The sequence below is a fragment of the Prinia subflava genome, chromosome 5, assembly GCF_021018805.1.
Source record: "Prinia subflava isolate CZ2003 ecotype Zambia chromosome 5, Cam_Psub_1.2, whole genome shotgun sequence".
NCBI classification, from domain to species: Eukaryota; Metazoa; Chordata; class Aves; order Passeriformes; family Cisticolidae; genus Prinia; species Prinia subflava.
Window position 1 is genome coordinate 54024259 of NC_086251.1, and position 101082 is coordinate 54125340.

Below are 101082 nucleotides of genomic sequence, written 5' to 3' on the forward strand. Positions count from 1 at the left end.
CTGTGCTGAAGAACTGTTGTAACAAGTAGGTAAGTCTAGCAGTATTAAAATCTCTCCTCTTGCTATGTTATGCTTTTGCTAATTATATAAAAAGAACCAAAGCCCAAAATACCCACAATGAAAAACCGAACTGGTTTAGGGGGGAAAAAAAAGCTTTCATGAATATGAAGTCAAGGAATTCTCTAAGGTAAAAAGTCAGATCAAAAACTTTTCCATTCTCAGAATACAAAAAATTGAGTAAAAAAAAACCCTAAAACACTTGGTCTGGTTCTACAGCCATATGTTCACATTATTTGGATATTTTAAGTTGATGAGTCCAGTAAATGGAGTTGAGTTTTTTCATCTTTGTGGTCTAGCTGGATGAAAAACTGAACGACTGAAGGCACTGTCATGAGTCTATTTAAATATACATATTTATTTAAATATACATATTCCTGACTGATAGACTGTCCATAACAGCATCTAAAATGTCTTTAGAAAAGTAAAATATTTATTATTTTAGGACTTGGACTCAGTAAGCTCTCATCTGCAACATTACTACCCCTGTAGCAAGGTAATTTATTTTATTAAAATTCATCTGTCATTTAAAAATGCTTTGAAGTGTGTTTCAAAAACATAGTAAAAAGTCTGAACCTTCAACCACCTTCCAATAAATACAAACAACTACCACATTTGAACAAGCAAGAAGGTAACACAAGACACTGGCAGAAACACTTAAATAGGTGAAAAGAAACTTTCTAAGAAGTCAATCACTGTACCACCCAAGTTATGACGTTAACCTGAAACCCACACATGGGTTAGTAATGGGAAGCAAATGCATTTGTTCTGACTTCGCATGTCATTGGCATGCTGGGTTTTCAACAGGAATTTTATGAATGTAAAGCATAATCCAGGCTGAGATGGAAGATGAAGCTGTCACCTTGTTTTTGTTTCTACAAGCTAACATCCATATGTTGATGGCACAAGCCTGTAACTCCATGAACTTTGTTGCTGGTTTCTAACATGCCCAGTGCACTGCAATTCTCATCAGTATCAATACAGTATTTTGGCACCCAGCAGCTGGAAATTAAAGTGCACATGATGTTAAAAAGCTATGTCATAATGGCTTTTAAACACTACCTGTACTCTTCAATCTGATATTTTACACCAAGTTTGAGCTATTTATTTCCTCCTCTCAGTCATGAAACAAATTTGGAGCAATAAAATCTTGTAAAAGATGTCTTTAATGTTCTCACAGAGAAACATTCTGCTGCAGTGCTTCAGCTGCAAACACTGCAGAGGAACTGTAAATAAAAAGCGAATTTCTACTGGAAATAGTGAAAACATGGGAGATAGTCCCTTACACTGGAGTACCTCATAAAGCCACATTTGAGATCAAATAGAGTTTGAAAGAAATCAACAAAAGGAATGTGACTGTTTATTACTCCGTCCCAGAGGATCTTGTCAGAAAACGAACAGTCATCAGGAACAACTCTCTTCTGACCACTGCACCAGCCCACAGCGACAGGGAGGGAAGCGAGGGGCAGGAAACGGACAGGGATTCTGGCACAGAAGACAATCAAGGGTGTTTGCGGGGAAATGAAAGGGTTTGTCTTCGATAAATAAGCGACGGTTTCACAAAAGCGGTGACAGGAACCGAGGAGGGAGCCAGGCTGACACGGCGCTGCCGCCTGCGCTCGCTTGACCCCGGCAGGAGGGCCGGAGCCGCCTGCCCCGGGACGGTTCAGCCCTTCCCCGCACCGGGGCGGCGAGGGCGCGGGATTTGGGTGTAAAACCCCGAAACAAACAGACACACCCCCCGCACACCCACTCACCCAAACACAGCGCACCCCCTCCGCCTCACGGCGGGCCTCGGCGGCCGCCGGCAACCCGGGGGCGACCCCCGCCTCCCCGCCGGGCTGCGTGAGGCGCCGCTCCGCCACAGCCCGGGGGACGCGCTCCCGACCTGTCACGGCCGGTGCAGCCCCCGCGGGTGGAGGGGCGGGGGCAGGTCGTGGCCCCCCACAGCCAGGGACAGCGGTGACCGGCGGCTCCACCCCCGGCGCGGAGCCCGCCAGCGTCTCCGCAGCCCCGCAGCCCTCTGTCCCGGCTGGCCCGGGGCTGCCGGCGGCGCCGCGCACTCCATCCGCCGCCGGCAGCCCCGCAGGAAAAGGCGAGGCGTCCCAGCGCCCGGCAGCGCGGCGCCAGGCCGGGGAAGCGACGACGCGAACTCTCCCCGTTCTCACTCACCGGCATCATCTCCGCAGCCTTTTCCGCGCCGGGCCCGCTGAGCTGTGCCGGGCCTCTCCTGCCGCCGCCGCCTCTCACCGCGGAGGACGCCGCGCTCGCCCTGGCGGCTGTGACAGGTGCCTCCCGCGCGCCTCGCTCCGCGCAGCGGGCGGAAGGAAGAGGCGAAGGCGGCGACGGCGGCCGGGCTCCCAACCCCCTTCCTCCTCCTCCGGAGCGCGACCGCCTCTCCCGCCTCCCTCCCCGGGCGCTTCCTGCTCTGCTCCGCTCCGCCCGCGCCGCCCCGCCACGGGTTAACCCCGCCGCCGCCTCCCTGCTGGGGCGGGGCCGCGCGGGGCGGCGCTCGGGCCGCACGTGATCGCGGGGCCGGGCCGGGACTGCGGGACCGGGGCTCGCTCCCGCCGCTCGTCCCCGCCGGGACCCCTCGCTCCCGCAGCGCCGTGCTGAGCGTGAGGCTCGCCGCGCCGCTTCTCCCCCGCCCGGCCTCCTCCTCCTCCCGGCGCTCCGCCGCCCTGCCCCCGGGCCGGGCCCCGGCGGGCGCCGCCTCCTCTGGGCGGGCTGCCCGCGGCCGATTGCCCCCGGGCCCGGGCGGTGGAGGAAGGGGCAGCGGCCGCGGGCGCTCTCTGCCCCCGGAATGCGGGGAATGCGGGGCGGCCCCGCCCGGCCCGGCCTCACCGCTGTAGCTGCCGCGACCCGCGGGGTGTGCGGGGGGAGCTGGGCGGTAACACGGGCTCGGTGGGGTCTCCTGTGAGCTGAGGTCGCTTCACCACAGCTTGTCCTGGTCTAACGAAACACACCTTGGATAGCGTCATGTCTGGCGTCACCTTCCTTCCACCGTCCCTTCCTTGGGGAATCTCTGATGTACAAAACTCCGCTTAGCAGCAGGAAGGGAAGGTATTTTTGTCCTGATGTCAGACTCATGAGATCTGGTCTCGTGTTTGAAAGTAAGGTTCGGTTTCCTTCATTTTCTAGTCTCTCATCCTGTAGAGTTACAACTGCAAAATGAAAGTTAACAGCTTGGAAGAAGCCAAGCTCATCTAGAAGTCAAAACATCACCATATGTTAGTACTGCAACACATGCAATGTAGACAAATCTCATATTGCTGTGAGTCTTAAATCCTAATCTACAGCATACATGGACCTACCCAGTGCTCCAACTGTTTGTGAAAATGGCTGGTTTCCAGTCTTTGTTACTTTATTTGCAGAACACCGTGACAGATCTCAGCTAGGAGTGGAAAAAATGTTAACTTGGCAAGTTTTTGAGGAGCTTAGATAATGTTTGTGTAAATCGTTGAGGGTAAGTGGTAATGGCATAATAATCTCAATGTACGAGCCTGTATGGTAAGCATATCCTATTCACGTAAGATTCTGTAACAGATAATTGTGTAAATGTTCTTAATACACACATGCTTAAGATTTCACTGTGTATCCTTCTCTGTCCATTCACCCTGCAACTAGGCTGACTTGAATAAAACAGGCTCTCAAATGCTCATAGTCATCTATCTTAAAAAAAGGTGATTTATCTTCATCAAATTCATATTGGACTTTAACCAACAAAATAATAGGAGTGAATAGAAATTTACTTGTCCTCTTACTACTTACAGTAATTCTTTATTTATTTAAACAAACTAGAAATTCTAAAATTCTAACACTGAGAGATTTGTGCAGCTTTTGTCTCGCTTGTTCTATAAAAATTAGTCTTTCTCATTAACCAGGTTAATTTTCATTGCCCACAATTCTTAAACAACGGTCTATAATTTTTTTTTCAGGTATATTTGGTAGCTGACATTTCCCTGCATCCAGTGAATAATACAAAACTCAAAATACTGTAAATATTACCCTTCCATTACTTTTTCACTGCGACAGCAGGAATGCCTACAAAATGAAAAATGGGAGAATGTGATGTAGACAATTGCTGGGGATGCAGACACTCCTCCATGCAACTCCTCTGCAGCAACAGTGGCCTGTAGTATAAAAGTTTGTCATTGTGTTGCTTTTGGCAGATGAAGGTTCAGCAACCAGACAGACTGGATACTGAGGGCTAGGAGGAAATGTCTTCAAAAGGTAGAGTATGTACTTTATATGCAAGTCTGCTCCTACTCCTATTTCTGATTCCTTTGAAAACATCACTTGTCTCAATTCTTCCCATCTCCATTTTTCTTTAGAAATGTGGAAAAAATATTAACCAATATTTACCAAGTTATTAAAATTCTACCTGCAGCATGGGAAGTTATTTAACACTTCTTCCACTGAAAAATCTTTTTGGGAACCACTCTCTTAGCAGTCAAGAGACAAAGAAGCCTTTATAAAATTTTCTGATTCCAACTTAAAATCAGAAGTCTGTTTACAGTGAACAGAATAATGGTCACTTATAATAATGTAGATTTTTTCCCCATTGCCCATGCCTTTCCATACCAAATGATTGGTCCAGTTTTGTAGAAATTATGGTGCCTGGCCCAAGGGTTGTGATACCTACAACTCAATTGCCTTTCTTGGATAACTGAGGTTTCATGAAAGCAGTCAGGATTTGGGGGATGCCTAAGAAGATAAGGGAAATGAATTTGGTTATGGAAGCAGGTAAAGCCAGAGGTGCTAAACCCAAATTATTTGATTCCAAATCTGCTTCCTTTGTGAAAGGTGTTCTAATTTTGTTGACCTCTTTCTAAAGGGTTTGTGCTTATTTGTTGGTGTAAGTATTTAAACAATGTTATACAGATAACTTTTACTTCCCTTTTCATTCTTAAAAAACCTCAGCAACTCTATTTAACTTTACAAATTGAAACCACTGTAGCTTAATATGCATTTATTCAACTTACATTAAAAAAAAGAACTAGTGCTTATTGGTTACGGTGTGGTGAGTTTTTGAGATGTGTAGAAGTCCTATTTACCTAGAAACTAAAATTTGATTGAAATGCATAAACTGTCATTTAGTGTTTTGTTAAAACACTTGGAATTTATGGGTACACAGAGAAAAATGACCAAAACATGGTGTGTATTTAACCTAGGTTTATTGGAAAAAGGGGTTTTAACTGCTGTTAATAAATTGCCAGGCCTCTTATTTTATCATTATTCTTCTTAGGACATGCAGAGACAGATACAGGTGGCAAACTAATGAAATTTTCAGGAGCAGTCGTGCTGAAATTCTGAATCCTACTTGTATTTTCTAAGTATCTAGTGAGATTTTCAAATGTAGATGTTTTTAAAACTTTAAAAACTAATACATCTGAATCTCTCCTACTTTTCTATGCATAGACAAAAGGAGGAAAATGAGCTTTCCTACCTTCTGAGATCCAAGTGTTCTCCAGTTTTGCATTCACTTGTTAAGATGCTTTTCCAGAGCATAAGTGTGAATGTTTTCACACTTTGGAGGTGTCACAGGAAAATAATTTTGAATTAATGTAACACTTTTTTCTTTTCATGTGGCATTATTGTAAATAATAGACACTGCTATTTATAGCCAGCAGCAGTGTCAGAGGTCAAACATTTAGGGTGGGATCCATCTTATCCAACTTTACTAATGTAGGAGTTAGGTGTGTCATTTCAATCAGTCATTGAGGCTGCTTCTGGAGATAAATCAGGACAGGGAGGGGAGAGAGGCAGTTCTGCAGGTAATTCATTCATGTCCAGATACTCATCCCGCTATCTAAATCTCTTGGTCTTTGAAGGTGCCTATCTCTGTATTGATTTAGGACAGGAGCCTGGATGACTAGCTCTGATTGGGGAGCAGACTTTTGGATGGCTACAGTTCAGATGGGTTCCCTCACAACTGGCAGAATAAAATCTCTAAAAGTGAGTATGGGTAGGAGTGCTGAAGTTTTTTGCATGTATTTAAATAAAATGACATCCCTTTGCTAAATGAATAAGTGGATTACTTTATTACAGAATACAACTCTCCTTTCAAAAACTGTATTTTGCATTTGCTGTAATGCTGGAGGAACTGGCTCTGAGCAGGTAAGCAATTTAAGAAGCTGAGTAACAGAAGTACTTTTAACTTGCCAGGCAGTTCATGGGGTGGCTACAGTACAGTGCTTTGTAAAAGATGATACAAACCAAAAGACTGAATGTTTCATGGGGAGTTTCACAGCAGGAGCCTAAAATCTTTAGTGAAATGCAGTGTAAAGTAAGAGTGTATATGTAAAGGAAAGATATATTAATTTGTTACTGTGGCCTTAAGTAGCCTTTCATTCCAGAATCACGCTGACTTCCTAAGGCTGCAGCAATGAAGTGTTTGTACTGAACAATAGTCATACGCTGCCATGCTTGAACTCACATACAGCCAAGGCATTTCAAACCCCACCAAACCTGTTCAGAGATAAATAAACTACAAATAATAACCTAAAGGAAGCACTTTGATGTCTGTTTGGTATACAGGATTTAAGACACGTGAACAGCAGAAAGATACTTCTTCATCACTGCCTTGTAATATTCTCAAGTAATGTATGCTGGACTAGGTGACTCATGAGCTGAAGTCTCCATAGCCCAGCACTTGGTGCATCACTCTGAGAAGTGCAACAATTAAAGCAGGAGTGAAGCATTATGTGTGTGTAGCCCAGCTGTGTGCACTTCCTGGGATTTGTGTTTCTGGTATGTCATGTGTTCCAGCCCTGTGTTTGGTGGATTAGAGGTAATTTCTTTAAACAATAACAGAAATTGTATACTTAATCCAATACATATGACACAAAAGCATGTACTTAGTCGAAAATGCTGTGGTCTCATTGGGACTGTGTTGCTATCCACTCATAAAATTACTGCACTAAAAGGTATTGGTTTATATTGTAGCTTCAGAAGATACAGTCCTGTAAGATGATCTCCTCCCCGATAATTTATAACAATGAAACCATTAACCATACACAAAGAGCTGGAGAAAATAAAAACTTTAATGTCCTGGGATATATTCTCTCTGCTTGTGCTTTTAGGCTTTATAGCCATTTGGGCTCGCAGGACATTTCTGTACAAAAATCCTTTTTCTTGAAATTTTCAGTATGCCCATGATGAGTGCAAGTATCTGAGATGAGCCAAATGATGGGTTATTAGTTGAAACATTAATTAGGGATAATCAGTCCTTCACACTTTACTCCTCCTTTATTTATGTGCTACTGTTTTTTGGGTGTACCACTTGGTTAATGTCAGGGGAAAATGATGGGCCATGTTTTAAGATTGAGTCCAGCTTCTTGTTACTATAAGACTAAAATTGTTCTCACATATCTCTTCCATGACTTAGTTAAGTATTTAAGTGTTTGTTACAGTTCCTGTATGAAGGGATTTCAAATACTTTCAGCTAAAAGGCTAATGCAGAATTCTGTGATACGTGGTTTTTCCCTCATGCTGCAAAAATTTGGGACTGTTAGTCTTCAACTTTTCTATTTACCACATCATTCCTTTGTTGTAGATGGCCAACTATTTATTTAATATAATTGAAACCAATCTCCTTTCTTTTCTCCTTTCTTCCTGCCGTATCAGATTCAGGTTTGTTTTCATACTGGATTTGTATTACTGCAATATACAAACCCAGTAATTCCTAAATAGAAATGTGCATCTCCTACAAGAATTTGTCCTTTTCTTAGTTACCTTTCTTGAAGTAAATAGATCTAGTAAGAACAAACATGAAGGAGGTATCATATAATGTAATGAAGCTCCTGCTTCCTGCTGTTGAATGTGGTAATGGGTGAACTTGAAGGATTGCAGCTTGGAAAGGGGATTGGGGAAGTCCTCTGCTCAATTCTGAACTCTGGGATATACTGAAAGGTATTTTCTAGCAATTACTGACAGAGTGATGTTCAAAGGAGGCTAAAAGAGAGGAAAATATGCCTCTGAGCAGAAGAATGCTCATGTAGAGTAGGAGAAAAAAATTATAAACCAAATCAAATGTGTATTAAAAAAAAACTTATCAGTTTATACCTAGTATTTAAGCAACTACATTATTTAGACTACACTACTGGAAATAACATTCTTTACCTTTTTTCTGTGTATGTACTTATCACAGATTTTACAGATTAGACTACGCAACTCTGAAAATACAGTACAGAGTATTAAATTTGTTAAATAAAACACCATTGCAGATATGAAACAGGTTCCAATTTAACATGCATCTCTATGGAAAACATCCCTGCACTCTCTCACATATATATCTATATAGATAGAGATACATATATAGATATGTGTATATATATAAACACCACCTTAAATTACACTTCTTGATTACCAAAACTTGTCAGAGCATGGCTGTCTTCTATACAGGTATACACAATTTATTGTGAATCCGAGTTTTTCAGTCACAAACATTATTTTAGGAGTGCATTTTAATAGAAGAGCATCTGCACTCAGGTAATCTGACCAGCAGATGTAATCTAACATTTGCAAAGATTATTTTGGCATGTTATGAGAATATGGATTTGTGCCTTATTGATGCTTAAGGTTCATCCCTTCTGTTCCTGTAAATATTCCTTTTCCATGTATAGCAACAATGTTCTAGTCCAGGGAACATGAATGAGACAAGTTGATTCTGTCTCCAAGTGTCCTGTTTTGTAATCTTCCAGAAATACATTTCTGATTTTTTATTTTTTTTTTACTACTGTGATCCTACAACAAAGTTTACTACAATTCTTAGCTGCATAAACAGAAGAATGTCAACAGCAGAAGCAGATGAATTGTGTAGGGCATTGATGGAACCTTATTGAAAATGATTCAGTGAAAAGCTCTAGAAATAGTGACAGCAGAAAATGTATCACTGGTATGTGTTTAGAATCTATTTTAGGTTGACTTATTCAAAGATACCATAATATGCAGCTGAACCTGGGAATATTTAGAAGGCTGGAAAGGAGCGTGTTGATCATGGAGGAGTACACCCAATAATAACCTACTTGCTGGGGGATGATTAGATGCTACTTTAAAGGTTTGTCTACGGCTTATGTCTCAAATTCAAAACCAGTATTTCTATTCTGTAAATGGACAAGCGACAGCACAAGGTACTGGAATCTTTTTTCTATTTCTTCCATTTCCTATGGGAAACATTTTTTTTCTTGCCTTCTGCCTTTCTTCCTCCTAGAAAGGTCTGAGTACATATTTAATGTACTAGCCTTAATTTAAAAAGAGGTGGGATAGTTAGCATTAATGAGAATACATAATTTGAAAGCAAAGTAAAAGTATTTTTGCAATCCTCCCTTTCTAGTTGCATTACTCCAAAAGAATTGCTTAAATCAAAGTATGCTGAACAGTATTATGTTTTGGTGTTTATTTAAACCAAGAGTCTTCTCCTTTGTTAAAATTGGTATGACTGAAATTCTTAGCTTACTGAAAGAAATGCAGAATTCAAATTTTAGCTAATTATTTTAAAGAAGTGTCTGGAGATCCTAACTGAGACCAGAAGAATTTTCTTTTCAAGCTGTATGTGATATGTGGAATACAACATCAGGAGTATAAGGAGAGAATTGTAATGTCAGGTTTAAGAGAATTTAAACAAGGCTATTTCTCTGTACAACTGCACTAAATTAAGAGGTAGACCTGAAGCATCATGAGTAAGGAGTCAACAACAGTGCTGATAAAAGCATAGCTTGAGACATATATATATGTACAAAATAAACCACAGAGTTAATTCTAGAAGTGGAAATGCTTTCAGTTAGACCTCCCCAAAACGGTATCCCTCCCTGTATTCTCAGTCCTTTATCAAATGCCTGTTCATATTCTAGTCCACTTTATTCATCCCTCCTTTTTCCTCCCATAATACTCTGCTTCTTTTCAGTTCAGTTGTTGCAATTTTGCTTGTTTACATAGCATTCCTATGAAATACCTCACAACAATTTCTGCTTCATACCGAAAGAATTCCCCCTTAATTGCAGCAATTCTTAATATTATCAAAAGCATGCTAAACACAACAGGTTAAAACAAGAAATGAAGACTACAACTAATACTGCAGAAAAAAATCTGTGTAGGCAGCAGTCACCACAGATGGGATTCATTCAGTATACAGCTCTTAGTTCTACCACCCACACAATCCCCATTATCATTTTCTACCAAATACACTTCATTAGCTCTGAAGAAATCTCTATTGTCTTTCCCAGCAGATCACTGAAGGCACCGTCATGATATGGATATAAAAGTTAAGGTCATATCAATTAAAAACCATTCCTTTATGATTCTTTAGAAGGTCATAATAATTAAGCATATTTTCATTTGATGACAACCAATAATATAATTTGATGAACCAATACCAATTTTATCCTTTATAAGTAAAAGTATTCTTCCTGCTAGTACTGAGCATTAGGATATCATCATCCAGTGGTTCTCCCTGTTCCCTTTGTTTGTTTGTTCATTTGTCCCAATTAATTAAGTGATAGGATAACCTCAAGAAAGCGATGTGCAGTCCCAGAGGAAGGAAGCAGGGCTCTGCCTTTGCTGAAGCACAAGCTGTCATTCCTGATTTCTATACAGGGTGGAGTTGTGCATTCTTTTTATTGCCCTGACTGTTGATGCTGATGACAGCTCTTCCAGGAGAGACACTGCTTTGATCGTGTGCGTAGCTGTGGATGAGGAGGAGACTTGCATTGCCTCGTTAGGAGGGACACAGTGACTTAAGGAACTTGGCTGAGTAAATGGGAGGATTGAAATTCTGATTCTTCTGCCCTTTTCCTGCATCACTCCCAGCTGCTGTGCTATAATCTAGTTAGAAAGCGGCTTTGCTGTAAACTGAATCTGATGGGTGCAAGTTAAAATGAAAAAAAATCCAAGTGCTTCTTTTGTTATTTTAGAGGAAAACCACCTAAAATTATGCAAAATGACCTGATCTGATTCACAAATAGCTGTATCAGCACAACTACGAGGAGCAAGGCACTGCGGTGTAGGGGTGCAAACTCCACAAGCTGGCATAGCTGCCAGAGTGTTCGTACTGTTAAACCACAACCAAAGACAGAATTAAAACGTCTAAATCATCCATTCTTGTGGTGGTCACTTCATTTTGAGTTAAGAGAGAGTAATTGTTTCCAAGTACTTTGCCTGCAGCAGTGGAGTAGATGACACAAGACTGTCTTATTTATGAGTTTTTAATAAATTACCTATTCAGCCATGTGGCTTTATGTTCTTAAAAATATTGGCTGCTAAATGTTAGTTGCTAAAGGTCATGAAATTATAGTTTGAAGAGTTTGCTGTTCAAGCACTATCTTGTCACTTCTTGTTCCTCCATTTAATGAATTGTTAACTAACATCTTCAATGCCTCAGGGAATCTCCATCTTACTATTCTTTCCTTCCCAGTAACGTCCCAGATTTCTATGAATGAAACAATGGATGTTTCACACATTGATTTCCTCCGTTTCAGTTTAGCCAGCTGGTGGTGATGTCACACAAAACCACCTGTGTCTAACATGCACCTGATACTATTCCTCAGGGACTGGAAGTACAAGACATTATGTACACACCAGCTCTGTATTGGCATTTGTACTACAAACACTGGATTGCTATCATGATTCAGATAAACAGGAGACTTGTTCAGCTGTTTTAGTTACTTTGGACCATTTCCTGCAGCTTTACTCACTCTCCCAATTAACATGAATACACATTTGGGTTTCTTCCAAGTTAGCCATTAAGGAGGGTAAGTAGGTTGGGCCTTGTGACTAATGTTTCCTTGGCTCTGACTGTATTTTGCTGCTCCCCTAGAGTATTCCATCATAGTTTCTTAGCATGCAGGAGAAACTCTGAGATTCCTAATTGTAGGACAGCACTCAAAATGTTCTAGAAATCCCCAAGCTCCAAAATGAGAAATCCCAATTGTAAGTAAGACCCAGCAGGGAGGGGCAAATACAAAATAATTGTACTGTAAAAAGACATCTTGCATTAGCACTGTCATTATTAATACAGTTTCCTACTGCTGAGCTTTCATGTTCTGTATTGATTTAAAAAAGCTACCAGTGCCACAACAAAACTTAGTCAAGAGGATGCTGCAATAATGGGATGAAGTTCTTCAACCCCTAAAGATGTTTGTTGTTCCACTAACATGGTAAAGGGAGTAAACAGGTTTTGTCACTGCTGATGCCTCATCACAGGCAACAAATTAAGAATGCAGTTGCTTAACTATTTTACTACATAAAGTTTAAATGTAATCCTGCTTTAGAAATGTCAGCAATACAAAGAGGCAGCAGCTAAAGGAAAGCAACATGATCCATCAATGTGCAGTAAGCATAACGCTCACCAGTGTTTAGCTGTGAATCATGATGAATATTACACCCATGGATTAAAGTCCTGATCTTACATAGTCATTTGCATAGCAAATGTTCAGGAGCTGAGAATTGTCTGTTTAGACACTTACCTAGAACAAGAAAATATTTTTAAGTTTGCTTTAGAAATCACCTTAGCTAAATTACTACAAAAGAAGAAAGGCACATATTCTAAAATAAGATTATTCACTTCAAGGATGAGTATTCATTGAAATGTTTGTCCATCTAGAGCTATGCTCCAGGTGCTAGTGCTGCAATGAAAATTGATTACTCTTTCCACACCTTACTGTAAATACGAAATGGCTCTCACAATGCCTTAGTTTGCTTTCCTCTATTGTGTTTTACATTACTTCAGCACAGAGAAGCAGGAAGTAGAGACAGTACTACAGGTGCTACATGTTATGGGTGTGTTGATTTCGACTTTCAAGTCAAGCCACTGACTGAATTTCCTCCTCTGTATGCTACTCAAGTAAAAAACCAAAACAAAACATCTATTTAAACATTAACACCAGTCTTACTTCCCCTATCTTTTGCAGATACTTGTGTTAAGGATCACAAAGGATGGAATATTCTGTAGCCTTGATAGAAACTCCTAACAGAGAAGCACCAAAGGAAGAACCAGTTGCATATGGCATTGTTTCAGTAGAAATTATAATTTTTATAATCCAGACACTGCTGCCCATATGTACTTTTTTTCCCTACTACAAAATCAAGCAAGTCAGATAGAAAGAAGTGTTAAGACTTGAAGCAGGTTAAATTCACCCAGCAGTGCAGTTAAATGTGCTCCAGGGGCAGGTCAGCAGAAGCTCTTCTTGCCTTCCAGCCCAGGAGATCAGAAGAGCATGTTCATGTACCTCAGTGCCAATGGTCTGGCTAAGGTGAAGCAAATCCTGCAGTGATTAATGTTTTTTTTTCCTGGTCTGTTCGCCTGAGCTCTGTAATTGAAAATTACTAAAGCAGGTCATTTGAAGTATGTGTGGTATCTCAGGAACTGTAACTTAGTGATCATAAATTTGCATTACAAATGCTCTTATAGCTCCTTACTTGGCATGAATTTTCAGTCTGAACTGCTTATTAAGTATACCACAGCTCATTCATCCTGTAATTATCACTAGCCAAATATCTGTTCATTTAAGTTCCATTTTCTTCTAGATTTTATTCTCTACTCCCTTCTTTTGGATGCTATCTAGTAGTGAGTTCTTCCGATTTCTCATTCATTTTTCTGTGATGAGGAAACAGAAAAAACCCATACAGAAATTAAAGAAATTTAGCTGATCAAAGAAATCAGCTAAAACTGATGAAGGAAAGGTGAAGCAAAGAAAACTGTGGAAGGTGGAATAAATGTCAAAATTACATGAAGGACAGATGTCAACTCTTCAAATTCAGTGATGCTAAACTTGCCTTCTTTAAAAAAAGCTTTCAGAGAAGTAAGTCTGGTGATTTTACTCCACTCAGTAGGTACAGCTATTAAGCATAAATTTTGAAGAAATTAAAGGCAATAGTGTTTGGAATGTTTATCATCAGCAGGTAAGGTTATCAAGTTCCTGAGAATTCGAATACAAAACATTTAAGCTATGGCCAGATACTGCAGTCAGGAGATTGAAAAGCAAAACTTTAATCAAGCTGAAGATTTAAGATGTTTCCGTGAAGTAGTTAAAAAGATGTACGTAAGCATTAAGTCATTAAAATGACTTAAGCCTCTTAATCTTCTCAAAGGCAGATTAGGCTAAATTTAAACAAAACATGACATGAAGTCTAGTTTTGGTTTTACACACTATCCTTGGTCTAGAATTCAGTATGCACAGTTCTGAACACTAATTTTCGTAAGATAGCATATGTTCCTACAGTCTCCAAAATACACTTGCTATGGAGTTCTAACAGCTGTCTTCAAAAACCACTAATGACCCATCCAATAAAACAAGTATTACTTCTACACTTTCAGGAAAAAGGAAAACTCTTTGAAGGCAGTTAAATGTTTGTGCTCATACCAACTGCTGCCAGTGGGTGATTTCATTATTCCCTTTACATTCTGAGGTTTTCATAAGCTCCAATGGCAAATCAAAGTCCAAGTAATATCGATTTTCTTATACAATATGGGCATGTTATTACTTATTTCTTGGCAAAACTTGTGACTAAAGGAAAAGCCTTTGAATAATTCCTTAACTCTACTGAATATGAAGGACAAAAAAATATACTTGTGAATTATGCACTTTAAAAAAAATCTGTAAACGTTTTGCATAGTGTTTTTCATAACAGTCTAGTTTTTGCTTTTAAACCTTGCACAACTAAGAACTCTTTAAAAATGTAAGGTTTAAAATATAATTTTGGGTACCCTTGATTAGTGCACCACAAGCTGACAAAAAGCTTTAACAAAAGCTTGACAAAGGGATCAAGTCCTCATACTTGGCATCCTATTAAATGACACTTTTAAAGTAAATAGCAAAAAAAGCTTGTATTAGAGGGGAAAAAGGAATCTAATTCTATTAAAAAGTTTAGTTATAAAGATTTGGTCCCTTTGAAAGTACTGTTGGAAAAGTTTAACACAGTACTTGGAACTGTAGAACCTTATTCTAAAATTAGGTTAGCACAGCATACATTGTCCAACATCATTAATTACTTTTTGCTCAATGGATTTATTCATTTTCCAATTACAACAGATGGATCAGGTTCATTTCTAGCATTCATTTCCCTATGGCTGTAACTCGCTTCATTTGCAGTAGAGATGATGAACCGCCAAATTCATATTCCAAGAAGAGCAGAGATCTTTAATGATGGCCAGAACCAGAGGACTCTGAAACAAAGACACGATTTAGGCTGTTCAAACAGTAAAGCAAATCAATTCAGGAACACAGTACAGGTCCTAGAACTGACAACTGTACTTACATCTGGGCACAAGAATTGCTATTCAAATGAAACAATACCCTCAGAATGTGTACATAAGTAAATTTAGCAAATTCTCTTTTGCAAGTTTTAAAGCCCTATTACAGTCAAACACCCATTCTTCCTTGGTTTTGTTATGATTCTTCCAGAACTGAAGTTTATTTATGCCATTATTCTAAGTTGACTAAGCAGTATTTTCTCTAAATGCAGATTTCAAAATGTAAATAATGTTTGCGTGTACAAATTCAGCTGGGAGCAAGTGGGTCCTCTCTCATGGTGCAGAAAGTGAACTGAGATACAGCAGGTCATAAAAAAAAAATTTCAGTGTGATGTCAGAAGAAACTGTCCCTAAGTATCTAAACACTGCTTTATAAAGATACAAAAATACGAATTCCAAACACAAGTTTAAACTTTCTAGTTTCTTGACAGGCAAAACAGCAGGTACTCTTGAAATCATGCTGATTGAAATAATTCCATTAAATGGTTGTTATTATTATTAGAAAAAAATTCCTTGCCCACACAGTCAAGGTATAGAATTTCCGTTTTACTCCTAAAACCTTCACAGATGATTATTTACGTGCAGATCCACAGATGTTTCTAGGTTATAAAATTATCACTACAACCAAATTACTTATTTTGAAGTACTCTTTAAACATTTACTAAATCTGTAACTTAAGCTCCAAATTTATGTAATGTAAAATATTCTGAAATACGTTTTACTGCGCTTATTTTAAAATTACATCAAGGTATTAGATATCTAATACTTACTATTTCCTGATGTTTTTTTGCCTGGGGAAAAAGAGAAAAAAAGTAAGCTGAACAATGACAGTTAAAAATATATTTTCTATTTACTTTTTACAGATAAATTTTAACTAGCTTATTATTAGCTTAAACAAAAATTCCAAGTGTCAAACATACACTTTCCATGGTACATTTCTGTAAACTTTATATTGATTTTTAAAAGTTGTTTGTTTTCAATTAACCAAGACTCCATGTATTTAAAATTTATAGTCATCAAGATTTCCACTATAATTCAAAAGGAACCTCTATAGAATGTTACTATTTTATGTAATATATGGATATACACACACAGGAGATATGGATGTAAACTGAAGTGAAACATTTGCTTTAAAATTTTCCTTTGTATTTTACATTCCCACTGTAATTGTTCCCCTAAAATACTGGGTCACAGTGATCAAAAAAAAATCTTTGTAAGGAAGACAGTGACAAGAGATTGTACAGTCTCCATCCTTGGAAATAGTCATTTAAATTATGAATAAGTTAATAAGCAACCTGATCTGTGACCTAACTGCTTCAAGCACTGGTTTGGACCAGGTGAGCACAATCTGATTTATCCTACGACATACTCTTCTATAATTCCATGTATTATTTGCAAAACTATTCCCCCAAGTGCAGAAAGGGCTACAGCTATTAAAATTTCTTCCCTTTAAAGTAAAGCTTAGTATACAGTTGCCATTTATCCAGGTTTTTTTGCCCTCAAAACTTTACACCAGGTCATCTAAGTCATTAATTAATTAATGAAGACAAGTTTCAAACAGTCTGTCCATTATGAACTCTCCTTAAAATAAAAGGTTAAAGCAAAAGTTAAACTTTTTTTTTTTCTTCCTGTCTAACTCAACCACTCATAATTTACCAAATAGTCATTAAGTACTCATTAAGATAACTGCTTATATTTACTTCAACTTTTAAGTGCAGTGTATCAGTTTTGGAATGCTACACATCATCTGGACAAAGCTAGAGAAGTCCTGAGGTGATCTCTCTCCACTGTTCCCACAGGAAGGCGTTCCTCTCTCTCTGAACTTTGTCCACAGCTTACAACACTTCTTTGTTCACAAAAGCCAGGAAAGGGTTTGACTTGGGATGTATTGAGCACAGCCTAAATTGACAAACAGGACCTTTAAGACATCATAATATCTTTAAACCCTTCTGCTTCTGGCCCTTTCAAATGTCTTATTATTACATTACATATTCTGTTTCTTTCTCTGAGAAAGTTATCCAGCGTCATCACGTAACATTCTCATGTTCAGCTCTCATTTTGAGGTACCATCAGCCCAAAACACATTTTCACACGTTCACATGTGAAAACATTTTAAAAGCTATTTCTTTTCAAAATCTTGAGCAAGTAATTTAGATCTGAATTTTAAAACCCAATTCCTATACTACTAAATCTTCATAATGTAAACACAGTTACATTTGAATACTTTTTTTAGTGGAACCTTCTACAATCAGCATTTAAAACATCTAAATTTTTATAGCAAAGACCTGGCCTTAGGGAAGAATGTTAATTTCTTATTTGCTGGCTATCTTCAATGACTGATTCCTGTTGTGGGTATTCTTTTCTATAAAAAAGACTATAATGTGTGACTTACCCCCATATGAAATCTTGTAGTAGGTATAAGCTGTTAATGCTAAACCAACATATATTTCTTGATAGACAGTGGAGAAGTAGAACTGCATGGGTCTCAGTGCCTTTGGAATCATGCCCTGCACCATCTGAAATTCATAAGTGTTGCCATTTTAACTTTTGCAGTTGTATTCTTACCTGCTGGGTTTTTAGCATACATACAGATACATACACACATTAGTTCATCTATCTTTATCTATACACACACCCACTCCTGATGCATATCAGCAGCACTTTACAGGTTAAAAAAAAATATCCCCAAGCATGCAAAAGTACTTATTCCAAAGCAAAGAAATGAAAATTCAGAGTTAAGGTTACAATTTATGGGCTAACACACACACACACACAAAAAAAACCCCAAAACAAAACAAAAAACCAAAAACAACAAAAAAAAATTACAGTTGATGAAAGGTTTCAAAGATGAGTCAACAGAACATTTACAGAGCAGCAATAGTTAAACTTCTCTCTGCCTATCAGTGACAGCTTTTCCCTAATGCTTCCAGATTCCCTCAGGAGGAAGTCTCACTCCAGACAAGCCAGAGAGGCTCCTTCCTGGCACTACCAATTTAGCTTCCCTCCCTCGCAGCTGTCTCTTCCAGCATGGTAATTTCTACTCAAAATAGCAACATAAATGATGTTAAGCTAATGAATTCATGCTTTATCATAAGTATTTGACTTTCAAAATATGCCCCAAGAGCAAGAAGCCTGTCAGTGTTGGTGGTTTTTTTCCTTTCCATGCAGCTTTGTAAGACAAAATTGTAGATTTTGAAATAAAGCTTATCCTAACTCCCATAAATGTTAGTTCACATTTGCACCACACTGCACTGAGATGACCCATGTCCTCCTGTCTTATGCACAGCAGTTCACCCAAATAGTCACGTTTATTACAACCCAATAAAGTCAGCTATACACGCATATAGACAGCATATGGTAAACCAGAGAGCCAGGAAAGAAAAGCAGAGTTGATCTTCTCTGAGGTAATGCTCACTTAAAGCATCGTTTGACAAGCCTCTAATAGGAGAGGGTGCAAGGGTAGCCAGTGTCAAAAAAATGGGAAACATTTAGGTATTTCTTAAAGAATGAAAACAACTTTTAGACAATTCGTACATAATTGCTGACACAGCCACATTTACATCTGTTTATGGACATTCATTTCAATCATTTATTATTGTGGCAAAAGCCCCTGGAACACCTTTGCGCTTTCACCAACACTATGAATGATACATTGCACTTAGGACACTGCTCACCGAAATTTCCAAGGTTTGTAGTTTCACATGAACAGTGGATTACAGTCACTCTACTATAGCAGAATATCAAGACATACTAACAAACAAGGAGACTGAACAGAATAGGAAGGAAAGATTTCCCACCGCTACAAAACACAGGGAATAAGCAGTGCTGTTTCCACTCAATACCGTGCTAAAGCCCGGCAGAGACCTTTCCCCAGGGCCTGCGCGGGCGCGATGTCGTTCTGTGTTTTTCTGAAATCTACCCAGACGCTGTATTTGCTGTCTGCTTGACCTCCCCGCCACCACCCGCCGCAGCCCGGGGCACCCGAGGCCCGACCCTCCGGGCTGGGGCTGGGCGGGTAACGGCAAAGATCCAGCGCCGCGGGCCGCACTCCCTTTCTCCCTCCTTCCCTTTCCAGGCTAAACCAAGGCTGCCCCCACCCGAGGCACCCCCGAGCGGTGCCCGCCAGGACCCAGCCGGGGCTCGCCGGGCCCGGACCCACCGTGCCAGGGGAGCGGCGAAGGTCACACTCGGAACGGGGACGGGAACGGGGCCGCCGCGGGGTGCGCCGGGAAGGGAGCGCGGCGGGCGGGCACGGCAGCGCCCCCTATGGCCGCGGAGGACCAGAGAGCCCGCGCACCGCGGCCGTGCCAGCCCCGCTCCGCTCGGGATCACGGAATGGGTCAGGCGGGAAGGGAGCGCAGTGAGGCACCTGGAACAACCTCCCTGCTCAAGGAGGGTCATCCCAGAGCACGTGGCACAGGATTGCATCCAGACAGTTCTTTATTATCTCCAGTGAGGGAGACTCTCCACACCTTCTCCGAGCGACCTGTTCCAGTGCGTGGTCACTGCACAGTAAAGCTCTTCCTCATGTTCGGGTGGAACTTGGCTGTGCATCACTTTCTGCCCATTGCCTCTTGCTCTATGGCTCGGCACCACCGAGGAGAGCCTGGGTCCACCCCCTCGCCACTCTCCTTTCAGATACTTGTGGACATTGACGGGGTCCCCTCTCAGTTGCCTTTTCTCGAGGCTGAGCAGGACCTGCTCCCTCAGCCTTTCCTCGTTAGAGAGATGCTCCAGTCCCCCCATCATTCTCTGCTGTCCTCAACTGGACCTGTTCCAGGAGGTCCACATCTCTCTTGTACTGAGGGCATAGAACTGGACACACAACTCCACACTCACCCCCCTAGGCTGAGCAGAGGGGCAGGATCACCTCCCTCGATCTGCTGGCAAGGCTCTTCTAATGCAGATCTTCACCTCAGTCCTGCCTCCCAACAACAAGCGCAGCAGGTGACCCGTGCCAGGACAATGCTGGGAGGGGCCTGTCACAGTTTGTGTAGCGTGTCCCTTAGGGAACAACTTGTCCTGGAGGAGTTGCCCACCCACTGAGCCTTATTTACGAGGTGTAAAGCACCTACGTGCCTTGCAGGCCGTTTCCTCCAGGTTCGGGAAGGACAGGGTGACTGGAATTCCAGAGCTGTGCTCGGGCATTGTTCTGTGAGGAGAGGGGGGGAATGACCGTCTGGGTCTCCCGCGGCTGTGGAAGGAAAGCAGAACTTGGACTTTTATTGTGTGTGTTAAAATGGTGTAGTGGGATCGCAGACTGCATTTACTTTCCCAGTGACGGATTTACATAATGTGCAGGTGTATAGATTTGCTATATACAAGCTTTGTCACACAGGGCAAACAAGACTTCTTGGATCCTACAGGGGCAATTTTGCATTTAATACAGGAGCATAACTTATGTTGAAATACTGCATGTATGTCACCTCTTTCATTTAAAACATTAAAACCCCCCTGAAATTTTAGTGAGGAAAATCCTTTTCTTTCTTTAATTTAGGATTTTGAGGCTGTTATGTTAAGTAACCAGAGGCTGTGGTATTCTTATCTCTCTACATATATCCTAGATTTGTATTTATCTATCTGAGAGTAACAGTTCTAAAGCAGCCAAATGCCTGCTCTGGATCAGGCACTCAGTGTGGAGATGATCAATCCTATTACAAAAAGTAAAGGTCTACCCTCTGTTCAGATTAGTTTTCAGTATTTATCTGATTTTACAAATTACACACAGATGTCTGCAGTTATTTCAGAAGAGAGGGTGACAGGACCAAAGGGAAGTTCAAGTAACACGTTTATCTTACCTTTAGAAATTTCTTCATTAGGGATGACAGGCCGACTCTCCCATATACTTCTGGTCTGCGTCTGTATGTCCTGCCTTTCTAAGGCCGGCTGTAATAAATTTTGGGTTGTTTTTTCGGGAATTGAGCTCGCAGCTCCGGGTGAGCTGTCCGGGCGGGGAGCGCAGACCCCAGCTGAGGGCGCTCGCGCCGGGGGCGGGGCCGGGCGGAGGGCGGGAATTCCGGCGCGCACGTGCCGGGCAGGGCGGGAGCGCGTGGTGCCGCCGCCGCCATGCTGCGGGAACCCGCCGAGGAGCGCGGCCGGGACTGGTTCACCATCGGCGGGGCCCTCACCGCACCCCAGCTCCTGGCAGAGGAGCCGCGGGCCGCCCGCCGAGGCGCCTTCCTCCGCCAGCCCGCAAAGGAACCGCTGGCGGCTGTGGGGTGAGTGCGGGGCGCTGGGCCGCGGCTCTCTCCGTCTCTCCTCTCTGCTGTGTGCCCGTGGCCCTCACCGTGCCGGGCATTCCCCACAGTCAGGGCAGCCTCCTCTGGCTCCCCGGCTCTGGAGGGCCCAGGCTGTGCAGTTGTTGGATTCCAGCCTAACACCCGGGGTAGCGTTTGTGGGTGATGCGTTTTTGTGCTTTTAATACTTAATGTTATTTTCTGATTTGCTGCTTAGGTCTGTTGTCTCCATCATGACTGGATGTGTTGTGTGTAGGGTTTGCTTTCTCTGACGTGCATTAGCAGGGGTGAGCAGCTGTACGTAATCCTGTAGAAAAGACTCAAGTTTATTCTGGTTCAGGTGCATTAACTTAAAGTTTTATCAGTGGCAACTGATAAATGAGACTCACGAGTTCATTGCTCCCGTGACCTAACAGAAGCATTTAAGTTAGCAGTGTAATGCAAGTCAGAGGTGTATTGACGTATTGTTCCTTATGCATTATTCTCAGATGGTAGAGTTTGTAGGCAACGAGAAGTGTGTGTGTGTTTGCATAGCAGCCAGATACATTTGATTTTTCACTGGAGTCTGGATATTGAAATCCAAAAAAATACTTTCCCCTGGATGCTGTCTGGACTGTGGCAGTGCATACTAATCTTGGTATTTAGACCAGGTGTATATGTGCTTGCCATAGAAAAGTGTTTTATATGCACTTCCATGTGGTATTTTTCAAGATGAGCTGGGTGTACACTGCAGAATGAGTGTTTTGGGTTTTATTTTTCCATGTGTGTGGCAGAGCAATAGGGGTTGCTGTATTTCAGGAAGGTGTCTTTCTCTTAACAAGTGTACACTGGCATCTGAAAAAGAAAGAACTTTTTGTATAACATCTTGCAATTAGGTATTTCAGCAGAGACTGTTCAGGCTATCAATGTTTTCTGTCTTTGCTTCAAGAGAAGGACAAAACTGGTACCTCAAAATATCTATTCCTTTTTATCTTTCAGTGTAAAGGTGCTGCCATTACCAAGCTCTGAATCACTGACCAAGAGCTACTGGACTTTGTGCAAGCAGTTTAAAATTTTCGAGAAGTGACCAGACAAAATTTTACAGTTCTTTTAAGTTATTTCTGTGAATGTGATGCCTCAACCCAGCCCAGTATGAACAAGATGTTTGTGACTTCTTCATTTAGGTGATAGTAACATTTCTGTAGTATTTATGAAGTGTTTGACTAGAGATCCTTGAACCCAACTGAGTACTAAGCCACAAGAACTGTTTTGTGCATTTCCTGTACACAGGAGAAATTAGTAAGATTCATCAAGCCTTATGTGAGTAGGCAGAGGCAAATCTTTATTTTTGCTTGGACAGAAAGCTCTTTCCACTCACAAGTCTTTGCAGATAACCCAACTGTGAGTTTGGCAGCTGTGTTAGTAGGGGAAAAATATTTTTATGGGTTTGGTTTTGTAGTTGGGTTTTTTTTTCCCCCACCTCTGAGGGGGACAGAGGTGATGTGCATCCTAAATGACCATTTATGTAAGCGTGGACAGAATTTCTTCCCAATAGCTATAAAACCTTTGAGCATAGTGTGTGTCTGTCCGGCCACAGGATGGAAGGAATCTCTGTAAGAAGCTGTGTTTGCTTAGGTGTGCTTTGTTTCCATGCATACTTGTGTTTCATAGCTCTGGGAATATGCTTACATTTTTGAGGGTTTTTGCAAAACTTGAAGTCTCTATAGGGGGTTTAGATTCAAGTGGATGGTTGGATGGAAAGGAAATGCTTGTATTTTATTCACTGACTTCCCAAGATAGAGTTTGAGGAGCTGAAAACAAAAGAATTTCTCCTCATTTGTTGAGGTTGCTTGTAGCATAATTGTCTGTTGCCTTCAAAACTATTTATTTCTTGGGAGAGTCAAAACCAAAATTATTCAGATTCTTGAAATGCTTATTTATGTTTATTTGAAGTTGGATATACAATTACTGATGGAGACTTGTCTGCCTACCACTTTTGTCTAAATTAATACCTAAGAATGTGTAGGTTTATTACTGAATTGGTATTAACAGGTGTGTTATTGTACACAAGTGTGTGTAATAAGTATTACTTTACAAGAATGTTACTGAGATTGTTTAATGGGATCTAAAAGCCTTGTGTCTCCTTTAAAAAGAGATGTGGAATGTCTTGGCTTACTTTACCAATGATGCCTCATTTTCCAAGGCTGTAAAAATTCTTTTGCTTCCTGAACTACCTCTAGAACAGCAGTATTAGTAATTGAGGTTGTTGAGGAAAGGTAGTAAAATAGAAACTGCATAAAATATGGCTGGAATTTCTGTCCTTAAACAGCTCATTGATTACCTTTTAATTCCTCTTATTTTTAAATGAAAGAGAAAAAATTTAGACCCTTAAATCCTTCCTTGTTATCAGCACAGTTGTGTTCACCTTAAGACAGTTCAAGACCTAAGTGTGTAAAAGGCGCTTATTTTCTCTTTTATTTCCTGCATTTCTTAGGTGTACCTTTCACCAAGTTAGCACCTTTTTGAAGCAGACTTACTGGCTGAAAGCGCTGCATGCTGTTTGCTTTGCTTGACACTTGTGCGGGTGGGAGACATTGCTGTCCTTTGGAATTACTGCCACTCACCTTTCTGCCACCAGAGTGGTTTGTGTTGGCTGCCTGCCTGTTGCAGAAATAGCTGCTGGCTCAACGTAAGGGACAATGTAGATTTAGAACATCTCATGCAAATTGTGTAGGGCATGAATAAAAAATACTTAAAGAAGCTGTTGCAGAGTTCTTGGACAGTGATCTCCCACAGCGTAGTGTTGACTGTTCTTCCAGCAATCTTACTCCTGTCTGAGGTAGCTGAATTCAAAGGGTAAATATAATTCTGGAAAATGACTTGTCTCATCTGATGAGCTGAAGAATGGATTTTCTTGGCAGCATATTGCAGTAAACCTAATAGATTTCTTTAAGATGTGTTTAACATTTTTAATTAGGCTTCTTGCTCTTACACCAGTGCTTTTTCTATGCTTTTCTCTGCTTTTTAGCTAGAGAGAATATATAACAATTTGGTCAGGAGGAAGTGCTTGTACTCCACAAAGTTACCCCACATTTCAGTATTTGGAAAAATGGCCGAAGTGAGGCCTTAGAGGATGGCATTTTTCTCAGCCTTTGGATATTTTTTTCCTGTACCTTCTGCAGTTCTCCTTTGCTTTCTCCTTTTCCCCCAAATGTGGACACTAGGACTGCATGCATTACTCTGATTAAAACATGCATATAAAAGTAGGTGAGCCTTTTTGTGCATTTCCCTGGCATTTTATAGGGATTTAACATTGATTTGGCTATGATTCCTACCTATATTTTTAAACTGTTGTGCAGTGACTGCCTTTTAGAATGTGGTGCAGTTGATAGATCCTGTGTCTGAACTTGGAAAAATGCATTTGCTCTTGTTAAAATGAAGTTTATGAAGCATGGATAAGTTGTATCTGGGGTTATCTGGTTGTTTTCATTTGTTTGTTTGTGTTCCCTACTCATTTTTGGTGATTTTTAAGGTAAGTGGATCTTCCATGTTGTTGGCATTCCAGTTTCCACAAACTAAAATTTGGAAGCTGCGTTTTTAGAGGTTTTTTTAACCTATTTTTCAGATAGAAAACTATGAGGATACCATTTTAAAAAGTAAACTTAAATAAATTGCCATTGCAGGAATCATGCACATTTGACCACTTCAAAGCTATCTGGAGCCAGCATTATAGATGTTAATTCTCAGAGTAATATTAATCCTGCCAATGCCTTTTAAGTATTCAGTGCCTGTAACTCTCCTTCCTGTAGGAAAGGTACTTGACAATTATTACTTTTATAAATTAATACTGAGAGTTTTATTACTGTGGAAAAACCTTTCTTTGAATCCCTTGCTGCCCTCATGGAGGGATTAGATTAGAACTGCAGGAAAAGAACCCTTTGTGCTGCATCAGTAGGGCAGAGTAAGTTTAGAACAGCATTTTTGTTATTAATCCACAAACTGACAACTGACAAGAAGAGGGCAAAAGAGTTTGTAGCTGCTCTGAGTGCAGATAAAACAAATTTGCACATCCTTGTCAAGGTTTGTATATTTAGTTTATGGAAGTGGAGGTACTAGTTACTTTTGGTATTGAGTTGCAGCTTTTATCATTTTAAATCTGTTGGATTTTTTTTGCTCTAGTCCTCCAGTGCTTTGTCCTTTAGGTGGATGTAAAAGTTCTCATTGTTTTATCTTCTGCGTATATTATGTTTTGCTTTTCTACATGTAACATTCTCTATACTGTAAGCTTTTCAAAGGCTTTTAAAAACCATTTTTAAAAGACTTTTAAGTGTGTAGTAAATGATTGTGCTGTTTGTTCATCCAGTTCTGGAATAGGGGGTTACAGCTGTGGAGCATAAGATGCCTTGTTATCAACTTGATGAAATCTGAATGTGTTCTTCTATATGTTTGAAGAAAATACCAGAGTAAGCAGGTTTGTTTATGAAATAGTGTATTCTGTATATTGGGCCGTGTGTGTCTTGCCCATTTTTTCTGATCTGGCAGACAGATCAAAAGGAAATACGGAGAAGAAGAGGTTATATAAAACATGTAAAAACTTGTTACAGTGATGGGAGCACAATTGGAAATTTAGCCAACTGAGTTCTGGCATATGTTTGCATTGATTTTCTGCTCTAATTGCCTGCTGTGACCATAACTACTACATATGTGATTAATCTTGTAAAACTTTGTGAACCCACAGTGATAGATCATGGTGGCTGAGAAGCATTAAATTTGGTTATGTGTAAATTTAGAAGGAACATCTTGTGTGTTGGAAATGATCTGTTGACTCCTTGGTTATTCTAAAGAAGTACCACATGATTTGATCAAAATGTTAAAGGTTCAATGCAGAATTGGAGTTTCAGAGCAGCTGTCAGTAAGTCAAATGAAAAAAGGCTATTTGAAATTAAATAATTCAATTTTTTTTTAAAGAATAGACAGCTATTGTTAAATGCTGTTAAATATCTAGTGGTTTTGTTTAGCTGTCCACCTTCACATACTTCAGCATGTGCAGAGTATAGTTTAGAAAAAAATACAGAAATAATACATGCAGCATAAGTTCTGTCAGCATTTTCATGCAACTTATTCTTGAACTTAAGAAATAATTATTCAGCTCCAAAAGGTATTTACCAGTTTATTTAACTGTTGTTATATTAAACTGTTCCTTTTACACAGTATAAAGTTCCCATAGAGGCTAAAAGCTATGTGACAAACACATAGAAGTTTTTGTCTAACATTCTGTGGATTGATGCTATTTCAAAATATGCAAAGTAATCTTTTTTGTTGTTCAAATACTTCTAGCTCTATATGGCTACAAATTAAAATGCTTCAGAGGTTTTTTTCAGACATTTTTGATTAAAAGATGGCTTCAAACACAACAGCTCTAAGAAACTATAAAGATAAAAGGTGAGTTGTTACTTAAGTTACTGCATACTAGCTATTACAAAGGATTTTAATTTCTGAACTTGGAATAAAAAGGGGATTATGTCACATTTCTTACTCTTATGCGTCTGGATGGCAATTACAAGAAAGGAATGTGGATGGCTACAGAACTTTTTGAAAGCAACACAAACCAACTTAACTTGATGGGTAGTAATAAGGTAGATTCCAGATCCTGTGGGAGAAGGTGGGAAACATGCTTTGTGTGTTTTTGTCGACATAACTTGAAACCGTGGGGATTTCATCTTTGTCCGACTTGTTGGAGCCGTCACCACGCGGGCTAAAATGTTCAGAGCAATTTGTATTCCATGCATCTACCAGCTGCTCTGCTTGGTTTTCTCTCTCAATGGTGGTAAGAAAATCTTTTAAAACTTGCTTGAATATGTAGACTATTTCCCAGGGTAAAACATCATTTTCTGCCAAAACTTCCCGAAATCTAGAAACAAACAAAAATTGAAATCCAATCACTGGCACTGAAAACGTTTCTCTTTCCTCTGTGGTCACTTGGGGGTGGGGGAGGAGGAAATAACTGGAGTTCTGGTGTCATTTTTTCCTTGCTGCCACATTTCCCCACTCACCTCCCCCAGAAGATTGTAAGAGGAAAAGAGCTCTAACAATGCACTGGATGTGTTCCAGCTATTGTGGATTGAAAGCAGTTGTGACTGGGTGTGCTTTTTTTTCCCCCCTTTTTTTTTCCCTTTTTTTCTTTTTTCCCTTTTTTTTTTTTCCTTTGGCCCATCTGGGTAACTTGATTTAAGCTGACTTTGCCCTTAGGTATATTCTGAGCTTTAAAAGGCAAATGCACTTGTTCTGTCGTTTCTGAGTTCCTAGAAAATGTACTTAAAATGCAGGCATAGGAGAATTTTTCTTCATAAAATGCATGGAGGGATATATATATATCTTTTAATTTACACTGATTTTTCAAAATTTTAGGAGCTTTCTGGTATTGTAGACAGCAAGGCTGAATTTCTGCATAATACTGCTTTGAATTAGTCTTTTTATTTGATTTTTAGTTACTGTGTTGCTGTTTAATTAATAGTAGGGATAAGGAACAGGAAAAACGGGAAGTATCAAAAGGTCATACGAGATTTCCTTTGTTTGGATTAGACCAGGAAAAGCCTGATTTAAAACTTCCTTCAAGTGCAACATATTAAAGTGAAGATGTAATTTCTAAAACAACTGTAAGAATGCACTCCAGTAATGCTGGTCATTGGTACTTTGGAAGAGCAGAACCATAAACAAACTTTGATTAGGTAGAGAAACATCTCACTTATGGTACAGAACTCAGAGTCAGGGAAATGCGAAACAATTACCTGCTGAGAACAGTTCCTGTTTGGCAAGGCTGGATTTGTGAGCACAGAACTTCAAGCTGCCGTTGCTCAGTAGCTGGAATAGTTGCTTGAGGGTTTTGGTAGTTCTTGAGCCAGTTGTAATCCGTGCCAGTTTTCTGGACTTTTTGTTCATTTTCAATCTCTTGCACTAATCTTTCACGCTCTTTCAGGTGCCACTTCAACTCCCTCAGCAGGGTTTTTGTAACTAATTCTGAACCGGGACATCTAGTGGATTTGTAGGAATCAGTTTTTGACCATTTCATCCAGCCAAAAAGTGGCATTTTTAAGCTGGGGAGAGGAAAAAAATGAATTTTGCTTGTGTCTTTCTAGTTTTTCTGCTTAGTTTTTTTACCTGTAGGCTTCCTTCTTAGGAACTGAATGTTTGAATGAAACTTTATTAATGATCCTAGAATAGTTTGCTGTACAAAATCACCAGGCCATAATGAAATATGACAAGCCTTGCACCTTATAATATTTCCTGTCTCTTTTCTGAGTTAACATAATCTGTGCAATTTGCAGCATTTCAAAGTGCATATCTGTCATGTAGGAAATAATCCATATTTTATCCATATTTTATCCATAGTATACATATTTAAAAAACAGGGAAGAAACTCCTAAATCCCATCACATAAGCTAACAAAAAACCCCCCAAACCCCACTAAATAAGAACACTCCCTCCCAACAAAACACAAAACCCCTAAACCTCCAAAATTTGAACTTATACATATATTTAAAAATGAAATAATTAATTAGTAGTTAAGTGCTGGAACTCTGCTTGATTTGGTTTTACAACTTATGTATCAGTTTTTATTTTAAATATTTTAATTGTTCACATAATCTGGAAACAGAAATCTGGTAGAAGAGACTTCTTAATTTCAGTTTGTAACAAATCATGCACACACAAACATGCAAGTTGGAATAAAATATCATAAATTACCTTTGCAGTTGTCTGTGAACAGTGTTGTTTCAGGTGAGCTTGCTTGAAGGTCTCTTATTTTAGCATATCCTGTTTGTAGGTTGTTAGTACTGTTGGAAGAAAACAAGGGGGTTTTTTCTCTTTTTCCTATTTTCTTTTTTTTTTTTTTTCATTTACTCAAACTGTGCCCAGAAAAAATGACTTTCTGTACTGAATATGACAGTTTAAGTTTTTCTGCTTTTAAGGTTCTTTTTCATCCTCTGTACTGGAGAGAAGCAGTAATCCACTTAACCTAACATGGTCTCTCAAATACTTTCTACCAAGTCCATTAAGATCTCCTACCTTTCAATTGAGTTCTGCCGATGGCAGCAATTTGAAAAAAGATGGTAACAATTTCAAATGCTTGTTGCTAAATCCATCCCAATGTATTGTTGGTAGTGAGGTGAATAATGATAGTCTGAAGCAACTACAGACGTGCTTGTAGCTAAAGTTAAGGCTGTCGTATGATGTGATGCTTGGCTGTGCATAGCTGTAGGTCACAGTTTAGAGCTGTATTTTTATGCCCATAGAGTGCTAAAAATAACTATGTTGCTTTTATCATCAAACTAAACTTTCAGGCCATTGAGATGCTGGAAGACTTATCTCCCATTAGAGGGGGATCAGGCTGTTCTGCTGTCATTTTTAAACAGCTAAGAATAGTTTTTCTCTAGTAGAGATCATCTAAAGCTTTTGTTAAGTGAGTGTTGACAGAGCAGAGTATTTGACAGTAGCTCAGGATTTTGTCGCTACATTAAATGCTTCTTCCAGATGAATTTCATCAATCTCATGGTTCTATACTTTTTCGTTACTGTGCATAGCTGTTAGCATTTTTAATTAACATTTCAAATGTGTTTAAAGAAGCCAGGCTGTAACACCTACAGTGTGCCATGAAAGACACGTTAATCTAATTAAAGAAATGGAATGATAAGGAGATGCAAATTGAGGTCAAACTGATCTAAAAAGCCCAGAATTGTAAGTCTTACCATAGACATTGCTCCTCTCTCAACTGGCTGTCAGCTGCCTGCTCCCTGTTTCCTTGATGAATATTTGGAGCATATCCATTTTTAAGGTTCGTTCTCGGGGATGGCACTGTGCACACTAAAGGTCGCTGAAGGAGCCATTTTCCATTCCAGTTATCCGGTCTCTTCCTATTAAATCTAAACAGTAGCCATGGTGTAAGAAACGCTGCCTTTCTTCTTGCCCTTGTTCTAATGACTGTCTTTGCTCCTCTTTAAGTATATTTCATTCCTACTTTTCTCCCTCCACTGGTGTGTTGAGCGATTGGGAGAACAAAGGTTCTCTAAATTTGTTCTAGATGTCATACAACATAAAGGATGACGTGTATGGCTGTTATTAAAGCTGATACTACTTATACATTGGAAAAATTCAAATGTCATTATTAATCCTCTTCAACTGGAAGGTTTTCACATTGCATTGTGTGTGGTACTATGAAAAAGGAAGGGAGCTAGGTTTATGATGACAGAACTGTCCTGACAGATTTTCAGATGAAATTAAAATGCTCCTTGCCACCTCCTTTACAGCACAGTTAACATGTCACCACTTTTTTCCACTCTATCAATCTGCAAGTAAACTGCTGTACAGTGTAAAACCATTATAGTGTCTTTGTAAATTAGAGGTGCATACTGGAAGGTGTGCAAAGTAATTAAATGAGAAACCTACAACTTTTGTTTTTCCACTTAATCTTGGGTGCATCATTGAAGATTCAAGCCAGGATCCTGAGGATCATGGTTATCTTTCCATTGCTAGGAGAACATTGAAGGTGAAATTTTTTATTGCTTCTGCTTTTGCGTGCAGTTCAGGTGTGTGAAGAGGTAGATGACTGCTCATGTGGGGCTGGTACTGGAAACGACCTCAAAAGTAGAGCAGTAGTTCATGCAGTTTCTAGCCTATGGTTAATCCTAGAAGCTTTTGTTAAGAGTTAAAATTCTACCCAGCTATCTCTAAATGTGCTTGTGGATCTGAAGTGCTGTGTCAGGGTGGAAATTTTAGCTTGACTTAGGCTGATAGTGGGTCTGTCCCCTGAAGGCACTGAGAATTTGTCTTTATTAGTAGTTTACTTAATTATGTCTTAGTAGTCAACTCTGTGCATCCCCAGTCAGAACAATGAGCATTCTCTGGTGGGTGTGGCAGAACAGCTCCTGTGCTGGGTTTGTTCTGTTACTTTGTTTTACCCTGAATGTAAATTATACACAGTTCTATTCGCTTCTTGATTTTCCAAGGTGTTTTTAGGGAGTTCTTATTTGTCTGAGGTGAAAGGATTGTCAGTGTGGGGTTAGTACCTGTCATGTTAAAAGAATTCCTCCTAAGGTAACATTTGGTGATTGGTGTGTTCTGGGTGTGGTTTGTACTGAAGAGCTGCAACCAAACCCAGCATTCTTGGAAGAACCCTCATATTTGGAGTGCTTTTGTTCTGCCGTGTGGGTGGCTTGGTGTGAAGGAGTGGAAGTATGGTTCATGGCTCTATTAACCTGAAAATATCTGGTACTCTAAATCTCATCTGTTTGAGGAATTCCTCTTTTGTCTCCTCCTGTTTGACATCACAAATGTGAGAGGGGAACTTGGCAATTAAGATGTAACTTAGAAGTATTGCTTTTAAATTTTTTTTTGGCAAAGCCGGTTTGAGAAGAAGTTTGTACTGAACAGCAGTTCGTTCAAAACTAGCTCCATTCAACCAAACATGCCACTGATGTGAGCATCCAAGCATGATAAATGGTAAAAATGGTTGGAGGAGAAGCTTCTTACTCTTTTCTTTGGAAAATTTTATGGCATCTGTATCATCTGAGATGCTATTGACTCTTGCAGTTGAAAGGGGAAGGAAGCACAGCGTTCTTTGAGTGAGACTCAGTGTGACACTGAGAAATTATTACCCTAATTCTTACTTGACCAAAAGTGCTGATAGCAGATTATAAGCATTGCTACCTAGCTAACATCTCAACTTGTTGGTGTAGTGCTGCATGTTCCATAATTCTTCCTCAGTATTTGTTGATAATAATCATATACTGTGATTTGCTGTCATAGATTTTGTGTGAAGGGCTGGTGGCTGTTGTGGGCTAAGCCCAGCAGGCACCTAAGCACCACACAGGCCCTTGCTTACCTGCTGTTCCCCCTCAGTGGAATAGCGAATGAGGAATGGAACAGAAGAAGAAAAAAAACCCCAAACTTGGGTTCGAAATAAAAGCTGTTTTAACGAGTGGAACAAGAAAGAAAGAAAACAAAAAAAAGTGATGCAGAGACAGCCCCACATCACCTCTCATGGACAGGCCAATGCCCAGCCAAGATGGCAAACTGAACTGAAACCCCATTCTTCTCCCTTTTTGTTGCTGAGCATGACAGTAAATGGCATCTCTCTTATCTGTTTGTGTTGCCTTCCTGGTTGTGGGCCCCTCTCAAACCCTTGTGCACCCACTAGGCTATTTATGGGGAACAGGGGAGGATGCAGTATGAGAAACAGAAAGGTCCTGAATGCTGTGCAGATGCTGTTCAGGAGTAATGAACGTATTTGTTTTCAGAAGTACTGATTTGGTCACAATTTTAAAACAGCATCAGCATCATAGCGCTGCTGTGAAGGAAATAACCCTGTCCCAGCCAGAACAGTTACAAAGAAAGGTTGCCAATGCTCCCATCATCTGAGCAGAGAGAGATTTCATAAAATAATTTATCCACAGCTAGCAGGTTGGATGGTTTCGTTTCATTTATAGATGCAGTGCCACTCTGGGTTTAATCAACTTCGTAGTGTATTTTTCTTTTGATTTGACAGAAGACTCTGGCTGTTTTGGGCAGCAGACAGATGGTGAGTCTACCTCCTTTGATCACTTCAGATAGTATTTGACTACTGCTTATTTTTAACACTTACGAGCAAAATTTATCATGAGCCTACACAAGAGGCCTCTTGGTTAGACTCCTTGTTTGGTCTTTTGCTGTGACAGTGAATAGCAGAATAATTTTCTTTTAGCAGTGTTAACTGACAGAAGTTTGTGTAGGCTATCATTGCATCCTGGTGCAATGATAGAGATGAATAAAAACAGGACGTGTTTGAAGCTGATTTCTTCCACTTGGACTGTCTGTAGCATTAATGTATCTGGTGCTGATGACACTTGGCTAATAGGCAGGGGAGTTACAGGCATCAACTTGAAATTGAGGCAATCCTGCTTTTAATACTAATCTTCATAAGCATTCTTCTAAATTCAGAGCAGTCTCTTACTTGCGTTTTATTTTTCTCAGAGATTTATTTAATCTGGATTTTACCAAGTTGGTAACCAAATGCAGGAAGAGCAGCTCATCAGCAGCTCATCTCCCGGAAGAGTCCAGTGCTTTGCAGCCCAGCAGTTCATCCCACTGACAAAATCTCAGAGCAGGAGACAGTAAATTGGAGGATTTGGGCTGTTTTATCCTGGCATTTGTGCTTGTTGTGTTTCTTGGATTTTAACTGGGGATAAGGTGCAGAGCTATTAGGTTGACATATGTGAAATATTTCTGAGTTGTTGAGTTTCCATAGTCCATCCAAATCCAAATATTAGCATTTGAGTTTTTCAGGATTTTGCAAAGTTCTTTTAGTGCTCTCCCTCCCTATTTTCCCCCACCCCAGCTAGTTAAGGTTTTAAAATGGGCAATCTGAATTACACCTGAGGAAGAGCAGTGCAAGCTTTCTAAAATGCTTAAATAAGACACTTGATCACTAAATCTAGCAAGCTACATTTTAGAACAGCTCTCTTACTGGGGAAAAAAGCATGCACCTAACTGATTCTTAGATTCTTGAAATAATATGCAATGCCTTTGTGAAATCTGTATTTTAGTTTTTAATACGCTACCTTTATTCTGAATTGTATTAATAGTTGGTTTTTGCAGCTGAAACGTGGCTTTTGAGGAACTGTCCATGATTTCATTGAAGTTAGTGTATTTCTGCAGGTAGGACTCTTCTTTTGTATGGAAAGCCAGCTTCCAGTTAAAAGGAAAGTAATTTTTAGTATGTCCTTCAGTAAACCCAGTGGAAGGTTATTTACTGTCATGGCAAATGTTCAGTTATGTAAAGTGTCACATTACTTTAGTTTCAGAAGAGAAGCTTTGAAACAGTCTACTGTATATAGCTTACTAAAATTGTACAGCAGAATATTGCTCTGTATGTTATGAGGCTGAGTGATTTTTTCAAATGATTTCCCCCCTCCCCAAAGATCTGTAAATAGGTGAATAGTTTGTGTGCGTGACAGAAGCCATGTCTTGGGGCAGTCCTTCTCTTGTCATCTGTGAAATGGGTGACACTAGTTTTATGTTCAACTTCTAGTCCCATGTGCAAAGGATTTTTTATGTTAAATGAGGCAGAACATAAATAAGCTGAAAGTACATCTATAAGAATTTTTAAAAACACAGTCCTAGGAGATGTTGATATTTCAGTTTTGTCTCTAAAATGGATGTGTCCTAGAAGTTACATGGCCTTGAATAGAAGCTTCTACCCCAAAATTAAGTGGTTAATAAATTTTCTTTTGGTGTTGGCTAAGCAAGCATTTTAATCCTTGGAGTTTCATTGCATGCTTGGATATTTTCTTTATACAGTGAGATATGCTGCGTAAGCAATTTTTAAATTTTTTTTCAGGGAATAAGACTGCAAGTATCTGTTAGTTTAATAAAGCTTTTTTTACGCATTTCTTCTAAAAGCATTAACTACTTTAAGTGTAGGCATTGGCATTGCAGTTAATGTATGTCATTGGAAAGGGCCAAGCAAATTACCTGCCATAGTTATAGTTGAAATTGGGCAATTGATTCTGTTTTTGGCAGCTAAGTGTATGGAAAAATGCTTTGGTTATTATTTCAGGTGCTCAAATACAAATATTTACTCAGTATACTCTATTACGATGCTTTGTTGACTTATTAGAGGTCATTCTATAGCTTGAAGAAAAGAAAGACCTTTCTCTAGCTCAATTTATTTAAAGAGAGGCTCCCTCAGTGTATTTGAAAGCATTTACAATTGAATGTGTCAACAGTTTTTGGTGTTAAAACTGTATTTCCCTTCTAGTAATTCCCCAGAAGTGGCAGCTATATTTAATTTTATATTTAAAAATACTTTGTTTCAATCAATTGCTCAAAATGAGTTTGACTGGACATATGTACCAAGACCATTCACATTTCAGAAAAATGTTATAGTAGTTAAACCACATAATATGGAATGAAGAAAGAATCTTGTTAGCTCATAAGGCAGTGTTAATTCTTTTCCAAGAAGAGGCAGGTACCTCTTTGCCTTGATGGAAGGGTCCTGCTTGCCAGGCTCCAAGTCCTGTCTGCTACTTCTGAGAGTGTTCCTGTAAATAGGTAGGTCTTGAAATGTGCACACCTACATGGGTAGATGTGAGGATGGAGCAAGAGTTACTTGTTGAGTGAAGTCACTGACTAATTGTGTTCTCAGTGCTTTGTAATTTTGTCTGCCTTTTTCTCCACTTGGAATGAACAGAATGTCACATATTTGCAGGTTCAGCCATAGAAATCTGGCTGCTTTTGAGGATGAAATATGCCCTTGATATGAGTGAGATTAAGTTCACCTATTTTTTAAAATGAGAGGCAAGGAAGAAAACCCAGAATATTTTAAATCTCCTATGTTTCCTTCAGTCGGTGACTTCAAATTTCAGTGATTGTGTTAGTCAGAAAAATGCTTTTTACTGCTTCTTAATTTGGTAGAATTTTGACTGCTGTGGATGTGGAGATGAAAAGGCTGGAATCTGGAAAGCCTAAGGAATATATACTATAACATGGCAGGTATACCGAAGGTGGGTTTTGTCAGGAAGAATAGAAAGGGGGAAGAAATAACTGGTGTATGGGACAGGCAGGTGATTCATGAGTAGAATCCAGAAAAGTCCCTTCATTTGCATTGCTCTTTGCTAGCTTGGAATGGATTTGAGTTTCTGAATCTTGTTATTCTGCTGTCAGCAAATTTTGTTGAAAATCATTAGATTTCCACCTAAGGGAAATTTCTTTCTGTTTATCCAGGTATATAGGATGATACCTCCCACTGATGGTGTATTAATGATTACTTGGAAGGATTGTATCATTCTGGCGATTTAGGAGAGCTCCAGAGGGCTTTATAATTTTTTTCCATTTTGCCTAAAACCCCCCATTATTCTGTAAGCTTTTAATTTTATTAATGGAGAAAAGTACAGCATTAAAACGTCGATAAATGATGTAGTGAAGCTTATTTGTTCATTTCATATTCCCATATGTAATTTTCCAGTTGCATATGATTTTCCTCAAGACTGGAGCCTGATTTGGTACGTCAAGTGTGCAATGTTTATTCCTAATGACTGCCTATTAAATATCTTGTTTATTCATTGTGTAGCCTGAGGTTCATTTATTGCATGCTGTTTTCTGAAGACAGAAAACCTAATTCTTGATATAAAATATTCAGATGTCCAAACAAACAAACAAAAACCAAGTGAAAAAACAAAACAAAATAATCTGTTCTCGCAAGTGACTGAGGTCGGGCTGTCCTCATTTTCCTCAAGCTGTATTAGGCAAAGGTTGAAAGCAGACACAAACACACACACACATATATGTATGTATGTATGTGTACTTACTTCTGGGAGTCTGTTTTGAAATGCTTAAGACTCTTAAAATTCCAAGAGATATAATTAATTATTTATTAAGTTTATTTAGTTAGTTAGTTATTACTGTTCATTATCTGTTCCTTACTGATTTCAGCTACTGCCTAAATGATGCATCTGCTGGGTCTTAAGTGCAAGCAAGGAGCACAGTCCCACCTTGCCCAGCCTTAGCCCCTCAGTGGGAGTTTTCTGTTTGTCATTTGCTTTGTTTGCTCTGAGCTCTGTCAGTCAAGCAACATCTGCTGGTCTGTGACAGCACTGACTGCTTGCCCTGGCTGGCTTTTCTCCTCATGGAGAACCTAAGGACAAGTTACATTTACTGCATAACCAGGTGTTATTTTCAAGAATATGTGTGTCCAGTGTAGTCAGTGAGGCTGCAGGTTTATGGAAGTGAAAAATAGGTTGGTTAATTCAGTAAAAATCTGTATAGTATGTGCATACAATGCTGCCCAAATGAGATTGTGCAGCCAAGCTTCATTGTGGTATTTTCAGCTACCAAATGCTTGACTTTGTTACTGTCACTGAATTTTTGGGTTTGTGTTTAATATACACTCAGTGGAATAATCTACGTTGCCAGCAGCCAGACATCCTGTGTATGAATTTTTCCACATATTTTCACAGATTCAGAGTTTTTGAGGAGTGTTTTAGAAGGGTTTGAGTGATGGAAGTTGGATGTAGGCAGCTGTTGCTCATGTTGCCATTGTGCAGATGGATGCAATCCTGCTAAACCTTGCATTAAGGAATGCTTGAGGTCTGGGGGAAATTGCTTTGGCTCTTATGCCTAAAATATTGTTAAAATTGGCTCAGAAGCTATTTCCTAGTTTGTTGGCAGCAGTAGGTGATAAATACTTGGTGTTCTGTTCTGAACTGGGCTGAGTGAACCGTCTGTAGCAGAGCCAGGCTGGCACAGAGTTTGCCTTGGCAGAGAAGGTGAGTGCTCTGTGCCATCAAAATCATGGGAATTTCCCCCTGTTGAGGGCTGTGGGATGTAGTGCCATGTTAAAAACCTCATGCAGTTTTCAGTGTCACTGCTTTTGGAGTCAGCATTGCCTAATTTTTGTGTCAAGAAATAAACACTTCCACAGCATTTCACTTCCACTTTCATAAAAACACAGAAACAGATTTGCTGTGCCTTAGTGAATTGCTCCATAGGTGAGGTTTATACAGGGCCCAAAGGTGAAGTTAATATGCAAAACTGTAGTTTCAACTTCTAGTTTTTATTTTGTTAGGAAAAAATCACTTTTGATGTTTTCAAAACTCTTCTATGTTTAAGTTCAGCTGTGTTTTAATAACCATACAATCCTTATTTACATGCTACTTTATTCTCTAGTGATTTTCATGGGATTTTCTTCACACTGTTTATGTAGAAGAGACTTTTAAAAAAATGATTTCATTACATTTATATCATGACTACCATTTCTTGTGTGTAACAGATTTTCGTAAAATTCAATGATCAGGTGATTCTGTTAATTTTGTGCCCTGACCACTGTCATTTCTTGGCTTACAGTCAAAAGTTTTTTTCTTAAAAGCACTGAGATGATTATGTTTCTCCTGTGTACTTCCCCTGTCTCCAGGGAATCATGTAAGAATTACATGCATTTTCCTAATTGTATGTGTCAAGAATTTAAGAAACAGAGCTATTTCATCTTTGTTATGAAAAAATTGTAGTTTTTCATTAGAAGAGAAATTCCTAGGTATTGAAGCCTTAAAGGGTGGTATTTTGGGAGCTCAATTTTCTTGGGTCTAAACAAAAAGATTAATGTGGCATTTTCCTCTGGCTGGTATCTCAGTGCATAGAGTAATTTTTTTTTCAGAAGTTTGTTCATTGAAGTAGTTCCTGCATGATATGGAGAACTTCTGTATAATACTGTTATTTCCAGAGATCCCAAAGTCTTGGATTAAGAAGCATTTATTGATTGATCATTTCTTTCCTCTTCAGGCTGCCTATCTCAGAGAATGTTGGAAATGAATATGCTAAGAAATTAAGACAAGCAAAGGAACGAGAGCTGAATGTAGCTGGAAATGATCAGCATGTCTATAAAACAGGTAAAAAAAGAAATAAAATTATTTAGTTCTTATTATAAACTTGATACAACTGTCCCTTTTTCTCTCTGTTGTCTTTATGCTATCTTCCTCTCTAAAGTGAATGTACTTGTTTGTTTTTTGATGCATGTGCATTAGTTTGTTATATATAAAGCATGGTATTAAAAAGTAAACTTATTTTCTGGAAACCGCAATGTATAATGCTGTTGCATAGATAAATGTGCATACATCTGACTTGTTGTTTTGATGAATGTAGGTATGTGGTTAAAATAAATCTGCAAGAAAAAGATACCGCTCATTAGATTTATGCCTTTGTTCTGTTTTCCCATTTTCTATTCATGTTCCTCTGTGTACTTGGTTGTTGCTTTGAGCTGCCTTTAGAGAGAAATTCGGTTGCACTTCTTTCCTAGGAGCTCTGGTAAAAGCACTGGGAGGATGACTCACTTGTCAGGGCAGCTCAGCTTCAAACTCTTACTGTGCCTCCTAATTTCCAGGTTTGTTAATGAAGCTGATTTCCTGAGAAAAGGACATTTAGATTTTATCTGATCTGTGTGTCATTCTCGTAATACTTTCTGTATACCTCTGCTGCCGTACCAAAATGTGACAAATTGAGAAATTTTCTGGAAATTACTGTCCTTCAGTGCATCTGCAAATTCTCTGGCCTCTGGAACTCGGGCTGATGAAGCCACTTGTGGGATTTGTCATCAGCTGAGATGCAGCAGTGGCACTTGGCCAGTTCACCATGTGCAGTGCACCTCATCTTCTGTCCTAACCACAAAATAGTGTCTCTTGTCCCCTTGACATTACACAAAATTTATGGGAGAGGAAATATTAGAAGGTGGGAATGGGGGAATAAAGACACTGGAAGGAGCTTCCAGTGTTGTCATTCAGGAATACCATTTCCCTAGTTCTTCCATGTGCTTTACTAGCAAAGGAGAGACAGCAGCAAGTTGAGTAAGATTAAATTCTATAGATATTTCTTTAATAATGCAGAGGTATTGATTAATGCAAGGCAATACCATAGCTCGTTCAGTATCTTTTACCTATTAAATCAGAATCTTGTATGAAATAGACTAGCAACTTCAGCAGCATTGGTGGCCTGCATGACTTTGAATGGGACTGATGCTAGCAGTGTTCCTTCTGTAGAAGAAACTGGATTATAACTTAGGCTTTTTAGGAAATATTTCTGTGTGGTCATGGTGGTACTTGGTTTTATAAATACCTGTGTTCTCTTGGTCTACCCTAAAATACTTGTCCTTGAAATTTTACCCTGTAATATTTACTCTCACCTTCCAGTTATAACGTACTGAAACAGCATCTAGTTAGCAAACAACCATAAAAAATTACTGAAGTATTGACATATTACATAATCTCTTATTATTAATCCATTAGAGAGTCTCCTCAGTTCGTTGCCCCCCTTCCCCCTGTTCCAGTCTTTGTCTGTCTCATTGTCTGGAGTCTCAGTTGCTCCAGGAGCTGTTCTGTGCAGTGTTGATGCCTGCCCGCCCTCATCAGCACTCTGCTCCCAGCGGTGTGTGATCCAGTGGCAGACTCCGAGCAAACTGGATAGTGACAGGGCTGGAACATTCCTAGGGCATTCTGAGACTGAGCTGCCAAATCCCACCTAGATGGAGAATAACATAAAAGCTTCAGAAAGTCCTGGTTCTTACTGCTCTTTGGCTTACAGACAGGCTCAGAAATACTGTGTTAGGACAGTAGAATAAAAAAGCTCAGTAAGTGAGCCATAAGAATTGTACTGTTGATTTTATAGCTTATAAATGTGTATGTTGTTCTGCATTTGAGACTGTTTTTCTCTGTATGCTCATCATTCAGATTTTAAGAGCTTCGAAATGTGTTTGTCCATCAGCTATATTGATCTGAAAGTGTATGTTTTCCTCAGGAACATGGGAACTGTCATAAATGATCAAGGATTTATCTAGACTGGGACCTATGAGTTGAGCTGTGTTGAATACAAATGTAGGCAAGAAATAACCTTCAGAATATGGAAATGAGAAACTGATTTTTTCTGAAGGTTCTGAATTGGTATTCCTTTTGTAACTTCTTTCTCTCAGAGTTGCAGTTCTAACTATAGGCAATATTTTCTGTGCAAATTGATAGCTTGTTTTAAATCTTAGAGTTACTGAAACTGCATGTGTTTGCACTGCTTTGTGCTTTGTTATTTGATGAACTTGTATTAAGTTTAAATCTCGTGCTTTCCAATTTCTTTGAAAGAGCATATGCTTTTATACTGAGAGGACAAACAGAAATATCTGATCTGCTTCTGTGTTGAGGAAACAGATCATCAGGGAACTGCATTTAGAGTTCTGGCTTCAGCAGAGCATGGTAGAAATGATACTGCTGTACAGAGGAGGTTGAAGTGATTAAATAGAAGCAGAAGAAAATTCTTTGTCATAACTGTTACCTAAAACAAGTAGAGCATTAGCAGTTCTTCCCTGTCCCACCAGCCTTGTTTCACTTTTGGTACTGGCTATTCCAGGCTTCACACACTTTGGATTCAGTGAGGTCATGGGGTGTTGTGTGGAGGGAAACCTTCCAGAGCTGGGTGTATGGGACACTTATCACCTTACTCATCTTGTAGAAAATAATCCTTTTTTTATCCAAATTTGGGAATTCTGAACTGTACAGACTAGAGCTTTGCCCTTCAGAAAGCTTCTAAAATCCTTAATTCTCTCTCTTTTTTTTCCTTTGAAGGACACATAGAATTGTTTTTATGCAGCTTTGTGGATGGCACCTTTTTTTTTAAACTGTCTTCATGATTTTCACGCCACTAAATGGGTATCTTCTGGAGGTCTTCTAGGTCCCACCTGAATGAAGTGCTTTCAAAGAAGAAGAAGAAATTGAAATATTGTTTCTGATGTATAAGAAAACTGATTTTTTTAAGTACCTTATGTATTTTGAATTCAGAACAGATGCATGCCAGAAAAATTAGTCATAGCACAGATCCTCACCCCAGAACCTTTTGTATATAAGATACATGTAAGGTGAAGAGGATTGCAGTAGGGAAGTGTCACCAGACAGGTATTTTCTTAGGATTCTCTGAATTAAGCTCATCAAGCATCAGTTAGCAGCACCTCCATGTACCTGGTGTAGCACCATGTTCTGGGAAGTCCTTTTGATTTTTGGCTCAGTGTAGCAGCCAATTGTTACCTGTGGCTTTTCTTTTGTATGAGCTTTTTTGCAAACTATAATCACTTTGTGTGTTTGTAGCTCAGCAGAAGAATGATCAGTGATTTAATAAGTATCTCATTTGATTAATCTAACCAGTGCTTTCAAGTGTATTTTGTTTTAAGTGTCTCATTTTAATTGCTTAGTGGCAGATAGCAAGATACTGCTATACAAATTCTTCTCCCAGAACTGGTGAATATAAAAATCTAATCTTATGTTAAAGGAGCTCTTCAGATCCAATTCAGGAAACAGGTACCAGAGGGAGTACATCTGCTGCATGGGCTGTAATAACTGAGATACTGAAAAATTGCTCTTTCCATGGGCACTGGACTGTTTAGTCACTGACATCTGTACAGGACTTTGATTGAAAGGGGAGTGAGCAGGCAAATTCATCTTTCCTATAACTGAGTTTTCTGTTTCTTCTTTGCACTTACTCTGAATAGAAAAATTAATTATTTATTCTGTACTGGTATTAATGCTTCTTATACACTGAAATATTTTGCATTTCCTAAGTCAGCACGGGGGCAGTTGCCTGCTTCCTCAGTTTATTATTTTCAGGTTGGAAGCATCCTGCCTTCTATGTCAAAATCCAAGGTGCAGGTTAGAGCACAGTGCCTTACAAAGGTGTGCACTGGCTGGGTCAGTTGTCTCAGCTCTAATGTTTTTCAGAAAGTATAAGCAATTGAAAAAGCAAAAGTTCATGCCTTCCTTGCTGATAATTCTCTAGACTTGTAGCTGAATTTTTAGATGCATCTGTATTGGCAAGAGTGACCAGCTTTTCTGAAGACCTGTTCTCATTGGGGAATTTATTACATATTAGATATGAAAAATAAAAAGGAAAAACCCCAAGCAAACCCAAACATTTGAAGATAATTACACTGTATGGTACAGAGACCACAATGGAATGGTTATGTAAATCAGTAGAATATCCTTTCATTGGGGTGAACATTCAGATGTTCTCTTCTGCAGCAGGACTTCTTCATGGTTCAGAACAACTTTCATGTGTAAAAAAATAAAGGTGAAAGTTTTAAGGTCTTCTAAGATAGTCATTCAAGTTCCCCATCTCAATTTCACTTTGGTTTTTTTTTGCTAAGGATCACAATAGATTTCAGATGGAATTTGTGCTCAGTTTGTTAGGGTGGGGCATTTTCATTGCTGGTTGGGTCATGTCAGTGCTCATCTGAAGCTGCCACTTCGCTGAGGCCCAGAACTGTTCTGTCTCTGCAGACAGAAGTCTCAGAGCTGGCATGGTATTAGTTCCCCAAACAAACTCAGAAGAGAGAAAACCCAAACCATACAGTGTTCAGTACTTGCTGCATCTGCTAAATGGTTGTGTGGCTGTCAGTTGTTAAACTCTGCATGGTGATTCTGACTAACATTGGATCACCATTTACTTCTGGTATCATTTTTTTCCAGACTCCTGTGCTTAGGAGAGAGTAAGATGTTGCTGTCCTAGAAATATTATATAAAAAGCAGTATTATAAAAGTTATGTTTTATCAGTGAAAAAAATTACTCATAAAAAACTAATTACATTGTTTTTCAGCAGGTATGTGAATACTGGTGGCTGTTTCTTTGCTTCTGGTTTGTTCCTTTGTGTTTTTTAAATAAAATTCTTAGTTGAATTTTAGGTTAATGATGTCTTACTTATACACTGGAGTTCGTACTGAATTACAGAGGGTTATTATATGAATGTTACCTTTTACATTTTTTGTGCCTCCCTCCTTACTTATAATCACCATTAAAAAAATTGCTTTTTTTTCCTTTAACCTTTTAACTTTTCAAAATTGCAGTTATTTCTTTGAAAACCTGGTAGAGGTGGGAAGGTCATGTTGCTTTAGCAGGAAATCTGCTGATCCTGGGATCTGTTCCCTAACAGCTTGAGGTTTCTTCCAGCATTGGTCAAATCACACACAGCTATGGATGTCTCAGTTGTGACATGTTTGTGCCAGAGGGAAGGCAGTCAGCCTTTGTGCATTGTTGCTGTGGCAGAATGCTATATATATATGTGAATTTTTCTGGGGAATATATTTGGAAACTTGACAAGAAGTATTTTAAAAAGGACAGTTAATATTTTGAAGGGCTGCTGCAGTCAAGTTTAGGTTTTATTTGTGTTTAGTGGTGCTAAGTAGATTCATGTGCAGTGATCACCTTTCACTGTTGCATTACAGAGTCCAGGTAAAAGATTTTTTCCTGTTGCAGAATGTGGCTTTAGGGGAGAGCTCTCTTTTTTAGTGCCTTATGAAGCTGTCATAGTGAGCTGTCCAGCTTTTGGGGCTGTTTTGTAGTGTTAGAATAACTTTGTTTTCCTTGACATTTTGAGACAGTTGGGGGGTGTGGAGGACTTTGAGGTGTGGCTCAGAGCTAAGATGCTGTTCTGCCTGCTTCTGCTTCACTGCTGTGTGAGATTTCTACAACTTTTCCAAGGAAAGGGAGCTCTAACTGCATTCAAGTATTTAGGCTGTAGCCTTTATTGTAAAGTAATTATTTCCTTTGTAAAGAGAATAATAGAACTCTGTCTTACTACTCTATTTCTTAGAGAAACAATGACATAAAAAGGGTTTTATTACCTGTATGTAAGTAGCCATTTTGCCATAATACCTGGTGAAACCTATTTGAAATGGAAAGCATTTCCATTCTTGATTTTGTTATGCTGTGGGTATTTTAGCTGAATTGTTTAGTTGTTATTTGAAAAATTGTTGTTTACCAGTCTTGTCCAGGTTTTTGCCTTCTTGCACCTGCAGATGTGTTCTTTTGTTTTCATGGTCAAACTGACTGCAGACCTCTGAGCAGAAACTTCTGCTGGCACTGAAAGATTTTTGTCCTCTATCATCCCATGCTAATGGGACTAACTCCTGTCAAGGTTTACTGTGACAGTATGACAATAAAAGGTCATCATGGCACTTAGCAGATTTTAATGGCCAAGTGGTAGAAATGAAATTGTCTTCCTGTCAAATGGGGGTTCTTTTGTGCATCCGGTAGACTTTAAGGGAAACAACATAAATACATAAATAAGACATTTGTTTTTCTGTACAGTAAAAAATTCTTGGATATACAGGTAGAATTGGCAGTTATAATGAAAACTGCAAAAATCCAGTTTTTTACATTAATAGAAAAGCATAGAGAGTTGTATATATCCTTTCCTCTAATGGTGGTTTACACATACAAGGAGTGTTTTTTTGGAATTGCTTCCAGTAAAGCAGCAGTTGCATAAACACAGAAAATCTCTTCAATCTACTAATATTAAAAAATACTAATTCTATTAATATTTGACGTATGCAATTCAACTCTTAGAGAAGGTAGGTTTCCAAATGCTGTTGTCATAATCTCCTGCTGGTGTTTGTCTATTGAAATGTGACTCCTGGTTATTTTTGTGCCTAGGTTCTTCACTGTATCAGTGTGAATCACGTGATTCAACTTCTATGCCAATAAGTAAATGGAAATATTTGGATATGCCTACAGCCAAACACAGGGAAAAGGTAATGTCAGTGTATTTCTCTCATGAAATAAAGCTGAAAATAATGTTTTGTTGTGGCTTTGGGCTGTTTTTTTGTTCATTTCTTTCTGTTGTTGTTTTTAAGAGGAAACTTCTGTTCCTGCTTTAAACTCTGTACAAAACTTTCAGGTTTGTTACAAAACCATTGCATAAAATTTCTTAAGAGGAAAAATGTTGGTGTTACACTTTCTGGTTATAGGTATTCCTATGAAATACATACATGAGTGTGTGTCCATATTCTTTTCTGTGGTCTTCTAATGCACTTTAGAATTCTACTTACCTCCAGATGTCTACAAGATGATGGAAAAGATGGCAGAGTGTTTTACAGAGTCTTGCTTTGTGGCTTGGAAGCTGTTGATATTTCAAACCTGTTTGAAACCTGTTCTGAATTGTTTTGTAGACTTATGAGTTTTCTTGAAAAATTGTTTCAGATAGTGTCTCTGATACAAAACAATTCAGTTGTGATTGTAGAAGGAGCAACTGGCAGTGGAAAGAGCACACAGATTCCACAATATATTTTGGATTATTGCATGAACCAGTCTTTGCCCTGCAACATTGCTGTTACCCAGCCTCGGAAAATTAGTGCCAGCAACCTTGCCAGGTGGATTAGCAAGGAAAGATCATGGACACTAGGTGGATTTATAGGATACCAGGTATGAGAAAACTTCAAATTGTATTTTAAAATGCATTAAAAAGTACTGTATGTTCTTTCTTGATTACTTTTAAGCATATATAGCATACTGAAGAAATGTTAGAGAATCTGCTTTTAAAGTGGAATTGCTTTTTTTATCTGTCTCCTGCTAAATGTTTGTAATTAAATCAACTTGTAAATTTGAACAACTATAAATCTCAGTGGGACTCCAACAGAAAGTATTTGTCTACATGTCTGCATTACTAATCACTGAAATTGTTGCAGGAGAACTGTGTTCTGTCATTTTTTCTTTAAACTCCTTAAGTAACTTATTTTATCTCTTTGACTTTACTACGCTTACTTGTCAGTTTGGTCAAAACTTTAGTGCATGTGACCAGGTTCTTTAGTGAACAGTCTCTTGTTCCTTTTTAACACGTGAAAAACTCAAACTACTTTTTCCTCTTAAATCTGTCTCCTCCTTTAGCTTTGTTCCACTCAGCTTCAGGCTCAGTTCTGTCCCTCTGTTTATAAAGTTGATGCCACACTCCTCTTCTGACACAGGTCCTGGTGCTTTGGTCAGCTCCTTGCCAGTGTCCACACTCAGCTGCTGTGATGGTGCTTTCAGTGGTGCTTAGGCCACAGCTGGATGAGCTGCTCTGGTTCCTCAGGCCAGGGGTTCACAGTGGTGTTGACAGTGGGAGGGTTGTTCATGGAGCATTGTCTGCTTCTGGAGTCCTGTGCTGGGAGGAATATTTGCTGGGTTCTTCTTCCTCTCTACTTTATTCTATTTCTTGTTGTTTCTTCCTTTCTTTCTTCCACTTAGGGTAATACGATTATGTTTGCTAGCATGCATTTAGAGGTTCTGTTTCTTCATACGTCTGCAGCTTCAAGTTACTTCCTGATCTGCTACATGTGGTGCCATTTATGTGTGCTAGGTGTTTTTTGTTACCCTTAAATCTGATTTTTGTACAGTTCAGGTGTGTAGGGGTTTGATTTTTAAGTGACAGTCACAGAGTTGTTCATAGCATGGGCTCCTACATGCCAGGTTTCTGCTTCATCTGTTATCCTGTATCTGCTTTCTTCCGTGCCACATCATAAACATGACAGCAATAACCAAAACACCAGTGTCATCAACATTATTTTCATAGTAAATCCTGAAAACACAGTGCTGTACCAGATGCTAAGAGGAAATGAACCCCATCCCAGCCAAAACCAGTTATCTATGTTGCTTCGAAGTCATTTATATATAAACTCTTTGTTGTGATTTTTGATACGTTGAATTAATTACTCACAAAATTGCTAAATTGATTCATTAGGCTAGTGAGTCTCAAAGACTTGAAATGATACTGTGCTTCCAGACTGTCTTCAGGGCAGCGTATGTGTTGTGCTTGTTTCACCAGCACTTGTGTGAGCTGAGTAGAAACAGAGGGAAATGGTGGAGTGCAGATGTAAAGCTGCACATGAAAGGATGGTCACAGCTCTGTCTGCTGGGGTAGGTTACATGTGAGATAGCTGAAGTTACACAGGTATGTCAGAAATCAAAAATCTGCTTCATATAGGGTTGTAGAACTTCTCTCTCAGGAGTAAGTTGCCTGGTCTTGGTGATAACTTAAATCTCTTTATATCAGTGGAAAGGATGATGTGTGTGTGTACCTTTAGAAGTCTTTGAAGAATTCTCAGTCTGAAGTCCCCAGCAAGGAATTTTGTTACTTCATAAAACTTCAGAGTTTAATTTTTTTTTTTAATTTCTCCCAAAGAAAAACCAGTTAATGGATTCTGATAAGAATACTTCTGTATGGAGACCTGTGCAAGTTTGAGTAATTAATTTTGATGGGTTTACACTGTGTTTGAGTTTGGAGTTCTCACATGCATGCTTCTGTAACTACAATACATATGTTTCCAGCTAGTAGGTATTTTTCTTACTGTTGTTAGTTAAGTTTAGAGAATGTTTCAACAAAGAAGACGAGGTTGCTGTATATGACAACTGGAGTTCTTCTTCAGAAAATACTTTCTGCCAAGAGCCTAACTCAGTTCACACACATTTTCATTGATGAGGTAAGTTGCTGGAAATAAGTTTAATTTTCATATTAATAAAGCCTTCTCTTCTGTCTCTTATCATGCAAGGAAAGAGAAATGCAGACATCTACTTTTAAAGATGTTTTGTATAAGTAGTCCAAGGTAACACTTGCTGAAACAGGCTTGTCAGCATTCCTTTGAGCCACAAGTTTAGAACTGAGGGTGTGGGGAGGGTTTTTGAGAGTCCTTAACTTTTTGGTATAGGTGCCTTGAAATGTTTTTTGAAATCCATCCTGTGGAATTCAAGAACCTGTCCATCTAGGCCTGTCAGGGGGAGGCAGCTACTTTTCAATCACTTGGCTATTACAAAGTCTTTAATCTTCAGGGGTGTCCTGAAAAATATCTCTGTCGAAGTTCTGGCTCCTGGTTGTGGGTACAGTTCATTCATTTGGATTCATTATTGTTGCTGTCACTTCACTAAGCAGCCAAAGAAAATAGACTTGTAATCTGTATTTTTTACATGTGTATATGCTTCTTTTATGTGGAAAGCAATATTTGACTTTAATCATAGTCAGATGTGAAATTGTGCTGTCACAAATCATGAATGTAAATCACATGTAGGATGTACGTCTTGGGATGCAGTGATACAGAAGAGGACTTGGGAGTTTGGAGGGGTTGTTTTTGGAGGGTGTTTGGTTGGGGTGGGGTGGGGGGTTGTGTGTTTTGTTTTAGCTTGTATTTTTTATAAGTGCCGTTTTTAATTTTTATCCTGTTACTGGTATTGTAGCTGAGAGCTACTTTAATTCTTGGATGTTTGAGGATCAAGGGACAGTAGTTAGTGTACCATTAGTCTATGATAGTAACAAGGCTGTCGTGACTGCACCTGAAATGGTACACTGGAAACCTGGAAAAGATTGAGCAATTAGTTACATTTTGTTAGGGAGAAAACTTAATACTTCATTTAGACAAAAAAAGAACAAGAAAAACCCAAAGCCTAAAAGATTGTATCAGTGGCCTTTATGGAAAATATTTGAGCACTCCAGTGCTGTAGCAGAGTGTTGGAAACCTTTATGTTTCCTTTAATAAGGAAATGCAGGTTAAATGTAGTTTCAAAAGCTGAACCACAGAAGGTGCATACATAGAAAGTGTTATTGTTCCTGTAATTTTAAGATTAATTCATTAGATATAAAAATGAAGGAGGGAAGTTTTCTGGCCCCTTACACAGGAGAATGAGTTTATGCAGAGGTTTTTCAAGCTTTGTTTTCTTGGGTGCTGTAATTTGAACTGTTATTGGCTTGTACCACTTCTTTCAGCAGCATCCATCTGTCATGACTGGGTGTGTTTTGCTTCCCCAGCCAGGATTCTGGTCCCTCCTGTTTCCCATGTGCCACCTTTTCCCCCATACCTACTACAGAGATTGTGATCTTGAGCCCAGTCACCGTTTTTAACAACTGAGTGTTCTCCACGACACTTTAATTGCAAGTCTCATCCCTCTTGGGGTACTGCAGACATTTAGGAGCATACTTAAACCAGGACCAAGAATCTTGACTTCTCACAGCAAGACCTTACTGTCAGCCTGAAAACTGCCCTAGTTGAATTTGTTTTTGTAATGGGACAGCATTGAATATGAGGCTTATCTTTATATTATATTAGAATATGCTAATTAGCTTCCAGAACATGAATATTGACTTGTGAAAGCTGAACTTCAGAAAAAGCTGCTACACTTTAAAAATTTAAACTGTAATTCAAGAAGGGGTTATGGTCATCATGGATAATGTTGGGAAGAAGTATTTGCTGAATTGCAAGGAGCAGGCAGAAGGCTCAGGTGCTAGGATATATAAAGAATTGGATGTAAATTAATTAGATGTAATTAGAAAGCAGTTGTGTGTTTGGATCATAGCTGAAAGCCATTGGGAATGAGGCACATCTATTCAATTTGCTTAGTTTTCAGACAAACCAAAATAGTCCCTGGATCATTTGGGATCTTACCCGTACAGCTGATTTACCCAGCATCAGTATCATAGACTTCATCTGTTACTGTCAACTCTAGTAGAACCAGTAGTTAGAGCTCAAGATTGATTTTCTAGTTATTATTCTAGATTTCTTAATTTTAGAGGGACATGATTTTCACAAAGGATTCTGTAGTCATCTGAAGACTCTTGTTGGGATTTTAAAGTGTTCTCAACATGCCTAGGCTCAAAAGGTGTGCTTTCTTTAGTGAAAATGTATTGTTATTCCAAGTTACAAAAATAAGCATAAAATTGAATAGGAAAGTAAGAGATTGTCAAAAAGAAAAGGATGAATTAATGAAAATTAAATTGTGGATAATGTCTTGCAGGTGCATGAGCGTACAGAAGAAATTGATTTCTTGCTCTTGGTGACCCGTAAACTGTTGTATACAAATTCACAGTCTGTGAAGGTGGGTTCAAACTGAATTCTGCTATTTTTTCTTGCAAGAAAATTTTTGCATGTCTTTTATCTATGAAGGCCCTATTTTAAAGAATTTACTATGAATTACTATGTTATTACTTTTTTACTAAAATGCTATTTAGTTTACCATTCCTCATAAGTAAGCAAGCTAAGGGGCATGCTTTTCCTGGCTGCTGTAATGTGTTCTGAGAGACTTCTTTTTTTTTTCTCCTCATGTTAAAATGCATTAGTTTCTAAAGCCTGCTTAAGGCTAAAAAATGCACGATGGATATTTGACTAGAATTACATCTTGGGTATTGAGGGCAGTGCTTATCCTTGGTTGAAATGGTAGCATTAACTCCTGGAAATACTGAGGCTTTTTGTTTAAGTGGGGCGACATATTTGAAGAAATAGCAAAAGACCAGAAATGCTGTACTGTAATTTCTGGGCAGAGCTGGTTGTAAAATGTGGCTGAGGTTTTTCTCTGCATGTTAGGCAATTCTGCTTTGTACTAAAGCAGAGTTCACAGACATTTAGCAAGACAATTTTAGTCTTGGGGTCTGAAAGTAATGAACTCTTGAAATGTTAGAAATTAAACATAGGTGATGGGGTTAGGCTAACTCAGTATATTTTTGTCCAGCTACTTGAGAGTGCAGGTACTTTGTGACACTGCATGTCTCTGAAGTGCTTCAGCTAATAGTTTAATGTGAATTTTTCTATTCAAAATAGAGTCTAGGTTGGCTGTTTTTGTTGCCATTGGAAGGAATTATGTGTTCTTACATGCATGTGATGGATTCAGGCTTGGTCTTCCAAACGTGCTGTCACTGAAAGTGCTCTTTCAATTGGTAAAGGACATGGCTGTGCACTTCATGTCTTGCACTTTTTATCCCTTTTCATACTGATTTAGATTTTAGAGAAAACTCTTGTCTTTCAATTCAGAGACAATGTGAAACTATTCAACTTTTTTTAGTACTTGGCTCTGCTTGCTGAGAAGAGGAATAATTTGATCAAACTGCGTTAGTGAGAAGTTTGCCCTTTTTTCTCATTATCATGTTGGTTTCAATGGCAGGAATCCCTACAGACCCTGTCATCTTTTCCATTAGAAAACATTTTTGTGTTACAGGTCCCTGAGGAATTTTTCATTTTCCTCTGTAGTTCCATTTCAGTCTCTTGGAATTGTCACTGAAAAATTTTATCCCGTTTATATCATTCTCTGCAGTTGTTTCTGCAGATGACAGTTTTTTGATACTGTACAAACCTGAGAGACACCTATTTTTGAGAGAGTGGAGGGATGTCCCTTTGATTTTTTTTTTTATGTTGAAGAAGGGGGAACTCTTGATCTCACTTGCTGGCCTTGAGCAGAGTGGGGTGGGCTATTCAGTTTGAATTTACATACTAAGCCCAATGTCTCCTATTTCATCCCTTTTCAGCCCCTTCTGAAAAACTGTAAAGGAAGGGAGCTTTGATGTGGCAAATTCATTTAGAAAATGTAAGGTTCTGTTCCCATCCTCCCTGGATTCATGAAACAGAAGGGTGCAAGGATCCTTATTTAAGAGAGGAAACAAAACATTTTTAACTCAGGGTGGTATGAAATGCATGTGAGCTGTTTGTTTCCTAGTCTGGAAGTTGCAGACCTCAGAAGTAGCAGGGAGTTCAACACTGCATGAACTAATAGGAGTTAGTTCAGTGGTTCTGGTGTACTGAGGACAAGATGTACCTGCTGAACTGTCTAATTTAAATTATGATGGATTTTCTGGCAGATGGCTGCTGTATATTACTATTTTTAGATCACAGAGCAGATACTGGATTGCTCTGAAGTTGATGTTGCTGGGATTGAAAGAAAACCTTGAGACTCAGAGTGGCTCTATTGGGTCAAACCAAACAGTGCAGTTTCCATAGTGATTAGTAACAGTCCTTGGTATCATCTAGTGGGTCTTTGGACATATCCATATTCTACAAGTGGTTTTGGACTGCTTGATCTTGAACTATCTTCTTTGATTACCCTCTGTTTTGGTGTGTTCATCTGCTGCATTGGTGATATGTGCTTGTTGAATTTTTGCTTTAGGAGTACATCAGACTCTTGGTTCAGCTGTGTGACCCTTCAGGCACTCTGTTACGAATCTGTCATTTCTTTCCATTTTGGAAGGATTCCACACAGATTAGGGTCCAGATTACAAAGATTAAAAAAAGTCTAGAAGAAGGGGTGCTTTAATATTCCTTGCCTGTAACTGCAGATTTAGATTGGATTTTGTCTGGATAGCCTTCAGAGAAGGTTATGTTTAGCCTATTGCCCTGGCATAGGTGAGTCTCTATCTGTTGAGCCATGAGGCACTCCATACTGTAGTGGGACAGATTTTCATCTATTTGCAGAATTATGTCCTTTCAAGTTTCTCCTTTCAGGATCATGTTGGAAAACTTCATGGTTTAGCCTGCCCTCTCCATCTGTGTTCCTTGTGCCTTTGCATGTGCTTTGGAGCTGAGCACAGTGGTACAGTGCCCACTTCATTAGTTTACCTTCCTGGTTTTTTCTAATGGGGATGCTTTTGTGTTCTACAGCATTTCTGATTTAGGTGGTGAGGTCTTTATCAAGAGTACTGTCTATTCTTGGTTGAATTTTCACCCTGTTGTCTGCCCCTGGCATTCTCGCCTGAGCCATTCTCTTACAGGTGCTCGTGTCTCTCCATGTGCTGGTTATGGTATCTGAAGCATTTAGTTTGATTCTCTTAAATGTGCTTAGGTTACATACCTGTAGTAACCAGAATTAGATCATTTAACATGAAGAGAAAGTGGAGAGTCCCATGTAGCAGGACAATTTGGGTTAAAATTAATGCTTTACATTTGGTGTACGTTTTTTTTAACAGATAATATTGATGTCTGCTTCTATCAACTCCAAAGAATTAGCTGATTACTTTGCACTTCCAGTTCATAATGGTTTGAATTCAGTCTGTGTATTTGAGGTGGAAGGCAGACCTTTTGAAGTTGAAGAATATTATCTTGATGATTTGAAGGACATGTTTGATTTCCAGGTATTGTAAATATAATTTAATTTCTTTGGACATGATAAGAAATTGGAATAGTCAATTGAAAACTGTGTGAAAAAAATGACGTATAGCCACTTTTATATTGCAATTCTAGGTAAGAATTAATAGATGATGATAAAACAGTCTTCTTATGAGCAGACTAGTTTCCTTCATGAAACAGAAACATTTCAATAGTATGAGACATTTTGTTTGATAGTTGCATTCAAGATGAGCAATGTAAAAGTGTGTGCGGAAAGTAACACAAATAGATTTACAGATCTCTCTGAGTATAGCTGACAAAATCAGGGAATATTTCCTGGGTTGGTTCACGTTGTTACATATCAAAGGCAGAAGGTGCTATGAAATGGAGAGAAAACAAGCATTTTTGATTAGAATTTTGATGTTATCAAGTTGGCTTTTCTATCAGCTGAGGCTTTCCTGTTTTTCTTTCCTATTTCCGTGTGGTTTTTTTTCCAGTAGTGCCGGAGATGTTATGCAGTAGTTTTGAACCAGTTTCTGTTGTAACCATGTAGGCCACCATAGCAAATGTGTGATTTTGAGTAATGAAAACATGTTACAGTAACAGATAGCTCCAAGATCCCTGGTGAGCTGTGCTGGAGAAATGCTTCTCTTGATGCCTAAGGAGGGTGGGTGCTGGCTGAAGATCTGTTTGCTTTATCAATCTAGTGTAGAAGCTGCACAGAATGTATTTTGAATATTTTGTTTTTAGAGCTCTTGACATTATAGCAAGTATCTCTGTAGACATCAGATAATGAAGGAATGAATTTAATATGAGTTAATCTGTTTTCTGTGGTTTTATAATAGGAGTTTGTTTTACATTTGAAAAACAGCTGTGTAGGAATTCACTTGAGTGAACTCTTTCAGTGTTACTTTTCAAGGCAAAATAAACAGGTTAAAGCAGAGTACAGCAAATACACTCAGGCCTGTATTATGATACCCAGCGTAAAAATAACTGGGATGTGGGTGTAATTATTGGTCAGTTTTGATAATTCAGAACACTGTTGGAATGTTATTACAAAGAAGAAGATGGGGGATGTACTTAAAAAGTATCAGTGGGGGAATGAACCCACTGTTATTATTCAGCTTTCATCCATCAGTCCTGCAGAAAATAAAATAGTGAAATAAAATAGGAAGCCCAGAAGAAACAAATTGCTTCTGCTCAGGCATTGGTTATGCCTCAACACAGGCAAGGTAAAAAAAAAAGGCTGTAAACCATTGAAGTTTTAATGCAAACAAAAAATCAACTCGGTGCTTATAGCATTTGGGCCATCAGTGTTTATACATTAGCGTGGCAGTTCAGACAGATAATATGGAGGTTATGTAATACACGGGGCTTTGTAAAATATTTTCTTACAAAAAGATAGTCAGGAAATTAAATAAGAAGTTTACATCAGTCAAGTTGGATTTGTCATAGCTGCACTTGGAGCTGAATGTAAACTTGCACACCTTGCACCTCAGAGATCACGAACAAAGGAACTGCTTTCAGTGCTTAGCCCTTTTGATACTTTTTTATTTTCCTTGTGTTCTTTATTTAAAGTTTCCATCTGATTCTTTATCTTGTGTTGTCCTATCTATAGCATTTCTGTTTTTCAGCAAGATGGGGAGAGTGTGTTTGTCCAAGATGTTTCTTGTGACTTAGGGCAACAACAGAAGCACATAAGTGCTCTTGATTTTCTTTTTTTTATCTGTATTTTAAAAGGATGAAATTTAATTCTAAAGCACTGGTTCTTGGTCTTGATCTCGTTCCTTATAGTGCTATGTGTGAAGATTTTCTCTGAGTCCTAGTTACAGTTAAAAAATTAAAATGGGGAAGGTCTGAGATGGTTTGTGTAACCTCCACAATAAAATGAAAGAATGTGAATTAAGACAGTTAATGAGTTAATGCTGCCATATGGAGGCTGAGGCACATCTTTCAACATGCTAAAATCTAAATCAGATAACTGCCTGAGGTACAGGCTTCAGGCTTTAATTCTTGATGTTTTATTTTCATCTATAAAAGCCTGTAAAATTTACATAAAGGAACACAGCAGCTAAACGTAAATGCAGTCACTGCTCTTTAGATAAACAGAATTTTCCTAAGTTTACTTTTGATTTTAAAATTAATAACTGTAAAACTACATAAATCTTCAGTCATTTCTTGAAACAGTCAAAATCGGCTTAGTCCTTCGTAATTGTCTCTTGCCTGTGAATCTTTGTCCCTTCTCAAAAAAATCTCAAAATAATTGGATGTTACTGTGTAAATGTAGGATTCTTTTATGAATACTGCAGAACTCTTGACTGTACTATATCACTCATTTCTGCATGTGATAATGTTTTGAAACATTAAAATAAAATTTTTAGGGGTAGTTTTGACTTGACTAATATGCCAGTTCGTTGATGCTGTTGTGATTTGGAAGATGAATAAAAATGCCAGTCATTATTTTTCTTCTGTATGCCTGCTTGCAGTAAACCCTCTGCTGTGGCTAGACAGACATCTAGCTAAATCAAAGATAAAGCTTTCTACTTGAATTACTTCATTTGTAGGAAAGAAAAAAAATAAGGGAGAAAGAAAGGAGAAATATTTTTCAGTGTAGCACTGGCTTACCCTTGCCCAGATACTGGGTCATTTATAGGTATGCTGCTTAATTTGTGAGCATAGGTTTACAAAAAGTAATTTATTTTTCTTTTGGCATAATGGGCTTGGTAAACACCAAGTTCTGGGTGTTCAGCAGAACTATGATTTTGTCATACCAGCAACCTCTAAGCCCCAAGGAATCACTGAAACACAGGTTTCATGAAAAATGAAGGCTCCTATCTATAGGCAGTTTTAAAGCTAGATGTGTAAATGCTTGCCTTTTGTTCTGGATAGTGTTAGAGATATGAAATGCAAATTTAAAAAATGAAGCAAAATGCAAACTTGCAACCCATTTTTGGCTTGCAAAGGTAAAAACTCCTTCACGTCCATGGAAGTGGAGTCAGAGTCCTGATGGAAGGTAGTGAGCTGCTGTCAAAAGCTGTCCTGATTGTGTTGTATTATTTCAGTCAGGTCTGATTGGGGTCTGGATTTGCTGTTTGTCACATTGTTACCTTTTATTGGGCGTGATGTGGAAGCCTTGTCGTGTTAAAGAATACTAAAGGTACAATCAGCAGCAAAATTGAAAAGACAAATTTGACAGTTACTTAAGCAGGGATAATATAAACCAAAAAATCTTACCATTGAGCAGCCCAGAAGAGAACTTGCTTCGATTTTTCACATATATTGGGGCAAAAATCACTCTGAAGAAAACAGTCAAGTATTTTTAAGGTTTCTCATGGGCTAATCAAACTGAGGACTGAGGTTGCAACTGATCTAAAGCAACTGATCCCTAGCTGTTGATCTAAATCTGTGTTTCCAGATTGGTGCTAAGAGCTGTGCATTTGTGATTTTTATGAGCTCCTTTACAATGGGAAACGGGTAGAAAAATTACTAATTTCATTTTAATAGTTTGGATATTGGAGTTGTCTGTGATTTTAGCTCTGTGAAACACTTTGTTCTGTAAAGAGTTTGCACTAGAGCGAGAAAGATACTCTGGGAATGGAAGGTGAGCAATGATCAAAAACCATTTTCCCTGCAAGAGAAAAATGTGTAAATACTATAGACCGTTTTCACAGCAGGTCTAGTTCATCGAACATAAAACTGAAAAGTGATTAGGCTACTGTCTTTGCTCTGAAGACTTGATGGTTTATGTTCTTAAATACCAAAGCCTTGAGTTTATACAGAATGCTGAAACACAGTGTAGACAGAATCCCTATGGTTCTGTTGAGTATAACAACAGTAATTCTTGGACAAGGTGTGACCAAAATCACAAGACCCATTAAATGCAAAAACAGTTAAAGGATAAGGATTTATGTGCAGGCAGGTAGAGAGATCTGTGAAATAGCAGCTGTGAGAAGCACTCTACAGACCTTATACAGATTCCTCCTTGTCATCCTGTTCCCATGGGTTCTGATCCCATGGGAATGACACTTCAGGATAAGGAGCTTGTCCTGCAAATGAATGGAAGGTGGCCTGGTGCTTGAGTAGATAACTAGCAGAAACATTTCTTCAGCATTAAAGTTGTAGGATGCTTAAAGAAAAATGTCAATTTAGAAGGTAATGAGTGCATCAGATGAAGTTACTTCTTCTGTACTGGATCAGTTCTAATTGCAAGCACTTGACAAATTGAAATACATGTGTGAAGTACAGTCTTTTAGCCAGTTACACTGTGTTAACCTCATTACCTTCTCCGAACAGCTTCGTCCTCAGAGCCTTGGGGAACCAATGATTGAAAAGAAAATGTATCAAGTGGCAGTGTCTGTGATTCAGTCACTTGATGAGTTTGAAAAGAGGTAGGTAAGATACAGTTCAAAATCTGGAATCAGTGCTTCTGGGGAAATGAGAAGCTAATTAAGCAACAGCAGCATCCATAGTTATTAGAGGAAACTTAATTTTTACTTGCTTCTCTGCCTTTATTTTACGGGTTTTTTTGATTTGCACCCAGCGTTCCTAAAGTGTACTTCATTCCCTGGAGTGAGAGTGACTATTCAAGGCAGCCATGTCATGGAAAATACAGCTTTGCTGTAGACCAGAGCGGAGGAGTATTTATATCAAGAATGAAACCAGAGATACTATTTTATACTGTAACCCAAAGCATACATTTCATGAAAAAAAAGGATGAAAACAAGGCATTAATTTTCACTGTCTGTTTAATGCCTTAATGTTACGTGAAATAAGTAAATGCTGGATTTTGTTGCTCTGTGTTTTGTAAATTGATGTTTAGTATCTGAAAATGTAATAAAGTTGCTTCTACAACTTTTGTCTAAGACTGAGTATGTATTAAGTACCCTAATTCTGATTCTTTTCATTGCAGAATGAGAATGCTTCTGTTTTGTCATAGTTTTGAAGAAAAAAACCTAAACCTAATGCTCTGGTTTCAGTGTTTGTGTTGCATTTTTCAGAAAGCATAGTTGCAAATTATGGCTGAAAATTCATTTCTTCAGAAAGTTTAAATAATGCATGTTACAAAAAGTGTGCACTTCCACTTGTTCTTCCAGAATAAAATAACTTGGGGTAATGAAGTAGACTGAGACTGTAAAACTAATGAAGCTGTGTGTTCTTGTTAGGGAGAAAAAGAGCTTGAGTGAAACACTGGAACGTGGCAGCGTGCTTGTGTTTTTACCAGGTGAGGATGTTTTAATAACTTTCTTTTTTGATATTTGTTACCTAATGAGCTTTCTTGGGGCACTTCTTCCAGGGATTTATTAAATACATATTTAAATGAGGCTCATTGGTCTCTTTGGGCATTTTTTCTTGCCAACTTGTTTAATTGTGACTGAAATAATAACTGAAAAAGCTGTGAGTGAAAAATTAAGATGTTATGTATTTTTAAAATAATGAAAAGAATTCTGTAGTTAATCTACAGAAATGCAGTTGCTCAGTTTTTTAGTGCAATTATTAATTATTCTATGAAGCTCCTAGGATTCTTTTAGAGATGTTTCCTTATCTGCACATAGTGTGGTCTTCATTTAAATTGTTGTAAAACCTCAAATTCACGTTCTTCTTTCCATGTACATTGGTTGGTGTAGTTGGCATGCTCAAAAGCACACAAGATGACTTAGCAATTGTTGATCAGAAAACTGGCTGTACATGTAATCTTCTGAAAGAATAAAACCCAAGTTGTCTTGCACAGAAATTATTGTAGGCTTTTGTTTGGACTGCCATTCTTATTTCAACTCGTCAGCTGGAGTTTAGAGGTAGTGTAATTAGCTGGCAGAGTAGTTTTCCTGAATATCAAATCTTTTACCTGGTGATTTCAAGTTTTACTTCCTGACCCGAACATTTCTTACTACAAAATTTGGAAAAGATTTGGTTATGTTAAAGTGGAAAGTCACCTTGAAGTCCAGTGCAGCTGTTCCTTGGACACAGTGAGGTGTGTCCCTACCAGGACTTTCTGAATCTGTAAAATGTTTATGAATGCCATCTCTCTGCTGTGCTGAGCTTAGGAATAGGCATGCCAGGGCTAGGGCTGGAAGCACAGCACACCAGCTCAAAGATAAACTGCACTTGCACAGCAGCTTTCCTTGGAGAGTGTTCCCCACTACTGACAGGCTTTAGAGCTGCCTTTCATGGAATTAACTTCGCTGTAAGTTAATGGGTAGAAGGAATTACTTCATTGTGTCAGTGTAAGGCCCATTCCAGTTTGTGATCAATCAGGTGTGGAGACCATATCTGTTGCCTCTGGCCTTATCTGGCCTTTGATATTGGTGTTTGTCTGGTGTGTTTTCAGGCTTCTTCAGCCCCTCTGAGGCTTCATTTCAGTCTGAAATTGCTTACTCCTTAGCACTTTCAAATCCTAAATCTTTATCTTTCACTTTGAGATTTTGTTTGGGGGGGTTGGTTTGTTTGTGTTTGTGTGTTTGTTTTTTTTAAACTGTGCTGCTATCTGCTGCTATCCCTGATGGCTTATAACTGCAAGTGAGATACTGTTTTGTTTTGTTCATTTGTTTTGTTTTATTTAAATACATTTGGTAAATTTGTAGAAACCTGTGCGGTAATACTTTCTAAATGAGCTGGTACACTCAGGTTTGTGTTTTATTTGGTCAGTGTTTGACCTTGTCTGGTTTTAAATTGGGTACTCAAGACTGATCCTGAACACAGGATTAGCAAACAGCCTTTGAAATTTTCCTCACAAATGTTTTTATGCAGAACTGGAGAAGAGGGGAGGCGAGCCCGCAGTTTACAAGACGGCAGCTGAGACAGAGCTTTGGGTTATTTTTACACATTTAACATCCACATTTAGGATGTTGATTTGAGATGCTTAAATTTTTGAGTGCTAACAATTACAGAGCATTTTGAACACGAAAAGTAACACTCCCACTGACTTGTCAAGTTGAGTGTGCAGCAGCAGCCAGAAAGAGCAGTGCTGTGCTGAGGATGCTGTTAAGTGACTTTTGCCCTCTGTCTTTGTGGAATTCAGTGATGGGGCAGAATCTGATTCCACAAGGAGCCGCATCTGTCTCAAGTAGGATGCCATGTTTTCCCTTGTAATTGCCTGTCTTGTTCACTGCTTTATTGTTTTGGTAGTGCTGTCCAGTCTGATACTTTATAGATAAGTGTTCTTCAGTACTCAGCTCTCCTTTGGTTCCAGAACTCATCTCTCTGTAGGGAACAGGTGATAAAAGGTGCTGTGTTAAACTGTAGGGTAATTTTCTTAACGTACATATGCATGAATATGTTCCAAGTGATCCAGTTTTATCTGTTCTACTCATGTTGATCTCATTTTTTGTCCATTCCATATTTTCTTTTGCACTTCTTCATGCCCTACTCTCCTTATTGTCCTTAGATGTTTACCAAACAGGATTCCCATTTCATTCTGAGACCTTTGTCTCCTGGTGGGATCCTTGTGTTCTATTGGTGTCATGGTCAATCAACTCTTGTCATTTCTAAAACTGGTCAGCAGATAATGTCTGCTGTGTCTAGTTAGTAATTACTAGATGGATTAATAATTACTGTTAACAGTGATGATGCAGAGTGTGCTCTGCCAAACAGGCATCAAACTTCTTTTAGTTGTTTTTAATTGTAAAAACAACCTCCAGGGAAGTCCAGTATTGGCTAGATTTTTGAAAATGGGGCTTTTGGAATTGAAGTCTCAATAAGAAGTAAACTAATCTTCTCAGAAAGATTTATATCTGTGGAGGAATTCAGGAAGGTAGGAAAAATCCCTCAGTCATAAGATTTCTCTTGGCAGATGTGAAATGCATGCCCCAGAAAATGGCCACTGGAATGGACAAAGGTGAGATGGCTAAGACAGAAATAGCTTTTTCCCCCCTTGGCCCTGCTCTTTGAAAGAAATTGTTTTGGCTGAAATACCCAATTTTGTCCTAAACCAGACAGATATTCAGTACATGGTGAGCCTTGTAAGAAAATAATCAAAGGCTAATAATGGAATGTTGTCAAATGGCCTTTATATCTTTATTAAATGTAAAATTATTGCCAAATGGGTCTTCAAAAATTGACTCACTGCTTTTAGAGACTTATTACTTTTGCTGTTTAATTCTTCTACCATTTTATTATCTGGTGGAAAAGGGGTAATAATGACAGGCAATTAATAATTAAAAAAGATATTTCTGAATTGTTCCTGATGACTAAAATGAAAAATAAACTCATGATTACTTTTTCCCTAGGTTTAAGTGAAATAAGATACATGCACTCATGCCTCTCGGATAAATACAAAAGGTAAGTTAGACCACACCTGTTTCAGTTCAGTTAAACCTGAATGAATCTTTCAGCTGTATTGAGTTTTAACTGCATAATAGGGTGTAGCATAGAAGTGTGATCAACTTTAATATCCTTGCATCAGTAAATGTTTCACTAATATATTTTCTTTAGGTGGCAAGTGTACCCACTTCATGCATGTGCAACACTGGAGGAACAAAGTAAAGTATTTTCAGCTACAGTTCCTGGCTACAGAAAAGTAAATATTTTTAGATCATTACTTTTTTAAAGCATGTGAAACCTTTTGCTATAGTAGAAATAGCAAATAATAATGTATTTAAGTAATATTAGCTATTCTAATTCAAACTATTTTATGAGGACAAAGCACTTTACTTTTTCAGTGTGTAAACTAATGGCCTTTCTTACCAAGCTGTTGTTTCAACTGGTGTTTAGACCTCAAGAGAAGTGCATTAACCTTAAGGAAGTTACCCTTAACTAATGCCTGCTGCTGTTCTTGTCCTTCAGAAAGGTTTGTGTGTGTTGATTCTGGCACCTCCACGACAGGGGAGTGCTGCTGGTGCCACTGAAGTATTCCCCCAGTATGGGAGGCTCTGACCCACTTTGTACCTCACATTTTTGCTGCTGCCTTGCTTTTCTCCATCTGCTATTACTAAGGGAGTATTGCTGCCAATAGTGTGGTCTTTCTTTATGGCAAAGGCACAAGGAAAGATTTCCATTCTTCCTCTGTACTGTCCTAATGCTATACTACTTCATTATCCTTTTTTGAGCTCAACAACAAAATACAAAGGGTTTCGTGTTGTCCCTGCATGGTACTGTTTTTCTTATGATGCAGAGCAGAAATGCTGTGTTGCCATTACATTTGTATTTGCAAGTTGGATTTTCATGTAGAAACACTGATGTGAGTAATTTTTTGTTCATGCATTCATTGCTCATTTTTTGCTTCAAAACTCAGGTTATTCTAGCTACCAACGTAGCTGAGAGCTCTGTAACAGTTCCTGATGTTAAGTATGGTAAGTTGTCTGGACATTGTAATTCTGTATACACTGTGTTGGTGATGTTTTCCCTACTTGTGCTAGGTTTGGTCTCCAGGATACGTCAAAGCACTGCTGTTGGAGTGCTGAATTCTTTCTTTCACAATAGAGAAATCTGAATATATAAACAAATAGATCTACTGAGTGGGAGGTTGGTTTAAATCTTCACTAAGAGGTAATTTTAAATGCAGTAACAAGCAGAGGCAGACCTCATGTCACAAGTTAGATTTTTAATCACGTTCTGACTATGTTTTGAAATAATTACCTCAGTTTAAGTAAATTTTGATGCAGAGTTTCTAAATTCAGAAATGATTGCCTTTTAATGATTGTCATCTACAGGGATTTATTATATTGATAGTAAAATCTGTTAGCAGTTTGATTGGTATTCAGAATATCCTGGATCTGGTTGTTTATAAATCCGATGTTCTTTTTATTGCTATTTAAGTTATTCAGACTTTATTTTTCTGATAATACAGATTATTCTTGTGTATTTCTTCCCACTGCCATGAGGAATTTTCTTTTCTTATTTGCAGTGATAGATTTCTGCTTAACTAAAATTTTATTTTGGGATAAGGAAACTAATTACCAAAATTTGAGGCTTTGCTGGGCATCTAAGACAAACTGTAGTCAAAGAAAAGGTAAGATGACAATAGATAATACAAAGGAATTTTAGAAGCTGACCTTCACGAACAGTTCTTTTTTACTTTTTCTTGTATTAATAGTAAAAACAGATTATTTTGGTCATTAGTACTTGTAAGTCTTTACTATATCAGGGTATAAAAATGGGATTAAACAACTATGCATGAATGAGAGTTTTTTGCTCAAGTATATTTGCAGAGGAGTGTTTTGTATCTTATTGAAAAGTACTAAAATTCACAGACCATGGATTCTTTGTTATTAAATAGCATTTTTTTTTGTCATGGGCTATTTTTAAAAAGGGGAGATATGTCCTGCTAGGTATTTATGAGCTGCTTGTGAGTTTCAGCAGTAAAAGAAACTTTCATGTGTATATGTATCTATTAATGAGTTGAAATAGCCACAGCAGTGTTTCTAGTTTATGTCAGTGTTCATAGCACAAGGATAAATAAGATTCCCTATTGGCTCTTCTCATAAGACAGTCCTCTTAAATATCAAAATCATTTTAGTTTCAATCAAAAATAGTACTAAATAAATCAACAGCAGTGACCTCTTCAGATCTAAAAATACTGTAATTTTGAGGTATTATGAGGTCTTTACAATTACAGCTGGGTGCCAGGTGTCCACCAAAGCTGCTCTATCACTCCCCTCTCCTCAACTGGATGGGAAGAAAAATGGTGACAGAAGGCTCAGGGTTTGAGATGAAGACAGGGAGATCACTTAGCAAGAACCATCACAGGCAAAACAGGTTCAGCTTGGGGAAATCAGTTTAATTTTATTACCAAACAAATCAGTCTTGGGTAATGAGAAATAAATCTTAAACTTCTTTTCCCCACTCCTTCCAGTGGAGTATCCCACAGAGAAGAGTACCCTTTAGTTGGCTGAAGTGAATAATGTTTGGATTTATGAAGTTAAACCTCTGAATCATTTCTGTTTTCTGTAGGTAGTAGATCATAAAGATGTTTTGCTGTTTATCATTGTATCTTAAAAGTTGTTTATATTGAAGATTATTTTCTAGCTATAGGTCAAATAGGAAATGCATGTTCAACTGAGAAAAATGGCTGTTGATTTGAGGGCAGTTATGTGAAAGAGGTATTTGAGTGAAATACTTACGCAATTCTTCTGTTAGTTACTGCTCCTATGAAAGCAAAATTTTTTTGTCCTACCCTTACGTGTCCGCTGGGCCTGTCTGCTGCAAGAGAGCAGAACACTGCTCAGCCTGCAGCAGCAGCTGTCATGTACTGCTCAGCTGCCCAGAGGCTTTGTAGATGGACGGGTTTGGAAAAAAGTTGTGCACTTTACGAATTGGTGATTTGTTCTTTTATGTGAAGGTCGTGCTGGACGTGTTTCCAAAGGCTATTGTTACAGGCTCATACACAAGGACTTCTGGGCAGACTGTATCCCAGAGAAGTCAGAGCCTGAGATGCTGGTAAGGCTTTTGGGTTTAGGACTAGGTTTTCTTTAATGTAGTCATAGCAGAGAGACTTTGCTTTAACTTTCTCTGAAGACAATTGGAATAGTTACTAATAACTAATAGCAGTGACTAGAATTCAGCTTGATAACTAATTGACAAAGATCATTCCATGTAGTTTCCTTATAGGAGATACATTAATGGCAGTAAAATCGATGTGGATTAGAAATAAGCAATCTACTCAAAAGAAAAAAACCCTAGCTGTACACAATTAATTTCAGATTTTGCTAAATTGTAAACCTACTTTTTCATGTAAACGCTTTGTACCATGAAGGGAGAGTAACAATAATCTTGTCTTCCCATCAGCATTGTCCATTGGGAGCTACAGTCTTAAAATTAAAGAGGCTTGATATAGGGGAACCAAAAGCCTTGCTGGCAACAGCTCTTTCTCCACCCAGTGTAGGTGACATTGAACGTACAATAATTCAGCTGAAAGAGGTAGGCTTGCTTTTAATATTGGTATAATCAAGGTAATAGGAATGAACTGCAGAAATGCTTTTCTTTGTATTTAAGATAGTAATATCTTAACTGGAACCTCAGATATGAGCTATGTCTAGAGAGTCACACCTTGGTCTGTTGTTGGGTTACCATCCTTTTGAGCATAATTTCTGTAGTTACATCTTTAAAACAAGATTGTGACTTCAGCAGGGAGTAATGATATTCTTTGAGGACTAGCGTCTATGGTGAGAAAGAACAAAGAAATAGACAAAAAAACAACTTAAAATCTGTAAGCGAAATTGTATATTAATAAGTAATAAATGACACTCTTAAATTGTGTGATTTATGGAGGTCTGCCTGAAGCTACCCTTCTCACCTGTACAAGGATGATGGTGATTTTGATTTTCAGTTACAGAATTGATAAGGAAAAATCTTCATTGCATCGAGCTTTTCTCTTTTCCAAAGTGCATAAGAAATAATATTTGCATCATTTGTAGCTTGCTTTTATATCCAGTATATGCAGTAGCTTTGGTTTCAAAAGTACCCAGCTTTAAAACTTGTCTTAGGTTTATTTAGTCAGATTTTACAAGTGAATACATTTTAATTTCTCTAGCTTGGAGCACTTACAACCTGTGCGCAAACAGAAGAAAATCTGCATGATGGTGAGCTGACTTTCTTAGGAGTGGTGTTGGCACAGTTGCCATTGGACCTGCATCTTGGAAAGTTGATAGTCCTTGGGCATGTCTTTGGTTGCTTAGAGGAATGCCTTATTATAGGTAACTGAAAGAAGAACATGTGAGAACATTTCTCTAAAACCAATGATTTGCACGTTTTCATTTTGATTTGTTTCTGTTGCAGCTGCAGCACTGTCTTTGCGGAATTTTTTTGCAGTACCTTTCAAAAACCATGTTGATGCATACAGGTAGTACCCCAGATGTTTTATAACTTCCTAACTACATTTGAGAGCAGAGGGCAAGGTTGATTGCTCAATATAATTTTCCGTGTTATGAGTCATAATTTTCTTTTAAAATGCCAAGCAGTGCAAATGGTAGCTGATACTGGAATCTATTTATTTGGGAACATAAATCACAGAGCTAACTCACCATCTCCTGAGCACAAGGCCTGATTCTTCAGCTTTGCCTTTCTCATGTGGCAATTAAAATGGTTCTTTAAATAGCAAGGACGATTACCTCTTATTATCCTGCTCATACAGTGCATCTCCTTCAGTGAGGAGATGTGAATAAGAACAAGTAATTACAATAAGTATATTGATGTCATGTTTATTAAAGACATGGAGGGTGTTACTGAGCTGCGTAATACATGCAGTATTTGAAAAAATATTGTTGCTAATAGTTTTTGTTTGTATTTTCAGAAAAAAAATGGTTTTTTGTGGGAATAGTAGGAGTGACTGTATTGCAATTCTGAATGCATTTAGGGTAAGTCTTTTGTTCCAGCTTAAATCACAGTGAAATCTGATAGACCAGGATGGAGATTCTCACCTTTATAAGATCAGTGCAATGTTTTTGCTTTGCAGTTGTTAAAAACTTCACATTACTGATAGCTACTTATTGATCTTTTTTTGCAGACTTTGTCCAACTGTGTAAAGTTCCAATTGTCTCTACTCCTGCAGCTAAAAATAAAATGCCAGAGATGTGGTGATGTTTGTAGGTCACTTTTAACCAAGAACAGTTGGGACTGGTAAATTCTAGTAATGAAAGAGTCTGGTGGCCTTTCTCCAGACTTCTTAGCTTTGGCTTTGTGCTGTTTTTGTGCAAATGCCATTTTTTGGTACTCTTTTCTGTTTGGTGGCTCAGTACCATGGACAGGGGTCAGTTCCTCTAGGTAGAGGCAGAGCTGGTACAACACAGCTAAGGCTTCTGCTAGAGGAACTTGCAATTCAAATTCCAGCTGTTGATATTGTGCATGCTCTGGTGTGTTCTGTAATCTTCTGGAGAGTCTGAAATCTTCAGCTGCTGATTTCATGTATTAATTTTTTAGAAACATGTTGCCCTTCAGTCAAAACTGACTTGTTTTTTTTTTTCTACTCTGCTGTCAGAATTTTGTGACGCTCACATGGGCATGTATGGCACATGTATCCATTAATCCTGAGGCTGAAAAAGAATGTTTTCTGAATTCCCCTTACCCTGTTACATATTTCCCTTGTCTCACCTGGTAATTACCAGCTGTTCATCTGAAGATGGTATTTCTATAAACCAGCATGTTGTTCTGGAGAACAAACATGAACATTCAGACAGAGCTTCCAGTGAAATATCTCTGTGTGTTTGGTGTGAAAGCTTTGCTTTGAATGGCTGAGTATCAGAAAAGAACAGGAAAGCTCAGGAAAGTTTGTTTCCAAGCTCCTTGGTTCAGATTACATTCCTTCTTTTCTATCAGGGCAGAGAAATGCTGTTCAAGGGATAGGGATAGGGAGGCTGTTCAAGCTTGCTTGTAGTCAGTGTCCACAGTAAGCTGGAATATTGTATTATGAGGTGACTTGCTGTCAAACTAGAAATGGATTCTGCAAGCATCTGTCATAAGCTGCCTAATAATGAAGTTGTTTTCATTAATATGCTGGGTATTTTAGTTTTTCTTCCAGGCCTGTTCTGTGGGAGGCATTTTCATCAGAACTTACCTGAATCAGTCAGTTCACTTCCTTTTGTCCCAAAGAAAGGAAGGAAAAAAAAAAAGTTTTGAAAGTAATCTGCTTTATTACAGAATCAAATTAAAGCATCCAGATTTGTTCTGGTAATTTATGGATGTTTGCATGTGCTTTAATGCTCCATCCATTTCCTCTCATAAAGCCGGATGGACAACCTGTTGTTAAAAAATTACCTTCAGTGTTGATGCGAGACAGTTTACAGTTTTAAATGTCACATTAATATTTGTAATAATTACTACTGAAGCACTACATTTTGTGTCTGAATACTACACCATTTTTTTCTTAGGCATGGCAGGCCTGCAAAGAAAAAGGGAAGCTGAGAAATCCCATGGTTAGTTAAACTTTCTTTCCTCTTCTCTATTCAAGGTTGGTGACTTAAATGCTGGAGTATTTTATTTTCATAGTACAAATACAAAAAATTATGAGGTTTTGCTAGCAATTTCATTTATAATAATTATGACTTTTCATACATAAATAGGCTAGGTTTTGAGAGAAAGTGAGCATTTGAATCTAGTGCAGTTATTTAAGGGAATAAGGGAAAACAATCCCTTATGTTAGTCCCTTTCACAGACGAATCAACAATGGCCAGAGGGTTTGAAATCCAGCCTAAAAAGAGAAATTGAGCTGTAGGTGAAACAAATACTTTTATTCTGCATAAGTATCTCTGGTTTTTTCTGCCCCCTCAGAAACCCCTGAAAGATGGAAGATGTTAAAGTGCATCAGTCACAAAAAACAGTAGCATGCCCCCAGTAACTGCCTCCAGTCCTTCTCTTGTGTGTACAAGATAAAACCTTTTTTATTTCCCCTGTTCTTTCAGAGTGTAGTATCTTTTATGATCACCAGTGCAAACCATACACTGAGTTACAAGTAGTCAAGATGGCCAGAATCTGATAAAGCTGTGCATTTAGAGAAAGAAGTTCTGAGATTTTAATAAGTGTTCCCAGACTGCCAAGAAGCCCATGGCATCCTGGCTTGTATCAGCAGTAATGTGGCCAGCAGGACCAGGGCAGTGATTATTTTTTTTTTCCCCTGTACTTGGCACTGGTGAGGCCACACCTTGAGTGCTGTGTGGAAAATACTGGAGGACATTTTGGTGCTGGAGCATGTCCAGAGAAGGGCAGTGGAGCTGCTGAAGGGTCTGGAGCCTCCAGGGTGAGGAGCAGTTGAGGGATCTGGGAGTTTTTAGTCTGGAGAAAAGGAGGCTCTGCAGCTCTCTGAAAAGAAGTTATGTTGAACTGGGGGTTGGCCCCTTCTCCCAAGGGATAGAAGCAGAGGAAATGGCCTCATGTTGCACCAGGAGAGGTTTAATTTGGAATTAGGAAAAATTTCTACGCTGAAAACATTGCATTTCAAAGACCTCCAAGATCCTCAAGTCCAGCCATTAACCCAGCACTTGAGTGTCTAGGACTAAACCACACAACTTTTGAATAAATCCATGGGTGGAGACTCCACCACTTCTCTGGGCAGTCAGTTGCAATGTTTTCAGTGAAGAAATTTTTTCTTAAGTTTACTAGCAGTAGAAGAAAAAAAATTCTTTCTTTTTCAGGAAGAGCTTGAGTGGGGTCGTTCTAATTGTGTTCATATAAACAAGATCAAAGAGGTAAGATTAAATAGATAGTAGTTTTTATAAGCAGAGGGACTTAACTTTCCTCATTCTCTGTAAATGTTAAGATCTTGCTTAAACCTACTGCATTATGTATCTATCAATACATATAGATGTATATTTTCTTAAAATGAAGCATGAATTTAGATGAAAAGAGTTTTCCTTTTGTTAGGATAAACAAAGTGGTTAAATTATTAACTGTTTAAAATTTTTAAAATATATTTAAGAAACCTGCAGTATTATTTCCTAGTTTTGTAGGTTCCTCAGATCACTGGTTGTGGTGTGACTGCCGTCTGTTGTTAGATAACTTTTGTCTTGTGGTTGGGAGGACTCTAAGTAAATACAGTTACATAGAGAGGCCTGGACTTGGCAATTTGTGGGGCTTTGTTGCTAACATTACTGCAGCAATTAATGAAAACTCACCATCACCATGGGCTTCAAGCTTAATTTGATATATTGAGGGGAAAATAAGTAAAGTTCTTGAGTAATTGTTTAGCAGTGTGGCCTTGGCCATTATTTTACCCGTTCATACCTTTGGCATGAGCAATGTAGGGCCCGTGTTCAAAAAGCATGGGAAATAAAAATAGAATTTGATTGTGAGCAACTGTCTGGATAAGAAATAACTATAGTTTTATGTGATAACAACAAAAAACCCCCAAAAAACCCAAGCAAACAAAAAAACCCACCAAATTTTTAAAGCTGGACAGTGGAATGATCAGTCTCACATGGCAGCCTCTATTGACTCAATGAGTCAGGTTTTGACTCGGTTTGAGATAATGCCTGAAGAGGTTGTACATGACATTATATATAAGGAGTTTAGAACAGTCACCTTCACTTAACACTTTGTAAGATTTGGGGGCTTTTATTTGCTGCATATCAAGATCCTAATTTCATAATCCCTTGTGTGGAAGTGAGTTTACAGAGCTAAGTCACTCACAGAGATTGCTTTCTGGCAATGATTGTTGTTTTGGTGTGCTAAAACTGCCAGCAGCAGAAAGGAAAGGGAAATGTAGCTACAAAAAGGTTGTGTGGACAGTGCTTTGTACATTTACTCCAGAATCATTGGGAAGAGTGAAGGCATTCACTGGGTAGTCGGAGGACCAGTGGTTGCTTGTGGGAGCTTTTTGGAAATACTGAAGATGGAAAGCTTAATATATTCTGCTGAAGGGCATAGGTTTGATCTCTCTCACAGTAATCAGAGCTGTCTGGTCACTGCTGCAGTTGGGTACACTATTCCAGGCTGTTAGCAAGATTTTTACCTCCTAATTTACAAACCCCAAATTATTTAAATGGAGAATATCATCTTGTAAAAGGTTGTTTCAGTTCTTTTCCTCATTTTGTTCTGTATCATATATGCATGATTACACTTTGTGGCTACAGAGTTGTTGGTTATAAGAAGATTTTGGGAAAACTGCTTGAGTCACAGTACTGAAATTATTTTCCGACACAGAGGTGCTGAGCAGCATATTGGTGAAATGCATACCAGTCACCTGAAAAGGGAAGGGAATTTGCCCAGTTATTTCAGACTTTACCTAACATATTTTATTTCAGTTTGTGGCTGGGGTTTATCCATTTTAAATGTAATTTAGAGATCAAATTTCAGGTGGAAGAGTTATTTCACAACTTGAAAAGGAGAGTCAGTGCATTTAATATGCATGTTAAAGCTCAACCATCTCCTATGGACCAGGAATATGTGTGCAAACAACGCTTCATCTTGCAGGTAATGCTTTACTGTCATAGAGAGATTCTGTTTACAAAAAATTACAGCCGAATTTTCATAATTTTCAATTCATAATATTGATGAACTAGTATTACACTAGTTTTCCAAAATTCTCTGTGGATGTTACAATTTTGGGTAGGAAAAAAGCAATTTTTTTTGGCAGTGTATTGGCAATGTAGAAGGATGACTAATGTTAGTTAATTAAAAATTATATTATCCCCCGTTTGAGTAGTTTTATTTGAACACTGGCTTGGTTAGTTAGTGGGGAGGATGTGCAGGGAATTTTATGTCTTTCAGCTATTTTAACTATTTATTTTATTTTTAACTTGGTCTAATTTCCAGTTAAATTACTTGTCTTATCTGGACTAATTAGCAGTGATTTTATCTTCACAGACCTGTTTGTAATTTCAGTGGCAGTTGGTTTAAATGTGTAAGCAGTGACCTTCTTGGAATTGAATTGTTAAACATTTTAAGATACAGCCCGAAAACGGAACAATTTACCTGTAGCTATTTTGTGTGAATTTGTTTAAATTCAGGCTCTTGAAATCAGAACTAACAATTACAGTTTTCAACCAATAGAATAGAGCAAATCTGCATACAAAAGCATTAAAATGTTGTAGAATTGTTCCACAAATTGAACTCTTTTTCCAAAAGTATGTTTTAAAGAAGTAGCATGAATTTGTGTTTCGTCTCCAGTTCTGGTAATTCCTGAACAGACAAAAAATATTGATATCAAGATGTACTGCTGCCAGTTATCTCATTTCAAGAAACTGAATATAATCTGCAGTGTTTCACAAAATGTTTTCTTGATTTCAGGTGGTAATAGCTGGTGCCTTCTATCCAAACTACTGTACTTTTGGAAAATGTTATGAAGAAACTGCCATGAAGGACCTTGCTGGCAAGGATCCAAAAACCACTGTAATGGTATGTTAAGAAAGTAAATGACCTAATTAAGAATCAAATTACAGAAATATGAAAAGTTTGGGTGGTATTTTCAAGTTCTGTTCTGACTTGGGCAAGGGCAGAAATATTACCTACTCTGATCATCACTTGAAGTCTGTCCCACCTTTCTTTCTTTCAATACCATAAAAACTGTGTAGGTGGGCAATTTTAGAAGAGTTCCTGAGGACTGCCTCTATGCATTTGATTGCTGGTCTTGCACAGACAATCAACTTTCAGCAAACTAAAAAAAATATTTGGAGAAATAGAACAGGACTATCAAGAGTACTTTTTACTGAGTTAAGTTAATGTAGTGATGCTACTTCAGTGTTACTTTTTTTGTAGTCACTTGCTTGTTAGTGCATGGCAGACAGGCCTGTTGCTTTAAGGTTATTCAGGTGTTGGCCCTGGGTTTTTTTATCTTCTAAAATTGCCTTTCAGCTGATTGAATATGAGCAAGTTTAAAATGGCTGTGTTGATTTCGCAAAATTGTGCAGTCTAAAGCTAAGTAAATGTTTGGTGTATCTGAACTAGAGGTAACACTAAAACAGCCATGACATGTGCTTAAAGAAACCAAATCTACAACAAGCCTTGAAGAATAGATTTTACTGGCTCAAGAGAAAATAGATGAAAAGGAGAGAGTCAGAAGATCTTGTTGACAAGGAATTTTTTTGTGCTCCATACTATTCAAGGATATTGAAGCAAAAAATCACACTAGACTCAATCTTGTGGAATAAAGACTAGGCTTGCCATAGCAGCAGTGATTAATATTAAATTGATAGATTTAAAGAGGTACTTTTAATGTATTTAACTCTTGATCTGGTCATAGATCAACTGCTTGTTACCTTGGAAGAAGTAGCTGCTGTGTTGTCATCAGTGTAAATGATCATCTTGGGCACAAATGCTGCAGGTTCCTTAAGCACTCACTTCTAGAGGTTCTTACAGCCATATTCTGCTCCTACTGTTGTGCTGAACATCTAAAAGAGAATTTAACCTCCCACTGTCTGGTCTCTCTAAATTATCTTCCCTTGAGGCAGTTTCTGCAGTCTAACCTAGCCCATGGTTTTGACCAGCAGCTGATATTATTGCTGTAACTTCGAGGCACAGGAACATTGTGAAAAAAATAATCTGTTCTCTCCTGTCTAAAGTTGTAACAACCAAAGAAAAGAGTAGACAGTTGCACAGACTCTGAAAAACAGTTCAAAATCTCAAAGCTGGAACTTGTTAATTAGGAGTGCATGATGCTGTATTTAATCATGATCTCCTGAGATATTATTACAAAAAATTAGTGAAATGGGCATGTGACTTTAGTTGCATGTTAATAGTTGTGAAAGCTTACACTGGAATTACTCCTGTACACAAGGAAGACCAGGAGATTGTTCTTTGTCATCCCTAAGAGGTGTGTATCCATGTGAGAGAGCTTTCCAGTTGTCCAATCTGTCCCACCATAGCTCACTAATTCAAAGGTGATATTCTGCCAGAATATGCAGGAGCTGTAGGTCCTTCTATTTCCCAGGCTGTGCACATCATACAGGACATAGTTCCCAATTGTGGAAAAAGAAATCACATTCCAGTGTTTTTCTGTTAAAAGCAAAATCAAGAGACACTAAGACAGCTATTTGTAACAAATATCAGATTAATATATAATTACAAATTAGTTTGCTTCATTTATAGTTTACTGGTTTGAAGTAGTAGGGCATTATTAGCAGCAAAATGGTGCTTTTTATTGTCTTTTGAGATGATTGAATGTACTGTAGTATCTAGCAGTTTCAGAATTTGTTGGAGTTCAGATTGTAAATAATTATTGCAGCTCAAGTGAAGGAGGAAGCTAACTATTTAGGTGAACTTGGAAATGCATTGTAGCAATTGACTGTATCCAAATTTAACATCTTTTTCTTAATAGCTGAAGAACATTCCTCCCTATGGATATATATACCATAAACAGTTGCAGTCACTGCTTAGACAGTGTGGGCAGGTAAAATCTATTTCCTACAGTGGAGCAAGGTGAGTGTAAAATAAGGTATGCTGCCTTATGTTCTCAGTTACAAATCCAGTAATCTATTTTTTTTCAGTGATGTACTGACAAATTTAGTTAATTTTGTCTCTCTTTGGAATCAGCGACTTACTTTTAATGTATTGGTTAGAGTTAAAAAGGTGGGTTTGGAGTGTGATGTACACTGGCTGGAATAACATTAGATAAGCTAGCAGAGGTAGAGCCTTCTTGTTTGTCTCTTCTGTTCTCTAACAGTGGGCCTTAATTGCATCTCATCTGTCTGTATTTATTTCTGTCTGTTATGCTGAATTTAGTTCATTTGTACAGTCTGATGGCTTTTTTGAGCTGATAATCTGACTAATTTCAGCCTATGACTGCCCAAAGTTGAATTCATGTAACCCTTCTTATTCCTTTTCCAACCTTTAATGCCTTCCTTATTCACATATATTTTTACATCCTATTTGCATTAAATTTGGCATGTGCTGGTGCCATTGTTAGAAAGTTTTCTTATCACCATCATGATAATTAAAGTTTAAGCAGTAGGCAGAGCCTGTGAGGAGCCTACCTTTTAGAGTTTGCTGGCCTGCTAATATAAAGACAGGGAGAAAAAAAATTTTTCTTTTTCTTTTTTTTTTTTTTTGTAAACAGAGCTTTTGTGGAGTTCTCCCGTAATCCAAAGGAGGTCTTCAAGGTTCTTCCTGAAGTGTACCTGGCAGTCAAGATGTCACAGCTGAAGATTCCTTTTGAGCTGAGTGTTCATTGTCCAGAAGATATCACAAGACAAGTGCAAGGTGCAGCAGCTGCAGGTTTGGAATTTCTAAGGTAATTGTAAAATATGTTTCTTTGCAGTGAAATGAGGTTTGCTGGATTCAGTGGGCATTTCCTGGGAAATGTCACCATGGGAAGAATGTTACGTACAAAAAACAGATGCAAACGTTGTCTAAGTAGAATGTTTTTGCAAGGTTAGAAAGAATGTGATTGTTTCAAATATTTCTTTATAATTAAAGGTATTTTGCTGTTGAAGAGAATTCCAGGTATAAAGTTGTCTTCCCCCCCTCCCTCCCCAAGGTTCTGTTCCATTTTCCTTTGGCATAAGAAGATATGGTTTTACATGATTATTTCTGTTCATGATAGAGACAATGTGGGGATTGCAATAACCAAAATAAACAAGGAGTAGCATTTGAGGACAAAATAGAAAGGGAGAAAGACAGAGCTTAACAAAAGAAACTGTGGGGAAACATGCCATGAGGTGTGACAACATAATAGGAAATAGTGCTGAGAAAATGCAATGTATTGAGTGTCTTTGGTCCATATCTGCTTTAGTCAGCAAATCTGGCGTGTTTGTTTCAGTGTTACTGCATGCTGTGATTCTGAGCTCAGGTCACAGGAGTAACCTGATAAAATGGCCTGCCTAGCTCCTGGTTAGTCCACAGCCTTTCCAGTATTTTAAAATAAGAAATCTAGAATAGGGAAGGCAGGAATGAACTAAGAAGGTTAAAGTACAGGTGAGTATTTTAATTCCAGTTGATTGTACTTAGCTTTTAATAAAATATTTTAGCACCTTCACTCTGCCCAAAATAGCACTTAAAATCTTTGTGAAAATTGGCTCTTGAGGGACTCAAGTCTCCTAGGCTGAAAGACTTAAAGTTCTTGTCTTTAGTCAAATAAAGGGAATATTTTTTTATATATACACACATTAAAATTTCTCTATAAAAATTTGCTGAATTTGTGTTATTGTATACTCTGTTGTTAAAAAATAAGCTTGGAAGAAAATGCCATAGCAAAAAGCCTCAGTGTTTAACGTTAATTTTTTCAACTTTAATAAAGTGAGGGCAGAGTTGTGTCCTGGAATGTATCTTTCTTTGTTTGGTTATATTGCAGTTGAAACAGTTCCTCTGTAGTAGTTGGTTCTGTGTGGTCATTTTCTGTTCTAATTGAATTAATTCATTTCTAAATAAAAGTTATTAAGTATATAAATGTGCTCTAAGGATATCTTGGGAAGCAGATGAAAGCAAAAATTTCATCCTCTGGAGTTTTCCCTTGTGAGTGAAGTACTTAGCATTTTCATTCCATTTTAGAGTAAATGTGGACTGTCAGAAGCAGACAGTGGAGCCTGTGGAAATTTCATTTGGTGATTTACAAATGTCGAAGATGATCCCAAGTCATTTTTTGTCCATCAGGGTAACAGAGGTAGGAATATTCTGTATCTGAAGTAGGTCATTAATTAGTGTCTCGATAGCTTAGCAGAGATTAATATCTGAAAAGCTCATGTTGAAAATTGGGTACTGATAATGTTTTTAGTGCAGTGATGTCTGTAAGAAACGCGGGGAATGTTCTTGATCTTATTTTAGTAGTTCTTTGTTAAACAGTACTCACATGTTTGCACTTGACCAAATTTGTAGGATATGCTGGCAGTAAATATTAGCTGGAAGTAGACATAAATGTGAAGAGGATTAATGGAAGAGGTAAAATACTTGTGTAAACCATAAAAATGAAAATCAGAAGGTATTTGGGCCATTTACCTGGTTATTAACTGCCAGTTTTCTTCAGAAAACGCACATATGAGAAATGAGATGAATTAATAGTAGTATATACTCATTCAGAAAAATATCTCATGCATAGATTATGTTAGGGGGAAATTCTATGTAGATACAAATATTTCTGAAATCTGAAGCTGAGATTTTTAAATCTTGTGTTAGCTATCATCTTCATTAGTTGAGTAATAGCAATATATATGCTGCTGAAATAAGAATAATAAAAACATTCAAACCACTGAGCTAGGGGAAATGGTAAGATAAAGTATTAAAACAGCTCTTGTTAGTAGTGGCATATTTTTCAAGTGGAGAGAATAATATTTTCCTCCTTTTAGTCAGCTAAATCTCTTGGAGGGAAAATGTTGATGAATATGATCAGACCCATTGCAATCACTTGGCTGTCTGTGCTACTTCTGTTTTAATATGTGAGCTTTAATGATTGTAAATAAAGATTGTTTTTTGTCACAAGCATTCAATAGAAAGTCTGAAATGGTTATATGAGTTTAGACATTTGAAAAGGTGACTCACTTTATTTAATTTGCTTTAAATAGATGTATGTTCTCATCAGTTTCCTAAAGTATGGCTCGTCATAACAGTGACAACGCTGATGTGCTGGCACATGTAGCTGACTGGTGTTCTGTCACTAAAAAAGAAGATGCACCAGATCTGTGCAGCTGTCAACTTGTCTGCCTTGTATTTTCTGTATGTTATCTTGGTTTAGGAAAATGGGAGCAGTCTTTTCCTAATTTCCTGTATTTTGGTAATGCTTACATTAGAGTCTGTTTAGATGAAAAGTGTGTTGCAGTAGCACAGAAAATAAATATTTTCAAAAAAAATACCGCATTATGAGACAGAAATGCTTCACTACGTTGTTGCAGTGAGCTGTTGTGTCAGGAGTAGGAGTGTTTTCATGTGTTTTGCTCAGATGGGGTTTGTATTTGATGTAGAAGAATAACACAAAATCTCTTCATGTCTAATTTTGATACTTGCAGATAGTAGAAGTTGGACACTTCTGGGGTTACAGGACAGATGAAAAGAACACAGCTGTACTGCAGGCTCTGAGTGCTGAGATTGACTGTCAGAACCTGATGGATTTAGCAGTGCCTCCACGTGTGGATGTGCTGTGCCTGGCACCATTCACTTATCTGGGAAAGAGAGGATACTACAGAGCTCATGTTCTGTATATTCACGGGGATCTTGCTGAGGTAATGTGCTGTGTCATATTGAATTGGTAGCACGTAATTGGGTTAACAATCTTGGAGCTTTGCTGCCTGTTTTAAATTTATTTTTTCTACAAATCACTCTGGCCAGAATACATTCATTTGTTTCTTTTCCAGAACACAGGAATTTTTGATAGTAAATTGAGAAGCTATTGCAGAATGAAGTAAAATAAAGACTAAAACATCTGGTGAATTCAAAACGTGGCTTTTTTTTTGGAACAGTGTTTATGCTGCTGAGTTCTATATGATTGGCAAATCCATCTGAATATTTTGGCTCTTTGTGCTGAGATGGGTAATGGAAATTAGTGCCGCAATTCAAAATTGCTATTGATTTTTTGGGCTAACACTTTTCAGCAGTTTTAGGACAGATTTTTAAATTTTTTTAAGACTGGCATTTGAATTTCTTTTATTTCTTCACCTGTCTGGGTGTCACCACTATAGAGGTAATACTGAATATTGTCATGGTTTAAAGTAATGAAAAATGAGTGAATAGTAGTGCTAATCTCACCCCTTTGTCATTTGAATTTATAAACAGTCACTGAATCCATGTTCACATTTGTGTAGCTGAAAGCAGTTGTTGGTAGTATTGCTCACTGAAGGGGTAAGGTTATGCAGATCTGAGTGTGGGGAGAGAATTTAAAATCTTTCAGAGAAACGTGCTTTTTCTGGATTTAGTGGATTCTTTGCATTACAAGCAGGCCAAGGGATCAAATAATAGATGTGATAAAATCTGACATTCTTTTTGGCATGACTTCATTTGCATGCTTTCTAGACTTTGGATTTGCTTCCATCTGACTTGATAAGATTCGTGTTGTACTGTAATTTTTAAACTGAAGTCGTGACTTTTCTTGCCACTAAAAGTAGCACTTTGAATGTATCTTTGCAGATACTCTCAATTCTTTTTCCAGGTTTTTTTTGTGGATTATGGCAATAGATCAGAAGTGCCTTTAAATAAATTAAAAGAGATTCCAAGCTGTCTTCAGGGGCTTCCTTTCCAGGTAGGGGTGATGCTGTTGGCTGTGGCTTACTAGATATTTTTGTGTCTGGCCTGGTAAACAAGAGTGAACTTCAAGTCAGGATGCTTTTCAGAATAACACTTAAATAATACGTATTTTGCTGATGGAAGTACTTACAAATCACCTTCACTAATAAGCAAGTGTTTTCCAGAGGTGTGTGAGCAGAAATTCTTGTGTGTAATTGAACTATGTTGTATTTAATTGTAGAAAAATTCTAATTTTGTAAAGCTGTGGGTTTTTTTCATGCTGCTTTGCTATTCTCTGAATTGCTGACTTTCCTGGGATCTTTTCAGACAGAATTACCTTGATGACTAAGTACAAGTATTACAGATCTAGTGATCTTTTGACACAAGTTAGAGGGATTTTATAGCTAGTTTTTCAGAAGAACCATTCTCTTGAGCTATATTTACAAATAAAGTAGCTATATTTGAATTGTAATTCAGTTTTTCAGTGCTCACTCAGATATTTTTAAGCTAATAGAAACAGTTGTATCGTACTAATTGTATTCTCTGAAGCATTTAATGATGAAAATGAGAAATGGACCAGCAGAAATAAAACTAGATCTTGACAGGACTGGTTTTGTTTGGTTTACTTCAGTAATTGATGTTAAATAAAAATTTGGCAAGAAGCATACTTTTTTTTGTATTTTCTATACACATACTAAATGGAAATGCATTTCTGCTTTAGGCCTGATCTTTTAATAACCAGTTTTAGTGACTGGCTAGAAAAAACCCAGGATTTCTACAAAAATTCATTCAAAGACATAATTACAGATAGGAATTGTGGACATGAGAGCTTAATTACCCTTGCTTGCCAGGGACAGAAGAACTGTAGTGGTCTTACCAAGTTTTCTGTTACCGTAGTTGAAAACAGTTGTAGACTGTAAAATTTTTTCCAGAGAGGACATCTCTGTGCTCCTAAGATTTCATTGTGAATAGTGAATTACTTCCAAATTACCCTTTTTGCGTTGTTTGCTCTGATTCCATAGCAACTGTTGAAGTGATATGAGCTGTTGGCAGTGATGGAGTCAGAATTCTGCCAGTAGCTTTACAGCAGCCCTAGGAGTGAACATAAGCCACCACAATAATTATGACACAATTTACAGTCACCAATTCAGACAGTTTGTTGAGAGAGTGAAATATTTCCTTGCTGGTTCTCTAGTCAGGCAAGCGCTGTCTCCAGTGTTTCTGCTCTAGGCTTTGGAGTTCAAGATCTGCAAGATGTGTCCCTCTGCCCGGTCCCTGGTGTGCGGGGAGCGCTGGAGCTGCAGCGCCAGCCAGAGGTTTGCCTCTCTGGTCAGTGGCTGCACTCTGCTCGTGGAGGTTTTCTCCCTGGTGCACGGCGTCCTGCACGTGGATGTTTTCCGGCACTCGGGCCGCAGGGGCCTGCTGAACGTTCGGGATGTGCTCATCGAGGAGAGCCACGCGGAGCCGGCACAGGAGTCCTACGAGTCACAGGTGCGTCCTGACTGAGCTGCTGCTTTTCGTGGCCCTTTTCGTGGCCCTTTTCGTGGCCCTTTTCGTGGCCCTTTTCGTGGCCCTTTTCGTGGCCCTTTTCGTGGCCCTTTTCGTGGCCCTTTTCGTGGCCCTTTTCGTGGCCCTTTTCGTGGCCCTTTTCGTGGCCCTTTTCGTGGCCCTTTTCGTGGCCCTTTTCGTGGCCCTTTTCGTGGCCCTTTTCGTGGCCCTTTTCGTGGCCCTTTTCGTGCCCCTTTTCGTGCCCCTTTTCGTGCCCCTTTTCGTGCCCCTTTTCGTGCCCCTTTTCGTGCCCCTTTTCGTGCCCCCTGGCTGTCCCAAGAAGCTGATCTGCAGCCTGACCAGTGGCGAGGTTAATACTTGAACAGGGCAGTGCATTTTTATGTGTGTGCATAATGCATATTGAGCTGTTGGCCTAAAGCATTGCTGCTTTGAGACCCCTTTTGGAAGAGATGCTTCCTGGGACATTATTTCCTTAGTTGAACTTGAAACCTGAAAAACTGTAACTGCTTCATAGTTTTAACACTTTTCCATTTTGATGTCTTATATAATCTGAAAGGTCATCAGAGCACTGTTTTTTGTCTTTGTATGCAAGTATTTCTTTGTGTAAGACCTTCTTTGTAAAATTTTTAAAGAAATAATTGTTCAAGGCTTTTAACACTTCCATTATTGTGTAGCAAAACCATGATTTGCTCAAGGAAATATTTTTGGATAAAGCAAAGGAAGAAGAGCAAGTGCCTGTATCTGCAAAACAGGAAGAAAAGCATCTCATTGAAAGATTGTTGAACTGTTTTTCTGAAAAGAAATCTGATGCACCAACCCATAAGGTAACTTGAGTGGTGGTTTTGGCCTGTCGTCACATGACCCTGCTTCTCACATTGTTAGAATGGAGATGAGGACTGAAAGAACCATAAATAATATAGCTCTATTTGATGCTTTCTACCAACAGAAAGTCTATTTGATTTTCTGTTGGTAGAAGGCCATAGTGTGACCACTGTTTCAGACTGGTGTGCTGCAGCTTCGAACAGAGTTTTGAGAGCTAAGTGATCCTGCTCTTCTAATACATCTAAGGCAGCACTTTGAACTCATGCAGAGCAGAGATAAAATTGAACAGCTGAATGCAGAGTTGGTTACATTGGTAGTCTTCATTATAGAAGCCACAGCAAAAAAGCAAGTTTACAACCCTGTCAGTTTTTCAGAAAATCTAAACATGGTTTTTACTCTACACAGTGTTTCATTCTTCATCAGCTAGTGATAGGTGAGCAGCTGGGATTGGTGAAGCAGTGAGCACTCCAGTAACTGGTGGTAATGATGCTTTTCCTCTGCCAGTGCCAAACTCAGAAATGTGTTTTGAGGTATCTAGTCACTACTAAGTTGGAATATAAAACAGGAAAATGTGTGTCCTGTTCTGCGTTGTGATTGCAATTTAGGCCTCATCTACATTCTGATTATTTTCCCATTTCAGACCTGGCAAAATTTCAGGCTTTCCAGCACCTAATAAACTCCATTGATCCACAGGAGTATTCCTGTTTAACTGCCCGTTTTATAAAGTGAGATAGTTTCAAGAGTAAAGACCTCATCATGTAAATAAAATTGCCAGATTTTCTTATATGATCTATGAAGTCTGAACTTGTGTTTTTTAAAGCCAGAGGAAAGTCATGAATCTGCAGCACCTGTGAAAATAGATAATTATAGTTAAGGTGCCTCAACAACCAAAGTTGGCTTTAGATGAGTGAAATGAAAATGCCATCTTACCAATTTAGCAACTCTGTGTTGCTCAGTAAATGCTGAAATGTGCTTGGCTTTAATTTATAAAGTATTTAGATTGGAAGAAATCTAGGTGCTGGCTAACTAGAATGTAATTTATCTGTCTCTTCCTTTTTTTGAAGGTAACCATTTTTGGTCCATTTAGTCCTTACCAGCTGAAATGCTACGGTCTGACCAAAATATCCCAATTCAGGTATGACAAGATTTTATTGTGAAGTATAGTCGTGTTCTTATCTGTTATTTCCAATAAACAGGCAAAAACCACCTAGTTGATCTTACAGATTTTTTCTGAATTTTTATTCATTGAAAGACTGAAGGAATTAAGCCTGATTTGCATTAATACACACACTATAGCTATTTAAAATTTTAAGAGTAGTTTAAGGTGCATTATTGTCTCTCAGAGAGATTATTTATCAACTGTCATTTAAATCTGCTAACAGTAAGCAGCTATTTTGAGTTTATGTTGTGAATTTAAAATGGGTTTTTTTATTTACATGTTTTCATGAGTTTTTGAGTTTTTTATTGTTGAAAATATTTCTTCCCCAGAAATGTTCTCGTACATAGGGAGAGCATAAACTCCGTTGTTGTCCATGATGGTGTAGAAGATCCCTTTCAGCGGCTCTTGGTTGCCACTGATGTATCAGTAACTGCAGCTGGTAATGACTAATAAAAATATTTGGATGGTTTCTCTAGACTTCTAGTTTTTTATGAGTAGTTTTGTGAGTAAATATGTCAGTGTAGTTCTGTGTTACACCTTTTTGAGGTTTCACTTTCATTAAATGCTCCTTAGAGTTATTTGAAATTTTTTTCTTTTGGTACCAGGATGTGTGGTTTTAAGGGACACATCTCTGATGCCTCCTATCCATGGCCTGCTGGCACTCCTCAGTATGCTGTTTGCTCCTGCAATAGAACTCAGGTATTTCTGCATTTTGAAGTGGTGGTTCTTTCATTATTTCCTTTAGGATCTTCACAAATTTTTGGCAGATATTATTTATTTTCTTTCACCATTTTATATAGTCTCTTCCTGGTTTTTTAATGAGTTTTAGTATAGTATATAGGTAAAATAACTTGTTCATGTACTTATTAATTGGTAATGCAGAATCTCCTCTCATGATAAGGCATTACAGCTCCTGACAGTTGTACTGGTAGCCTGGGAAGGTGGAATGTAAACTGGGAAAGTTAAATCTATGTGAGGAGAGGAACTTGGATAGTTTTTTGTAAAAGCTGTGCTCTGGCAGTGGCATTACTGTTGTGTTTTCTTAAATTTCTGGTATTTGTAGACTGTCATTTCAAAATAGTGAAGCTTGCTTTCCTTTATTTTACTTATGTATGATTTTTTGGTAAGTTTTTTGAGTATATGTTTTTATAACCAGAACTTCAGTTTTGTTTCATCATTGTATATTTTAACAAACAGTGTGACTGAGTATGAATGCCTCTCTGTTGTTTTAGCTTCTTTCAAACATGTGCCTTGCTTTGCATGGCTTAGAGAAATTCATTTAAGTCTATAAGAGTTTAGTTTCTTTTTCTCTTGGTGAGACTGTTTTCCTTCTTTTTCATGTAGAGTTCATAAAAGTGGGAAGTATTTTACTGGTGTTCTGTGTGGTTTGGGTTGGAGTGAGACATCTGGTGCTCCACTGCTTCCAGAAAATGATATGGAGGTGACCTTTGATGTGCATTTTGGACAGGAAGACATAGTAGAGGTAAAACTTGCATAAGAATTTTCACTACAGTGGGGATTCAGTAGTCAGTGCATCTGAACTGGTTAACTCTTAGTGTTAATAGAAAAGCTTGTTTGGACTGTGGGGTTTGGATTTTTTGTAGTTTTGTTTGTTGGGTTTTTCTTTGGCTTTGTTTGTTTGTGGTTTTTTATGTACCACCTTTTCATAATCTTCGATTTTTCTTGGGAGAAGCAGTTGCCTCCTCCCTACACTTGGATACAAATAAGATACTATAGGATGTTACACACTTTCCAAAATATAATCATCAATTTCACACTAACCGGAAGTCAGTACTTACTAGTTTTGTTCTTGGGATTGTCATGGCTTTTACTGACAAGCAGAGCACTGCTGCTTTGCAGGCATCAGTTTGATTTTACAGCTCTGATAGGTCATCTGTATTGAGCCACATCTCAGAGCAGATCAGCCAAACAAACAGTAAACCCCTGCATTCCTCATCCCTGCCCTTTGCAGCTCAGGGAGTGAGGTCTGCCAGAGGGAAACATGCACATAACCTGTGCAGTGCAGGACAGGGGCTGTGTTTGACACGTGCCCAGGACAGTGAGGGACCTGCCCTGCTTAGGTCTGTGTGTGAACAGGTGCTTGGGGTGGTTCCTGGAGCATTTCCAAGGACACAGTGGACGTGCTGGTGCACATATCTGTGAGCTGTTACTTTCTGAAAGCACTGACTTGATGTGATGGCTGTATTCGTGATGCCTTAGCCAGAATGGTAACACCAAGCTGTTGTACGTGTGAAAAATTATGGACAGAGAGAGAAAGTGCTTAAAACTTTCACAGAAGGAATTCTGCATTGGAAAAAGTCCAGGCAAGTGGTAGTCTGTATGTTTTATGGCTTATCTGAGTAACCTTAACAACTGTGATACCAGGTGGCTGAAATATTAACATCACTGACCACCAGGGGTGCAACTGCAGGAAGAAGCATTTCTGAAGCTTCAGATGTTTTTACTTACACAAATAATATTCCAGTTTAACTTCAGTGACGTGGATGCCATGACCACCTTCACGTCGGTGTAATATGGTACAGACCTCGTGCTGGTTTAAAGTGCTTTATATTCTGTCACTGGTGTTTTACAGATAAACAGTCTGAGGACAGCCATGAATAAGCTGCTCTGTGAGCAAGCACTGTATTCTGGCCAAGAGCAAGTGGCACAGCTGCAGGAGAATACTCGTCAGAAGCTCCTATGGTAATAATTTAGTAGAAATAAGACCTTCTGATTCACAGTCTCAGCAAAAATGAGTGATTGCTTGAAGCATAGCTCAGATTGAGCTTTGGAAAAATAATAGATGCTTGCATTTAATGATGCATTTAATTTACTTTGGTTATTTATAAAGCAGTATACTAAACAACCATAGACTTCTTGTGGAAGCACTGGTTCTTCAGGGAAGCCAAATCACTTAGGAGTCACAAAACCTAGACTGTAAAACCTGTTCTGCAGGATATCAGCTCCTATGTATCCTTGTTTTCTGCACCCAGAACAAAACTAATGGAGTCCTATGGCATTACAGTGCAGAAAGATGTAGAATTCTTTCTCCCTGTACATTAAATTTGAATCATGTGTGCTGCCTTTCCTCCTTTAGCAGGCCTGTGCAGAATAGGTGTTGGTCAAGTGAATTGGAAGTCCCAGGCAAATTTAGGAACTGAAATAAGGCCACCTGCTTTTTTTGCCAGCAAACCTCCCTTCTTGTAAGTGAAGCAGTGGTTTTGAAAAGACCATTGTGATTCAGTGCAGCCAGCCTGGAGAATTTTTCAGCTTGTAGTTTGGGAGAAGGAGTGCAATGAACTATCCCAGGAATAGCTCCTTCTATCTCTCCCTGCTGAGCATAATGAGAAAAATCTTCCCTTGTTTGTACACTCTGGATGAATGTTAGTGCTGTCTGTATCATCAGGAGAATTTTCTCATCCTGACCTGGCTCTCAACTAAACCTCTTAAAAAGAACTCTGGTCCAAAGTCCGTAACATAACTTTTACCTTTACCATCCTCATCTCTAAGAAATATGACCTTTTTTTTTGCCAATAGAGCTCTGCTGAAGTAACTACATGATGTCAGAGTTAGGCAGTTCATCGTGCTGATGAGGATCAGAACCCTGCTCTTACCCGGAGTTATCAGAATGATTATCTGAGCAGCTGTTTGTGCTGATTTTTCAGCTGTTCCTTGGTTTTGAAAGTACCTTCTCTCTTATCTGTGGAAAAAAACCTATTAAATTGCCTTAAGTTAAAAGCAAGCACCCATACTTCCTATTTCCAAAACTCCAAATAAAATTTGGGTGCATTCCAGAGTAAATTAACAAGCCATTGTTACCTTTTGAGGCACTAGAAATGAAATTGAGAGAGCAGAAGCAATGGAGAAGTCAAGGAACATGGATAGGCAGAAAGAGAAAAAGCCACAACCCCTGTCTGGAGGTGACTGTGACAGTAACAGCTCATGCTGGGACATCAACACTTCCCTGCTGAATTGAAGGCACTCAAATGTCACTGCTGTTTGTTCAGACATGTGAATACTTGCTACAGTTTGGACACCTATTTTGGGCTGATTGTTCAGACATCTGCAGCCAGCTGGGAGGGGAAGGGTCAGACCTTGGCACAGGTCCTGGGCGCTGATGTTCCCAGCTCAGTCAGCGCCGACTGCCTGACTCAGTCACTCTCATCAGCCCCAGGCTTGTTTGTCTGCAGGATTTTTTATCTTTCTCTGGTAGCCTTTTCTCTCCTGGAATTTTTGTACATTTATTGGTTGTCTTCCAACCATCCTCCAGATACTTTTATTTAAAATGTTATTTTATATTATTTTTGTATGTTTTTATTTGAAGGAATAAACAGTCTGATTATTGTAATGATTTCTTCTCTTCCCTTGTGTAAAATCTTTCTTGGTTTTGAATATTTGTTTTCCAATTGTACTTTCTGTGTTTTGGAAAAAGCATTTATTAATTCAAGTATGTAGTTAAAAATTTAGCCTGAACAGTCTTTCATAACTGTTTTCCATTTTTCAAAAGCTAATTGTATTTACAAAATGTCATCACTACTTAAGACTAAAATCAGTTTTTGAAAAACACATCTAGACAGAATTAATTAATGTCTACTACTGTTGTACTTTGCACAGCTTGAGGAAATAACTGGAGCAGACAGACAATCTATAGTAATTGAGTTGTCATGCAAAGCAAAATACCCTAAAAATAGCTGTATTATACATTCTAGTGAGTAAGCATACATAAAATGTAAGGAATAAATTACAGTTGCAAATTCTAGTGCTTTGTAAAAAAAGAATCTCATTATTTTCTTTAGAAGAAAATACATTCTGATACATGATATAGCCCTGTGAAAATTTGTGTTTTGACTTACTCCACTGGATGGGCGAAGTACAGACAAGTGAACAAATCAGACTAGATTAAGAGGGAAATTTAAGATTCTCTTCAGCACAGACACCTTGTAAATACCTGGTTGTATCTCATATAAAAAAATCCTTTGTCTTTCTAATTAACCAAATACAAGTATATTTCTTAAGGCTGTATCTATATAATTTCAGTTTAATCTGCAAATCAAAGCCTCGAGACATAATTGATCCTCTCTGGTATGAGAAGCCATATGCATGGAATCAGGTAAAGGTATAAAGTTTTGTTTTGTTTTGTATTTGTGTTTGTGGGTTTTTTGGGGTTTTTTGGGTTTTTTTGGTTTTTTGTTTTTTTGTTTGGTTTGGTTTGGGTGTTTTTTTGTGTTTGTGTACTCCAGTACAGTTGGTTAAGAGTGGGTTGAAAGGGAGAACTTCTGTGGTTATTGAATTTGAAAATACTGAAAGCACTGTAGAGTTAAATTTAAAGCATAAGAACTTTTATTTATGTAGTCACTTATGCCCTGTTTTTGTAGTCTGTTTCATTGTTGGATGGCTTGTTTTTTAATTTTGTGTATATAAATATTTAGTGTTTTCAAACAGAACACTCCATGGTTTTAAGTTGAGAGAGATTGTAATGGCAATTTTACGTTTGTTGGAAGTTAACATTTTCTATTCTTTCCATTAAGCAGCTGTAGCTACATTTTCTTGAATGCAGTGCATTTTAGTTTTGTTTGGTGTTGCTGTGGTTTGAGGTGGCTTTTCCTTTCTTGGCAGACAGAAATGTGGCTTGTTCTAGAACAAATGTGGGGGGTCAGGCAGGAGGGCAGTTTTTTCAAGACCCAGGAGGGTTTAATAAGAAAGCTCTCCTAGTTTCCTACTCTTTTAGAAATCTTACCTTTCTTTCTGTAAGGGCCTCTGCAGGCCACTGGATTTCCTGAAGAACAAGTAGAGTTTCTCAGTTAAAAAGGGGATGAGGACTTAGTGAGTGCAGAAGTATAAATGCTACACACTCCCTCCCTGTGCCTCTCCCACCCTGCAGCCCATAAAGGAGAGGTGTGGGTCACCCCTGGAAAGAGGGACAACAGAGAACAAAGACCAAGGGCACTTATTTCTAAAAGGCATTTTTTAGAGTGTTGTGATATACTGCCTTAGGCCAAAGTGTTTCTATTTTCAGATTTCAAATTCAGTTAACCTTGAATTTAGGAAGATAATGTACTCCCTTCTGCTGGTGTTTATCTTTTATAACAAACTAATGTGTAGGCCTTAGATCAGGATTTTTCCCCACTGCATATGAAAAACCCCAGGACAACTTAGATCATAAAATACTGCCTGTCATGCTTTGGAGTTGATTTTGGAATAATGTTCTGAAATCATGGCAAACCATGAGATAAAGCATTTTGTAGCCCTGGCTCTTTCATTGCACTATATGGCAGGGAACTGAAATTCCTGTATGATTTAAAACTCGGAACTCTTCAAGACTTTTTCTTAGCTGTGGTATATAGGAAGACATTAAGAATGCATTCTGACTTTGATCTTGCTTCTTTTGACTAGGTGGATTCTCAACGTATTATTGGCGAGTCTGAAAAGCAGCGTGCAAGAGGAAATTCTGTTTATCAGCTCCACAAGCTTGTTTTGTTGAATGATTAAGTATTTCTAGAAATCTTTCAGAGGATGAGGTACTACCAGTCTAAAAATTATTTCTGTCTTGTACACATGTTTTGCGAGACTGTTCCTTAAGATGAGTACAAGTTTTATAAAATACAGTTTGGAAGATGTTCCTGTGTTTTTGAAAAAGCTGTGGTTTGCTGGCCTAGAGCAGACAAGTTCAGTCATAAAAGAAACTGATGTATCAGGATACAGTTTTCATTTTAATAATACTTCTGAACAGGTTTATCACAAGGTACGTGAAAGATGAAGCAAATCGAGGCTTAGTTGTTAATTTTCTGTCTAAAGCCCCATATATTAAGGGGTATGGCTTTTTTTTGTCTGTAGTTGCAAGTTGCATTTTCCTGTTTTCTTTTTTATTAGTTTTGTTTAAAAATATGGAGCAAAGAGGATTGAGGTTTTCCTTAACCAAGAAATAGAATTCAGAAGAAACTGATGATCTGAATTATATTCTGATCCAAACTATATCTTCATATAGTGGATACAATTTTTTCGTTGATTTTTTTTGTACAGCAAAACATGATTTATTTTCTTGTATGGCAGAAGAATGCTTTTGAATTACTGGTTCATGGCACTTTGTTTCATCCTTTTGACTTATTTTTACCTGGGAGATCTTTAGCCCTAAAAATTAGGTCAGTGGTTTCAGAATAAAATGCAGAAATTAAATAAAATGTTTTTGTCTCTTCCTTTGTGCAGTCATGCTTAATAAAAGCTGAATTTAGTTATTAAAGGTCTGTGATTGTATTCATGAAATACATCAATAGAGAAAGAAAATAGGGAAGAGTATTCATTTTCACTGTTCATGCAGTGGTTTGAAAGGTCATGTAATATCCAGTCATCCTCTTAAGGACAGAGAATCATGGCCATCATAAAGAAATGGTAGCTTTTTGGAAAATAAGGGGATGCTTAAAACAAATTATTTTAGGCTATAATTAAACAGAGAGATGACTGTGTAACAGCCAATTTCAGTGGTTTATTAGAGCATTACTTTCTTAGACCCATTTTAGTGATCCTTGGGAATTGGAATAGTTAGTGAGAGAGGTCTAACAGCAAAATTGCATCTCAAGTGGCTTAGACAAGAGCGTTTCTCAGCCAAGTGTTGTACACCAATTAAGTGTTCTTGTTAAACACCTTCAGGGGCAAGTGGAACAGGCAGGATTTCAAATCTTGCTTTTGTCTGTCAATGATGGGAGTTTTCTTAGGAAGAGGAAACTTGGCAATGCACAAAGGCATGAGAAAAATAAAGGAATTCATTCCACATAACCAACAAACATTTTTTTAAAATTTTTAAACTCTGTTTCTCCCGTGAAAGGTTTGTGAGTGTGACTGTGCTGCCACCAGGTGGGGGCTGCTGTGAAATAAGGCAGAACAGCCCTGAAGGAAACTCGGCATCCTTCAAGTCAGCCTTGCTGGGTGATGTTGTTTATTTGCAGATGAATATACAGTGCTAACATTTGTAGAGGAGCTGTTGTATTTTATTGTTTGATTTGGGCTTCAACAGCATTGCAAAGTCACCTGAACAAGTTTAAGGTAAGTAGCTTCAGGATTTCCCTTTCAAAGGGTAATAGTATGTCACACTAGAGGAAGAAGTATTGTAAACAGCAGTGTCTGTGTGGCTGTGGACCTGATCCCACTCAGCTTTGTGGCTTGTGGGGGCTACTTCCATTTAAAAAAATGGCCATGACTACTTTTCAAGATTTTGTTTATGTCCAGATGTTCATCAACACTGAGCAGAATGAGACTTCACTTACCACAGTTAATAAATTATTTATGTACTTCTTCATTGAGCTTAAGATGGAACTATTTGAATCTATCAATGGTCAGATTAATGCTCTTAAATGCCTCCAGTAGTAAGGATAAGGTGACAAACTGATCTGATAGGTGCTTCTAGAATCTGAAACAGTGTGCACTGATGGTTATTCATAATTTCCCCCCATAGCTACAATGACACCTCATAGCAGTTTTAAGTCAAAAAGAGATTTTTTGCCATTCCATGTAATTAATTTTGGAATTTCCCACCATGGGCTCTGATGGAAATGAAACAAATACAGAAAATAACTGGAACTCCAGGGAAGGAAGGTTCTTCAATACCTGTTAAAATTTGATGAACTGAACTCCCTACCTTACTGAATTCCAGAACCTCAGAATGTACTCAAAGCGTGTCTATTTTTATACTTGCCCAACTGTTTCCATATGACAAGTATATAGGTGGGAAATACTGTTTACAAATTCCTTTACAGACAGGTCACCTGTGGTTCCTTAACTGGTTCTTGAAAGTGCTGCAGAGCACTTGCTCTGTTCTTTCAGGAGAATCACTGAACAGCAAACAGAAAAAGGATGTAACACAGTTGGGAGTTCCAGTTCCTTTCCATAAAGGTGCGTGTAGGGATTAGGGTGCTTTGAATGAACCCAGCTGAGTCCTGCTCAGCCTGGGGCCACTTGCACCCTGGCAGCTGTGCTCTCTGCAGGGAGTGCCAGTGGGGAAATGAAGGTGAGAGGGGATGTCAGTGTGAAGTGGTCCATTTCCAGGGAAAGCAGGACTGTCCTTTTTCAGCTGTGTGGAATCTTAGGAGCTACAGCTGAGTGCATGCAGATCCTGGAGCAGCTTTGACCTTTCCTAGCAATGCTGTGCTGTTGTTGAACTGCCTATTCTGAAAGCCTGCCCATGGATTTTACAAGAGATTTGTTTACAGTGCAAAGAGAAAATCGAGTTACCAGGAGAAGGAAGGCCAGAGATGGAATTTGCATAATGAAGGGATGGTGACTTTACGGGCCACAGTGAGTGCAGTCTCAACAGCATACATTTAATGCCATGCATGTCTACATGGGAGTGTTAGAAAGACCATATGAATTAGGATAAATTACAGAATCATGGTTTATAACCAGGATAAAGATGTTGGCGTAGACTGCAGGAGTTACACTGACCTTGGAAAGTTGTTAGCATGTTTTTCACAGACCAGAGTAACACAGAGCAGGGTCTGTGTACCTCATAGAAGGGGACAGAACTGAACAGAGGAATAAAACCCTCTAGCAGGATATAGTTTGATTTGGAGTTTCTTTCTGTAGAAGAACCTTGAGAAAAGCAGATGAAACTCCAAAGAGGTTAATAAGTGAAAGAAACCTTAGGCAAAGATGGTATGTCTGAGGTATATATTAATCCTATGAAGGAGAGATTGTTCCCTCTGCTGAGGGAAGAGGCAAGCTCTGAGCTGTTCTGGTGAATCTGTAGGAAGATAAATTGCTCTTTTCTTAGTCCCTGAGCTACATGGGTAGGTGTATTTGTGATCCTTGTCTGATGCTCCTGTATTTAGCTTTCATTCAAGCTGTAGGAGTGTCTGTCTAATTTGCCAGATCTATGACTTAAATGCCTTGGGGAAACAGAGGTGGCTGCTCCCTCTGCTGTGAGAGCTCTTCCATCCTGTGAGACAAGGACAGGACCTTCCCAGAGATCCCCCCCTTCAAGGGAGGGCACTCGCCCCCTTTCCATCTCTGTGAGTGATGGGGAAATCCTGGCAGATGTTTCTTGACACAGGGGTGAATTTGTGGATGTTTCTCGACCCCAGGGCAAGGGGCCAGAGGGCTGAGCTTGCGTGCTGGTGCTCAGTGAGGGGTACTGATGCTCACTGCTGATTCTGCCATCAGACTGGTGAGAGGGCAGAGGGTTGAGATGAGCTGGGCAGGAGTGAATTGCACCATGAGCCTTCCTGAGGGGTCATGACCTTCACTCCTTCACCCCAGCAATTCCCTCCCTCACAGGGAGCCACCTTGGGGAAAGAGAGAAGTGGGGCTGCTGTGTGTTTCAGGGGAAGGAGGGACATGAAGAGTGTGGTTGAAATGCTGGCATTCATTTCCTTCTGTGCTCCAAAAAGTGCAGAGGCCGCTTTTTTCTCTGAAAAACTTCTTAACTCATGGTGAGATGAGTTCATGACTTTTTCATGTCATGCTTATGAAACTTGTCTTCTCTCTGGGCATGTCAGAGTGATGAGCCCCGGGTGCTCCTCAGACACACCAGTGTGATGGTTTTCTTTTCACCTCTTTGTGTTTGTTCTTCGTGCCATGTGGAGAACCATGGAGGAGTTTTAAATATTTCACTTCTCTCATTTTGTTTTCTTCCTGAACAGAGCATACAACCCCCAGGGGTACCTTTCTGCATGTGCTTGAAGAAGGAAGGGTAGTGCATAATCAGGAGATGACCAGCACAGATGTATATGTGTCTCCAGGGTTTTGTCTATCTTTCATAAGGGCAGAAAGACCTCATTTAAAAGAGAGGAAAGTAGACAATATTTTAGTAAAATTCTTCATACAGACAGTATCTTCCAAGCACATATTTCAAGAGATCACAGAACATAGCTGCAGGGAGTTCCTCACTAGTTTAAGATGTTAGTTCTATCTTGAACTAGTTTTACTTGGTCTTGACAGCAGTTGTGCAAACATTCCTCCTGCCCAACTGCGAGGTAAGATGGGAATTGAATAGGCATACTTGACATCTGATTATTTTACATGTTCTATAAGGAATAGATACTGCTTGAATTTTATTTATAATGGAGAAGGAGGCAGAAAATACGCTAGGAAAAACACAAAGTGATTGCTGCTGATGGCAGTTGTAAAATTAGAATAGTTTCTGAAGCTAATACATTTGTAGTGATGCTCCATAGGATGTCAGTGCTGCAGGATGAGGAATCTATTAAACAGGGAAGCACAGTCCATGATAACTTGGGAGCTTCCAGAGGCTGTGCAAGTGCTTCTGGAAGGAACATTTCACACTTCCCAAATAGATGCTTTCAGGTGAAGGACAGGGACAACAGCAGAACAATGCATCTAGAGATGGATGTACAGTAACAGTGTTGTAAAGCATCATACCACAGACCAGAATCAGAACAGAGAGGACTTCTTTCTTGTATACTTCCTCTGTGCTTATGTGTGAGAAAGCATTCCCTGATATTCTTATCTTTATTTTCATATTAAAATGCAGATTTTTGTCTTAATTTTACTGCTGCCGGTTTTCAAGTTACTCTTTGTCAATTTATTTGAACTGAGACAGTTCTTAATTTTTTCCTGTTTCTCTGCTATAACAATATCATCTCATGTGATTGTTTGACAACTCTTAATCCAGTTACGTTTCATTTAGATCTTCTAGAGCAGTTTCACACAGCTCCTGTATTTATCTCATGCTAAGTATTGACCTACAGTCAATGTGAGTTGGCTCCTTTTTGATAAAAGCTTTCTCAGATCAGGATCATTTCAATGACTAGTTTTAATATAATCTGAACTAGTTTTTGTCTGAAGTAAATGAAAAAGCTACCACAAATTTTTCTGAAACATGGGGAGATAATGATTTAGGGCCACATTATCTGTTTCAAGAAGCAGTTAAATGTCTATATTTTGCAAAAAAAAAAAATTATATAATTTTTTCTTTGCAGTCTCTCTAAACACAAGAAGGATTATCTGTGCAATCCCATCATATGCATTACTGCTTGATGCATGTAATGTGATGTGATAGTAGAAGACTTGGCCAGAATAGCCAAGTGTTTGAGGTATTGGACATGGTCTTCACTTCCCTTGTTTTTTTTATTTAGGGCTGGAGATGAAAATGAGATATGTTGTATATTTTAGCTTTTTGTGGATTAGTGATTTACAGGATTGGAATAAAAAGGAACCTTCGGGCTGGAGAGGCTGTTGGCACTAACAGGCATTTACCAAAAATTGACCTTTGATTTGTTTGTTTTTCTCATAGATATTCAAAGAATGTTATAGGCTGAGGGAAATTTGTCTAGGACTACACTACAGAGGTAGAAGAGAACTTGAAATAAGCAATTCTGCTTTTATTGCAGTTCATAGGAAGGATCTTATTCCCTTGGGTATAACAGAGAGGCCACATTTGACAATGCACCCCTTCTGAGATACAAGATGGTTGAAAAATTACTTGCTAAACAAGCAAGAACATCTTAGAGCAGCAAAGCAGTTTTCTATCTCCCTGCCCACTTGCAGTTCTTAACAACTTGGCGTGATGGCTGTCATACTGTTCTAATAATTGTTATTGTAACTTAAGCTCAGCCAGTACATTGAGTTATTTAGGTTGTTATTTTGACTGAGTTCAAATAGAAAGCAGAATTGATGAGCAAAGAAACTCATGAACCAGCTTAATGAACACCACACAGGGAAAAATTAAAAGTGTGATTAAGACAGCTATGAATAGAAGAAAAGGAACACTGCCTCCCAATCTGTTCCTTGGAAGTGATTTCCCCAGAGCAGAGAGGAAGAATGCCAGCAAGGTGAGATCACTGTGCCCAAGGGCATTTTTGGAGCTGATGAGTGAAGCATGAGCTAAACAGGCTGCAGAACCAAGGAAAGAAGGCAGAGGCTAAGCTTCTTTTTTTTTTTTTTTTTTTTGGGGGGGGGGGGGGAGGGGTGGATAAAACACAATCACAAAAATCACCCAGGTGGGGTCAGCAGAATTGAACTGGTGATGTAGACTTCAGTGGATGGAAACACTGCTGTGGAGAGCAGTTCTTCTCCAAACCGCCTCAGTGCAGGTAGGTTTGGTAGTGCAGCTTGGCCAACAGACTGCTAGGAAAACTCCAAGAAAAGATATTTCTGACCTGCTGTTCAAAATCTTACAGTGTTACAAGTTTCACACATCCAGACCTTCCTCTTGTGCCAGAAGTAGTGCAGGTGGACTGGTTTGACCTCATCAGTCAGCAGGTTCCTGTCCTCCACCTGCACTTCCTGCTGATAAGGTGGTGTGTGGGTCGCAGCAATCTTGGCCCCTCCATGAAGCTGATCACAGCACAAGCTTTATTAACTCAGACTCCTGGCACTTGCTCCCTTTTCATATTTGTATGTCAGGATGAGTTTTAATAAGTTTTGTTTCATTTCCTAAAGCCTTAAAAAGCATTCCAAGTTCATCTTGCCTGCAGTCTCCGTGTGCCCTGAGGCTCATGCTGCACTTGCTCACACACTGTGCCTGCCTTCTTCCAGTGGCATTTTCCTTGTGATGCAAACTCACTTCTCTTCCTTTGCCTAAGGCCATTTTCAGCCTGTCCTTGCCAGTGCCTACAGCCTGGTGCCAGACTGTGCTCCTGAGCACCAGGTGCAGGATCTGTTGCCAGCTCACACCCCAGAGGTGAAAAAGAGGTGACTGCGGAAATTTCTCCTTGTTGAGTCACTTCACTGCTGCTCTTGGCTTGCCAGGAGCAAGTGACAACATTTCATGTTGTGTCATCTGCAGTGACGTGTTTTGTGTCATCTCAGGCATGTTTTGTGTCATGGGTGGTTCTTCTAGAGCTACGATTCCAAGGCTGAGACAGGATTATTTTTTGGTCAAAGGGTCACAGGGCCTCTCCAGCCAACACAGCCAGCCTTGAGATGTGATGTCCCTGTTCCCAGAATGGGCATCAGGGCTGCAGAGAGCCCAACCCTCATTCTTTTGGCAGAACTAAAAAAAGCAAGGATTAACAGTCTGAAGCATGGAGAAAAGCAGGGGTGGCCAGCCTCTCTTGCAAAGTGGTCCATCTCCTAATTCTGCTCCCATTTAAAGTCCTCTCAGGATTTGTCTCAGCATTTGCACTGGTGTTTTAGGTTCTGAGTGTTTCTGTGAGACTTGACCAGTGGATTCACCACCTTTTAACACAGAAATGCCTCTATGCCATTGCCATCTCAGCGGGCCCTTGGCTGGACAGAAAAGTTCTGGTCCCATCCACCTCTCAAAGAGGAGTTAAACTTGGGCAGCCCAGTGTAAAAGTTTAACAGCATCTGCTCCCCATTCTTGTGTCCCCCTTGCGTCATTGTAATCCGTGCCTCATGGGGCTGCAGGCTAAGAACTTTCAGCACAGCATGAACTCTGACCTGGGTATTCTCTGTTAGCAGATCAAACACAGAAGAACTAAAAAAACCCTAAAATCAAATGAAAACCTAAGTGCTTTTTTAGCTCATGGTCAACTATTGTGAATGCTGGATGTATACCATGCCTCTCAGGAAATGATTGTTACTGTATTATTATTAACCACTGATTACTAAACTGATTTGTTGTAACTAGATGTCTGTCTCCTAGATCACTGAATTCAGTAAAAAGATTAAACTTTCCTCTGAGGTATATTAATTGACATGTAACTGCCAAAAAAATAAATTACAAATTAGTCATTCAGTTGAGTATTCCAAGAAGAATGTTGCTTGGGTATTTTTCTAGTCCAAAGACCTAATATCTTGATTAGATATTAACACTGCTCTCTCCTCACCACTGAGCCACTCATGTAGTCAGAGAAGGTTGTCAGGTTGATCAAGTGTGATAAATCTGTGGTGACTACTCCTGAGTGCCTGTTTGACCTTCATATGTCTGAACTAGCTTCCAGATCTATTTACTCCACCACTTCTAGGCACTGAGGTGAGGCTGACCAGACTCTAGTTTTCCATCTCCTCTTCCTTTTTCCCATTCTTGAAGTTAAAAGTGGCATTTGCTTTCTTCTTCTTCTCAAGAATCTTCCCCTGATTGCCATGACCTTTCAAAAGTTATCTAGTGTCCTCAAATTCCATCACCAGTTCCCTCAGCTCGTGTGAGTGCAACCCATCAGGTTCCAGGGACTTGTCAGGGTCTGGTTTATTTGGATATTCCCTAACCTGCTCCTTCTCTAGTGAGAGGAAGTCTTCCTTGCCCTGCATCTTGCGATGGCCTCGTGTGCCTGGGATTCCTAAAGGCAAATACAACCAATGAAGACTGAGAAAGAGGTGGCATTGGCATCTCTCCCATGTCATTTGTCACCAAGCGTCCTGCCTTGGGCCTGCCTTTGGCGGCTTTTTTAACTTGGAAACTTTTCTTGTTTAACCTTCATATCTCTCTGTACATTCATTTTCAGGTGGGCCTTGCCTTTGATAACAACATACCTGCATATTTTGACAGTATCTAAATTCCTCCCGGGACACCTGTCTCTTCTTTCACCTCTTCCACCTCTTGAAACTTTTTATGCTTAATTCTTACCTAGAGTTCCTTGTTCATCCATGCAGGCCTGTTTTTACTTCTACTTGATCTCTTCCTTGCTGGAAGGGACAGTTCTTGAAATCAGATAAGGCGATCCTCAAAAATAGGTCAAAAATAAAATATATGGAGGTTTCTCAAACTTCATTATTTTTGATGGATGATCTAGCTAGGCAGTCACCTCAGCTGTTGTGAAGCAACATAAATAAAGGTTCACCAGAGCTTCCAGAACGCCTGCAGGAGGACTGTGTGCTGGACTTGGTTTTGAGACAAGAGTTAGCTGTGAGAGATCTCACAATTGGTCACACACAACAGTGTTTTCCTTAAGATCAAACAAACTCCACAAATCTTGGTTTACAGAAGAGGGTCTTACCTTTGGTTAGCAAGCTGCAGCTTTGCTGTAGTTCCTCCAAGACAATTCTGTTCACTAGGGCCATCATCTGTGTAACTCTTTAACAGCCTTTTGTCTCACCCTGTTCTCACTCTGGGCATGTCAGAGTTCTGCAGCAGGAGGTGATCACTAAATAAACCTGGGACATCTGACCATGGGTCAAGCAAGGCAGAGCCTGTTGGGACTGCACTCACTGTGGCCCATAAAGTCACCATCCCTTCATTATGCAAATTCCATCTCTGGCCTTCCTTCTCCTGGTAACTTGATTTTCTCTTTGCACTGTAAACAAAAGCTCTTGTGAAATCCATGGGCAGGCTTTCAGAATAGGCAGTTTAACAACAGCACAGCATTGCTAGGAAAGGTCTAAGCTGCTCCAGGATCTGCATGCACTCAGCTGTAGCTCCTAAGATTCCACACAGCTGAAAAAGGACAGTCCTGTTTTCCCTGGAAGTGGACCACTTAACACTGACATCCACTCCTCTGTATTCAAACATTATCTTCTGCCACCATCTACCTACTCCAGCTCCCAAATCCCCTCCCAGTAGATGTTATTCCCACCCATCTTGATATATGTGCATGATTTATCTTGCTTAAAGCAGAATTATTCTACCTGCAGCAGGCAAAGGAAAAGAGGGAACAGGTTTTCTTCTGGCTTGCTCCTTTCCTTTCTTGCTGCTTTCTCTTTCCACTCTTCTAGAAAATGACATGGAATTCTTTACAGGAGCATTTAAAGCTCATTCAGCAGATATGGAGAGTCCATTGCCTTCATGAACACCAGTTGAATACGTCAGAAAGGTCATGCTGACAGACTGTAGGGCTGGTATCCAGCTGTTGGAGACCCAAACAACCCACTGTGAGGGCAAAAACTCTTTCCAACAAGTGCCATCAATATTCCTTCTCATGTGTGAGATGCTGTGAGGTACAGAATGTTAAATACCACCTTCCCCGGTTAAATGCCTCTTTGCTATTCTGGTTCCAAAACTCCCTGCTTTAAAATTGCAGCAAGTCCAGAACTCATGTCCCTTAAGTCATCCAAGGCCATCATTATTCTCTGCTTGTAAGGAAATCACTTACTTGGACATAGCTTTGTCATTTAAGTTTTCAGTGGTACTTTTATTGCTTCCAAGTTTATGTTCTGAGATGCACAGACTGGGTCTGTTGTTGAGGTATCAGAAATGCTGCAGTCAGTCAATTCTTCCCTGGAAAGCTTGAGTTCTCTGCCCTCAGGTAATCTGCTGCCTGTTGCATCATTCCAGGGAAATGCATTTGTTGCAGCTCTCTGAGCATCTCCACTGTGTTTCTTTTTCCATTGTCAGTATCTCTTATTTAAATATTCCTATGAATTCTGTTGTTGGTTTCTTTGGAAGTGGTTCCACTTGGTCTTCTATCCTTCACTCTTCTGTTTGTGCACTGAGTAATTTCTGGTCATCATTGTGTAAATTACTTGGGATCACTTTTCTAATCCAAGGATGCCATTCAGAATTCTGTATGCCAACATACAAAGTGATTATCAGGTGTATGCAGTTAATAGCATACAGTTTTGATTTTTTAAAGTTAAAAATATTTTTACTGAAAAAAACCAAAATAAATAAACAGTGTGTAATGTTAAAAAAGGAAAATAACTTTTTTTTTTCCAGAAATGTTTTCAAAAGCTGCTTATTCTGTGAAAGAAAGTGTTGAATTTCTGACCAACTCTAGTAATCCTGCTCAAATGGCACTTCAGTTTTGTTTTCTGGAGGGAGTCCCATAGAACCTAAAATGACCTTTCTGCAGAGTTTAAAACTCTTCATCACATTCTTTTCATGTGATCTTGATTATTTTTTTTTACTCTGAATAGCACAGGGAGAAGAGTATAATAAATAAAGATGCTTTGAGATCTGTCCCAGAAATATATGAAGGAAGTGGAATGTGTTCCTTTGATACATAACAGGAATTAGATGTAATTTTTTCATTCTTTTGAAAAAAGGTTTTCCCTGCAGCAGACGCGCAGTGTTTGTTTACTTAAATATTTTTTGGAGATGTGTCAATACACACCGTGTACTCCAGCAGCTAGAGTTACTTCACAGTTTGTTTCTGCCTTCAGACACTGCTGGGTTTTGTTCAAAAGCCTACAGTATAAATAAAATAATGTAAGTAGCAGCTGTGCATAAAGGGTTTGGGGGTTCTATGGACAGGTCGTGTATGAGGCAGCAAAGGTCCTTGCAGCAATGATATCGAAGGCTAGGCTGCACTAGCAGGACCATTACAGCCAGCAGACACAGGGAATGATTACTGCTCCCTGTGAGACCACATCTGGAATTCTGTGCCACGTTTTGGACCACTCAGACTAAGAGAGAGACTGACAGTTTGGGGGCAGAACATAAAATTTATTTCTGTTGGAACACTAAGTCATAGAAATTGGAATTAGAAGAAATTGCTTGGGCTATCCCACAATCCCTATTCTCACCTTGAAATTGAATTGCATTTCATTTAGACGGTGCCGGGCAGGGTACAAATTAAGTTCACTTGACCAGGAGCCAAAAAAATCATCCCTGCCACGTTCCTGCGGGAAGTATGTTCT

The 101082-nt window shown here is 38.7% G+C and overlaps 3 protein-coding genes and 1 long non-coding RNA gene across 8 annotated transcripts; 2 read left to right on the forward strand and 2 right to left on the reverse strand.

Moving 5' to 3' along the window:
- Positions 1-2861: 2861 nt before the first annotated feature.
- On the forward strand, positions 2862-14900 carry LOC134551623 (uncharacterized). 4 transcript variants are annotated; one of them, XR_010080632.1, is made up of 5 exons: positions 2862-4290; positions 5916-6015; positions 6109-6177; positions 6598-9118; positions 12966-14900. It is a non-coding gene; the product is annotated as an uncharacterized LOC134551623 (long non-coding RNA). The 4 variants fall into 4 exon arrangements; XR_010080634.1 differs by having other exon boundaries at positions 5892-6015; positions 6598-14900; XR_010080631.1 differs by having other exon boundaries at positions 6598-14900.
- Positions 14901-15042: 142 nt separating this feature from the next.
- On the reverse strand, positions 15043-20292 carry ATP5MJ (ATP synthase membrane subunit j). Of its 2 annotated transcripts, none has more exons than XM_063399461.1 (4): positions 20147-20292; positions 17700-17823; positions 16078-16098; positions 15043-15220 (listed from the first exon to the last, which is right to left on the reverse strand). In XM_063399461.1, the coding sequence occupies exons 2-4, from the start codon at positions 17821-17823 to the stop codon at positions 15195-15197; spliced, it is 171 nt and encodes a 56-aa protein (XP_063255531.1). In that variant the 5' UTR covers positions 20147-20292; the 3' UTR covers positions 15043-15194. The 2 variants fall into 2 exon arrangements, with proteins under 2 accessions (XP_063255531.1, XP_063255530.1); XM_063399460.1 differs by lacking the exon at positions 20147-20292 and adding an exon at positions 19467-19609.
- Positions 20293-21367: 1075 nt separating this feature from the next.
- Positions 21368-91703, forward strand: TDRD9 (tudor domain containing 9). The gene is made up of 36 exons (XM_063399462.1): positions 21368-21525; positions 38827-38933; positions 45496-45593; positions 46042-46263; positions 48174-48296; positions 50596-50676; positions 53528-53692; positions 57960-58054; positions 58829-58887; positions 61889-61940; positions 62094-62178; positions 62893-62950; positions 63505-63609; positions 64939-65036; positions 65385-65516; positions 66130-66292; positions 66375-66438; positions 66889-66952; positions 68462-68506; positions 69722-69775; positions 71382-71498; positions 72315-72422; positions 74341-74441; positions 75079-75252; positions 76509-76620; positions 77957-78169; positions 79093-79182; positions 80397-80657; positions 81350-81499; positions 82562-82632; positions 82986-83095; positions 83262-83355; positions 84001-84139; positions 85250-85359; positions 87694-87766; positions 89050-91703. Exons 1-36 carry the CDS (start codon positions 21374-21376, stop codon positions 89143-89145), a joined length of 4041 nt encoding a protein of 1346 aa, XP_063255532.1. The 5' UTR covers positions 21368-21373; the 3' UTR covers positions 89146-91703.
- RD3L (RD3 like) lies at positions 26853-30129 on the reverse strand. The gene is made up of 2 exons (XM_063397364.1): positions 28311-30129; positions 26853-27433 (listed from the first exon to the last, which is right to left on the reverse strand). The coding sequence occupies exons 1-2, from the start codon at positions 28607-28609 to the stop codon at positions 27136-27138; spliced, it is 597 nt and encodes a 198-aa protein (XP_063253434.1). The 5' UTR covers positions 28610-30129; the 3' UTR covers positions 26853-27135.
- Positions 91704-101082: the final 9379 nt, after the last annotated feature.

Bases quoted from the DNA above. Each gene is read 5' to 3' on its own strand.
- ATP5MJ (XM_063399461.1), bottom strand. From the start codon at position 17,823: ATGGTGCAGGGCATGATTCCAAAGGCACTGAGACCCATGCAGTTCTAC. The intron at 16,099-17,699 runs GTAAGTCACACA...CTTTTTCCCCAG, and splicing joins CTACAAGATTTCATATGGGG to GCAAAAAAACATCAGGAAAT. The intron at 15,221-16,077 runs GTAAGTATTAGA...TCTTTGTTTCAG, and splicing joins CAAAAAAACATCAGGAAATA to AGTCCTCTGGTTCTGGCCAT.
- TDRD9 (XM_063399462.1), top strand. From the start codon at position 21,374: ATGCTGCGGGAACCCGCCGAGGAGCGCGGCCGGGACTGGTTCACCATC. The intron at 21,526-38,826 runs GTGAGTGCGGGG...TTTCCTCTTCAG, and splicing joins GAACCGCTGGCGGCTGTGGG to GCTGCCTATCTCAGAGAATG. The intron at 74,442-75,078 runs GTGAGTGTAAAA...TTTTGTAAACAG, and splicing joins ATTTCCTACAGTGGAGCAAG to AGCTTTTGTGGAGTTCTCCC.
- RD3L (XM_063397364.1), bottom strand. From the start codon at position 28,609: ATGCCACTTTTTGGCTGGATGAAATGGTCAAAAACTGATTCCTACAAA. The intron at 27,434-28,310 runs GTAATTGTTTCG...GTTTGTTTCTAG, and splicing joins ACAGGAACTGTTCTCAGCAG to ATTTCGGGAAGTTTTGGCAG.